This window comes from Urocampus carinirostris, chromosome 10, assembly GCF_059441175.1.
Source record: "Urocampus carinirostris isolate Australia breed hairy pipefish chromosome 10, RoL_Ucar_1.0, whole genome shotgun sequence".
Lineage (NCBI taxonomy): Eukaryota > Metazoa > Chordata > Actinopteri > Syngnathiformes > Syngnathidae > Urocampus > Urocampus carinirostris.
Genome location: NC_142358.1, coordinates 25510273 through 25654451, shown reverse-complemented (window position 1 = coordinate 25654451; position 144179 = coordinate 25510273). Strand labels below are relative to the sequence as shown.

The following is a 144179-nucleotide window of genomic DNA, read 5'->3' as shown; positions in this document are numbered from 1 at the left end:
TTAAAATGCCAGAGTTTTTGAGTCTTTTTGTAAAAAACATCTAAAAAACTTGATAAATTAAAACACATGATTAGATTTGTTTAAGTCCTTTTGAGTTATTTATTTTTCTTTGAAAGTCCATGTTTAACCCAAATGATTTTGACTTATCAGTTTGACAAGTGTATGTAAGTGGATTTGTGTTCTGCCTTTAATTGAGGAAGAGGGTTTACTTTTATCTAGGCAGGGCAGATTCTCTCCTATATCAGTGAATGAATAGATGTTGATCTAACCAATCATTGGAGGGCTACTTGTTAGCTTTATGTTTGAAGGTGAAGATAGACAAAGAGAGAAAGCTTGAGTCTGCAGTCCGAGGTGGGCTGAGATGAAATGTGTTCCTTGCCGCTGCGTCTTCTCTCAACCGACTTACTAAGTAAACAGTCTGCCGACACTCCACCTCGACCTTGAACAAAGTCACAAGTGATCCTTCACGGATTGGAACGTTAAGGTCACACGTGAGACCACATGTTTAACGTTCACTTCGTCTGCACCATTTGTCACAAAACCCCATAATTGCAAATACTTGTTAAGCCTCTGTTCTCTACATCTGCACACATTACCTTACTTCCTCATCAGTGAGTAGGGGTGGGAGGATTGATCAAAGTATCAATATTATCGATACTAGGCAAGTACACGGATGGGATTGACACTATTTGATATGGATAGCGAGACAGGCTCCAGGCGCAGACACAAGAGTCGGATTGAAAGTTTTAATGGGGATGGGGGATTAAACATAGGACGCTTTAAAGAGTAAGTAGTAAAGAAACCAATAACAAATACATAGTCCAAAAACGAGACTGGTAATAATGGAAAGTCTTACATATGACACACAAGGCATAGCTGGAGTATCTTGGAGGGGTATAAAATCACATAAACCGACACTGAATGTTAGTCACGGCTGCCTTTGAATACTAACATCTCAATCAGCACAAAATTTACAATTAGCCAAACAGTACCATGACACTCTCTGGCTGGCATAGGCATGCTGGGACCTTATATTAATGTTCTTGGATCGATATTTCACCCCTTCACCAATTCTTCAGAGCGCAGCTTCTACATGTAGATAGTGCAGTCCTTATCCCTCTCAACCAGCGCCCTCGGACACACACTAATTTTATTCCTGTTTGTGTGCCTGACAGGCACTCATTTAGAACCTCTCCCTACCTGGCCTGCTGCTGTTTCTTACTTTTCAGGCAGAGGATAGAGCTAAATCTATGCGTGCAACCCAACCCTTATTATAATATAAATATTACAGAGGCAAATGGGTAGTGCATCGCAGTGTGGACTTTTTCTTTCAGTAACAGAAAAGACAATGCCAGGTGTCATTTGTGTGGTAAAGTGGCCTGCTACTGTGGTAAATTTACATAAACACATGAACAAATTTCACCTTACAGAGAGCAACGAGCTGCAACCCAAAATGTAAACAGGTTACCCTTCCTGAACAAAAACCTGTAAAAGGGCCTGCTCCTCACATTGCTGATTTTTTCCTTTCTCTCTTTACTTTTGACTTAAGAAGTATGTTATATTTTGTACTGTTAAATGTTTTTAGATTGCATTGTTTACTCTTTTTGCACTTTCTGATTTTGTTTTACATTGATATATTTGTATTTTCGTCAAAGTGTTGTATTTGCCTCTCTTATATTTTGTTCCGAAACAGTTGTAATAAGGATATTTCTATTTTCTTTGTACTGTTAAAGTAAATAGGTATGAAATAATCAACCACAGAGGTGTTTGTTTGTGTGTTCTCACAGACCCACTACTTTTTTTTGAGTAATGACACAAAGGTGAGAATCAGCAAATGATGACTCTGCCTTCACAAGCACTTTGTAAGTAGAAACCATTCTTGGAAAAAAAAGAGCAATTGTGTTTTATCTAACCAGTGTCATAAGGATCTACAGACTATTTAATAGTGTATTTGAACAGAAATCACGTTTTTTCTCCAAGTTTTGTGTCTTGGTTGCACAATTTGCAAGATTTTTGTGCCTTTATTTTGTTATTGTTTGAAGAAATTCGGCTAAAGTCAGACTTTAGGGATTTAAAGTAACTTCAGGGTTTTGAAGTATGTTCTCAAAATTGGTTGTTTTTGGTTACTTCTGTTGCTCATCATTCTAAAATTGATCGATCCATCCATCCATCCAAATCAGTTAAAAACAAAAATCTAGATGTTTTATCCATCTATCAGGGTGGGCGTTTGTATTGCATTTGCAACAATACTGAATATACATATTAAAGCCATACACCAAGTAAATTTCAATTGCATCTGAAAAAATAAACTCATTACATTGAGAGAGCTGAAATGATTAAAAAGACTCAACAAGATGGAGAACTGCATTTCATTGACTTTGATGTTTTTAATGCATCGTTGGAAATTAAAGCCTAATTTTTTTTTCTGAATTATAATATCATTTGATATAATATATAATATAATAATATATATAATATCAGTCTCCCCATGGGTCTGTCTACAAAACTTGGAGGAATACATTTTGATTACCAGTAAAATTATCTTCATTCAATGAATAAGTAGTGTTATGTTTTAAGTTAACATTAAGTTAATCAGTAATGGTTTTTCCCATAACATTGGATGACTATTGTCAATTTATGGTACTGGCTCTCACACACAGTTTTTTCTTTTATTTCATCACTGAATTCAGCTAATTGATTTTGATTCCAGTCGCAGTCAAATCATTGGTAGAAAACACTGCTTGCTAACTTTGTAGAAGTGATTTTGATATCCAATTCGTCTATGGCAACAAAACAAGATAAGATATCACAATTCTATACCAATCCAATGTGATGCTGAGATTTGGTATTGACTCTAAAAACTGCACATGTTTTTAATATTACATTAATCAGTGAACTGTGAGCTGATGTACAGAAAAAATTGCACATTTTGATTTTGGAGTGAAATTTTTGCTGTACTGTTGGATGTGCAAGTTGTTCAATGAAGCAATTTAAAAAACAAATATGTAGAATTCTGGCCAGTGACGATTACATCACAAATTCTTATATGTTACAGCTCCGTAATAAAGCAGAGCTGTGATTTGTCATTAGCCGCAATGTTAACATTTGTAACGCTAAATTCACCAGACAGGATTATCAAAATGACAACCCGTCGAGATGGCTTAACCTTCATTTGACCATGTAGCAGGAATTATGTTATGAGTGAATACTTATGTCCCTTTTTACAGAACAACCCAAACTTTCAATATACAGTATGGTAACAGCTACCATAAATATGTGTTAAGGCAATGACAGTTTAAACTGGAAAACAAAAAACGGACCTTTTTTTTTTTCAGGATTATGAATACGAACACATTCTGAGACATCATAAATTGGAATTATGAACTGTTATAAATATATACAAAAACGTTATTGCTCTCTCTGATGTCCATTTTTTGTCTACTATTACCATTACCAGGCGTTTTATGGTCCTGTGTGGCAAATGGTGAAAATATTCCTGGAGACAAAGACCCACATCACACATGACCTATCAATACCCCAAATCATTGGCCCGTTGACAGTGAAAATTAAAAAACTAATGGTGAAAGTATTCCAATGTTTTTTTTCATTCATAAAAGATAACAAAAATGTTTTACAGAATGCATTACTTATTTTGCCCCCCTATGTTATTTCTTGCCTGTGATTAGTTTGTTGCCACACGTGGAAGTTGCTGCCACCCTATGTGTGTTTTGGATAACTACATTGATTCAATTTGATTTTTTTTTAAATATATCAGTTATGGTAATTAAAACAGCGCTAGCGCTCCCAAGGTATTAGAAGGGTTAAACAGGTGGTTATCGTCGTCTAAGTAGTGGCCCATACAACACAATATAGTTTGTAATGTAAGGAAATATTTTGAGTTGACTTCCACTTATGTTATATTTTAAAATAGTTACAGTTTTAAAGTTACATGTATGAAAATATGTTTACTGATTTAAACTGTGTTGCAACGTAGTGTTACGCAAGTTAAACATTACTCAATAGGCATCCTTTAAACATTTAAATGAAGCAGGTTGCCCACAACTATGTGCTAATCTGAAAACAAAGCAACAAACAGATAAGGTTAACACCAAAATTAAGTGAAAATTAGCAGAAATGTCTTCCAGTTGAGTTCCCCACCTGGCAAACACAGCACTCTGTGGTGGTTATCTGCAAATAAAGAGGGAGGTGGGAGGTCTAGAAATTGGAAGCAAGGCTGATAAAGGAGCGGGGCCTTGTTGACAGGTTGTTGCCCAGTGGGCCAGACTTTGTCTGGGAGCCCCGCTCAAGAAATAGTGTTGACGTGTCCTGTCCTTTGAAGAGACAGCTCGGTTCCTGTGTCGTGGTCGTTGATGCGGAGCGTAAAGGAGTATTTCTCCCAACCTCCAAAGGTCGCAAATGTACTCTGCCTTTGAGTTGACTTACTGAAGTAATACTAGTTTAACATTAACTGTCATGTTTATTGTATTCTAGAGATTTGTTTCAAGTCATACTTTTTCATAGTTTTCAGATCATGTTCTACACTAAAAAATAAAATTAAAAACATTCAAATCGATCAGTATTGTCTGGTCGAACTGAACTAGTGAACATGTACTACAAAACCCACAGCACTTTTTTCCCCTTTGTGTTATAAATCAGCATGCTGGTCGTGAGACATTACAGCTAAAAAGAAGCTTCTGGAATGTGAAGTATAAGGTTTTTATCACATTAAAATAGCTCAAATAAATGGTTTCACAAGTACACATTCAAAGTTGCTGACAATCATTTATATACCAAAAGATGGAACACAGAAGTGAGTGTAAATTTCCCAAGGCACCAGCTTCCCGTCCATCGTTCTGACTGAATCCTGCAGGTTGCATGATAAGATTCAACTTAGGACAATTTAGGGACTATATAATGACTAGATAAATTCAAAATATCTCTACATCTATATAAGTGAATAAAAGAAGCACATAAGTACATTTGAATATTTGGATAATCCAGGTGCATTAATTACCGTTAAAACGATTAATGTCATAATTTAAAAGACTGAATATCATATAACTAGAAAACTAACACAATTATGATCAAATGCATCGACACAATTCAATATGCTAACAATCCTTCTCTCGGCTATAAAGACTTCCGATACTTTAAATGGAATTATAAAAAGTCTGATAACTTTAAAGAAAAAAATGGAAAATGGCGTACCGGTACCTCCCACTGTTGGTCTCTTTTAAAGGAGTCTGACAAAACAAACTAAAATTAAGTCAAAATTCAAACATTAAATACAACAATCAAAGAAAGACATAGGTGTAAACAATTAAATTGGTGGAGATATTGGACATAATAATAAAGATAAAGATTGCAGAATTTGAAATGACGCAAATTAAAATCAGATAAAAAGTCCCCAGTTGACTATATAATTACAGTACCATACAGAGATTTAAGAATAATTCAACTTTGATATGGAAACTATTTGAATTTCATTAGTTGTATTATCTTATACTGGACATGCATGGATCATTATTTACTCAATGAAATTGACCAAGGAGTAAGGCATATACTGTCAGGACCCGAACAGACGGTGGACCCAAACTGGATACAACAGCAAGATACCAGACAGGACAGGACAGACGGGATCGATACTGGATACACGAGCAAGATACCGGACAGGACCCATACCGAATACTGGATACAACACCAAGATACCGGACCGGACGGGACAGACGAGATTGATACCGGATACTGGATACACAAGCAGGATACCGGACAGGTCAGGACAGACGGGATCGATACTGGATACACGAGCAAGATACCGGACAGGACCCATACCAAATACTGGATACAACAGCAAGATGCCGGACAGGACGGTAAATACGGGATCGATACCGGACACTGGATACACGAGCAGGATACAGGACAGAGTTAAAATGCAATTCTTGCAAGTGCAGAGTTTCGTTGACGGACTTACCAAGAGTGAATGAGAGGTAAGGGCAATGGGCAATCGTAACATATACAGTATTATTGATGAGTAAGTTGTGATGTCAAACTCTTATCATTATATTTTGTGGTTTATTTACTTTTATCTTTTTCTGGGCGTGGCCATTTTGAGAGTTGGTGTTGAGTGAAGTTGCCCAGGGCAAACACAACAAGCAACTATAGTTCAATTATGGTTGCTTTATGAATGAGAGACTCAAACTGTAAAAATAGACGCTCCTGGCGATGTGTAAAAAAACAGGTGGATTGCTTCATAACTCATACTTAACAAACACATGTCTTTGCAGCAGAATTTTGTGATGAAATCATTGGGGTTGACATACACTTTATGTAAGCTGGATCCGATCATTGACATTAGATGAGGAAGGTGATAGACCCAAAAACTTTCCTATAACCAATTAAAGTATTTGAGTCACCCTAACACTAAAGTAGTAAACATTCTGCAATACAGCCACACTACCTGACAACACTTTGGTGTGTTAACCATAAAGAAAAAAGAAAGCCATTGAATCTCCATATTAAAACGTATTTTTATTTGTATCCCTCTCTTTTGATACACTGAGAGAAGACATCAATTGATCTTTAACTTTCAAGGAGTACAGGGGAGAGAGCCCAAACCACATATACAAAATTCCGACCTGTTCTAAAAGCCTGAGCCCTTTCTTTTAATAAATATCGTAGGTTACAAAAGCAGATCCTCCTTCAAGAGTGTGGGTATCAAAGAACAGCAACATGATCGGTAAATAATAGTCCAAACAATAAACAGCAGTGCACAATAATACTCAAAATAACAAACTGGCATCTTATGCGATCTCCTTTGCAGGTGTTCAAAATTAAAAACTGAAAAAACTATTACACGTGCTGACGATGCCCGGTTAAGAAGAACCAAAACCCGATCCAGTTTTGTATTAGCGTACATGAAGTGAAACCGTCAACACAGGATTTCAGGGAGCCACGGAGCGGTGACTCCTTTAATGCACGAGTCACTTCCTCCGTTTGGTTAAATCCTTTTCTACTATTTTATAGTGGACACACATCATTGAAAACTGAGAAACAACGTGCAGGTTTTACACATTGTTTTGAGTGAGTTCTGTCACCTCGGGGGCATTCATGGATCAGTTAAATTATTCTCCTCCACCACAGAGTAACCCTGTCTGGCAAAAACACAAGTGCCGCCTGCTATCGGGATGTCTTGACCTGTCATACCTGCCTGTCATCTCCAGCCACTGTCGGAGTAAGTCCGCAGACAACACTGATAGTTTGTGAGGTTATTATGCCAACCGCACTCAAGCAGCCATGACGGAGCTAACAATTTTTTGCACGACAAACTGTCATTTGAACTGTTTTAATTCTTGGTAATGACAGCATTATGTTCTTACGAGGATCTGTATTAAACAAAAGTCTAATTTACATTAAAGTTCCAAAGATAGTTCACTAGGACTGGTATTTGAGTGCTTAACACACAGGAGTCGATAAATGGCAGTGAATGCAAAACTTCATAGCCTCCAGTACATCAGACTGTTCACTAAACAACATCTGATGCTGCTTTTGTTATTTTGGAGTGGAAGTAGACCCAAAAAAATACGTCCTATGGGCCTCTACTAGTTAAAACATGGTATTATTTTTTTGTAGAATATAAATGAAGGTTATTTTAGCTATCTTTGTTGGCTGTCATTTTGAGGATGTGTGTCAAAAGATCAAGTCAAGTCCTGCGGAGCTCTTCTTGGCTCTTGGGATCACTAGTATACCAGCATTTTCTGAGTAAAGGTTCCAAGCAGGAAAGTTGGGAGGAATTAATTCTCAAAGATGTGAAGGGGGCAAGTTCATGCATAATTTTGTACAATACCAACAGAACCTTAAAATCGCATTTAAGGTCAGCTTAAATCGGGGTAGTGTGATCAAACTTTCCTGTCTTAGTTAAAAGCCTCACTGCAGCATTTTTACTAGCTGCAGGCTCTTGATTATAGATGCGCAGACGTGGCTTTTCCCGTTTCAATGATTTGCCACTTGATAATCTTACACAGTTGCCTGTCACCCAGTTCCAGGCTTGCTGATTAAAGATCATTTTTGGTTCTTTGGACCTTCAGTTTTAAATAGTGTCAAAATATCTCACTCTTCTGAACTGCATGAATCCAAAAAGATTATATTTAGACATAGACATCGATGTTGCTCAGGCTTCAGCTAATGGCCAATTACTGTAAGTGTGTTCTTTTGAAAACAAGTAAATTATGATTGGTTGTTAACCTAATTAAAAAAGCCATACACTAGATTTATTTTAATTTTATAATTGCACACTGCATAGAATGCCATTCACGTATTTGTCTCTTTGTATTTAAATGTCTTTTCATATTTTATCTTTCACACCTTCTTGTGCATGTCCAAGTAAATGAGTATGACATTTGATATTCAAATGTGCAGCTTGTTTGCCTATGCGGGGGAGACTGGTCAGTTGTTGCCTTGTAGCCCCCTTTCACCTGCCTTAGGAACTTAATTTGAAACATTTAATGTCACCTCTTGTATGTCGGCCCATTAATGTTAAAGGATAGATAGGTAGGTATAGTTTGGTGGGTTTGTGGTCGTGTTTTGGATTGGTCAGTCAGGATTGGTTTTGGGTCAGTCGGCCTGTCGGATGGTTGAGCGGTCAGTAGGTCAGGAGTCAGGTATGTTGGTGGGTGTGTGGGTCGGTGGATGGGCGAACGGACGTGCTGAGATAAAATACAGTGGAACCTCGGTTCTCGACCAAAATCCGTTCCAGAACCCTGTTCGAAAAGCGATTTGTTCGAACACCGAAATCATTTTTCCCATTACAAATAATGTAAATCGTTTTAATCCGTTCCAACACCCTGAATGTTTACCTTTGTTTACCTTTAAGATACAAACAACATAATCATTAATGTAACCCAGGCTAATCGTACGTTCGCGTTATCGTAATCTTCCGTACGAAAGATTACGCTAATATGAACGTGTAAAAATTAAACAAAAGATAAAGAAAATAATTATGAACAGGATTTTTTACTTTTGTGGTGGTCGGTGGAGAGGGATGGAGGAGGAAGGAAAATGATCGTTTGGAAGAAGAGTCCCCTTCCATAAAAACTTCGGGGAGCTCTTCTGTCTGAGGGGTGCTCACACGTTCAAATCTCTTTGCTACGGATGACTCGGCTACAGGATGTTTTTTTCCTCTTAAAATATCTATCCAATGACACTTGCTTCTGCCTTCTTTTTAGCACTTTTCGGAAGTGGTTCATGACAGTGTCGTTAAAGTCATTGATGACTCTGGTGGCTGCAGCTTCATCGGGGTGGTGGAGTTCGATGAAATTCTGTAACTCGGCCCATTTGCTACACATTTGTTTAATCTCGGAAGTTTCCTAGTGTAGTGGAGGTGCAATTGCACCTGAGAAAATTGAAAAGAGTAAAAAAAATGTAAAGTGAAAAATCCACCCTTAGACGGTACCACTGCACTACAGTTAGCCATAGCTGTCGTACCGGCGTTCGAACTCCGATTTTTGTTCAAACTACGAAGCAAAAATTTCTCAAATTTTTTTGTTCGGACTCCGATTTGTTCGAACTATGGTTTGTTCGAAAACCGAGGTTCCACTGTACATTGTTTATTTAATTAATATTCATTTTGCATGTGTTTTAAATCGCGTTTCGTGTGTTTTCATTATGCTGTATGTGCCATTTGGTGAAAAAATTATTTTTGGCCATGACAAAAGAAAATAATATCAATTCAAGGTAGAGGTAAGATCTTGCGCCCAGCCCCAAATCCGACCCGATCCGAAATTCAGGCGAGAGTGTTCATTTTTGCGCTCCACTACGAAGTACAGACTTGATTTGAGGGACTCTGCCCAGAGTAAAACCAAAGCTGAGAACTTTAGCCAAAAAGCACACTTCGGCGGCAAAGTATGGATGGCTCTGAAGTAAAGCTGGAGGTTGATATCCGGTGAATTGGTTGGGTTTGTCCAGGTTTGGGCTTATTTACCCGCGCCCCAGTCAAAATTTTTGGGGCCCGATCATACTTCTAATTTAATGTTCTTAAAAGTACAATAATGTGTTTTCTAATGTATAAAAGTTTACAACTATGAATGTGGATGTTTTATGTGTATTGGTCAATAGCTGGTCAGTGTGGTTGTTATTGTACAAACCTAAGAATGATTCTCCCTTTCTATAACTCTCTTGTCAAATGGACCAAAATTAGGACAAATGCAAGAAGGTCGGAGGTGGGTGGCAGTCTTCTGTCCGTAATAAAAGTCGAACCAGGTTTGAAAAGGTCCTATTGTGGCTTTACTCTATTTTTTCCATAAGGGTAACATTCCTTCCAAATTGAACAAAAGAATTTTAATGGGCTGACTAATGGACTGTGATTAGATAGCAAAAGAGAGGGGGGTGGATTCGACATTTTGGGGAGTGATGTGGAGTGTGGGGGTCCTAATGCTGTGATGGGGTGCTTGAGTTCCATCCTCACAAAATGAGAGGGTGGGCGATGGGCCAGGAGATTACCCCATTTACCTGCTAGGGGGAACTCGAGAGAGAGTGCGAAGGGCGGACTAAAGCGAAGGTTCAGTTGTAAATGGGAGACATGGGCTCCAATGTCCTCTCTGTTTACATGGGTTGGAAAGGGGTTCACTCACTTTTACCTAAGTGTACTCAGTATGTTTGAAGTGGTCTGATCTGTCAAATGTTGTTTAAAAGAAGGCTGAAAGATAATTCCTCCCATGCTATAAATAGACAAATTTTTGTTTTGATAATTCATTCAAGGGAGAAAGAAAAAGGGAAAGCACAGAACAAATATTGCAATAATGCATTAAAGCTATCCCAAATTCTTATCTCATTACGTGCTAAACTTTTTTTAAAATGGGAATAGCCAATTTTTGCCATTTTGACTCAGCTTTGAGGGGCCTACAGAAAATTATCCTCTGTGGTTGTATAGACATGGGACATATCAAAAGATAGCTTCAAGCCTCCTCTTTCATTAGAAAAAAAGTATATTCCTAGTTTTTACCATTGTTTAGTAAACAACAGTTGAACATTGCAAAGTCTCTTGTAAATACTTTGGAGAAAAATGGCTTTTTGTGACACAATCCATTTTAAAGCGGGAATTTCACTTCGGTGCTTTTTTTTACAATTGTGATACCTCCTATATTTAAACAATGTTAAACTTATGCATGAATGAAGCCAGAACTTTGCAAGAATATTAACGTATTTTAAGAATATTTCAACGACGTGACCGGATTTTAGTCACCATGGGACTCGCGGATGTGCGCAAGACGTCGTCCTGCTCTACCCTAAAAATGACGTATAGACTTTTTTAAAAAGTAAAAATATAAAGAATCGGTAACTGTCTGTACTTATATATTCGCTGTACTCACCACTTTGCTTTACTGCAGTTGCTTGCCGTATGGGCCGCCTTCGGACTTCACTTGCTGGATACAGGGAGACAAGTAGGGGTCTCCTTGATGTGTGGCCAAAAGTCTGATCAAAACCACTTGTTTTGAGTTTTGATTTTTCATACTGAAAGCATTCCCAGAGGCGCCAAACACTTTATAACACTTATTTAAAAAAAAACAAAAACAAAACAAAACATGTTTTTTTTTACGTTTTGGCACTCAGGAACACTCATCTCTCATCTCATCTCATTAGCTGCACCGCTTATCCTCAGTAGGGTCGCGGGGGTGCTGGAGCCCATCGGGCGGTTGGCAGGGGACACCCTGAACTGGTTGCCAGCCAATTGCAGGGCACACAGGGACAGACAACTCGCTCGCTCATTCATACCTAGGGACAATTTGGACCGGCCAATTAACCTGACAAGCATGTTTTTGGGAATGTGGGAGGAAACCGGAGTGCCCGTAGGAAACCCACGCAAGCACGGGGAGAACATACAAACTCCGCACAGGAAGTCCGGTAGCTGGATTTGAACCCACACAGGAGGTTCCCAAAACCTTAGAAATGTGCTGCACACGCGCTAACCACTGCGCCGCCGTGCTGCCTCAGGAACACTGTTTCTGAAAAATATAAATTTTGGCACTGGGCGAGTTAAACTTGAGAAATGTGAAGGCATATTTTTGCATAAAATCTATATATATTTCATCAGTACATTCAAATTGTTTTCCGAGACATTGCATTTTGAAGAAAGCATGTCCTGTCTTTGTCATGCTGAGCTGTGACATCATCGGAGTACTACCAGCACCCTAGCAAGCCATTCGCCATATTGTTTTATGTCCTAGAAGCTACGAGCAGTCGAAGAAGTTATGAGTGTTTAAATAAAGTTTTGGTAGATTTTGTGGAGAATGTATAGGCATTGTGTCGCAAGTGGATGCAGTAATGGTACAACAAAGGGCAAGCAGACAAAAAGAGGCTAACTGGCAGAAAAAAAAACACACAAAGAGCCACCAACGGGGGGCTAACAAGGACCGATAAACGAAATGCGGTTGCAGCCCCGGCGGAAAAACGCAAGGCTGACTGACCAAAAAACCCACAGCTGCTTAATGGCTAACTAGGAACTAACGGTGAAAAGCGGCAATGGCGGTAAAAGCAAATCCGGCGGAGAGTAAAAAATAGAAATGGAAGGCCAGCCAGCTAACCAGCCAAATAATAGTATGTGCAGCTAGCATGTTCTAACCAGGACTAATCAACAAAAGGTGGCCACAGCCTCAGCTGAAAAACCCAAGGCTGGTTGACCAAAAACATGTGGTGAAAAGCCAGGCTACAATGAAAAATGGCTACAGCAACAAAGGTGAACCCGGACGTTGATAAATCAATAGACATGGAAGGTAAGCCAGCCAACACTATGTGCAGCTAACTCTTACCAGGACTGATCTCCATCCTCGGTGGAAAATCATGAGACTGGTAGACCAAAGAACACGCAGTGAGCAGCCATGGTAAACAGGAACCAACAACGCAAAGCGGAAATGGCTATGGCTATAAACGTGAAGCAAGCCATGAATAAACCAAGGAACAAGGAAAAACCGGTGCTTATGCCAGGCTAGCCAGCCTAACAGCACAAAGTGCTCAGCCAACAAGCACCAACCGGCATCAAACAAAACAGCAAGGCCCTTGATAGGGAGCTAGCCAGAAAAAAATGCACCAAACGCGTCACACACAACAGCAAACACAAATGAAAAGCCACATTGCCTACCTCTGGGCAGAAATTAGTGATATGTATACAACATATACTGTGTCCCGGAGGTCACCTCACAGGTTGTGTAAAGGGAATTTGCTATTTTAAAAGTTTTTTGTTTCTTTAATGACATCACAGCTCGACTGCAAACAAGCCAGATGTTTCAACTTTGAGACCAAACCTCTCGAGTCCCCCAGTGCGGGGAATGTTTTGCAACAAATTGGCATAAGTTTGGGGAGGAACTAAGAGAAAAAAAATAAATTTCTGTTTGGGAATACCTTTAAACATCGGCACAGTCAGTTCTCTTTCTGCTAAAACAGAAGCCGGTTCAATTCAAAATGGCCGTTTTGGCTCTACGAATATACTTCCACATGTTAGTTTCAAGCCCATCTGGTCTACCAATTTTTACAAGAAAGAAATGACTTGAATTGCAGGCACTGCACGGCACACAACTCGACACGTAAAAATACACGCTCTACTGGTGGCTTCATCTCCAATGCAGATGAACTTCCCGAACCGCAAAAACATGATGCCATTCTTTTCCAAATTGGATAGAGACACCGCAATGCGATTACACCTAAGTAATAGCAGGAGACTGCTCCAGGGGCCAGCAGCTTCTATCTCAGCAGTGTGGCATGCTAATTGCTATTTTGGCACACGGTTGCTACCCGTTAGTGTGTGTGTGTGCTCATGAGAAAAAAATATTTATGAATATCTCTATGTGAGTGGAGTGGGGCAACCGTAATAGGAATCACAGTAAAATGTTAGATTTTCCCACTTGTTTTCTGATTTCTTCTCTGACTGGCTGCACATGTATGTAGATGAAGGCTCGGATGAGTTTGGGTCCTTTGATGGTAGCCCAAAGCATCTGCAGGCTGCAGATTGATGTTTGGTGTGAAGCTGCCACAGTTTGGTTCCGACACACATGGTAGCGTGCTGCTGTGTGTTTTTAATGGTCGGTGTGACTGGATTTTTGTCATTGTTCTCTTCCTACCATCTGTGTAGTTAAGTATTTTGCTTTGCTTTTTGCAAGTCAAGTCAATATGTAGACAGATGTCAGTGACTCTGGGCAATTGTGAGCCTCAATGGGGGTGCAGGATTTGGAACAACTTAGTTTTGGTTACTTTGATTGACAGGCATGCAATTTGGCATTAGACAAAGTCAATTTTGTAAATGGCATTGGAAAAGATGGCTGTGTGAGCGAGTTTCATCCTTTTTAATTTGAGATAGCTAAAGATGCAGCATTCTTCTGACAAAGTTATTAATGAAGTGTGTGAGTAATTGAGTGGCCTGCCAGCAGTCTACAGGTGTCTCCTTTTGATGGATGTGGTGCATTACAAAGCGCAAAAATGATGAAAAGGACCCTTTACTTAGAGTACCTGAAGTTGTACATCCAGTGACAATGGGGAACATAATATTTTTAATCATTTGGCTCTATCCAAGGACACTCTATGCTAGCGAACAGCTAGCCCACCGCTATCTTACACTGAAAGGAGAAGCCCTCCAATGTTGTTTTAGATAGATAGATAGATAGATAGATAGATAGATAGATAGATAGATAGATAGATAGATAGATAGATAGATAGATAGATAGATAGATAGATAGATAGATAGATAGATAGATGGATAGATAGATAGATAGATAGATAGATAGATAGATAGACAGACAGACAGACAGATAGATAGATAGATAGATAGATAGATAGATAGATAGATAGATAGATAGATAGATAGATAGATAGATAGATAGATAGATAGATAGATAGATAGATAGATAGATAGATAGATAGATAGATAGATAGATAGATAGATAGATAGATAGATAGATAGATAGATAGATAGATAGATAGATAGATAGATAGATAGATAGATAGATAGATAGATAGATAGATAGATAGATAGATAGATGGATAGATAGATACTTTATTCATCCCCATAGGGAAATTCACTTTTTACTTTTCTATAATGATAAAAAAACAATTATTTAACCGCAATCATGTGTTGTGTGTTATTATTTGTAGTTCTATTAATGTTCATTTGTTATGGTATTATACACTGAATCCTAAATGACATAATTTCGGGGTAAGTTAAACCTTTTGGGGGCTTTTATTGAAGGTGCAACGCTAGTTTGCCGATTTTCACTTTTCGAGAGTGATTCTAATCCCCATTAACCACGAAAATTGAGAAATCTCTGTACCAGAAAACTTTCCGACATGTAGTTTTTTCCATCTTAACAAAAAGCCTTGTAAAACCTTTGAATTTGACTCGGCCATGACCACGGGTGATTTCGCAGAAAAATCTTCCACTGAACTCCTTGACTTCCTTCAGCATAAAAATCTGAGCGAGAGCATAGGGCAGCGGTTCACAGTTGTGTGTTTGACAGTGACCATCCCTGTGCCCACTGCTTCTGTAGAATAGACAATTTCAGCCCTGAATACAATATGATTTTTGCCAGAATTACTGCACAAGCTGGACTCTTAGCATGAGCTTCGATTCTGATAGAAAGAAACTTCTTGATGGAATTGAAATGCACGGATAATCGTTACAACAGAGTAATTGACATCTTCTTGAGTAAAGAAAAGATGATTACTTTTGGGCATTTTTGATAAGTAAAATGTGGCTATTTTCCTAAATAATATTGCAGTTTTTCAAAGTTATTATTGATGCTTTTTATATGTGTTGCAGCTGTAGCTGCATTAAAGGTTTTATAGCCGTAACATAGTTATTGAGGGTTGGATTGATTCAAACGTAGCACTACTGAAGGCCCAGGCGTGAGTGCATGGCCCACCAATCGAGTAACACTATCAGAAGGCACATTTGACCCTACGAAGAACCATAGGTAACTGTTAGCTGTAGCTGCACTAAAGGTTTTATAGCCATGAAATAAGTTTTGAGTGTTGGGTTGATTCAGACATAGCATTACTGAATGCCGAAGTGTGAAATGCATGGCGCACCACTGAAGTAGTATAAAGAACTATTGTTTACTGTGCACATAAGAAAACTGGAGTGATAAAGTCACATCACAAGATCATCAGGACTAGCCAAGAACATTCTCCAGGGCAGTCTAAGGGTGCAGAAAAAGAGGAAGACAAATAAAGTATTGGGAAGACAATATCAAGGAACGGACAGATGCCAACTTTGCAAGGATCTTAACTCAGGCCAGGAACCGTCAGCAGAGAGAGCTGTCAACGGTCGCATCCTCAGAGGTTCCCTGGCGACCTAAGCAATTAAGAGATCCATGAACCATAAACCATGAAATCATTATTTTAAATTTGTATCAAACCTTTTTTTAATTAGAATTGCACAGTATATACTTAGCTCAAAATGAAACACCATTGATATTTTTTTGTTATACAGTTTGGTCAAATAATAACTGAATGCTGAGATTTGGTAGACAATTGGAGGACTAATGAAGGTGAAAGAATCTCTTGCCAGGAAACGTAAGCCGTCGTGTATTATGTGTCGCGTGTATAATTGTCACTGCCCTCGACATTTGGACAGGTTTCTCAACTTGCTCTCCCTCTGTGCAACTCAATAAGGCCGTGCTGCTGTCACCTTGCACCAATGAGAAGCCATAACAACAACCATCCCACCTACAGGTGATTACCATACTCAGCCTTACCTCAGCCAGCCCATCTATCAAAAATCAGGGCAGCGAGATCAGCCATTGCATTGGAGGTAGGAGAATGTAGAAGGAATTCAGGAATTAATGAGATGTCAGGACTGTATGATTATGTTTCAGCATCTCTGTTGAGGCGGTTTTGTATATTGTCTCAATTTAAAGTTTCAAATTTTACATTTAATCGTCAGTTGTCACAACATAATTGTGCCCCGGTAGATGCAATTCATTACAACTGATTGTATTTTGTTTTTTAGCACTACCCAAAAAAAAGGCGGATCCCACTCAGATGTCCTAGTTACTAAGGATGATACTCACTTCCTACGATTAAAAAATCTCCAACTTAACGTCATCTACCTGAACAACACATATGTACTGCTGAAGGAGCTTATTGGTGGATACAAGGGAACAGAGTGATACAAACAGGTGAACAGAACACAAAACTTGACCTCAGATGGTCAAATTCCTATTGTTCTGAGCCTGGGGCGTTTTCCGGTTTCCTCCCACATTCCAAAAACATGGATCTCAGGTTAATTGGCTGGTCCAAATTGTCCCTCGGTGTGAATGAGAAAGTGAGTTGTCTGTCCCTGTGTAACCTGCGACTGGCTGGCAACCAGTTCAGGGTGTCCCCCTGCCCAAAGCCCGAGGACACCCAGGATAGGCTCCAGCACCCCCGAGACCCTATTGATGATAAGCGGGGCAAATAATGGAATGGATGTTGGAGGAGCATAAGAATCACCAAAACCTCGTTACTTCTAAAAACCAACTCCCTTTTACGCTTCGTTTTATCATATTATCATCAAGTCTTTAGGTGACTGAACCCACGTTTTGCAACACTCAGTAAAGAGTGCCAAGCAGTCGTCAGTCCCTTTTTTTGGACCGGAAAGTCTTTGGCATGACAATACCATTAAAAAAAAAACACCATCACATCAGTCACTTTACCACAAGGGCAACGAGCTGGTCTCAAATTGTGCTTGTAAGTAGTCACAAATTGAGTTGTTCCTACCTAAGAACTAAACGAAATGTCAAATGTTTGTGGTACTGTGATTTACATCATGAATACACTTTACTTGACTTCATTGCATTCCTTTGGAAGTGCACAGATTTTATAAATACTGTATCTTCCACATTCATCGTTGACTCCCCCAGCTTCTCCTCATAAAAATGTGCCATCCGAGAGGTCCGCCATAGTGCCTCACGCTATCCCATTAAAATATCTCCTTATGTCTTTTTACTCCTTATGCAGCTGCCAAATGACTTTAGTGCACAGTCCTTTAAAGGGAAATGCTAAAGTTGGCCAGAGGTAGCTCACGTATACTTTGAGTTAGTGCTTTAGCAGTAAGTCACATATGTCTGAGATAAAGCATCTTATTATGGAGTAGCTAGATACTATATATCTACCTTTCGCTAGATGAGATACTTTTACTCGAATTTTCTTATTTTACAAGAAAATTGAAATTGGAAGAAAACAAAAATCCAACTTTTACTCAATAATTTTGCTTTCAAAATTATAATCGGAAAAAAATATATACTTACATAAGCAAAAACAAGCATTTTCTTACACAATGTTGTCAGTGCTTCAAGTTTGTGAAGGATTAGTGCGCACAATCAAAAAAGGTTGGAAGAATAGTATTTTCCGAAAGATTAGTGATACGTTTATAGTTTACTCCACACTCAAATTAAAGAGACAAGACATAAAGTAATTTTGAACATGCAAGGAGAACAGGAGAGGACTGTACACAAACCCTCTCAATGCCAAAATTGAAATCTGTACTTAAAACCCTCTGCAGCACTATTGGCCAATAGTGACAATGATGTAAACAGTGTATAGTAGTGAAAATAATGGACAGTGGGGTATAAGAGTCAAAATAGCACACAGGCATCCTATTCTATCCCCTTTGTGGAGGTGTCCAAGAGTAAAAAAATACAGAATAATGACTATTTTTTGCACCAAATGCATATGTTGACTATTTTTTTTTGCACTATGATGACTATTCTTGCACCAAATGTATAACTGCACAAACCCTTATGATACCAAACTGTATTACGATACCAAACTGTATGTAACATCCTACATGCTGACATTTCTTGTGTAAATATTGTGTAAATTATAACTATTACCTTATCCTCCTTGTTTTATAACCTTATCTTCTCTGTTCCTTTATCTCATTGGCTTTTTTACCTCACTGTAAATGTGTGAAACTGGAGTGTTATGCCCAATTTCGTCGTTCACAATATGTTAACCCATTTTGTAACAATGACAATAAAGGTATATTCTATTCTATTCTATTCTATTCTATTCTATTCTATTCTATTCTATTCTATTCTATTCTATTCTATTCTATTCTATTTTAGATGAGCAACCTAAACTGAAAACACTTTTGCCTTTGTTGTATCAGTCCAAACTCTTAACTCAAGGTTTTCTTCTCTTACGATGACCATATTATCTAACTGATACATTTTTCACCTGTTCTTGCAAGTTTAAAATTAATTGATGTCTTAATAATAATAATAATTATTATAATACGTATTATTTAGAAGTGCCTCTCAGGACAGCCAAGGTTACTGTACACATAATAAATGACAGTCATGTCAACAATAATACCTTTTTTTTATAGATTAAAATAGGTAATAACAAGTACAGTAAAAAAAAATCCAAAATCCAAACAACTGTCCATATCAGGGGTATTTGTATTTGAGGGAAATTATATGAAGTTTCCATATGTTCTTTAGGCTATAAATAGATTTGAATGAATTAATGAAGTTTATTTGGGCACAACATAAAAAAATAAAATAAATACATCATTAAACACTAGTTAACAAAACACACATTGCGCACGCATAAATAGAAAATGTCTTCCTCACTGGCAGAAAATTGTCCTTATTCCTAAGTTAGTTTTTCAAATCTAAAATATTTTTACTTTTACTTTACATAAAAGTGTTTGCCTAAAAAAAAAAGCTTCAAATGAAATTCTCCGATATGATGGCAAATACAAGGGGGTCGTTTTAAATGGTTTTCTTAAAAAAACAAAATAGAAAAAAAGACTACCAAAAACAGTCAAACACTCTTAATTTCTCAACAATAACAATTTTGTCTTCCTTCTTTTTTCAGTCACAACACAACTAAAACCTCAGCAATGCAATACACAACAAATATTATTTATTTAAAACAAAAACTAATCACAGGATCTCAAAAGTGCATTTGTCTTTTCTCTTTATATTATTAACTGTAGATTCAATGTTTTACCTCAGTACTGGATTACAGTCACATGCACAGACTTTATTGACCCTGGATAAGAATCGGAAAGGTTTAAGATATAAAGTGTGAAAGGGATCATCACAAAGGCATTTATTGCCACATTTAATCTATTTGGACCGGTAAGCAAAGGTTTTAGAGGATTTCTAAAGTAAGGAGATTTAGATGATTACGTACAGCGAATAGATGCACTATTATACTTCCAAAGAGCTTTGTTTGCTTGCCGGGCAGTGGATCTGATCTCATCTTGAGCATTCTGCTCCTGCTTTCATCTCTCTTTCGGCCCCGGCTCCCACTCGCTGTGACCTGAGGGGGGCCCTGCTTTCCCCGCGGCGGCCCCGGCCCAATGTTGGCAGTGCGAAGGTGGTGGGCAGGGCCAGTAGCCTGAGGGTTATATCTCTGCAGGGGGGCGACTGGGACTTAGATAAGACAATGACATAAACTGTATGAAGACGAGGGGGCGGGCGGGTGTTAAGAGGATTTTGCGTTGTTGGCAATCAATGTTTGACGCTTTGTGACTGACTCAATAACATTCCAGGTGTTTTTTTGACTTGTGCTCTTATCCTAGTGACACTGTAGGGAATGATTTTTGCCTTCTGGTGCTTAAATTCTGATCAATGGCGACAGCTGAACCAAAAAAAAAATGAACTGAAACTCCGAAACTGCTCAAATGCTATCCTTCATAGTTTAGAAAAAACAAGACATGGTGACCAAAATTGTGAATATATTTCGCATAAACTCCTTTATAGTAACAATTAAAATTTGGTGGTGGAAAAAGCAAGGGTCTCTTTGATCGCAGTTGGGCATTGTTAACACACACACTACTGTTCAAAAGTTTGTGGTCACCCGGAAGATTTCAGATTTTCCAATGAAAAGGTCACACTTATATTTATCAAATGAGTTTTTCAATGCGTGTTATTTTGCCTATAAGTTTCTCTTCCTTTTGTTGGCTAGTCCAAGGTATGACTTTTTATTTCCCACGTTGCCTTGAAAGTCAGATTCTTGGAGTCGCTGCTTTCCTTTTTTTGCTGATAAGATTTAACAAAGTTGCAAGTTGAGGACCTTTAAGGCGCCTATTTCTCAAACAAGAGACTTTAATGTACTTGTCCTCTTGCTTGGTTGTGCCTCCCACTTCTCTTTCTTCTCTGGTTAGAGCTTGTTTGTGCTGTTCTCTGAAGTGAGTGGTACACACCATTGTAGGAGATCTTCATTTTTTGGGCAATATATCAGATGTGCTGGTTTTTTTTTTCGACTATAAGTCTCTTCGGACTATAACACCAGCCAAAAACGCATAATTTAGTATAAAAAAAACATGTATAGGTCGAACTTGGAGTATGAGTCGGATTTTGGGGGAAAATCTTTTTGATAAAATTCAACACCAAAACATACAGTTCATCTTGAAAGGCAATTAAAAAAATGTAGAGAACATGGTATACTAATGATGATGTTAGTGTATGGCTTGGACACGTTTATAAATAACAATGCAACATCTTTGGAGTTGTTGAAATAACTCTAGCAAAAGGAACATGCTTACAAAACTATTATCTTCACTCCAAATCACTTAAATATCTATCCTCGTCGTCACTTTCACCGGTAAACAACTCCCAGTAGGACTGCTTTTACGTCACGGTCAAAATTAAAATGATCAACACAGGCCTAGAGCACCCTCTTGCAGTTTAGTGTGAAAATAACATGTGAGGTGATATACAGTACCGGTAATAAAAAATTAATACTCAATGACAAAACATTGTGTGAATTATTTCACTTATAGGTCTCACTATAGTACAAGTCACACACCCGGCCAAACTATGAAAAAAAAAACTGCGACTTATAGTGCAGAAAATACGGTAATAGCCGTCGTTTTTAATAACAAGAATATACTTTCACACAAGAGTTCTATTTCTGACCATTCTGAACATTTAATTACACCGACAAATGTTATGCCCCATATACTCAACTAGCTCAAAAGAAGGTCAGTTTTATTGTTTCTATAACCAGTTAAACTGTTTTCAGTTGTGATAACATCATTGCACAAGAGTTTTCTAATCATCTATCAGCCTTCGAACCGAATGCAGTTGGTAAACACAATGTAGTAATGAAAGACTGTAGTGCTGGTTACTGGAAATGGCCCTTGTTCGCATTAAAAAATAGACATTTGGAGCTGAAAATAGCCATTTATCACGTTAAAAATGTATTGAATCTATCTCTGATGAGTTAGTCTACTTTTTGAAGGACACCTCCAACAATGCACCCCACCTTTTGGTATATCACACACTGCCTTGTACCTACTGTTCCTTAATGTAATTGGTTTTGAAATTCAATATGTAGCTTCACATTTTCATATCCAAATGATGTCATTACATATAACATCCAAAGCGGGGCGAAAAAAGTTGAATATTTCCACCAACAGCTTGGTGTGCAGAAGATGTCCTGAAGTCTGTGAGTTAATTTGAGGGAGCGTGAGCGCTTGTGTCGCTTCCAACAAAGGATTGGGAGTCAGCATGTGAGATTGGCACACAATGCAGCTGTGTGGGCAGCAGATGCCATCTGGAGAAAGCTGAGTGGGCTTGCAGGAGGGGAGGAAGATGAGTTTCTGCTCCTCCAGGAAAGAAAATGAAAGATGCTTTGTCGGACAGGAAAATAAAGAAAATGATGGGAGTGAAATCCATCAATAACAGAGTGGCACTAACAAAGGAAGGCAAGACGCACGGATCGGCCCACTTTCACTCCGGTCGGACCACCGCTCAAGCTGAACGTCAGCTTACTTCTTACCTGTCTAATTATATGTTTTCCCTGTTTTTATATATTTTTAGATCAGTTCAAATTATGTATAACAACTTTTTGTTTGACAGATTTCATCTTGCCCAATTGACCAACCATTCAACTTACCATGAAGAGCGCTGTGGCAAGTGTCACAGTCGGAGACATTTTGTATAAGGCAATTGATGCTTTTGGGGCCCAGAACGATCACGTATCATCTCAAAGTTACTAATAGGGCCTGAACCATGCATTGGAGGGATATTAATGCTTTCATTGTTAAAACGTTCGATGAAAAGCATCAACTCCAGGCAAAAATATACAGGTCACAATGTAAACCAAATAAACCCAGGGTTTGGTCCAGTATATATAGGGCACAAACTTGACCATAATTTACAATCACAGTATTACACCAGCAGACCCTGTTTTTTCCTGAAAATTGCTAAATAATCCTTTTATGAAAGCTCAGTCAACAATTTATGTTTATTGTTGAAACACTGTATGATGAAAAGCCACATAAAGTGTTTGCCTTAGCAAAACATCCGTAGCAACTTGATTGGGTGAGTGGTAGGAATGGGCGGAGCTATACAAAGAGCGCGTTCACTCTTTCTCCTCCCCCAACGGCGTCTGCACTGAAGGTAAATCCATTGGTATGCTCGTCTGCAGTATTTTGTGACATTTTTACGAAATAAATTTGCTTGCATCTTGTTATGTAACCGTTATTTGGGACTAAAATGACAGTCACAATGAGCCTCAACACTCCTAAGTAACGGCGGGAGAGAAACACATTTTAAGTTGTATATCTACATTGACATAAGTGAATGTCCAGTGGTTTTGTTCAATTATGTCTTAAAATATATGTTATGGCCCTATTAAAAAAAATCGAAACGTTTTTGCTTTAATGGCTCTTTGGGTCAAAACTTTTCCTAACCTGCAGAACGCAGCCAAGAGCTAACGTTAGCTAACTTCAGCCAAACATTAGTGACATTGACTTTATAAATAACTTATATTTCTGTATTTCTCTTAAGCTAAGTGACAATATGCTGCCTCAAATACTGTGTTTACATACCTTAGAACAGATGTGACATCCTTATTAACTCTATCCACATTGATTTGGTACTGAGGATGACCACATAGCTTTATCGAAAGCAGATACTTGATTTAAATGTGGCTTTCGGATGGGTGATAAATACACACTGTCGTAGGATACGTCGTATCAGATTTGCATGTACTCCATGCACACCCTTTAACCATTTTTAAGTAAGAGAACAGATTGATGAACTGCAACGCATTTCTATGGAGGGAACTCAGAATGTCTGAGTCTAGGGTTTGCTATGCGCATTGTGATTGGCTCATTGGGATTGAGGGCGGTACTTAGTCATAGATATAATCTTGGCTTCGTTAAGGTATTTTTGTGGATACAATCATACGAAAGCAAATTCAAACTATAATCAAACTATAATTTCCCTTTTAGTAGGAAAATAAACAATTACATACAGCTTCTTTAAGGATGTTTTTTTCTCATTATATCATATTTTTAAACTAATTACACAGTAAAATAACCAAATAAATCTGTAAAGTTATGCTTTAAATATTATATATATATATATATATATATATTTATATATATATATATTTATATATATATATATATATATATATATATATATATATATATATATATATATATATATATATATATATATATATATATATATATATATATATATATTTATATATATATATATATATATATATATATATATATATATTCTCACATACAAAATTATGATCAGGCAAATGGCATCTTTTCTTTCTTATTTGAAGAATCGTTTGAAGAATTGTTTTCTGATGATTTGCTCATGTTAAAGTTCTTTTCTTTTTACAGTAACAAATTCAGATTTGTAAATTCGCAAAAATATCACGTATGGAACATGTGAAATTATCTTATTTTGAAGATGACATATATTTGGTCATTGTTAAGAATATTAAATGCAGTTAATAACTATTTGTGTATGTTATGCATATTTTTTCAGTGTAGCAAATGAGCAAAATTATTTGCCATACAACATATTTTTAAGATGTACGATAAATATTCGTATTATTTTAAGATTCAACATTTGCTATAAAAAATAAACTTAAATTGAGGAAAAATACAATAATTCTTCACAAACCACATAAGAAAATATGTATTCTTACCCCATCAGCAAAAATATCTTGCTCATATTAAGTATATTCTCAGTAATTGGGTGATAATACAAGAGGAAATTGATTCTTAAAATAATTACTCAATTGTTTATATATATATCTAGGAGATGGTAATTATTTTGATGATTTTAATGATTTATTTCTAATCTTGGTAGCAAATATTTATTAAAATTAGAAACATTTATACCATTTTAAAAAAAGTTTGCATCTGCCATATCAGACTATTTCACATCTTCCATACGATATTAGAATTTTGATCATTTGAAGGATCGATTTTCACATTTAAATTGAGCAGTATTCCCTGCCCAATCTTTATTAATTATTCATTAATTTGCATATGTGGGGGGTGTAAATACCCAGTTTCCAAAGCAAAGACCTTCTCACACTTACATGATCCAATAATATGTCGCTTAAATAAGACATTCAGACACCTGTTCCATTTTAGCCAGTCTTACAGCTGCTACTAGTATCCTGTTCTGTGTCAATATCATGACACAAGTTAGAAACTAAATGAAGGTTGCCACTGACGGACGTGTTTTAATACGAACATTCCCACAAAGGATACACAAGTATGAGATCCATGTGATTAAAAGCCCGTTTTGGCTTCCGAAAGACTCTCTCAGACCTTGGAGATTATATTCATTGACTTCAAGGATACTCATGCACAGTGAATCTTTTCCAGCTGAATAATTGTCTCTGTAATCTATGAAGGCCATATTATGTGTTAAATAGACACAAACCAGATTCCAGTCCGTGTGACGTTGTGGGGAATTTTCCCTAGTTTGAAGTTTGAAGCTAGCCTTGAAGAGGCTTGTATCCTGCCCGCACGGTCGACAGTAGCGCCCTTTGCTGCAATGGGCACGTCTCTGGGGAGCAACAGACAACCTGTGTAAGAGGACCTCAATGAGCGAGTGCAGCCCGGGTCAAAGCTCCCCAATTCGACACAGCTGGCGTTTTGCGGTATATATTTTAGTCAAAATGTTCAGTATAGAAAATTCTCCATGAAGAAAAACAGTAACCGCATTTTCCAGTCGATTAGACGCACCTTAAAAACGCAAATTGGCCAGAAATTTCAACATGTGCCTTATAATCTGAACATGCGCCTTATGTACAGTAAAAATTGGAAATGCATACCGGTGTGTTATCATATTTGTGCAATTATTGATCAGTCAATATTTATTAACCACAATTGCATATCAAAGTTGGAAACAGTGATCAAACCCGGACAGCGATGGCAAGACAGCTGAATCCTAACTACCAGGCCAGCTATGGACATCAATGACATAGGAAAAAGCAGTAGGTCTTATCTCATTATCACAATATTTTTAGTCACAGTACCAGATACAAATGGTAGAGAAATAAGAAAATGGTGATTCAAATTCAGTAAAAACTATTGTTTCACTTTTTCATAGCTCAAACTAAGCATTGTAAGTGACAAACTTTGTTGAATACGTGCAGCCATTCATTTGTTTAGGACGACCGAATGACTGCCTAAAATGCCTTTCTCTTCATTCAATTAAGAATATTGCGTGCGTCGTACAGACTTTGCTAATCCACGGAACAATACTGTATTCCAGTGGCCCCCAATATTTTTTGTACTGAAGATCTGGCTAATGTCTTGCAATATTCTCGCCTCCTGGCCCAATGATAGCATCAACACAAGGGTACCAGGACTAAAAATAGCGTGATGATGACACAAAATTGAATGCCTTTTTATGTGTCATCTGTGTCTTAGCAGTCTAGTGCAGTGTTTTTCAACCAGTGTGCACACGAGTGTGCTGAAAGACTTTGCCGAATTTTATCTTTCCAATAAATCAGGCCATTATTCAGCATTTTTGCTTTCTACAGACAAGGAACTGTAATAGTCATCCATATCAGTAGGTGGCAGTAGATTTTTATAAACTTTTTATATACTAATTATCTGCTCATGAGGTAGCCCAGTACATTTAATATCTTAGTTTGTTTAAAAAAAGCGGTTGAAGATTGCACTGTAAAAAATAAAAACATAAATAAAGCACATCATTCTATTTTATTTTAAGTATTATTTTCTTATTTTTATATCCTAATTACCTGCTTATGAGGTAGTACAGTGAAATATTTGACATAACTTAATTTTCAAACATTTTCAACGAACGGTGTGCCTCTGAACTTTTTTATAAATAAAAATGTACCTTGGTTCAAAATGGTTGAAAAACACTGGGCTAGTAGATAGGATCCAGTACTTCCCTGTCGCGAGCTAGGTTTGAATCCTGTAGTATCAAATTATTACAATTGTGATCAACAATGTATTTTGTCTGATCAATCAATGGACAAAAATTTTACTGATTTTTTGTGAACCCTCGCCATTTCTGTAGTTTTATTATTTCATTATGTATTTTATTATGATTATAGTCCGGTGTGCCTTGTATATGATAACATGTCACACTAAAGACTCATTTTGGGGGGTGCACTTTATAATTCAGTATACCTATAATCCAGAAAATATGGTACTTTGTAGCATCAGTCCCAATCTGTACCTTAATTAGATTGGATGATATGAACGCAGTTGTGTTTTTCATATGGGCTAAACTGAGAAGTCAGAAATGATTCAATCACAAGATCCAAGCTCTAAAACGTTTTCTGTTCTGGAATGCAAGGAAATGTGAACCATTTAACTTCTGACGTTTGCATGTAAAAATGCATTTGAATTGATGGTTAAAATTACCATTCAAAGTATCTTTTCGCCACAAAGAGCTTCTAAATACAGCTGTAGTTACTATTACTGAAACATGAGACTCGAAATTACCAAAACTTTTCATTCAGCTACTGCGGTATATATCTACTGGATGGGGGTTCTGAATAGCATTTGAAGTTGATATATTCTGTTGGGTTTTCTTTGGTGAAGAAGAAAGAGAAAAATAAATTTGTATTCATCACCAGAGTGTTGTTGGTTATCGAGTTTTTAATATACAGAGCCATTGTCAACAGTGGGTAGAGACAACCTTTGCCTTCTTGAAATTAGGCAACCTGAAATCTTTTGTGATAATGAAATGAAATGAAATGATCTGCATTTATATAGCGCTTTTTAAGTCAAGACTTCCCAAAGCGCTTTACAGTGTGCTTCACATTTCCCAATAGCGGCTGTGCAGCCATGTAAGGCGCTAACCTGCTTATTGGCGGCATTAGGGGTTCAGTTTCTTACCCAAGGACACTTCGACATGTAACACGGAGGAGCCGGGATTCGAACTGCGATCTCTTGATCCCAAGGCGAGCACTCTACCTCCTGAGCCACTGCCGCCCCCAAGATAACAAGTGACTAATATTTTTTTAAGTCTATAAATCCGTTTGGACATAAATACTGTATGTAGGGTATTTGATATACAGTAATGACCACAGGCGTCAAATTTCCATCTGTTGTTTTTATAAACACTATCTTGTACCACAATTTCTGGTATGTTGAGAAAGAATACAAATAAAGAAATCATAATACATCAATCCATTTTGAAGTAGAGATCACAAGTGTAATCAATGCATCCCTGTGGATAGAGAACGTTGGTAAATATGTAATGCCTTCAGAACCTCCTGCTCCCTAGATAAAAACATTGAAATAACAAAATTGCACATAGTAAGAACTAAAGGAAAATTGTATTTACATAAGGTGTGATGGGGTTTCAGCAGCAAGTTAAGATTAAAACTGATTTTAAAACTGTTTAAAACCGTTTGTGAGTATTGTCGTTCCCCTTTTACCTATTTTCTTTAATCGCCTCCTTATTCTCAATAATTGTCTGTATTGTCAATCTGTTATGGTCATGTTCGTTAGTGAGCGTCATGCTGCCAGTTTTGCTGTAGTCACAACCCAGGTTTTTTCAGAAGCCTAGCTGCTATTCTTTTTCCACCTTTACAAGCCCCTACAGCACGCTTGTCCAAGGGCCTCTGTCATACAATTATTTAATATGTGGCCCGCCATTAATGTTGACCACTAAATAAAACACATTTGACAAAAAAAAATAAAAAATCACCATTTTACCTGATGATGGCAATAGCCTCTTGACCATTTTGCCCTTGGCTTTCTGTGAGAACTTTAGCACACCACATTTCCGACAGGGCAACTATAAATATGAAAAGGTACGTTGACTGTGAGTAAAGTAAATAACATAATAGTAGTAAAAATTTGAGGGTTTTTTCCACCGAAATCCGAAACAACTGCTACTAATTTACCAAGAGACTGTGGCTGTTTTTAAAGTTTATAATATCAAGAGTCACTGCCAGACAAAACATGCTCACTACAAAAAGCTAACTGGAAACAGACACTGTGAAAAGGTGAAGCAACTGTAAGCTGTTTTAATGGCACAGCAGCACTTTTACATGAGACCCTGCGGGTCAAATAAAAATGCTACAAAGGCAAACTAAAAGTTTGAACCCCTCTGCCAACCAACCAATCCACCAAAACCTACCCACCCACCAACCGACCCACCAACCCACTAACCAACCGATCAACCAACCAACCAAGTAAACAACCGAACAATGGACTAGTTTACAGGCTGGGGGCGTCGTTGGTGTCATGCTCTTTCCGGACATCTTCAACATCTTACTTAGTGTTTACTATTCTGTGTACAGTAATGCTAATTGTAATTCACCCTGGTCAATCCTGGAAGGGGGATTACCACATGTGAGGTCCTTTCTCAAGGTTTCTCTTTTTTCCCTCACACTGAGGTTTTTGAGTAGTTCCTTGCCCGCGTGCTGGTTTAAGATCAGGTAATTGCGCAATTTTGTAATTGTAATCCTGTGCAGTCCTTTGAAACATTTTTGTGATTAAGGGCTATATAAGTAAATGTGACTTGACTTAACAACCAACTAAACAACTAACCAACCAAGACACCAAAAGACCAACTAAGGAAACAATAACCCTATCAACCAGTCAATCAAGCAACCACTTACTCTTTCAACCGTCAAAAAGGTTGACTAACTGTATCTCTGCAGAAAAAGCTTTGGAAATACAACCCCAAAGACAGTAAAAGTAGATGAATCAAATATATTATATCTGTCAGTCTGTCTGTCTGTCTGTCTGTCTGTCTGTCTGTCTGTCTGTCTGTCTCCCTTCCTACATACCTACCTATCTATCTACCTACCTAACTACCTACATACCTAACTACCAGGGTTGGGTAGAGTTACTTTAACTTGATTACTTTTAATTACTTTTGGATTACTCCAATACCAAATATGCTAATAAAAGACAAATAAACTAAATATGAATACAATTACTAAATTTTGTGCAGGCTTAGGGAGTAACAGAATACATGGAACGGCAAAAATGATGTTGGCAAGCTGTTTGGATTTATTTTCATTTTGTTTCTGTCACATTTCATGTTAGTTTAGCTGGAGATCAAAGAGATCAAAGCCAGGAGAGAACGCTTACCACGTGTTGTGAGTCATAATTGTATTCATATTTAGTTTATTTTGTCTTTTATTAGCATATTTGGTATTGGAGTAATCCAAAAGTAATTGAAAGTAATCACGTTAAAGTAACCCTACCCAACACTGCTAACTACCCACCTACCCACGCACCTAAGTGATATTAATTCAATGCAAAAAGGCCACATCAACCTTGTCCCAATGAGAAAATCAGCCAAACGCTCTCTCAAAAAAAGTAACCACTAGGTGGCGACCTTGATCCGATGCACCTCCTCTTGGACCGTCGCGCTTGACATCCAAACTGGATCAGGACGATGCCCTGCTTCACTGCATATTAAGTGTTTTACACCCATTGCAGGTGGATGTGTGTGGTATAATTGATAAAGTGATCGCCACAAACTTTCTGCTCAACGTCAAAGTGATGCGTCTAAACTGTGTATCAAACGCTTTGTTGACAAGGCTCGGCGCAGTTTATCCTTAAATGTCACTCGGTGACCCGCCGAATTTTATGATTGTGTGGCAAATGTCGCGTGGAAATGTCACCTCGCTCCATCTATGCCAGCTGGGGAAAATAGAGTGACTTGTGTGGGGTGCTCACTGGCGTGGGGGGCGAGTTATTTGCGCACCCTTCTTCTTACCCCCCTCCATCCATTTCCCATTTGGATGGACTAGGGGGGGTGCAAGTCAGCGAAGACCCGCCTCCAGCCCGTGGTGTGCTGGCTGGTGGTTCTCTGAGCTGGTGTGGGTTCATTTCGCTGGGGAAGAGGGCGAGGGAGGGAGAGAAAGAGAAATAGAGAACAGAACTGTATTCTGGAGGAAAAACAGCAATCAACCAACTCAAAAGAAGCGCACGCACGAGAGGAGGGAAACCGGCGCAGTGATCCGAATGGCACTCATGGCTGGGATTTTGTTCTTCGTTGCCTTTATGGTTTCTGGGATTTACGCACTTGGTTCTTCGCCTCGGACGTACCCGTCGAATGAAGGTGATAACGGCGTGAGCCCCAAATCGTCTTTTTTTGTTCATCTATTTGTGTTTATTTCCCTTTATGTGGTGACTTTCCAAAGACATCCTTATTTTGCAACTTTTGCACAAAAGGGCGCACTTGGAAGGGATCCGACTGGGCTCGGACCTTACAACAAGGACTGAAAAGTTTTAATTTGGGAAAAATAATAATAATAAAAAAACTCGTCTTCTCAGTGTCGGATATTTGGGTCGATTAGACAAGGACGACTTTGTGTGTTATTTGTCCATCCGACTGTTTTTTTTAGTTCCTTGCTCCCATTTATAGAAAATGGCAATTTAGTGGGATTCGACGATTACTAACACTTGTAATGGATGAAAACATACACGCGCAATCTATAAACTTTGCCTAAAAATATGGAATGAAAGTGAATGATGTTCCGAAGGATTTTGAACTGCAGGTCTGTTAGGTCACCTCGGGAGCTATGCACAGATTTTGAAACATTAAAGCGCAGACAAAATGACATACAACAGTACATACAAAATACATTTTGTTGTTGAAAGTCACTGGATTTGTTTGCAACCAATTCAAAATGATACAATAAGGAAAGTCTGTTGTAAATTTGAATGTACAGTATTAAACAATTCACGCGTACGCAGCCCATACGCGCTTTATTAAAAAAAAAACAACAGTCATATGAGGTCGTTCTCTTGGCGCATATTTATTGCTCGTTTTAATCAATTTGTCACGTTAAACGCGTGTATCCACACGTTTTATTGATTTTGGACGATTCCAAACACGCTTGGAGCTAGGACTCAATAAAAGTCTGTGTATAGCCGAGCGGATGGGGTTTGAATGCGGTTTATGGCCATTATTCGTATTTTAATAAACAAATTTGGCATTTAAGTTCTTAATTGTTCTGTCTGTCTGTTTGTCTGCCTGACGATCTATCTCTATTTATCTATATGGTGTCTGTCCATTTATCGATTGATCTATCTCTATTTATCGATTTTTTTTCTCATAGTGTTTTAATAACCAAGTTCTTTCCCCAAACTGCCATGTTTTTCATCCCTTTTCATGGCTGGAGCTCAGTGGATTTCCTCATACTGCTGTCTTTGACAAGACTTCGGAAGGATGCTCATTTCTCCTATTTCTGCTTTCTAGTCACGTTATTGGACTCCAGGGCTGCACAGGGAGAGCTAGGATGGGTCGCCAACCCAACAGAAGGAGGGGTAAGTGTCTAAGTGTCCTTTGTCAAAACTTTGTAGTTGCTTCACTGAATTAAAGTGAAGAATTATTCTTTTTAGTCGTCTTAAAATGGATGGACAATTGCATTTCTTTTTGGGAAGGTATGCTATTGGTGAACCTGATCAGGGATTTTAGTGAGAATCCCCTGATTTGATCATTATGTTCAAGTTCTAACTCAATAATTATTAAAACCAGTCTTTATGCCTCATGTGGACATTTTAGAACCCCCCTGTAGTTCGCACTTTTATGCCGCCCAGCTATGTGATGGTCAGAGGGTTAAAACTGCAGCAGGCAGGCATCATGTTTCTTGAATAGACGTTGAATTGAATCGCTCTTTGTGAAGAAACTTTATATCCTTTTCGCCCGGTGAGTGGAAGGAAGAGGGGGCGGGTTGGCTTGAGGGTCCTCTGGAACGAAAGGATGTAGGAGAAAAGGTACAGTGGCGCTCAGCCACCAGATGAGAGAAATGACACCTTCTTTTTTACAACAGAGGGCAGCGTCGAACAGACACTGCTCTAATAAGATGTCGCTGGAAAATCGACCAATTACGGATACGATATAGTGTTTGACCGTCTGTTGGATATCTCCTGTGTTATCATCAGCAGTCAAATTTGACCAAGCACTCAAATGAAGCCTTTGATGCTCTCTGGAATTAATACTAATTAGTATCCATTATGTTATTTAATGAATATGAACCCATGGGAACGGGGAATTCCATACGGTGCTGTTTTTTATTGAACCCGGTCGGCATTCATATTCCTCCCTTCTGCCGTATAGTTACCAACAAGTGATTGACAGCAACTGTGGCAAACATGCCCCTCTTTAAAGCCAGTTGGTTGGTTTTTATTCATCTTTGACCGTCCAATTGGGGAACGATGCAGCCCTATCTCAGTTCTGCTCGATTTCCACAACAAAAGCGCCTGAAATGATGCCAGCTGACTAGCCCGGGGGACGATGGACATTTTCCGCAATCAAAGTCATGGCTGTGTTTTGCATTAAACACAATGATGCGTTCAATAAGGTTGTTTTTGTTGAGGTTCCGCACAAATCTGACAGCACAATGGTTTTCCAATACTTTTTTGTTATGGTTATTGTCCGCCTAGTTTTACAGTGATGACAGTTATACTCCGCTGGCATGTTTACAGCTCAGGACTGTAAATACAATTTTAGATGTAGGTCCCTGAACGAGGGTGCGCACAAATCGACCGCAGGTGGTGCCAGAGGTCCTGCACCTCGACTTCCTGTGAAAACGTGCTCTATTGAAAGGTTTTTATACAAACTGTAATGATTTGACCTTTTACTGAGGTCTTATTGACTGATAAGGTAATTTATAAAAATTACGCATAACCTTCTGTGCAGAATTTTCTTCTACTTTTTTGTATTTTGTTATATCAAAAACAAATTAAAAGGAAGCTAACCAGATAAATTTCACCCTGCGTTCCGCTCTCAACTATTACAGCTGGCAGCAAATATTTTACAGACCCTATGGGAAACACCTTAATATCTTGTGTCATACTCACACATTTAAGAAAAAATATGTTTTGACTTAAAATGATGCATACAATGTTCAAAACTATGTTAAGATAATTTTGAAAATTAAAATTCAATTGCATTCAACATATGCATGTGGATGAATAAAGTATCTATCTATCTATCTATCTATCTATCTATCTATCTATCTATCTATCTATCTATCTATCTATCTATCTATCTATCTATCTATCTATCTATCTATCTATCTATCTATCTATCTATCTATCTATCTATCTATCTATCTATCTATCTATCTATCTATCTATCTATCTATCTATCTATCTATCTATCTATCTATCTATCTATCTATCTATCTATCTATCTATCTATCTATCTATCTATCTATCTATCTATCTATCTATCTATCTATCTATCTATTTATTTCATGTTTACATATTCAATTCACGGTTATATTGGGAAATGTGCATGTGACCAAAATTGTTTTTTAATTCCCTCTGTGCATGCCACCGTCCCAGAATATTAGTCTGTCAAAAAGAAACATTTATAATATTTAAAAAAAACGACAACATACAAATCCTTGTGCTAAAGAAGTAATCCAAGCATCCCTATTTTATGTCTCGTTTTTCAACTTTATATCACCTTTTAAGATATAAAAAAGATGGACACACATTAGTTTTATAGGTTCTTAAGAGAACTGCCTCATTATTATATATTCTGGGTGTTAATACGTCATTAAAATATGTATTTTCATTAATAAAAATTTACTCCCTCTGTCAAGCAAAACTCGTTAATATAAAATCTCAGGAGTCTCTATTGGGACTTATTAAGTGCGAATCATAAAACATGCATTAAGCTTGGCCATTAATTAATACTTCTGCTGAGACTGAAATATTGACTAATGTTCTAAGGGCGTTGAACTGTTTCTAGTAATGAACCATGCATGCAATTTAAGTTAAATGACTTGTGAAGTATTTCACGTTTTGAATGGAGATGCATTTCGCAGGTTGTCACTTTTATATTTGTGATTGCCACCTTTGGCCTAACGTTTAAATGCTGCCAATGTGTCAAGCTTATGTCTGGTGCCATTACAAAAATAGTAAATTTACCACTAGAAGGAAGCCTATTAGAGTAGTTTTACATGACTTCAGCCTCTGAGGTGTGTCTGAAATGGCAGAGGCTGAATTGAGCCTCCTAGTGTTTTCTGATGGTAACTAATAAAAAAATGTTGTCATCGTGTCACGTAATCGAAAGTCTCAAGGCTCTTTTTTTTTGCAGTTTTAGTATCTACTTTATGAAATTACACTTATGGTTTGAAGCCTTGTATGGATGGTCATTTCATTAGAAACAAACTTTAGCTGTGTTTAGTAGTTCTTGTTTTAATTTTTTAACTTCTTTTCTTATCTATGTCATGACGTCAGAATTGGTTAGTTCAAATGCTGTTGCTATCAGCACCGATACCAGTTCCTGGTATTGCTAATCCCTTATATCGAACAATTCTTTGATGGACCACTATTTTTCGCTCTTATGTGCCGAGCATCCGGAAATGAGTACTAAAAAGCAAAAGGAAGAATATAAGCTACAGAGACTCAAAGCCCAGCCTTTTTGGAGTTTTTGGGTACCTGTAGCAGCCAGATGGCAGACAATTAGGTCAACGCTCTAAAGGTGAGTTTAATGCTATGTAAAATTAATGCAAATTTCTCCCCCTCTCAATTTCTTTGGACACAGTTTTATGGATCCAGAAAGGCAGTAAAACACACTAAATCCCAAGGAAATGAGACGTGGCCCCTCTAAAATATTACACTGTCTCCCTAGAAACTTTCTTAAAACAGGACACCCTTTAGGTCAACGTTCCAAATAATAATTTTAATATTTGACTTAAGTGTTTCCCATATAATTTTGGGAGACACGGGTAGGTGGACATTCTAGGGGGATCTAAAAGAGTCGGTTGAATAAAAAGAGACATAATTCTCATCACTATTCTGGTAAGGGGTGCCTGGTAGGCAGGTTGCATTGGCAGGACATGTAGGGAGTTGCTAAAAGTGTGTCAGTCATACTATACATTCAGGCATAATCTTAGAGAGTGGCTGATTGCACTTGGTGAGAGAAAGAATGGCTGCATTAAATACATGTGGAAGCAGCCCTTTAAATAAATCCAAGCACGAATATGCACCATGGCGTTTGTGATCATTTATATAATTATGAATCTAATGGTTATTTTGATTAACTTCACATGAATATGTATTTAAAAATTGTATTCTATTTTCTTAATAATACGAGTTTTTGAGTCTCTGGTGGGACTAATTACACCCTGGTGGCCGGCCAGAATCTTCCCATAGTGTGGGAAACACTGAATATGATGTTTTCTAATATTATTTGGTGATTCTTTTTTCACCAGTGGGAGGAAGTGAGCATCATGGACGAGAAGAACATTCCAATCCGGACGTACCAAGTGTGCAACGTGATGGAACCGAACCAAAACAACTGGCTCCGCACCGACTGGATTCCTCGCGGAGGTGCCCAGCGCGTCTACATCGAGATCAAATTCACCCTCCGTGACTGCAACAGTCTCCCCGGGCTCATGGGAACATGCAAAGAAACGTTTAATCTTTACTACTACGAGTCCAACAACGATAAAGAGCGCTACATTCGCGAGAGCCAGTTCGCCAAAATCGATACCATCGCCGCAGACGAGAGCTTCACGCAGGTGGACATCGGCGACCGTATCATGAAGCTGAACACGGAAGTGCGAGATGTCGGAGCCCTGACACGGAAGGGTTTCTATTTGGCCTTCCAGGATGTTGGCGCCTGTATCGCATTGGTATCGGTCAGGGTTTTCTACAAGAAATGTCCTTTGGCCGTGCGGAACTTGGCCCAGTTTCCCGATACCATCACCGGAGCCGACACGTCCTCGTTGGTGGAAGTGCGTGGCTCGTGCGTGGATAATTCCGAGGAGAAAGAGACTCCCAAAATGTACTGCGGAGCCGATGGAGAGTGGCTAGTGCCGATTGGGAACTGCCTCTGCAACCCAGGCTACGAAGAGCGAAATGCAGACTGCCAAGGTAGGAAATAAAAACTTTATTGGTCTGGCTTTTTACCTACAGGATTCGTACGGGTGCTAAAAATCCTTGAAAAAGCTTGAATCTTAACTTGTGTTTTTAAAGTTTGAAAGCTTTTTGAGTTTGGGTGAAGTGCTTGTAAATGCTTGAAGTTGTTACCATGTTTTCCAGCAGTTTGACATAATAGACTACACCTTAAATGAAGAAAAATAAATCAAATCTGCTAAGTATAAAGCCGACACACTTGTTCTGGGGGCTTTGCTTTGCCATTGCATTTTTTCCCCTCATGACTAACAGCAGCTGGCATTAGTTTGTATGGCTTTGTCTTGTGAAGCGTCATAGCCCAAGAAGGGGTACTGGAGAGACTTTAAACATGCCTAAAAAGGGTGTACATAACCCTCTACTTGAGCTTTACATTCATTCTCGTACCCATCATTTTCTTTATCCTTGAAGTATTTTTGTGTCAATCCGAAGGGTTTCTTTGAATTCTATCTCAGGTATATTATGCCCCTTAGCGCCCTCTTTTGGTGCAATTTTGTTATTTTCCTAATACATTCATATGATTAAATCTTACCCTTGATGCTCAAGCAACACATTTTATTCAGGGTTTGTACGGGTGTTGGAAATCCTTGAAAATCCTTTTAATTAAATGTGTTTTCAAGGTTTGAAAAGTGCTTGAATATTGGATAAATTGCTTGTAATGCTTTAAATGTTTGTACTTTTTCTGAAAAATAAAACAGACACCGCTCTCAGGTGGCTTCGTTATACCATTGCATTCAATTTTCCCTCGTGATAAACAGCAGCCGGCATTAGTTTGCATGGCATTGTCCTATGAAGTGTCATTGCCCCCTACAGGTCATGCCCAACAGGAAAGGTACATGCTACACCTAAACAGGGCACTATAAAATGTGTCTTAATGCAAGGATTATGCATGCATTATGGACATTTATTCTCGGCCAAGCAAAACATTAAGATAGTGTTTCCCAGTGGTAAATTGTAATGGGAAGAATTTCCTGCAACAGGAAATTTAAGTGACATATTAAAGTCATTACCCAACACCTTTTTGGGGAGGGATTTGTGTCAAAAGTATTTACAAACGTCTTGTTCAGGACCACAAATACATTCGCGATTTACCTAAGATCTTAAAATAATATGTCTTTATAAACACAAGATTATAAATCGTCTATGTAAATCACAGATTCACACCCAACTTAAAAAAACATTCTGCTTATAACGTTTGTAAAGGGACAGTGTGACATATTTGACTAATAGATTTTGCTGTATTGTGTCGTGAAGCATATAACGAGTGCTAAAAAGCACATGGGCGAACATAAACTATGGAAACTCGAAGCGACCAAACTGCACCATTTTTCTTTTTTTTTTTTTTTTGCTCAGCATTGCACAAGTTCTTTTTTTTGTGGTACACTTAGCAGCAATGTCAGCTCCTTCTAGGTAAACCTCATTTAAGGTATATAATAAAAAAAAATTCGCGCTATGATTATTTAAAAAAACCCACATTTGTGTGATAGTTGACCTATTAATGCCTTTTATTCATACCAATATATTTTTTCAATGAATAAAGTCCTTCTAATAACACACAATGCCCCTTTATAGTTGACTAATTAAAAATAAACAAAAGGAAAACATTTTTTTTACTATAAAACATTCGCAAACAACAGATTTTAAAACAGAGCGGAATGCTTGTGTTTGTGTAATCATCCCAAAATGTCATTGTCATGCTTGTAGTTGTGTTCTGTTGATGAAAAACCTAAGAATAAAATCGCTCTTCTGACCTATGACCCCCGTCAAACAGCCCATTACAGGATTTCAGCTAGCTGAGCCAAACGTAATTGTCCTCAAAGAGCTATTTCAAAAACCATCTCAGACCTGCATATTTTCACTCCTCTTAAACTTGCCCGGAACCATAAACTCTAAACTACATTTTTGTCTAAAACTCTGCAGTGCCATTAGAAGCTTCTGCCCTGGAGTCTCAAGGGAGAAATCCTGCTGCACAAACGTACAGCACAGTGGGTCCACTAATTACTTCATCTGCTCTCATTATTACGTCTTAAAGAGGACATATCTGGCTGAATCAACTTATTGGAGCATTCGGCCTTTTAAAATACCAACTCATCACTTAAAACACTGTAATTTGTGAGACCACTCGGGAAATGGCTGGGTATGTACACCTGTTGGGGACCATTGACTGTACATCTGTTTTCCCCACAATGAGTTTATTACAGTGATATAATTAGCGTTTATCAAGTAAAAATCATTTAACTTTGTTTTAAATCAGTACTGAGACATCAAGCCTCTGAAACATAAATGGGAAAATTAACATTTACATGCCATTTGCATTGATTATTTGATGGTGCAATATAATGGTCTCTCAATGGATTAAGATGAAAAAAATACATATATTTAAGAGTTTGTCTGGTCCTTGAACACACCGCGATCCCCGGGCAGAATGTGTCTGGTTGTTTTGCCTAAGAAAGAAGTAGTTTTCGTGAGCTGTGCAAATTGCCTCCACCAAAATGAGAAATTGCATCCATTTTAAGATAGAATCACATTAAAGCCTACTGTTTAGCACGAAATGTTGCAAAATCAAAAGATACTGGTCCTTTAGGTACTATTTTTATTATCTCACTCAGAAAAAAAGGAAACCATATTGTAGAATAAGTAAATCAATACTTAGAATAGATTAAACTCTCTGCCAGATTTTTGTAGATTTTCAATGTTAATGTTGAAGATTTTTTATGGTATAGCAGCCCAAGTACCGATATCAGGTTTTGATTCTTTGGGCGATACCGGGATCGCCTGCCCCTGTGTTTGTAGTGTAGTGTACTCCCTCATCCCAAATTTTGAATAGTACCACCTCTACCAAGAGTTTACAGTAAACTAAAGTTTATTCAGTCTTTAATATTGAACATCTGCAAAGGAGATTGAATAGGATTTTGGTTTGTGATTTTGATTATTATACTTCGCTGTTGTTTGTTATTTTGACTATTATGAACGGTTTACATCAGTCTATCATGACTATTGGAAAATAATGCTGCTATCAATTGATTTTCATATCATTAGGGGTGGTCTGCTTTTATTAACATAGGATATTTTATAAGAATAAAGGCCTTAGAGAAGGGCTTTTAGAACTGATTTAGAATCTCGCATTATGGGAGTGTTTTAAGGTCCTCTCCTGTTCTCCTTGCAAGTGCAACAAAAATGATTTATTCTCTCCGTATTTTGAGTGTCTACCAAACCTTAAACTTATTATAAGTAAAATATTTTGAATTTTCTTTATTACATGCCTATATGTGACAAGCAGTCTGCAGTCCCACTCTAGCAGTTTTGGAGAAGAAGTATTTGCTTTTCAAACTGAGTGCAGTCTGTTCCCAGTTGGAGGAAACAGTTCTCAGTCGACAAGAAAAAGCACTCAGATTCTGCCACCGTATTCGACTGGTGCTGTCGGCACACCACCCACTAACTGTTAGTGACTAACATGCCCCATAAGCACAGGGCCTCAGCCGTGAGGGGTCATAGGCTGAGCAGGGGTGATTGAACATGGAGCAGACAAGGACGCCTCTCCTTATTTATGGGGAGCCTTTATCTGGGACTAATTGCATGACAAACAGGACTCGTGATTTAGGGGTAGCGCTGGCTGCTTGGGGAGCCCCTGGAAAAGCCATCCAAGTGGTCACAGATGGTTCCGTGTGACTACATGTGCTTGTGCTCCCATACAAAAAACGACTGATTCGGGTTGTCAGAAAGGCTTGTGTTTCTCTCCCAGTGAGTGATGGATTGATGGCGGGTTGAAAAAGGAGACCGTGGCTGGTTTTTAGTTACACACTTTAAATGGATGTTAAATAGCTCTGACTGGAAATTGTTTGCTCCAAATCAAATATGAGAACCACGGTCTAATTTTATGAGGGCCCTCTTTTGCTCAGCCTTTAAATACTACAATAAATCTCTTTAGTTTGAGATTTGAAAATTACCTACACTCCAATAGGCAATAAAGGAAGTGGAAAGCAAGATCCGATGAAGTATGTGCCCTCGTTTTAGTTGCAGTCTCTTTACTGGCAGTGTTGCTTCTGAAGCCACATTAACCATTAAGGCCATATCAATCTTGCAATGTATTTAAGTTAGCGTTGTCGAAATTGGGCTGCACGACAGCTATTCAAGAACATCGGAAACATATAATGCCGGTTACACTTGCCTGTGCTCAAGTGACAAAAAAGGTTAAAAGTCAATCAATAGTTTCAGGCATTGATTAGTGTTGCTTGGTGTGGCAAGTTCTATGTTACAATTAGAATTAAAGTTGTCTTTATTGTCATTGATAACAACATGGTAAACATTGTTTACAGCGAGATTACCAAAAGCACTCCGAATTAGATAAAACGTCAGGACAAATAATTTATACATATTTGTAAGCTGTGCTTGGAGACTGGCCTACGTTTTAAGTGCATCAGAATTCAAGAGCCATTGTAGACATAGACAGAAGATATATGAAGTTTCAATCAATTTGTGAATGTCAATCTTAACCCTGTGACAGGATATTAAATATGTTTAAGGGGTAATTTCCGTTTTAAAGATATTTTTACCTGTTTTTGTGGAATAAAACCTGCATATGTACAATAAGAAAATTTGTGTCAAATATGGTAAAGGGAGGTGAAAGAATAAAAAAAAATGGAAGGCAGAAGCGCAACTCAATCATCAGAATGACCCCCTTTGCTTTTTTTGAAGTCACTGTTATGGTGCCGCTCATGAAGCTTCCTTAGCTAAGCATCAAAACCCAACCGGCAGCCTCGTTTCTGCTTACGTTCCCTGCACCGCCTTGGTCGATTTGTAAGCAGGCTGGCCACCCACGGAAATACAAAGGCCTTTTAAATGTCCTTCGGGATATCGTGCCTGTCATAGACATGGCCCAAAAAGTCGTAATCCAGACTCTGTCCCAAGTTTATGTGTTCCTGGCGACTATCGGCCAAGCATGTGTCAAGCAAAAAAAGTAAGACAGATAAGAGAACAGTAAGAAATAGAAAAGTAAATTAAGAGCATTAGCTGCTGCATTCAACTGTCTATTGCAGGGATGTCAAACTCAATTGCACAAGGAGCCAAAATTCAAAACACACTTAAGGTCGCGGGCCAACCAGGATAAACATTTATTGAACACACTTAAACTGAATGTTTTTGGAACATAAATATGAATAAAAACAGACAAGAATATTAAATTTAAACCTTAAATCACTTATACAGTATTTATTATTTTGCTCTATATAAAAATAGCTTGTTAAATTATGCAACTTAGAACTTAACTTCAACAACTTAACATTAAAATAACATTCAAATTCCTTTTCTCCTATGTCAATGTATATATTAAAAAAAAACTTAAATATCCCAAAAGATTTTGCTCTCCTTAATATATCTCCTGTCAAAAGTAGAAATATGAAAATGTTACACAAATTATTTTGTAAAAACGTCACAAAATTCTGAGAACAGGGAGCCTGGCGTGCTTACCTTTGGCGCAGACGGAGTAGGGCGAGAGATGGGAGGGAGTGTTTGCAGTTTTTGCATAGCTCCACCCATCCCTCCCACTCACCCAATCAAATAACTAAGTTCTCTTCTGGTGTTTTGGCGTATTTACAATTTGTTCCGTGGATTCATAAAAAAGTATCTGAACACTGAACACAGATTATATAGTGAGCTTTTATATAAAGGATTCTTTAGCGTTGTACAGCCAAAACGTGTTTTTTTCTGTGTGATACCTTGACTGTAAATCGTAGTGAAAACGTGCCCTATATATTCTGAAAAGTACTGCTTTGTAATTCAACTTTGGTTTGGCTTTGCGTGTATCTGAACAGTATCAATTCCTCAAGTTTTGAACGAGATGGTGAAAATTTGCATGCGATTAAATTTGTCTCTCAGCCATATGTACTCATAGAAAGAGCTATATATGGCTTGCGAGCCATAGGTTCCCGACCCCTGGTATATAGTATAGTATACGTCATATGTGAAGGAATAGGTACAGTGACTAAAACGTCAGAATATGATGTCCAGGGATGAGACGGCGTTGTTCATATTGACGGGCCATTAATAACAATAATGTAAAATGGTCTTCCGGGCCGGATACGATTACACGGCGGGCCGGATGTGGCCCGTGGGCCGGGAGTTTGACACATGTGGTCTATTGTCTGTTGATGCCTCTGCAACATCCATTACAACCTGGTCGTTCTAGAATGGGGTTTACCAAATTTTTACGACCATCGTGCGCACCGGAGCTGGTTTGATTTCTGTATTTAATACGACAGAAGACGAATCCGCATGGCCGCCTGCTTGGATGATGAGGTTTTTTGAGTTTCCTTGCCATAATGTTGGTATCAGATCAAGGGATGTAATGGTGGTCTGTGCAGCCTTTATTAAAAAAAGGATCAAGGGCTGCACAAGAAACAAGATGGAATATAATGAAATAAACTTAATCATATTTTGATTAAGCCAAAGGATAACTCACTTTCTCATTTAACAAGAGACGATACCCTACAACGGATTGGGCATATTTTTTGACTCAAAGAGCCATGAAAGCGAAATATTTTTGCCATACAATATATTTTAAGATAAAATTCAACAAAACCCCCATCATCTCTCCAGACAAAAGGAAATCCTTCAGCACATTTTATTTCACTGTGTGAGCTTTATTGATTTGATCAAATTTACGATACAATAATAATGCCAGGCCCTGCGTCCCATATCAACACATGAAACACATTTTTTTCTCCCTCGCACACATACTTAAAATAATTCAGGCTCATTTTAACCATAATTGTTGTTGTAAATCAGGGTTTTAAGGTGCGAGCATAGTTCTTTTTAAAAATGTCACAAAATACTGCAAATGAGAAGGATACAGATGCATTAAGGGGAGTGTGCTATGTGTGCAGATATTCTCATGCCTACAGCTCACTTAATCAAATTGCTCTGGGTCCTTGGCTGGCGTTTTGGGTATTTACTGTTTGTTTTTTGGGTTTTCATCAAAAAGTGTCTCGACAGTGAACATGGATTATTTTAAGGAGCTTCCAGATTAAAAAAAAAATATTTGGAAAAGTACAGCCAAGTCAGGGTATGTTGGTGTAACACAGTGATTGTAAACTGTAGTTCAGTATACATCCTATATATTTTGGACCGAACAACCAGCTTATTGTGTTTTTTCGGCTTTGCATACATTACAATTGGAAAGTCACCGAGAACATTACTATGGCCCGACGTTTATCCTTGGGCCTTATGTACTCATGAAATGAGCCATATCTGGCTTGTGAGACACATATTCCTAACCCCTGCCTTAAAAAAGAAATAGAAAATTGCAATTGAAATAAGCAAAATTTTTAGCCAATGGGGTAATATTGTATTTTGTGTAGTGCAGGGCAGGATGAATGGGCTTTCTCTTGTCATTGTTTGGGGAGGGAATCAGACCCCAATGTGACTGGTGGTACTTACTGGGGGTGTGCGTGTGAAAGAGTGGAGGGGTTTTTGGGGATGGACCTCGTAGGAGTTGCATTCTCCACCCCTGGCAGGGGTCAAAGGTGATCCCCTCGCGCATCCATCTTAGCACTGTGTCTGACAGGCTTGCGGATCCAGGATTGATTAAGACATCAGAGTTTTGACAGCTGTGTAGAGTGTGTTTCTGTGCTCAAGGTGGGCCCATAGGCTGCAAGCGAGAGGGGCAGCCAGGGCACGGGGGTCCAAGGGGCCCCTGATTAAAAAAAAGTGGGGACTCTGTATGTTTGCATTTAGGATCCTTTTCCCTGCTCTGTTGTGGACAGGTCGGGGTCAGGGTGTCCTCTCGCTCCTCATCTGGTGGCGGGGTTCATACTTTCGGACGGATGTTGATATGCTGGTGGGGTTGGGCAAGGATTAGTGGACTACATGTGTCACTCTGGGGTGATGAGAATAACAATTTGTCTCGTCGGGGAGGGAGAGTACAGCAAAGTACTCTGGCAGCAATTTTGGTTTCTCCACCATCATCATCATCACCATCATACTTTGTGTGTTTGTTTTGGGTCGACCGAGCAGGCTTTCTTCTGTTTATGTTTATGAGTGTTTGTGACAATTCCATCATGACTTCCATTCAACACGAAAGGGGCAGTGTGTATTAATGGTTATTATTAATGTTTTTTTTTTATTATTATTATTAATGGTTAAAACACTTTACTTATTAAAAAACAATATTGCTTGAAATAAAATGCAAAATTACCTGAACTATCATACAATCATGATTTTTTAAAAATACTTTTAGGTCAAGACATGTATTTTTATTTTACACAAGATCAGCCTCACCTATGGGGAGCTCACATAATTATTCGCCATCTTATTGAGTACCTTAAAAGCAAAATAAAAAACTTGCAGGGCAAAAAAGTGAGAATGGTCACTTTGAGTCTCTGGTTCAAAAAAAAACAACAATTCTATTATGACCTCTATTCAACACAAAAGGAACTGTGTGTATTATTTGGCGCTCCTCCAATCTTTACATAAACAATATTGTTTGGAAAAAAAGGAAAACTACATTTAAACTACTCATAAATGGAGGGATTTGCATTTATTTTGCTTAACATGTACTTCACCTAGACCAGGGGTTAGGGAACCTTTTTAACCGAAAGAGCCATAAGAGCAAAATATTTCAAATTTTTTAAAACATATACATTTTGAGAGAGAGCCATACAATAAATATTATGGAGCCATAACCATACCATATATATTATTAAAGAATAATAATGCCAGAGCCTGTGCATCATATCAAACCTTAAGCACCTGGGTCATAGGGGTACCACATCCTGTGTTGTGTCTTGGGTAGAGCCTTGTGGCGGCCATCCTTATCATGGCCGTTATTTGGGGGGTCTTATCACTGTTTTTAAACACTTGAATAGGACCCCAAAGGTACACGTCTTTGCAACCCTAATACTGCCTTAGAAACTTGTATCATTGAAGCTCCATTAGACGGAATAAAGCAACGACTTTTTATAGTGTAATACGTGCCTGTAATATATCATGATTTCTTACATAAAACGTAAATGAGCCACACTGGAATAAGTGTTACTTTTCATTTGGTTTAAGTAAAGATGAAGCTAAAATATTGAAAACGACGAGTCCATCTTTCAGCAAAGAAGACTACAATTGTTTTTTTAAAGTAGAAGAGACAATCTTTCGGCATGGAAAAAAAAGACAGCACTCATTTTGTGCAAAGAATAAGGCACTGTTTTCCAACATAAAGATATGACACATGTTTTCAGTAAACCAATTCTATATTTTAATTTTTTTTTTTCAAATAGAAAAATAAACAAATATACTTAAAATAATCGAAGTTGTCATACTAGGGCCATTGATCCCTGCCTGAGCTTAGTTTGGTCCAGTAACATAAGTGTGGGCTAAAGGGGACTGTGGAGTGGATAAAGTCAGGCTTCAGTACTGTTTAAAAAAATGCCCTACTGTCAGTCCACTCATATGTGACTGATGGCAGTTTTTCTTTTGAAGTATGTTTCTAACCTTAGTAGATAATAAATCTGTTAATGTGAACAATTATCTACCTTGAAAATTGACTCTCAAGTCCAAAAAATACTCTAATGACATCCACTGGTAAATGGCTTGTCCCGAATGTTTCACAAAATTAAAATTTGATAAGAACTCATGTACTGACTAAAAGTACAGTCCAGACTGCATATAGCATATGGAGTTGGAAGTGTCTACTCATAATTATATTTAATTTCAATGTCCCTGCCTGCAAGCTTCATGGGGATAAAAACCTGAACCATGCATTTTGGTCCTACACTCCCCACTCATACAAATTAACCGTCCGTGTCCTTTTTTCTGCGTGTGCTTGTTTTTACTGGTTCGGTCTGCTAATTCAGATTCTTTAGACATTGTTTAATTTATTTTCTTATTTTTCACTTTACCTTTTTTACTTTTCTTTGTCATGTATTCATTGTCAAGGACATTTCCTTACTAAGGTTACCGAGCCCTTTACCAGCTGACTTTGGGCATGTGGCAGGGGACACCCTCGACTGATTCCCGGCCAATCACAGGGCACACGTAGACATAAACCCACTTATACACACAGCCATACCGAGGGACCTGCAAATCACCCTGCAATGCATGTTTTTGGGACGTGAGAGGAAACCGGATTGCCCAGTGAAAACCCACTCAGGCAAAGGGATATCGTGCAACCTTACACAGGAGGCTGGTAGTTGGAATTGAACTTGTGGTATAGCCCTGATCAATAACATGCTCAAAGGGCTGTACCAATCACCAATACAACATTCCCTAATCATAATCTCAGCATTGGGCAAATCTTCGCAATGTTTCAAAGAAAGCTATTCTACTTATATTCTTTGCATATAACTGGAATGCCAGATTAGGATCAAATATGACACCTACATTTTTTACCAAGTCACTCTTGGTGACATTGCATTTATCAAGGTTCAGGAAGGTTTATTTTTAAAATAGGAACGTGGACATGTTTTGAATAACGAGATGTTTTCAATGTTGGAAAATGACGGCGATATGGAACATCATCATCACCTGTCCTTGTTTCCCTAACTTAATGTGGGGGGTGTTCACAAATCTAACGCAGTTGTCCAAACGCCAGCCAGTTCATACACAAACCTTTTGTCCACCCTAACAACAGTTCTCACATCCCAAAATGACATGTTTTATGTTACAGTCAAGTAGACCCATATTTGCAAATATGCAGCTCCGATGCACATATTAGTATGCGTTCACACAAAGGCTTAGACACTGAGAGCAGAGCGGAGCCCAACAGAGTGGAGGTGAATGTACTCATCACTCACCCTGCCATCAGAGAAGCTTGTTTTGTGCTGCTGAATAGACACAAGGGATCCACCAAACCAGAGCACCAAAGAACAACATATGTTGAATGGAAGACAAAACATTTTAAATCTAATCTTGCATTGTCCCTAAAATCTGTAAATATTAGTAACTTGCTATGAAAAAAACTTGTTTGTCGCCTATAGGATAGAAAAAAGTCTCAGCCTTAATGTGCATAGGCTTAAGTGGTGAAGAGAAGGAGGGGCGGTATGAGTACTGGTGGTAATTCAGCCATCATTAGTTGAGGTGCTGACATGTTTTTCCTGCATGGGATGCTGTCCTGCGCATTTGTTTCTTTCACAGTCACTGACACTCACCACCCTCTCTTTCTCCTCCACGGTGCCCTGTTAAAGGCAGGAAGCCGTCGGTGATGGAGCGTGACCCGAGCTGATGGCTTTGCAGCTCCCACAGCGCCCGCTACCCAGCCTACAATGTGCATATGCTTCCAAGTGTAAACATATTTGGCTTGCATGATGCTGGCACAGAAAGGGAATTCTGCTCAAATGGAGTGGAGAAGATGTGGCCATTTGTAACACGCTGGTGTACAAATAGTTTGTTTAAATAAACTTGCAACTTAAAAAGGAACACATACAGTTGTTCCCGCTTTCTATTTACAGACATATTTTTTTGTAGTTAGTTGCGCAGGTTGGGATTTTTTTACTTACAACTCTTCCATGCAGTCTTCCAAACTTTGAACTATAATCTTGAATTACTTAAAGATATTTTTAAAAAGATGTACCACCATTTTTTGTATCTTTTTTATTTTATTTTCTGTATGTCACGACCAGGCAAAGTTAAAATAAATGGCAACCCAATTGAGATGCTTATTTTAAGGATATCAGCGACAACATGTATTTATGAATAAACAAACATGTATACATTTACAAAACCCCTTTTTTTCTTTTTTTTTAATTTATGATTTAGTTTTCTTAACGATGCGTTGTGTTACATAAACAAAAGATTGAGTTAAATGACTCATATTCTGGGATTTGGAGGCCCTTTCAAACTAAAATATAGACATTCATATAATTAAACCTTTCTTTTGACACAATAGTGATGCCTTTTTTCCTTTTTCCTTTGCAATATAACTTCATTTTTCAACTTGAGTTTAACATATCATTAAAACACAATTGATTGCACTTCTGGGTTGTGCTGTCCCAAGGTGCAACATCTAAATGAAATTAAGAATACAGCCAATCACATTAGAGTGATGAGACTGCTGGGTCATCCTGTTGAAAGAGAAAATAAAGAATGAAGATCTAATCATCCTGTAATAACAACTCACCGTCTCACTGTCATCATTTTGCGCTTGTGCTTGCATAATTTCCTGTCAGTCAACTCAACTAATTGGCAAGATTGCATTTTTATGCAAAGCAGTTCAGCCTACAAAGACTTATTAGCACATTGAAAATTTGACAACTTACATGATGGATGTTTTTACTCTGGCCTTAACTCAGCATACCCTGTAAAGACATCGAAAAGGGGAAGGAACACAATTTCAATCTCCTTTCCCCTTTTCCGTCTTTTTGAAAAGCATCCCATTTGAAGCTCATGATGGGATGGGGTGGGGGGCATTAAAGCAGTCAGCAAGCAAATTAGCATGTCAAAAGGCCCGAATCAATACCCTGGCTGTGCCATCGCAAACCGGCGGTTCTTTTAATCCTCTTCAATGCCGTTCCTCCATTCCTCCGGCTGTTTTCCTTCTTTTGCTTTCATTTTACCCTGCACTTGTGCACACTCTTCTCCTTGCTCCCTTGCCCTTCTTTTCTCTTTAGCTCACATTAAATTTGCCAACCCCCTACCCTGTTTCCTTTTTCTCCTTCACTCGTGAGATGGTAAGTGGAGAAGGTGTTCATAAAGTGAGACGGGCTGAAGTATGGGCAGAGAAAGAAGGACAGAAAGAGGGAGAAGTGGCCGACCATCAAATGGACCTGTTTTTTTTTCCTAGAGAGGGCCCCTGCGATGGTCTTTGTTGCCAAAAGAGGACGAGCTGCCTTGAAAGTTTGCATGAAATTGAAACACAGGGAGGGAGGTGTGAAGACCAAAATAAAATAAACTCACAGGACAAATTGAAGTGGATTGAGATTTTGTTTGAGTCTGACAACTACTTTTCTCAGTCCTTGAGAAGTTGCTTCATGAATACGCAGACATGGTTTAAGTTCATACCATAGGTTGGCACATGCTTTAAGAAGTGCAAGTTTTATATTTCAGCTTAGAGTGTATGAGTAAATCACCTGTGAGACTAATGTGTTTACATACCACTGACAGACAAAAAGCAACAATTGCCTAAACTGTATATAGTCTAGAATATAATATAATACAATTGTCTTTATTGTCATTGATATCAATGTTGTGACACATTGTGCGCACGAATACCAGACATTTGAGAGCATTGTGTTCCAAGTAATGTGTGTCATACTAACTGCAAAAAAGAAAACAATGCTAGAACATTTTGTTTATTTTAAGATTAATTTATCTTGTTTAAAACTATCCATCCATCCATCCATCTATTGTCTGCGCCGCTTATCCTATGTAGGGTCACAGGGGTTCTGGAGCCCATCCCAGCTATCTTCCAGCAGTGGGCAGGAGACACCCTGAACTGATGGCCAGCCAGTTGCAGGGCCCTATTTAAAATAGTTTGAACTTATTTTTCTAGTCAAATAAGAAAAATCATGAAATCATGCGCGCACTATTGCAAGAAGGCAATATTGGATTATACTACAATCAGAGCATTCAAAATATTCATGTTTTGTTAGACCGTGAAAATGAATTGTGTAAAAGCAGGGAAAAGTGATGATGCTCTTATTCGGGTTCTAATAAACTGATTAACAGGAGTGAGCTACTCCTTCTAGTTACGGAATTTCAACACATTGCTTCATGCGCATGCTGTTCATTCTTTGGCTTTTTTTTTCATCATTTCCGACGCATTGAAATGCAAACAAACTCCGGATAAATGGTTAAACAATCCTCACTTTTTCCACGTTTGTTTCGGTTACTACGAAAATAAAATCATAACTTATTTAAAGAGAAATGCAGAAACTGTCTCTTCATAAAATAATTATTCCCAATCAGGTTCCCATGTAAATAGGGCTAGTCCTTGTCACTGGTCATGTATACTGTTTATTCTGATGAGACAAAAACCCAAATTCTTATTTCGGACCAAATATTGGCTTGATGTCAACAAATAACTCATCGTTGGACGGACTGATAGTTAGAGATAACTGTTCCAGTTACCTATACTGATACGGATGATTTTAATAAGGCCTGAGTTGCACCAATGGTCAAGACGAGGAGCCACTTTTTCGAAATAAACCTATATGAGATGAACTATAACGTGATTGCTTAGTCTGTCAGATTTTCAGTTACCTGTCATCAAACTGTCTAGTAAAATGATTGATAGATACAGTATCTTGTGTACATCAATATTTCTATATTAAAGTCAAAATATCACAATCTACATAAACAACTTCAATTGTGTCCCAGTCTGAGATAGGAAACTGTCCAGCCCCACAGCTCATGAGACGCATGGCCAACTTTCACTTAGAGTCTGACAATAGGTGGGCGATTGCAAACACCTTGAAAATCTTTCCCTTTCTTCGGCTGGTTTCTATTTTAAGCTCTCTCCATCTTTCTCTAGTGATAGGTGGTGGTCTTCAATATGATTCCGTTGTCATCCATTTTCCCCTACTTGCACGATTTGGTGACCGAATCAAAGGCTGCTCTGTGGCAATCAGTTAGCTCTTATATGAGACACACAAAAACTGCAATAAAAGGCTTCTCTGTAATCTGATGAGCACTGGTTCAGGACACATGATCCATTTTAATGAACTCAGACCCCATTTGTAAACACTGCAGGAGTTCGGCATGCAACAGTGGTTGATTATCCCGGGATTTGAACGCAAGGCTTTTTAAGGATGAATTTCATAACCTTATCTAATTACATAGTTTAATCACACTGCAGAGTGCATCTGGAAAAATGTTGCCTTACCTTTTTGTTCAAGACAAGGCAGGATCATTTTGTAATATTTGTGGAGATTGGCCAAGAAGAGAGGGACCATGTAATGGAGGGACTTGTAGGCCAGTTTGAATCATGCCAGTCAAGCTATTGGAGGATGACGTATCCTCTCGATACATATATGTAGATATAGTTTTATTGCTGTTAAGAAGAAAAAACGACAAACATCAAGATTCTTTACAACCGAGAATTCTCAAGGACAAAAAGAGCATGCACACAAGATAAAACATGCCTGTGTCCTCAGTAGTGTATTTTTTTGGTCTTTTCTATTATGTTGTTCTTTCGGTATTACAGACGCCTCACGACTTACGTACATTCAACGTACAGATTCCAGCAGACAGGATCATTTTTTGAGGATGTCAAAAAATATCTGGACATTGGTGTAAGTTATATTTTGCATTGTGTGCACCTTTTTCCGAGTAGAGGACAGTACTGTAGTTCTTCTTCCTGCCGCGTGGCGCTTTGAGAGTTCACCCAGCATCCACACCGAAGAAGAAATCCGGCTTTTATTTTCTGGTTCGTGTGTAATCATAACAACATGTACTGTATCGCTAGTGCGCTAATAACTTTGACGTTTTTATTGTTTAATATTTCGTGCATCAATTCAATTGGTTGGTGTAAAGTGTAAGGAAGAGGTGAGCCGTTTCTTTTGAAATGAAAGTGGAATAAGAAAGTTTGATGCGTTTGAGAAAATGGTCGGAACGTTTTTTTTCGGCCACTTTTTACCACGGTGAAGGATCTCTTGAAGTGCATCTTCCAAAAGTAGAGCATATCATTTTATGAAATGTTTATTTTTTAGTACAAAACAATACAGGTTATTTATACAAGGCTTAAACATACTTATAAAAAACTTAAACATACATAATATAGCACTGAAGCAACTTACGGACAAATTCAACTGACAAACAATCATCCGGAACCTAACTCGTTCGCAGGTTGGGCAGCGTCTGTACATCCAATTTGACCCTTTCGTTTTATGTCATTGTTTTTCTGGGATCCTTTTTTTTAAATTTTTTTAGTGCTTTGTTTTAAATAATCGTTCAGTTTAATTGAGTCACTATGACTGTTTTTATTATTTTCGAGAAAGGGGTAAATCATCTATACATTTCAGGTTTTTAGAAACATGAGAACAAGCTGCATACAGATTTTACGCACATTTACATTGCCTTTAAAAACCTGAGTATATTGTTAGTTTTTAGGGGGCACAACTATCTTGAATGTAGTTGAATTTAACAGCATTACATGAAAACTTGTAGATTTTTAGTTATTAATTTGGTCCCGGATCCTTGTATCGCCTGGGTTCTCAATGCACCACTTTCTTTGGTGTGCCTTGGACAAGTACAACCTGGTGGCGCCCATCCTTCTCCAGGTCATTTTTTGGGGGTTGCCGTTTACTCCCCACATTAAAGAAATTGTACCATTGTCCATGGGTACAAGTAGCAGGATAAAATTTATTATTTGACTCATTTCATGTATATAGTGAAAAATACAGTCAATGGCATTGACGGAGCGTTTAAACTGTGAACAAGAGGGAGCTGTATACAGAAAGTTAGAGAACTGTATTGAAATACATTAGAAATACATAAATAGTGGTGATTGGAAAGGTAGGAGGGAGATTAACCTCAAGAGTACTATTCATGGAAAACCAATTGATTGTTCATCGAGGAAAAGGAACGGGGCTTAAGATAAATGGTCACTGTCGATTTGTAATATGAACAAATCTCAGAGTTCCAGGTTCTCTGTACCCTCTCTACAGGAAAGTGTAAAATGTAATTTGGGAACATGTAGGGCTCTCAGAACTGGGGGATCCAAAGCTGCAGATCAGTGACCAAAGGCAGAGGTGTGTCCATGCAGGGGCACGTCTCTGGGATTAGACACCATGATCCCTTCTGATCCCCACTGAGCTGTCAAATACTGCTGGAAGGCAACGAGGAAAGCCACAATCCGTTGCAGGCACACTATGTAGGGATGACGAGAAGAAAAAAAAACAATTATGGATGATGGCTCAGAAAAAAACTAAATCAGTTGAAATACAACAGTTTCCTATTGTACGCAGTGCTGTATTGGCGATGGTCAGGAGGTGCAGTGTATATGGAGGAAGTCCATGGAATGAAGAGGATACAATGATTAATTTATTTCTGTCAAGTTGGTCGGATAAATGAATGGGTATGTGAAAGGTGAAGTAGGGGGTTATGGGTATTGATGGAGATTGCTCCCTGAACATACCCACTGGAGTCTGATTTTGACTTATAGTGGCTGGGGTTGATATTACTGTCACTGCTGCTACCTGTACCTCGTAGCGTTCACTTTGAATCCAACACATTGTTCCAATTTGTATGATCTGAATGACAGCGGCTTAATTAAGTTTTCTTATTTGGATGGCATCAGAAATAAATGTCTGTTACAGAAAAATCAGATTTTTCAATTAAAAATTAAATTTACATAGTATAACTCAGTTTTCAATAATCAAGCCTACAAAAATCCGCAAAAACATCCCTACTAAACATCCTTATCTACTAGCATATACATTTGCTCATTTCAATTTTGTAAAAATGTAATGTTATATACTATAGAGTATAAAAAATTGTCAAATAATCATCTTTTCCAGTAAAAATGTATTTTTCATCTGAAAGATAATTTTACCAAATTTGACAGTTAAGTTTATCAAATACAAATTGAAGACATATTTGGATTGTTTTAATAAAAAAATGACATGAATGCACATATTTAATTACCTGTTATATCAGATGGTTTTGCTTATTTAGTTTTTTTCATACTTCACTATTTTTTTACCACATTTGCACTGATTTTTTTGTGATACTTGTCATTTTATTTTTCGTATTTGACTATGTATTTTTTTTCTTTTTCAACACTAAATTATCCAATTCGTCAAAATAGTAGGTAGTGTTGTCTTTTTAACCATATGCGTCTTGTTTATTTCAATTATTCTAAAACAATGAATCTGAAAAGAAGATGTGTATATTATGTATGAAACATTTTGTCTTAAAAATGAACAATTTGTCTGGCAGTCAAACTAGAAATGGTCACTTCAAATACAACTATATCTTTTACTCATTTTGTTAAACTGACGTCCATATTAAACTCCTTGTTTACTTAACATTACAAAACAATGTCAATTGTTTATTCAAATCACAAAGGGGTGTGACATAGATTGCAGTACCTGCTTGAAACCAACAAGGGCACTATTTTATGGGTTTCAAGTATTTTGTGTTCCAATGAAGAAAAGCGTCCATGCCATCCGACACAATTTGTGTTTAAACAATTGGCCTCCAATAAGAAATGTTATTTTAATATAATTAAGAACTGATTTTATTTTTTTCATATTTTCCACCCAATCATTTTTATTTAATTCCCACCGTTATCATTTATGTTAAATATGAGGTTATTGTTTGAAAATGATTATTTATTGTCAACAGTAATCTATCGCTATAACACAGTTTACTTTTTGCGGTTTTCCTTTATCGTGCATTTTCATTGTGCATTGTGTTTTGCATTCTAATTGGCAGTCGTCCTGTTTATTATTGTTTGACGGTGCAGTCGTTTTTGGTTAAAGATTAAACAAATAAATAAATGTTTATGTAGTACTTTTATTTGTTAAACAAATGCATGACCCAGCAAAAGGGGTTTGTTCTTTGATTTCAGTGTATAATAAAAAAAAAAATAATTGTATATTTGTGAAGAAATAACTATGCATTGCTGTCTTTGTCATGTGTGATCGGATTTACTTTGAGACCTACACAAATTAGAAAATTTGCCTGCACTGATTTAGTAAGATTTAACGAAAGAAAAGTCCCCAACACAATTAATTCAGTCACATTTACAGTACATGTTTTTTCAGCATTTCTTGGTCTTCCATTTGATCGGTGAAAGTCCACTTATCACTAAGTCTTTCATGACCTCACAACCAAAATTGGATTATATCGAACCATGTCTCTGGTCACATTCGTTATCCTTGTCACATAAAATAAAAAATGGCCACACAATCAAGCAAAGGTTTGTTAAGTAATGCATGACCGGAAGAGGCAAGCATAAGGTTAACTAACCAAAAGTTAAGAATAGACATAAAGACAACAGACATTATCAGCAAGCACTGGAATGCACACAGACAAATACACACCTGTAGCATTTTCAAACTGAGAATATTGCTTCAACAACAGCGACGATCTTAACCTTCTACGTGGAAACAAACAATGGAAGCAATGGAGGAGAAGAGAGATTGGGAGTAGTCAAAGGTTAAAGCCATGACAGTGAACCGTCATTGAGCCTGTCATAAACTTTTGAGGAACGAGTGATCCAAGACAGATTCAATACACAGACACACTGTACACAGTGGCATCATCTGCAGAAATGTCGATGCGTTGCATCAACAGCAGCATACATGCATATTTACAATGGAAGGTGCTTCGAGCCCCCAGACAGGCTGTCGTCTGCAAGCTCCACAAAGATTACCTAAACAAACAGCTTAAAAATACACATTTTTATCTTTAACCTTGGATAAGCCATGTAGAACACTCCCTGTCATCTTCATTCTTTTACTGTGAGTCATGTGGATGTTTAAAAAAAATCATACCAACTACTATATACCAAAAAAATAAACAAAGACATAAATAAATCACATAATACCTAAATATATGAGCAATGTTTTCATTTGTTTATGCATGTTGTCATTTGTTTTGGTATTTGCTTTATCACCTATGCTGTCGTGTATGTTGTCGTGTGTTTTGTCATTCATTTTGTCTTTTATTCAAGTCAAGTCAAGTCAAATTTATTTATATAGCCCTTAATCACAAAAAATGTCTCAAAAGACTGCACAGGATTACAATGACACAATTACCTGATCTTAAACCAACATGCGGGCAAGGGACACCTCAAAACCTGAGCGTGAGGAAAAAGAGAAACCTTGAGAAGGGACCTTACAAGTGGTATTCCCCTTCCAGGATCACCAGAGTGAATTACATTTAGAATTACTGTACACAAACATAGTAAACACTAGGTAACATGTTGAAAATTTGTCCGAAAAGTGCATGACAGCAGCGACGCCCCCAGCCTGTAAACTAGTCCAGGAAGTCTATGACGGCCACGACGCAGCTTCCCATCTCCGTCAGCTGGTCCATGCAGGCGTTCACATGCTTGCGGTCAAACGCTGGTCTGCTGACTCATCTCAAATCGTCCTTCTCCTTCGTATCACCACCAGGCAGGCAGTCGGAAAAAGACAGGACAATACAGAATATTAGGTGGGCATCAATCATAAGTTTTGGAATAGAAGTGCGTCTTAAGCCTTGATTTAAAAACTTCCATTGAGGTTGCAGATCTTATCTCAGGAGGCAGGGCATTCCATAGGACCGGTCATTTATTATGTCTTATGCTGTGTTATGTATTTAGTCATATATTTTGTCTAGTATTTTTTTGTGTATTTTTATTATGTATTTTGTCATAACAAAATGTTATTCAAATGAAGAGGCCGCCCTGTAGCCTGAGCATTTCACCCATTGGTTGATCATTGATGAACGATTGGTGCACATGTCGATCGACAAATAGGTGGAAAGCTCTGCCAGTTGGACCCACCCCCTCATTTGAATAAGATTTTTTTGTGACAAAATACATGCCAAAATAAACGACAAAATACACAACGAAATACATAACAATATATTGTAAGCGACAAAATAAATACCAAAATAAATACCATAAATGACAATATAAATGACAAAATACACAAAAAATATGCCACAAATTACATGACAAAAAACACAATGATTTACAGGACAAAATACAAATTTAATAAATACCGATATAAATGCTGAAAATAATGAATGACAATGTAATTGACGGAATATATACAACAAAATACACGACAAATTCTAGGACGACATACTTGACACAATAAACGACAAATACACAACAAAATACAGTATGAAATACATGACAATATACTGTACACGACAAAATAATTACTAAAATAAACACCAAAATGAATATATGACAAAATAAATGACCAAACACGACAACATTTATACCAAAATAAGTACTGAAATAAAACGATGACAAAATAAACAAAATGCATAAACATTTAAATAAATTGCCTTTTTGTCATATATTTAGATATAATGTGTTCATTTATTCATATTGCATATATTTTTAAGTATATATTTATGTGTACATTCATTTCTACATATGGCAGGATTAGTTGTCTATGCAAAAAACGTGTATGTACACTATTACATAATTAGAGTGTGTGTGTGTGTTTGTGTCAATCAATCCTTTAATGACAGATAATGATGTCAAGCTCTGCTTTTCCTCTCCAGCTTAAAGTAGGTCATAGGATGGACAATGTTAGATGTCATTGTGCTACTTTTACTGTACACGAGGTCATCATATTGATCAGGAATGATATGAGAGAATCCCTAGAAAGGCATGTAGTAGGCATGCACAGTTGGCTCTCGCATCCACCGAAAAAAAAGTTTCTTGTACAGTGGTTGCCTATGTGGTAGACCCAAAGACTAGTTAGATTGTCTGACGAACAGATCCGTGGTTAGTTCACCACTGATGGGTCATTGGAATGTTTTAGGGGATTTGAACATGTCAGTAATGGAAAATAATTATAGAAAGTATTTTAAATTAGTATTAGATCTGTATCTATATTCTTTGTCTACCTGGCATAAGAAATCTTCCACATACATGATCAATTCTTAATATTAACCCTACACACATCTGAACAGGATTGGGCCAATTAATTGTGTATGTAATCGCCGATAGCCTTTTCAAGGAAGATGCACTTTGGTTGACTGAGCCTATTTTTGTCGCACTTGTAATAAACAAGTAATAACATCGTAATAAAATAGTAACAACATATAACATGATAACATTCCTAATTTTAGAAATGGATATCCAACTGAGTACTTTTTTCCAACCATTAACCATGAATTAGCTCTTTGTCTTTATGACGTAAAATGTAAGGCAAAATCGAAACATACAATGAAAAGTCAATATTTGAAGAAGTTTTATTCTTTTGTTGCGTCAATTTTTGCATTCTACTTAACTTACAAGGTAAGTAAATTAGATATTTTATTTATATTAGCTTTGCTTGAAACAAGAGTTCTTTGGACATGGCATGGAATAATTAGACAACTAGCACAGAAACAAGGGTACAGTGTTTGAATAGTGATGAGGAAGGATCCTGTTAGGAGGGAAATCAAGACAGGTTACCCCAACTATGAGGAGGGAAAATTAATCTTGAAGTCGGTGAGCAAACACAGTATGGCAGAGAGAGTTAGGAGATAAGAAGAGAGAGCAAAAGATAGAGAGAGATAAGTGGGTGGGTTTATAGTGTAAAAAATAGAGTGAGAGAGGGGAGAGGGGAAGTAGATATTAATAGAGATGGAACTTGAATACAGCGGTAAAATAATACACCACCCCTCTAAGTATTGGTGGCCGGTGTCAGCAGTTTCGCCAAGTATTCAATATCCTTAAAATATGACCAGAATACTCGATAGAGTTTCAGTGTTTGATTAAAGTAAATATATGTAGAACTGTATAACTGTACCAAAAAAAATAAAACTGCTTATGCTAAATCCATAAGTACTTTAATTCTGCATATGTGACTTGTTGAATTTGGACATTGTTTCTGCTGCTGCTCAACATGTGGCTCCCATTTGTTTACAGAACTGCAGTTTGTGAGCACCTTCCTATTGCTTTCTTTTGTTTCTCCTATTCTTAGTGTATGTTTGTGTTTTCACACGTCCTCCCTTTTCCTGTCCCATTCACCTTGACGTGCAGCGAGTGGAGCAGTTTGGCCGTCCCCATTGTTTATTAGCGTGCATGTTCGGTTCCCCGAGTGGAACCACATTTGCATACTCACCAACCCCCCACATTTCTGTTTGGTTTGTTTACGATGAGTTCAGATGCAGTTCTTTTCATTGGAAACAATGTCAGGAAAGCATTTAACTTGAGCCCCTAATCAAATTCACATGTGTGCAAGTCGGTTACTCCCTGGAGATCCTGCTGCAGATTAATTGCAAGAAGACAATACAAAGTTTGTGTGCCCTCCACAACCCTTGATGGTACCCACCCTGCTAGAACTGGTTGAAAAGACATTAAAAATACGTTAACGTTCTGACAAAACGTGTCTATATGTGATGCTGAAAAAAAAAATCTTTAAGACGTAGAGAAACTGGTTCAAATCTGGCTCGAAAGACCAAATGATAAGTTTATGGTTCAGTAGACACTAATAAATCTGAGGCAAGAGAATTGTGCGCCTCACTCTGCACTTGCATTATTATTATTATTTATTATTATTTGAAATTCATAAATTTTTAAAAAGAAAATCCCCAAATTGTGAAGTCTGATAAGAGAGACCTTTAACATTGAATTAATATAACTATTGGATATACAGTGCATCCGGAAAGTATTCACAGCGCTTCACTTTTTCCACATTTTGTTATGTTACAGCCTCATTCCAAATTGTATTAATTTAATCCCTTATCTCAAAATTCTACACAAAATACTCCATTATGACAATGTGAAAACGTTTTTTTTTTTTTTTTACTTTTTTTGAATTTATTAAAAATAGAAAACTAAGAAATCACATTTACATAAGTATTCACAGCCTTTGCTTAATACTTTGTTGATCCACCTTTGGCAGCAAATACAGCCTCAAGTCTTTTTGAATATGATCCCACAAGTTTAGCACACCTATCTTTAGGCAGTTTTGCCCATTCTTCTTTGCAATAAGTCTCAAGTTCAATCAGGTTGGATGGGAGACATTTGTGCTCAGCCATTTTCAGATCTCTCCAGAGATGTTCAATCGGATTCAAGTCTGGACTCTGGCTGGGCCACTCCAGGACATTCACGGAGTGGTTCTGAAGCCAATCTTTTGAGATCTTGGCTGTGTGCTTTGGGTCGTTGTCCTGCTGAAAAATGAACCTTCGCCCCAGCCTGAGGTCAAGAGCGCTCTGGAGCAGGTTTTCATCCAGGATATCTCTATATATTGCTGCATTCATTTTTCCTGACTAGTCTGCCAGTTCCTGCTGCTGAAAAACATCCCCACAGCATGATGCTGCCACCACCATGCTTCACTGTAGGGATGGTATTGGCCTGGTGATGAGCGGTGCCTGGTTTCCTCCAAACATGGCGCCTGGCATTCACACCAAAGAGTTCAATCTTTGTCTCTTCAGACCAGAGATTTTTGTTTCTCATGGTCTGAGAGTCATTCAGGTGCTTTTTGGCAAATTCCAGACGGGCTTCCATGTTCCTTTTACTAAGGAGTGGCTTTCGTCTGGCCACTCTACCATACAGGCCTGATTGGTGGATTGCTGCAGAGATGGTTGTCCTTCTGGAAGGCTCTCCTCTCTCCACAGAGGAACGCTGGAGCTCTGACAGAGTGACCATCGGGCTCTTGGTCACCTCCCTGACTAAGGCCCTTCTTCCCCAATCGCTCAGATTAGAAGGCCGGCCAGCTCTAGGAGTCCTGGTGGTTCCAAATGTCTTCCATTTACGAATAATGGAGGCCACTGTGCTCATTGGGACCTTAAAAGCAGTAGATTTTTTTCTGTATCCTTCCCCAGATTTGTGCCTCAAGACAATCCTGTCTCGCAGGTCTACAGTTATTTTGACTTCATGCTTGGTGTTTGTGCTCTGACATGCACACTCAACTGTGGGACCTTATATAGACAGGTGTGTGCCTTTCCAAATCATGTCCAATCAACTGAATTTACTGCAGGTGGACTCCAAATAAGCTGTAGAAAGATCTCAGTGGAAAAAAGATGCACCTGAGCTCAATTTTTAGCTTCATGGCAAAGGCTGTGAATACTTATGTAAATGTGATTTCTTAGTTTTCTATTTTTAATAAATTCAAAAAAAGTAAAAAAAAACAAACTTTTTCACATTGTCATAATGGAGTATTTTGTGTAGAATTTTGAGATAAGAGATTAAGTTAATACAATTTGGAATAAGGCTGTAACACAACAAAATGTGGAAAAAGTGAAGCGCTGTGAATACTTTCCGGATGCACTGTATGTTGAATTCCATATTTGCACGATTAACTTTGTATGTCTATTTTTGAACCAAATCACATATGAAATTGACAAGACCAGATTCAGCCGTGAATTAAATGTCCAAATGACCCGCAACGCTGGATGGGTAATTATTCTGATGCACACAAATAAAAGGTGTTTTGACCATTTTTGTGTAAATGGGTCCATTACTAGTTCTTTGAAAAAAAGAGTATCTGCAGTTAACATTACCTTGCATTTAAAAAGACAACGCTACAGCTGGTTCGCCAGCTATTAGCCGCATTTTGAGTTGCACTCAAGAAAAACTTTATATTCAATAAATCTGTCAACTATTTTGGTTAATAAGCAAAATAAAAATAGAACTCTGTATTCTAAATAAGAACATGTCATGTGAAAAATATGTACAGACGCTCCCCTATTTACGACCATTCGACATACGAAAAACGGTAGATACGATCATTTTTTTCGGGATGTCGAAAAATATATGGACATTGCTGTGATTTAGATTTTGTATTGTGTGCACTTTTTTCGGAGTACAGGACAGTATTGTAGTGCTTCTTTCTGCCGCTACCGGCGTGTGACCCTGTGAGAGCTCACCCAGCATCCACCCGGAAGAAAAAAATCCTCTTCCTCTTCCTAGTTCGTGTGTAAACACTCCATACTCTATGTCCAGCACGCTAAGATTTTTGACATTTTTATTGTTTAATATCTCGTGCATCCATTCAATATGGTTGGTGTAGATTGTAAAGAAGAGGAGAACCGTTTCTTTTGATATTAAAGTGGAATAAGAAAGCTTGATGCGGTTGAGAAAATGGTTGGATCGCTTTTTTTTTTTTAAGTCCACTTTTTACCACCGAGGAGGTCACCTGATTTTTGAAACTCATCTTCCAAAAGAACGTTGAACTTGACTTTATTTATCTTTATAGAGCATATTATTTTATTACATTTTTTAGTACAAAAAGATACAGGTTACTTATACAAGCCCTGAACATTCTTATAATAACCTTAAACTTACATTCCATACAAAATATAGCACTGAAGCAACTTACGAACGATCGTCCGGAACCTCGTTCGTATGTAGGGCAACGTCTGTAGATAGATAGATAGATAGATAGATAGATAGATAGATAGATACTTTATTCATCCCCTAAGGGAAATTCACATTTCCAGCAGCATCCCTGAGCTGAGAACAGTACAATAATAAAGCCAAAAGAATACAATATACAAATACCCAGTGTGTATTTGTATGTGTGTGTGTGTGTGTATTTCAATTTGTTGTCACTGGAAAACACAAATTCAGTTCAATAGTCACTGGTTTGGCCCACAAATACTCAGAAAATTAGCAAAAGTATCCATAAAAATATATACATCATGACTTGTTCGACTTACATCCAGCTGTTCTTACAACCACTGCAAGTAAATGCTCTTTTTTTCCAGGAGATGCTCATTTTTTAATTCAAAGTCTTTCAGCATGTAGCCAAAGCGGTAGTCTCCTGACCAAATCGGGAGACTTAACAAGTGTGCTCCTTCTTGACAGCGAAATGTTTGATTATATTCGAAATACAACCGATTGTACAGAACTGATCTTGGTCGTAAGTCGAATGTTACCTGAAAATAAACTGCTGTCGGTGCGCCAAAACCCCACTTCACCGCCCTAAAAAAATGCACTTTTGTTCACCCAAAAAGATGCATTTTCACAAGTTACATTGATGTGGCACATTACAGCAAAATATATATATTTGTATACGTTTTAAGGAATACAATGTGAAAATTATCAGATTGTGACATATTCTTATAATTTAATTGATTTATTTGCTCATTTTAAAATATTGATAATCAAGGACAAGTAAAAATTGATATATATATTTACTGTTGAAAAGCTAAAATTCCCAGGGCACCTGCAGTGCCCCAGATTCTTTAGGTGTGGTTGCTAATGGCCACGCTAAAGAGGTGAAGTGGAATTCTGAAAAGGCGGGGTGGAATACTTGAGATGCTTATGATAAGACTATTGTACAATTTTTCTTTCTTAGGGCCAGGCTGTAATTGAATGAAGAGGAAGCTAAGGTCTACGTGTGCATTCATAGGTGGAGTCAAGTCAAGTCAAGTCATTTTTATTTGTATAGCCCTTAATCACAAATAGTCTCAAAGGGCTTCACAAGTTATTACATATAAGAAGTTTAGGTTATTCGTATGCTATAGAGTAGAAGTGAGTTTTAAGCTTAGATTTAAACATTTCCACTGAGGTTGCAGATCAGATCTCAGGGGGAAGAGCATTCCACAACACCGGTGCCCGGATGGTGAACGCTCTCGAACCAGCGGAACACTTCTTGGCGCTTGGGATCACCAGGAGACCGGCGCGCTCGGAACATAGGGGGGAATCCGATCTGAAAGATATGAGGGGGAAAGTCCATGTATGAGCAGTCACTGCACAGGGATTCTTCCGAACATTTTTCCCCATGCAATCTATGAAAGCAATTAGTGAATTTTAGTATTGGTGCATTTCTTGTAAAATTGAAACGTTTGGAGAAGAATTAAAAAAAAAAAAAACAGTTGAGTCAAAAGTACCCCAAATCGGTTGTAAAATGGACCAATCCACTAAATGGATCAGTTTCATCTAAGTAGTTGCATTTAAGTTCAGCAAGTTGCTTTGTGTGAAACGATTAATTATTTGGATTGTTCTTAACAAAATAAAATAAACCCAATTTTTAAAATCTCAATTTTCTGTCAAACTATTTTTCATCCAAACTACGCAATCGTTGGGCTTTTAAACACAGTGGGAGCACCTTTAGATGCTGGTATTTTCTTATCTTGAGGATTATCCTACTGACCTCTCCTGTTCTCCTTGCAAGTTAAATATTAATTTGATGTCTTCATACATGATAAGTTTCAGAAATGGGAAATCGGGAGATTTATTTTTAGACGCGATGGATGACACGACGCGCGATCTTCAACGCGGCATATGTGGTGCATTATTGCAAATTAATAATAATAATAATAATAATTTCCTTGTATTGTCATTCTTTGTAACAATGTACACAGAACGAAATGTCGATTGCACCTGACCCGTTGTAGCGAGCCGATGCAGCCGCAGCCAACAGAGGGCGCCGCCGACCACTTTTTAAGTCTTACCACCGACCTCCCAGTCTCAGACAATGTCAATCATTGAAGTGACTATTATTTGAAACATTTGGCGAAAAAGACGATGAAGACAAAGGATAATTCGGCTACATTTTAATCGGCAAAACTTTGTTCACATATTTTTTTCGGTGACAAAAAAATGTCGGCGAAATTTTTAGAAATCGGTAGATGTTGCTCTCAGATCAGTAGGCGGGAGAATCGTAGCCAAAATCGTGAGACTTAACAAATCTGTGTCTTCTCTCCTCATTTTGTGTGTCTACTGAACTGTATATTTATCAAAGGTACATTTGGCCATATTTGCACGTTACTGTCAGTGCTCGCAGTGTTGATTTTATAAAAGGGTTTACGTTTGTTTGCAGATTTTACTCACACATTCTTTTTCTGTGATTTCCATTTAAGCAGATAGTTTAATCAAGGTCGTTTGTGGCACTTGTTTGATACATTGGTCTTGCTACCAGCACCTTATAAATCATTCGACAAGAAAAAAAATGCCACTCATCGTACCTTATGGTACTCGCACACCCAGCACAACTTTTGCAATTATCAACAGCATATTATCAACATTGTTAACCTTATTCCTGTTGTTGTTGGCCTTCATTAGCCCGGGTATTAATACCATCCACGTTAATGAGTCATTAATTTTGCATGTTATAAGCTATGAGACATTTTTTGCCGGTGGGTCAAGGTTGAGACGCGTCTAGAAAGGCTCATCAATCACGGTGATCAGTTTCGGTGAGCGTGTGTTTCTCATTCATCACGCTGATGGCTTCTGCCGGCCGTGTGGCTTCGAGTCGCCATCGGGGCCGGAGGCAATTAATAACCTCTTGCAACAGAATTCATGAGTTAACCTGCTCCGCTTTCCTGCTGTTCCGGCGACAGATGCTAACGTTCAGCAGCTAGTCATGCTCGCTAATCCCTGCTACTGACCAGTGGCTCGGGCCGCTGGGTGGGATTTTTGTTCGACATTCATCTTTTTCAAGATTAGGGCTCCAACTAATAGCTATTACAAAGGTCTAATAGTCATCGACTAGTGAAAGGATTAGTTGAATAATCGGATAATTCTTATTTTTTTTCTAAAATTTAGAATGAAGCTGATTTAACTATGTGGTCAGTTTTAACACAAAATGGGTGAAAAGAAAAATTCATTTTTTTATTAAACATGCTGTGGATTTTTAAAGAAATTGAATAACAAATGCAATTGGTTACAGTTCTCAGTCAGTATAGACATACATCCATGAATTAACCACTCAATTTTTAGGGACAGGCAAATAAATAATACATTAAAACCAATTGAACATTTTGGTATCCCTGTAAACAAAGAACGTGCTCATTAGCTGCAGTAGAACAGTTAATAAAACAAATATGATGTGCATTTTGTGAAGTATATTCAGTGGTGAACTGTAAAGTCTGTCACAAAAAAACGATTCTCTACAGTTTGAAATCAAACAGTTTCAAGAACTGACATTAGATCATCAGACTGCACACATTTAATTTCAAAAGTGTTGATAAGGTACAGTTTGGCATCACGCTCAAGCTCTCTTTTATTGTAAGGCATACTCATTTAAAATCTAAAATGCACGTCATCAAAACAATCGTGACTTGAATTTTACCCAAATCTTACCGAGGCGAGTCAGACTCAGTTTCAATCAACTGCCTGACGTGCTTTTAAAGTGTGCATCACTGAGCTACTGCCATGATACGCAAGTTCTGCTTTGCAAACTTTGCAAGTAGTCTTTATATCAGTCATATCCAGTCTAAATGATCTCAAACTTTAGATGTTTTGATGTGTTCTTGATGTTAACGCCACATTTACTGTACTGTATGTGTATGTTACCGCTCGAGACAGAGAAGCTATTACGCATTGAATTAATTAAAATCAAGTTTTAAATGTATTTATGTATAATAAATTCTTCTTATATATCAGGGAAATTACTTAGAAATTGATCAATAAATCAAGTAGAGTCAATAACGAAGATTTTATAACAGTAAAACTATTATTTGAAAGTATTTTTTTCACACTGAAACTAAAAATTGACTTTTGAGTAGTGATCAATACCACTATTACTAATATCAAGACACCGATACCCCTAGTAAATAATATCAATATAATGTAATAGTTTGATTATTTATTTAGTTGTTCAGTCAATCGCACCATCCTGTTTGAGAGGGACCACATCTCATTTTATTTTGATATAGTGCATTTTATTCCCTTTTTTGTCCATTGTAACAGATCCAAAAAAAGGTCGTTATAAGGGGAAGTAAAAGTGGAAAGCAGCGACAACAAATATCAAGTCGAAGAAAGAAATTATTGTGAAATATGAAAATTGTTGTATGAGTGGCTGCTTAAAGGTACAGTAAATTGTTTAAAATGGTTTTGTTTTAATATTCATTGCTCATATATCAATCTTTAATACTAACACTTTTAAATAATTATTGTTGTTTGAGTTCACTTTTCATGATTATCTTGAGTATGTATTTATTTTGGTACAGGGCTATTTAAGCAGTTTTGGGCTTATCTGTGTTGTAATATTCTAGGGCAAACTAGAATTCAGCAAAGGAGCTCAGTAAGACTGAACTACAGACAAATATTTACATAGATATTCCCAGACCAATGTCGGAAATACCCAAACCAATCAATTTTCCAATATCGAGGCCAATAGCCCATGTAAGAATTGCATCAGAGCATCCCTGCTATTCACCTGTAAAGGACTTACAACGTCAAAGAGGGATGCACCCTCAAGTCAGCTTAAATAGAGTGTGGCGGCTTCTTAAGAGCTAAAGGCTGTCCTTGCCCCCCGGGCCCTGAAAACCGATCACTTCGTTTTTTTTTCTCTTCTTTTTTTGAAAGAGCAGCTTTGTGTGAAGTTGCTTCTGACTGCTCATCTGAAGAGCACTCGATGTCTGTTTTGACTAAAAACAGCAAAGATGTTTTAACACCGAAAATAAGATGAATTACAGTCGTGAAAAAAACAGAAAGTAATCTGAACTGAATTCTCTTTGCATCATAAGAGAGGCAACGCATGCATTTAGGCAGTAGCGCCGTGTGTCTGGTCTTATATTTCGAGTTCTTTTGTTGCTTAGGTTTTCTCTTACGCTTTTGCTCCCTAGTGTATAGACTACTTTTATTGTGTAGGCAGCAGAAAAGTTTACTTGCGCTTTGCATGCAGGCCACTCATTGTAGGCTTGCACGGGCGAGTGCGGAGGTTGATGTTTTGTCTGGAGCGTGTCGTTGTTTATAGCCTGCTGACACACGGCGCCGCTTAGCTAAGTAGAGTTTTTTTTTCTATTGTAACTTTTTTTTTAATCTCCATTAGGGCAGCAGAAAAAATAAAATAACGTATGATTTACCTGTCAATGATTTTATCAATTTACTCATTAAATGACAGATGTTTTCTCAAACAGGAAGAGCAGGTGCCTGCCAATATATGCCATTTTGACTCATTTTTAAAGACCTCGAATGATTTGGGGTTCTGTAGCTTTAGAGGCATAGAACATATGAAGAAAAAAAACGTTAATCCTCATCTTTCATTAGAAAAGAGTATGTATCTAGCTCTTACCATTTTGTTGTAAACAACAGTTGAAGTTTTTTGAAAATACTCATTTTGTTCATAGAAAAATATATTTTCCTCAAGGGATGCTATTTTACCCCCAGATTTTATTTCGTATAGAAAAATAAATAATGTTATTTGAGACCAGTGGTCCGTTTTTTTCAGAGCTTTTCTTGTGAAATTTGGTCCAACCTCAACCAGATCCTAGCTCCAGTGGCTCTGAAGTAAATTGAGTTTGGTACCCCTGCCTTATGCCGATGTTTTGAAAAGCAGGAATTTGAAATGAAGAATTATAAGAATAAATTGGTGCCATCAATTTTTGGGCAATACTAACACAATTTTATATCATGGTATATATTGCTCTTTCTTTAAAATTATTTGTCATTACTGGTAGAGAATAGTATTTGTTTGTGGTTGTGGTGACTACACTGTATAAAAAGAGACTATAATGTTTTTCCTGTTTGTTTTAAAATAATACTTTTTTACCAAGGGAAATGTATATATATATATATATATATATATATATATATATATATATATATATATATATATATCCATCCATCCATTTTTTGCACCGCTTATCCTTAGTAGGGTCGCAGGGGTGCTGGAGCCCATCCCAGCTATCTTCGGGCAGTGGGCAGGGGACACCCTGAACTGGTTCCCAGCCAGTTGCAGGGTACACAGAGACAGACAACTCACTCGCCCATTTACACCTAAGGACAATTTGGACCGGACGCAAGCACGGGGGAGAACATGCAAACTCCACACAGGGGCTTCATTCATGACCTCAGAACTGTGCCGCACACGCGCTAACCACTGCGCCCCCGCGCTGCCCATTGTATAAACATATTAATAAATAAAATAAATACACGATAGAATTAGCAGGTAAAAAAAATGTAGCAAGCTATTTCAATGTTGGGGGTATATACAATGAAAAAATAAAGAAAATAAAACTGACATAATAATTCAAAATGTTTCGTTTGTTCAAACAGTAACATTTAGTTTTCACATTTTAAAATATGTCTAGAAAAAACAAATGCCTCCCACAGCAAAAGCTATGTGATAAAAAGTCAAATTTACCAAATTGTGACTTACAAACTTGTGTTCCATGTTTATTTCAAACACATGTTTTTAATGAGGGACGATAAAAATTGGCAACTTTTTGTTATTGAGAAACTGCAGCTCTGGGGATTTCTAGAATTTCTAATCCAAAAATGACCTATAAACGGACTGATGTCAACAGTTGCAGGTGAATTTAATAATCGTTTAGTCGGCCATATCAATAAGAAGCGGTCTCTTCCTATGCAGAGACACTAAACAACTTCCACAGAGTCTCCATACTCTCCAAATGTTCTTTATTTCCCAAAGCAACTAGCATGTTGATGTGGTATGAGGAAGCTCGACAAAAGAGAAAAGACGAGGATTGAAAAGGTTTCTCGGGTAGAAAGGAGGGAGAATGTGATGTCCCACGCTATGTGGGATTCCATCTTTTGCCTTTTCAGTCTAGAGTAAGTCACCAGTCTTTTGTCTGCCTTTGATCTCTTAGCTTAGGGATTTGGCACCTGACAAACCATCTCTATCCAAAAGGAACCCTGCAGAGAAAGCTTTAAAAAAGACATTGAGGATTCAGACAATGGAAAAAAATGTGTTTTGGATTTCGAGAGCCGACAGAGTTACATCTCTGATGAGGTTTCAAAACACAAAGGAAATCCAAGATTGTTGTTGAGTGCTTGTATTTGTGTCTGGGTTCGCCACATTGGCCGGGACAGTAATAAATCCATCGGCTCTTAAGGGAGACTCTTCTTTAGGGCCACGTTTTTGGAGACCACCCACTGCTTTGGTGCTCTTTCCTCACAATCGTTCCCTGTCCTATTAGGAAGCAAATTCCTCAGCTTTACTTAGACATCAACCTCTTGCTTCCCTTCTCAAAAAAACTTTCTGCTGCGCAGCCTTTGCTGTAAACAAACCCGCACATGTCAACATTACATTTTTTAAACACATTTTAGAATATCCAGGATTTAAAAACCGCAAGGAGATGATGTCAAGCCATAACTGATGGCAAACAGACTTACATGGAGAAGCCAGTCTGTAGCCAGTGAGGACTCCAGGATCATCTTAATAATTCTACAGCCCCAAAAAAACTTTTAAGCGCACACAGTTTGAGGTATTTTGTCATTTTAGAGATATTCCAAATTCTTAATCATGGAAAATGTGAGGAGATAGTATATGGTTTTTGCATAAAGTTTCAGGGTTCATACTTGAAATACTTACACATGCTGTGTTTTCAAAGATGGAAAAGTGCTTGAATTTTGGTGAAGTGTTTGTTAATGCTTAAAATCATTGGCATGTTTGTGAACAAATTTACCTTAAAATGACACCGACACTACTCTCTAGTGGCTTTGCTTTGCCATTGCCTTTCTTTCCTCGTGATTAACAGCTGATTTAGTTTGTATGGCATTGTCCTATGAAGCGTCACAGAGAAAATGTACAATTGCTTATTTCCAAACGGAAATGCTCCGTATGCAATCGCTGTTTACTAACATTGTTGTCTGTTTCGATGTCACCTCACATGTTATGTTAATGGGATTCGTCATTTTAAAAGTGTTGTATTCCTTCAATGAAGTCACAGCTCTACAGGAAACAAGTCAATTTTGAAACTAAATCTCTCGTGTCTCCCGGCGCGTGGTAAAGTTTGCAACATATTTACATACGTGTGGGGAAGAACACTTTTTGTTCTGTGCCTAATTTGAATAAAAATCAGTTTGGGAATATCTTTAGAAAACAAGGAGATAATGCAAAGCCATGACTGACAGCAAACAGATTTGGACAATGAAGACATTCCTGAGCCAGTGGGGTCTCCCGGATCGTCTTAATAATTGAAGACCAAAAATCCTCATCAAGCGTGCACAGTTTGAGGTATCCTGTCTTTTTAAGAGGTTCGGACATGGAAGCTGTGAAGCATGCGGCTCAATTAACTCTCTCCGCAGCTTTTAGCTGAGGGGCACCCTCTCAAACAGCTGGGTGACCTCAAACTCCGCTCAAGACACCTTTCTGGTCAGCGCACATTTAGAAATGCCGAAAGCTGCCTGGGTTTTTGTCACCTGAAGCGGCCTCAACTCCCAGAATTAAACTCCCAATTCTCGTACGGCGTTAACGCAGATAACACAATTCCCCTCCTGTCTAATCACGCTCCTTTGTTGTGACTCTGAACAAAAACTAAGCTTCAAGGACCCCTGTTGGCCACAATCAAAGAGGACCTTAGCTTAGCATTAGCAGGGATTTACTCCTAATGAACTGAGTGGGAGTGGCCAAAGAATGTCTCAGCAGGTTGCTGCTAACCCATCTCACCATGCTACGCTAATCCTGCAGCTGAAGAGTAGATGCCGTCCAATACAGACTTTATAACACCTTCAAGTGAGAGGGATTGCAGAGTATTTTATTAAGTTAGTGGATTTCCTTTTCCATTTGGGTTTACCGGCATGTCAGTTGATTGATGGAATACATCCTGAAGGTCTTTTAAATCAGGATAGACACATTTCCAACAATTCGGTCATAATTGGAAAATCAGTTTTTAATATTGATAAACATATCACTTTTCTGGGACGTTTTGACCACACGGTGCTTGTGCCTTGTCCACCATTTTGTCTGACAGGAGTTTTTCTCGGTCAACTATATATTAGAGCTGCAGGATTTACTATACCAGTTGTGGGCCGTCAGGGCCTGCAAGCCTTCTCTTCTGGCTTGAATAATATCAGAATCATGTGATGTTAGTAATATTATATATTATATATTGTCCACGAATACAAATTTAATAATTACAAATTGTCTGTCAGCATCCTTTCATTGCTTTTCCCCTGTTTTTTGGGAGTAAAATTCGGTTGTGCTCCTAAATAATAGTGCAATTTTATGATGTTATTATTGATGGGTTTTTTTTAAATATGTGTCACAGGTGTAGCTGCAGCATACATTGTGTAGCCATAAAACTGTTATTGAGGGTTGGATTGATTCAGGCGTAATACTTCTGAAGGCCTAGGTGTGGAATGCATGGCCCATCGCTGGGTTATACAGATGCACGCAATACCATAAAAGCCTTTCAAACACCAAGAAAGCTACTACCTTAATTTCCAATGCTAATCTATTTTCAAATATTTTTATTCTGATTTCCTTCCTAGTTCAACAGATTTATGATTTTTCAGGTAGAGGCTGCATCATACCCATTTCTTCTTGTACTTTGCATGTGTTTCAAGTGTGCCAAACAATTGGGTTCATTCTAGTCTGATACATTTTTTTTTTGTAACCAGAACATTCGTCCATATGAGTAGGTTCCTGAAGATTGCGCTTATTTATAATGTTTTTATACAAGTTATCTGGTAGTTATGGGAAATGTTTGATTAAGTTGTTGTATTTGCGTATATTGTTTTCATTATTATTATTTATCTTTCTTTTTTTAAAATGCTTGGTGACCAGAAAATATTCCCGTCTTGTTTAAGTATTAAGTTTGTTTTATTTTTTTTTGTTTTCAGAAAAACAAGACAACAATATAGTGAAACTAGAAAAAAACAGGTTTGAAATATAGTAAAATCCCTAATTACACGACAATTATTACCGAAAACAAATAACCTCTTTTTCCCTCCTGAGCCACAGTGACCATAAATTAGGGCTGCAAACCAAAATCTGATTGATATTGCAATGTGACGTAGCGCGAATTAGTAATTGTAAAACCCAGCTTTTTTTCAAGGATCTATAGTTCCATAATTGTGTCCCACTCCCCCTATTTTTCTTGTTGTTATTTAACTGATGGGGTGTTTAGCCAACCAGAATTGTCTCAGTTTGAAGTTTTAATGGCGCCGGATTTTCTTTTAAAATCAAAAATCGCATCTACATTGCATTACTGGTCGGAAAAATCGTAAGTGCAGCCCAACCATAAATGATAAGAAACACCTTGAACTCCCAATTCAGGCAATTGAATTGTTAAAACAACAACATCAATCTTGCAGCGGGGAACTATTATCGATGAACAGTGCTTCGAGATTGTCTTTAAAACAAAGTATTTTTACGGCAACTGCGATCTGAACAATATAATCAATGAAAATTAAGGTTGCACCTCAAACATAGCAATGAAACACATTTGTAAATGAAGATTTCATTCCATGACATTACAGTTTCTATCATATAACTAAAGAGGAAGTCATTTCAATGTAGTGCACAGTAATTTAGGGCAGAAGAAGCTCTGTCCAAAAGTACTTGACTTCATAACCACGGGGGTCAAATCTCACAGCCTGGGAAAACAAATTGCAATTAGGTATTGGTGAGTCAACAAACCACCCAAAGACAGATGTAGTGTTCTCACTCAACAATTTCCCACAAATCCAAACCAGTAATCTTCTTTCAATATCTTGGATGCACACGGCAGCCTCCAGGATCGACAGGTTATTTGGCTCAATCGCTGTTGGGACTGTCTGCGCTGCACCTTTCGGAGAATTGCTCCTTTGTCCTGCTACGCTTGTGCAGGACTCTTGGTGAAATATAAGATCAGTGGACTCCCCCGGCTTTTAGGCAAACTGAAAGAAACTAAAAGAAGTGCCCCAATCAAAATGTCACTGAATAGAAAGGGGAGCACTCTCACCAAAAGGAGTGTTATATGGCTAACCATTTTAGGGTGTTTTGTGTGACCTTGAAATGCTAGCTAAAGATAGTGACTCTCTGGACTTGGTTTCCTAATCTCTTTTACACACTAGGCTTACTCAACCTGAGCTGATTTGTCTGCAACATAGCTAGTGTGGTTCATTACAGTTGTGTACTGACACGAGTACGCTAGTTAATTGCATGATAGAGCACAAATTTCTAGTTTCAGCATTTAGCCGCTAACAGGATAGTAAACTTTGACAGGCAAACCACAGAGTGTATAGACACTGCCCTACTTACGAAAGAGATGTTCCCGATGATCGTTTGTAAGTTGAATTTGTTCGGAAGTTGCTTCAGTGCTATATTTTGGATGGAATGTAAGTTTAAGGTTTATATAAGTATGTAAGGCTTGCATAAGTAACCTGTATTGTTTTGTACTAAAAAATAAACACTTCATAATATGCTCTATATAAATAAATAAAGATAAATAAAGTTGACTTTAACTTACTTTTGGAATATGCACTTCAAGAGGTCCTCCCCTGAGGTAAAAAGAAAGTCTGAAGGAAGCCTTCCGACCATTTTCTCAACCGCATCAAGCTTTCTTAATCCACTTTTGTTTCAAAAGAAAAAACTCGCCTCTTCTTCAGACTTTACACCATAAATACACGAGACATTAAACAATAAAAATGTCAAAGTTCTTAGCGCACTGGAGATAAAGTATAGAATGTTTACACACAAACTAGTAAGAGCAATCGGATTTCTTATTCGGGGTGGATACTGGGTGATCTCTCACAGGGCCACACGCCGGTAGCGGCAGAAAGAAGGACTAAAGTACTGTCATGTACTCGGAAACAGGTGCACACAATACAAAATCTAACTTACTTACTTACTTAATGTCCGGAAATTCTTTGACATCCCTAAAAAAATGATCATAGCTACTGATTTTCGTAAGTTGAATGGTTGTAAGTAGGGGAGCGTCTTTATTCCAAAACTGTTGGAGGTTTCAAAATGTCATATCAATACATTTCAGGTTAATAATTGCTGACTTATCAATTTATAACAGTATGGAATTATTGCTGTGGAATCACTTTTTTTATCAGTGGTCCATCTTTTCACCTTACAATTCTGTACCTTAAAATCTAATATGCTTCCATCCTATATTGCAGTGTTTGGCATATGAAGGGCTCAAAATAAAAAAATAAACCTGGCTTCGTTATGTATTTTTGTAAAATTTCACAGAAAAATATACTCATTATTGATATGTCTATTCTGCTTGTTTCTGTTTTTAATTTTGTACACCAGCTAAGGAGATTGCACAGGATGCCAGGGTTGTTTGTTATTTTGACTGCACTGTTAACTTCATTGTCACTATCTGTCAATCATGTTGCTGTTCTGTGTTTTCCACATCCTTAAGGGAATATCTGCTTTGTGCAAGTGAGGGGATTTAATAAAAATGGCTCAGCGGAGGACCTTGAGAGACCCTTGTGATGGACATGTTATTATCTTGAGGATATTTGTACCGTCCTCTGCTGTTCTTGCAAGTCCAAAATTTGTTAATGTCTTCTCATTTTATTTTGAGTGTCTAGCAAACTATAAACTTGTCAATCAGATCCCGAAAACGAAGAACAAAAGATATTCTGTGTTCTTGTTTTTATTTATTTGTGTTTTTAAGATTTTTACATGTGGATAATTTTTGAGTTAACTATTGAAAATATGCGGTAGATCACAGGTATACATTAATTGCCTTGAGAATGTACGAGAAGTTTTATTTTGTTTGCTCCTCATAGTAAAACTACAACGTAGTGGTGATTATCTAACATTCAATTTCTGTTCTTTCTCTCTTCCAGCCTGTAAGATTGGTTACTACCGTGCTCTAGCGACCGACGGCACCTGTACAAAATGCCCTCTCTATAGCTTCTCCATCAGGGAGGGCTCTACATCCTGCGCCTGTGACAAGGGATACTTCCGCTCAGAAACAGACCCGGCATCTATGCCCTGCACCCGTAAGTACAAATCGCATCTAGTTTTATGATAAAACCTTCAATAAGTAGACCTAATCCATAAAACCAGTTCAGTGGCTTTATAGCCATGCACCCTAATACTTATTTTGCCAAAGTAATACATTGTTAACGAGTCACATAGTTCGGCACACAGAACGCTGGCGTGGGCTGTTTTGAAAGATATTTTTTCATTTCAGGTTATACTTAGTGATCCGTCACAGTGCTCGAGATCCAAACTGGGTACAAACTGATACATTCCAGATACGTTTTTTCCACATACATTGCAAAACAGGAGATGTGCGTGAGAGAGAAAGACAAATAAGAAGCAAAGTCAAATAAATCCCTTTTTGTCCCTCTCTTGGTCTTCATTTTTCTTGATCCAGCAGCATGACTCAGTTATTCTATTATTCCTTGCCAAACTCACAATGATTGGTGGAGCAAATACCACAGGGAATCATGCATTCTCCTGATACTACTTTCTTTTGAGATTTTACCTCCCTCTTTCTCAGTCATGCTACCGAGTTCATATTAGTCAAAATTCTCAAAATAAAAAGCATCATTCCACAAGACAAAGGAACTTATTCCGTTGCTGCACAGGAAATAACAGCACTCTTGCTTCAATCCGACAGATGTTTATATCGGACTGAGTATGTGTCATAAAGCAATATCTAGCAACCCAAACATCTGTTAAGATGATTTGCTCGTAGCTGACTCCCTATTAAGCCCGAATGACCTGTCAAGTTCCTGTGGATTCATCAGTCAGCTCGGCGGTTTATTGGATCAGACGAAAGCCAGATTCCTCGACTCTCCAAGCTGAAACAAATCCAAATAGATGAATTATTCCCTTGGTGTTTGAGAGCTATGCAATCGAATGCAGCTTGATTTGGGAAATAAAAACAATATGAGTATTTTGTTCTTATTTTGTAATGGCTTAGTTGTTTGCTTTTAGTGACCTAAAATATTATCGAAAACACTGACATCATGTTTTCAAGCCCTAACTTTGCCACTTTTTCAACCCATTGGGTCTGAAACTTTGCAAAACATGAATATAAAACCAAAGTGAATGAAGAATTACCAGAATTGAAAATCTAACAATGGAAATAGATAATTATCTGAGCCGCTGACATACGTTGAAACAAATTTTAAAAACATTTAACTCACACCTGTGGCTTTCACACATTTAATGCATATACACACAAATAAATCATATGAATAAATCATATATATATATATATATATATATATATATATATATATATATATATATATATATATATATATATATATATATATATATATATATATATATATATATATATATATATATATATATATATATATATATATATATATATATATATATATATATATATGATTTTTTATATATATATATATATATATATATATATATATATATATATATATATATATATATATATATCCTTCCAGACCTGAACCGGGCCGCAAGTATTGGCACACGAACCGACTATTTAACTTGATTGACAGGACCGCTCCCTGAGCAAACTCGAAATTTGATATTTTTGTCGGGCCGCCGCTGGACCAATTAACTTGATTCTGCAGGACCAGCCAGAGAAAAATAAAATGAAATTTCATGTTTTATTTATGAAGGGATGTATAAGGTTCAACAATTTTCTTGATGAAAATTCCATGGCCTGCACTGTTTTAGTATACATTCATCCCGGAAATTAAGATTTCTTAAGGTTAAAACAATGTACATATTCGTATGATCATGAGAAATGCATTTCAATGACAAAATAATGCGCGTACACATATTAAGAGGCCAGACAACAAGTGCGAAAGAGAGATCTTCATGCGCACTTGCCTACTCAGAGAAATACTGCAGACCGCTAGGCTTTGAATAGATAATTGCAGCTCAAATACATGAGAAAATAAATATGAAATTATTATTTATTTTTTCTGGGAATGGAAAATCTAAGGAAATGATTAAAGAGCAAAAGCACAAAACTAGATAATAAAGAATAAACTTACTCTTGCCGATCTGTGTTTGTCTCTTCAGTTCACCTGTTTTTACTTTGAGTTTTAACTTTTACCTCTCGCTGCTCCATTTTAGCAGTCAAAATAGATCCACGCTAAATTGGGGAGTGGGAGGATATAAAATCAATAAATATGGTTGTTTCCTTGTTTTAATTAAGTAATTTGATGGGTATTTTGACGGGTTCACATCAGGTTAAACTTGAGTTGCGTTGCGCCATTAAACACAAGAGCAAAATGTTCTTAAGAGAAAGGGGAAGAAAGAACAATGACGAGTGGATTTAAAAAAAAAAAAAAGACAGCGACTCACAGAGAGGAGTCGAGAGCTGAATTATAAAAGGCAGCTGCCAGCCTCCCACGAACTCACCAAGAGAAAAGTAGTGGATACAAAAAACAGCTAGGGAGGAGCCTTAGATTTAAAAAAAAAAAAAAAGAAAGAAAAATAGCGCGAGAGAAACGGTAGTTAAAAAAAGCAAAGAAAAAAAAACAGCGATCTAGCAAGAGAGAAGCATTTCGGGTTGAGTTAGGGTTCGAGTTTAAGATCTTACCTCTAATCTCTTTTCTTGTTGGAGAGAGTTGGGTCGGGTCAACTATACATTTTTAACGATGTGTTGCTTGATCTCTTCAGTAAAAATGTGACTAAATACTGAAACAGTTTAGCATTTTTGTATACAGACGCTGCCCTACTTACGAATGAGACGATCGTTCGTAACTTGAATTTGTTTGTAAGTTGATTCAGTGCTATGTTTCGTATGTTTTAGGTGTATATAAGTATGTTTAAGGCTTGTATAAGTAACCTGTATCATTTTTTTACTAGAAAATAGACATTTTGTGAAATAATATGGTCTAAAAGACAAATAAAGTTAAGTGTAACTTACTTTTGGAAGATGCGCTTCAAGAGGTCCTCCTCCGTGCTCGAGAGTGGCTGAAAAAAAACCTTCCAACCATTTTCTCAACCGCATCAAGCTTCCTTATTCCAAATTTAAAAAAGTTCCTAGCGCGCTGGAGATAGTATAGGCATAGTATAGACATTATAGAATGCTTACACAGAACTGGGTAGAGAAAGCCGATTTTTCTTCTTATGGGTGGATAATGGGTGACCTCTTACAGCGCCACACGCCGATAGTGGCGGAAAGAAGCACTACAGTAATGTCCTGTACTCGGAAAAAGGTGCACACAATACAAAATCTAACTTACATCCCGGAAAAAATGTTCGTATCTACCCTTTTTCGTAAGTCAAATAATCGTAAGTGGGGGAGTGTCAGTATTTACTTTTATCACCTTAGCACTGGACACAGTTGGACTGTGATAATCTTAAGAAATCGGGTAGCATTAATGTGTCCATCTCTTTGTCAAGTATATTTTCTACCACTATGCCATACTGCAAAAAGACTCGTGAATATTCTGATGCGTCCCCCCCCAAAAATAATTAAAGAATACCCTCTACAAATAGTTTTACTTCTTGTGGTTGGGCTGCGGTAAAGGGCTCCTGAACTAAAAATGGTAACTGCATAAACGTTAATTGTGTCCTAAAGTAGTTCCATAAAATAAGTCCTCAAAGCCAGTGATAGGGCCTCACTTACACTAAGTTGCTGGCTGACATGGTCCCTATTGTCCTGTTAGTCAGTGTGGCATTCGAGGGTGGCTGCTGCAAGCAACAGCTGTCACAGCTCATTACTTGGCTGCTTTTATTGGACCGTGCATCGCAATCCTCTGCGTTCCAAACTGCAGGCGACCTTTGGCCCCTGCTTCGTCAGCCGCTCAACATTTGATCTCTGAACTATCCATCCACCGTTTGTCGTCTGCTCTATTCCATTTTGTTTTTGCTCTTCAGTCCGATGTGTAATTAGTGCTGTCACTCACACTTTCCTCCGCATCCCACACTTTTGGGTCATCCTCTCAACACACAAATGCTTTAGGCATTTTAAACTACAGATGTCTTGATCACGATTTTTGTACTGTGGCATACAGGCAGACGGAAGAATTATAAACTTAAAAAGAGGGTTCAAAGCAAGAACAATTACAACGGAATTGAGCCAGGACACTCTATGTTACAACAGCACAATCTGTGACACAACAAAATTACTTTTGTATAGCCTGTTTAATGTTGCATGTTTGTAAGGATGTAATATAATAATGCACATACATACAGTACACACTATGCATAGGGATCTATAGTTCTACTCAGACAATATACTTCATCAATTAACTTACAAATAACTTAGCATCTTACAATAATTCATTAAATTTAACTTAAGTTTTGGGCCCCAAAGTCTAATTCAGTTTATTTAGAACCAATAGAGAGACCTGAGGTGAGTAAATATGAGTAAACAAATACCTTGTTAATCGCTGGTATGTTCCTCAAGGAACCAGTCATAGGCAAAATGTGTGAAATAGAAACCTTTTTTTTACAATTGTTAAACTATTAAATACTCTTTTATAGACGGGAACCCAAAACACGACTTTTTTATAGTTAAATCGTTTGTTTGACAAATGAAAGTTCTCTATAAACGTTTACTTGTTTATGTATTTCTTTTTTAAACTACTGCACCCTAAATTAATTATAAGCAGGGTGACTCCAGAACACAATGCACGATGCAAATCTGTTTTGTAGCAAAACCATGAAAAGTAAAGTTATGGCAAGGGATTACAGTATTCGTTATTCATACTTTTATGCTTTTTCTCCTGTCCATATGGACACTGCTTTACTTCCATTCCACAAATGTTCACATAGAAATCTCAGTGCCCAAAACAAAGTTGAGAAAAAAAACCTCTGATCGAGTCAGAAAACACGTAAACAGGCTTGATTAACAATTATGCAGTCCTTAGTTCAACAGGGTTAGGAAGCTCATTTAGGTGTCTGTTATAAATCTAAAATAATGTCATGAAACCAATAAAATCTTATTAGTTTGTATTAGCTTGTCATTGTTCCTTGAGAATTAAAGGAAACTCAATGACTTGCCAATGACTTTGATGATACAGAACGAGGACTGCTGCCTGTTTGATAACTTCCCCTGCTGTCCCATTTGGATATATACATTAAAAACGTTTCCGTATTTGTGGGTAAAGACATTTATGAAATACCATCAAAACATAGTCAATATGAACACAGTATCGTTAAAAATCCCGTTTTTCCCTGTTTCAGTATGTTAATAATGTTTGCAAAAACAAACTTAATTTCTCTTCTAGAAGAGAGCATGCATCTGGTAAAAGGGGAGTTCACTGTTGTCCTTCAAAAACTGACCCCACGCACCTGACGCCAAATTCAAAATGCTGGTCGACAGCGGCGTCGCACAGGGGGAACGCCATTGGTGCTCGGAATTATAGTGTTTCATTTCTATACCTTCAATCCCTTGAAAAACTAGATCACATTACACTTACAGTAGGTAGATCTCTGTGAAGTGATATGTTAGCCAGGACAGACCGCACATGTTCTGGTTAGGGTAGCCAGTGGTAGCAACACTTATATATACAGTACACACATACATGAAAAGACACAACACTCAGCACAGAGCAGTAAAGAAGGCCATGACAGAAACCCATGGGAGTTGGCTTCTGGTTGCAAGGAAGGGGGAGTTGTACAATTTGGGGTTTCTTTTGGCCCTTGATGTGTTTCTCAGATTTTTCCCAGTTTTCTTAGTGGTGGTTTGGCTCAGAAAAAAGGAAGGTGGAATAGGAAAAACCCCCAGGAGTTGCATTGAATTTATCCCAGATGAATCGCAGTAGTGCAGTTTGATGCTCAGGCCAATTTCGCCTGCCCTCCACCTTGAACCTGCACAACACTCAGCTGGTAAAAGCTGATAGGAAGAGACAGGAGCAAAAAAAGGAAGACAACGAATAGAGGCGGGGGCATGTGAAGGTAGACGTTTAAGAGTACAAATGAGAAAGACAGATGAAGCATGGGCTGACAGGAAAGAAATAATTAATGCTCGGAGCAAGTTGCCTGCCCATAAATGGATGACAAAGGGAGAGAGGTAGAAAGCTTTAACTTTTAACTTTATTCCAGGCTAACTTTTGGATGTGTGACTATTCATGTGACGGCCTTTTTGCCTGGGTATTTTGTGCCCAAAACCATTTCCCTCTCCACATGTTCTTCTGGGATTAATTACAAAGTGTCAGTCACAGCCAACAGCTCTGAGTTGCTCCCAATGGATTCTGGGGGAACGACAGGTGTGGCTGAAGTTGGTTGAAATAGCATTGAGAAGCAGTGACGTGTGAAGCAAGATACCCTACACATCTGTCCATTTTTAAAGTCAGACAGTTTTAATGCTCAGCTTAGACTACAATAGTCTTACTTGAAAACAATATTCATTACTGGAGTACTTAGAAAATGATTCCGAAATGACAGCTTGATGCGAAATATAGAATTGTAAGTTCTGATGAGACACACAAGCTGAATATAGCTCCTTTTTAATCACAGTTGGTTTTTTTTTTTTTGCTTCTTAATTAAAGAAACGACACTAGTTTAGAGGTGAGGTGCATATTTTAAGGTGTCCTTAAAAAATCGAAAGTTAAATATTTTCTCTGCTAAGTACGTGTTAACAATACCCAACAAAGTTCAAAGAGTCATTGGGCTTTATTTTCCATTGTGCCGATCTGCTTTTTATCTTACTTGTATTAGACCTGTTCGGGGCGGAACACATTAGGTTTGAGGAAAGGGGGACTGGGGAAATCTTAAATATTAAGAGGCCTGAGATGTCATGCTCATCCCGGCTGGATATTTTCATTCCTATTTGTCAGTGGAGCATACAAATGGTGAAACTAAGAAAAAAACTGTAGTCAAGTCAAGTCATGTTTATTTGAATAGGCCTTACTCACAAGGAGTCCCAAATGGCTGCACGGACCACAGATAATTTCAAACTACATACTATTTTTACACCATCTGATCTAAAACCTACATGAGGGCAAGGGAAAACTCAAAAATCTCAGCATGAGTAAAATAAAGAAATCTTGAGAAGGGACTACACATGAGGTAATCCTCCTTCCATGATGATTACCAACCCAAACCCCCAAAAACATGAAAAAATAGTTTATTTAAGCGCGTCTAAGAAACACATGTACTTGCACGTAAATCATGAACAGGCTGCCTAAGGCTGCAATCATGGCTTGACGCCAGGAGATGGCGGCAGAGAGCAAAAACCTTTTCAAATCCCTCACTCCACCTTTAAAGTAAGTGAGGATAAGAAAGAATGCGTGGCAGTGCTTTATTACATTTTAATTAGATTTGCAAACATCTTTAGTTGTTGATGCCAAAAGGCTGATAATAAGTCATGTGTAGAGTCATTTCGTTATTCACACTTTCATTCATGCAATTTCTATGCCTTAGCCTCAGGTACATTCTGGGCGTATTAGCAGTGATTCATTTTCAAAGCCTTACTTCACAGCATAACGATCCATTTTCCTAGAGCTTATTTTTCACTGGGTTTCTTCAGGTCATTTAAAAACATTTTACGAAAAAGACATTGGTTTTAATGTCTTAAATTGTATTGAAAGGCAATTCAGTATATGCAATAGTCAGAGGCATTGCACATGTTTACATCTGGTAAAAAGAAAAAAAAATGTTTTTAGTGAATTATTTTAAAACGTTCTTGAAAGCAAATAAGGTATCACAGTTTAGTTTTATTTTAATTTATACTACTTTCAATTTCTCGGATTTTGACAAATGAAAAGTGATCTCATCAATGTTATCCAACCTTCATTACTATCCAACATGTAATACAGACGCCACCTCATGGCAAAATACAAAAAAACAAAAAAACTAAACAAAAAAAAAACACTTTAACGCATATCCATGCTTTTATCTTCCGGACTTCATTCAACCATTTTATATCCTTTAAAAGGGGCACTGTGTGGTTTTTGACCACTAGATCTTGCTGTGTTGTGTTGTGCAACCAAAACTGGATACAAAACACAATTTTCGACTTCTCCAAAATGCAAGCAGGTCATTTCATACAGCTTGCAGTTTTCCCTCAAGTGATGGAGTCAATACTACTTAGTATACATTCAGTACTTTTTTATCCTAGGAAAGAGTGACTAATGTACTTTTAGATTTGTTTGTACTAATTTCCTTTTAGTGTCATTGTAAGAAACTACAGTGCGACTGATGCTAATGACTACGTTCACATCTTCTTTGTCTTCAGCTATTGATAGTCTTCCACGGCGAATAGTAGCGTGTACAAATGACAAGAACAGTGGGGGACGAGTCAAAAGTTGGGCCACATATTTTTTTTTTTTAATCAATCACATTACCACTTTCTCGAGGTTTTTGTTCCTTCCAATAGCAGCGGGATGGTGGACAATCGTATTTCATATATAAATATATATATATATATATATATATATATATATATATATATATATATATATATATATATATATATATATATATATATATATATATATATATATATATATATATACCAGCTCAGTAGCCTAGATGGTAAGGAGCCTAGATGGTAAGGCGCCCGCTTTGAGACTGGGAGGTCGGTGGTTCGCGCCCCGGCCGAGTCATTCCTAAGACTTAAAAAGTGGTCGGCGGCGCCCTCTGTTGGCTGCGGCTGCATCGGCTCGCTACAACGGGTCAGGTGCAATCGACATTTCGTTCTGTGTACATTGTTACACAGAATGACAATACAAGGAAATTATTATTATTATATACATATATATATATATACATATAAAAGTCCTTTTCACAACTAAAAATTCTTATATAAATGAATTACTTTACCAATGATTAGAAACACAGTTCTACTCGCAATTTATCTTAACCTTTGGGCTAAAGGTGGGGTGCGTCGTTAACAATGTATTAACAATGTCCAGCTGAGTACAAATGTATAACTTTTTTTTCCATCCCGCTTATCTGTTTTTACCTTACTTTAATCACGGCTGGTCCGGGACTTGCAACACATTTACATTAGGAAGCAGGAAAGTGGACTGGGGTTTCAGAGGGATTTTATTCTTGTCCCGGAGGTTTTTGTTGGTGTAGCCCAAACGTGGTAAAAGTAAGAAAAGGCCTGTTTTAAATACAGTCTAAACGCCACCCCAAACCCTAAAAAAAAAGGAGATTTTATGAATGCTCATGGAATGAGCTTACTGAGGTTCCAATCATGGCTTTAAGCAGAGAGATGGTACCAGAGAGTAGCAAAATTTCATGTTGCGGACACCACATTTAATGATTTAAGTTGGTTTTTTTTACAACTAAGAGGTGCTAAATAATACACAATATTTCATAACAGCAAATACCTTCTTATACCTTGTATTACTTTATCAAAAAAGCAAAGATTAGATACATGCTTCTCCCAATTTATGTTAACCTGTATGTTTATTAGGCAGAGTATGAAGGACCCCAAAACAAAAGAGGCCATTTGTAAGTTATATAAATTGCAATGTTAACTTGAAATAATGTTGTTCCTTATAATTATAAACTTGATTGACATACACATAGGTTTTAAAAAAAGCATTACGTTTTATCTAGTGACATCTATATACAGCCTGTTTAGATATTTAGGGTACGAATACAAGTCGGTTTTGTTCCCAGACGTTTCCAAATGGGCAAATATGTCCTTCAGTCTCTTTAATTTAGCAACATTTGCGCTACCTCCCCAGTCCCAGTGTCTCACTGATATATTTCATTGTCATTGTGCTTCTCTAAAAATAACACCAATAATTAATTTCCTTTGCAAAAATGATTAGTCTGCCAACCGACTGGATTTCATATTTCAGCGAGCATCGATCCCGCCAGTGCTCTAGCCAGCGTTTCATTAGTCAGAGAGATGGAGAGAGGGCAAGGGAGAGTTAAGTCAATTACTGAATCTTATGTTTGAAAGCAACACGCACAAAAACACACTCATTAAACCAGAGCTGGCATGTAAAATTGAAATTGATGACGAGGGGAGTCCGTGTCACGTCTGCAATACCGCTCGAATTTATAAGAACAGTTTGCTGATTTAAGATGAAAGCAATTGTGCTGGTGGATGGGGGGTGCATAAGAACACGGTCCAAAGTACGGATGGGCGATATTGGGAATTTTGGTATTGATTCAGGTTACTACATGGTAGTATCGATCCGATACTGATACTTTTTGCCAGCAAACGTCATGACCATTGAATAATTGAACCCTCCCACTTTGAGTTAGTTTATAATTATGATAAACTCATAGCAAATATTTTAGGCCCTTAAAATGTTCCATTTTAGTACGAAATAACTACATTGTAAACATAAACAGTATACAAAATAAATAGAAATATTTATATATTGACTGTTAGAGAGCAAAAGCCAAGGTAGTCAAATCAAAAAGCAGCAATATAACGAAATACCAATACTCTACCACAATGTAAACTACATAACTTAAATACCTCCCTTTGCACAATATTTTGAAAACCAAAAAAAACATTGTCAATTGTGTATCTTGGGCTCTGATTGACAGTTTTTTGTTCAGCAACAGCAACATGTTTACAATTTTGGTTGCAGTTTGTCTTTCTCTTTGATGTGTTTGTATACATTTGTGGTGTTGCCACTGTAGCAGACCACTTTACCCCACAAATTGCACCTGGCATTGTCCTTTGGTGTAATTTGAAAAGAATAGTCCACAACGGACTGCGCTTCCCGTTTACCTCTGTAATTCCTAGCTTATGGTAGGGGTTGGCATATATTTCTATCCCTCTCTTCTGCCTGGCAGATGGAATGCAGCAACAGGGCAGGTACGGAGTTTTGCTTAAAGTGTGTCTGTCTGTCACACACCCGGGCATACATTTAGTGAGCTGCCGAAGGCACTGAAAGATAGAGAGAGGGAGAAGGGCTGCGCAATCTGCGTATAGAAGCAATACATTTAGGTAATTGTGGAGGAGCATTGTATCAATCTGAGGACAACAGTATCAATCCTATCCTATAACTTTCATGGTATCGATAATATGCATATTTGGAACGCTCTGCCCACCACTAGTCTAAAGCAAACATGGTCTGCAGTTATTGTTGGCAGCAATATGTTAGATACAGACTGGACTGGCATTCTGATGTCTAGATTCGTCACAGGAAAAACAAATCTTGTGGCTGATTGGATTTCAGTTAAGAGGCGCAGGCGAAATTGGAACCGCCAATGTTTTGATAGACAGAAAATTAAAAAGGAATACAAGGAGCTTTTGATTTAAAAGAACATTTTATGACACTGCCGATATTGAACACATCAGCATGTCATGTTTATGTAATTAAAGTTGCTACATACATTTACTGAAACGTGTTTCATTATTTATACAAACTATGTAAAATACGTCTTTTGTAGGCTGCCGTAAAACTCAATAAAAACCATGTATGTTGATCAGAGAACTAACACTCAACACAGAGACATTTTGGTATAATCTCCATTCTTATCCTATAGCCTGGCTGTGTTTGTTCTATATAAAGCTGAGGTGGGTGACTCACTTTTGCTGGCAATGGTCTAACAATCATTGTCTGTGGTTTGAGCTTGCTTTCCTGGCCATGGTTTCTTGTTCTGACCCCCTTTCTACTGTGACAGCTCCAAGATACTGAAATATGGTGACTGGTTCAAGCCCTCTTTCAATTTGTTAAAATAACATCTACACGTGAGATCACTCATATTATAAAACATTATTATAAGACCCATGGGGAAATCAACTGAATTTTTCTCTGATAGAAGAAATTTGAAATCAGTCAACAACTAGAATCAGGTGAATTTCTAAATCTAAAGACACGTAAAGTTATCTACTAATACTGTAGATCCGTTCCACCTCTAGTAAAATAGAATGTAAATGGTCTGCATTTATGTGGCGATTTTCAAATCACTGAAGACATCCCAAAGCGCTTTACAATGTGCTTCACACTTAGCTATTCACACACACGCCGATTGCAATGCAGCCCTGCATTTAGAATTTAGTATCTGTCCCAAGGACACTTCAACATATCGAGAATAGAACCTGCAACATCTTGATCCCCAGATTAGCACTTTACCTCCCGAGCTACTGCCGTTATGATCAACAACTTTTACTATTCTCCGTAGGCCCCCCAACAGCGCCCCTCCAACTCATCTCTAATGTGAACGAGACTTCCGTCAACCTGGAGTGGAGCGCACCAAGGAGCTCAGGAGGACGTCAGGATCTGACCTACAACGTAGTGTGTAAACGTTGTGGTCCCGATGGGCGCCGATGTCAACCTTGCGGCAACGCCATCCACTTTAGCCCCCAGCAGCTGAGTCTGAAGGGAACCAGAGTGTCCATCAACGAACTGCAGGCCCACACCAACTACACTTTTGAGGTGTGGGCGGTAAACGGCGTCTCGCCACAGAGCCCAGGGCTAGAACAGGCCGTGTCTGTGACCGTCACCACCAACCAGGCCGGTAAGCTAATCAGACATGGTTTGATTGAGTTTGTGGGAGGGTGATGTCATTAAAAAGCCCAGAGGAAATGTTCAGGTCCATCGGTAGCATTAAGACGATGCGTCAACCTGCTACTATTTGGTGTACAATAGGTATTTTGAACAGGAAATCAACATCTAGCGTTTTCTGCAGTCCGTCTGGCACTTAGGTGTATAAATTAGGGATAGGTGAGTATAGGTACCAGGCAGAGATAAGATATTAAGCCAAAGCCTGAGTCCCGAAAGTGTCAATCATCACGTTCAGGTTTGGCCGGTCTTCTCTCTCGTTTACTAAAAAAAAAAGGAACATAACATATGTATTTGTGTATAACGCATACTTATTATATAACGCGCACCCTTAATTATTGAATAAAACTCAAATATTGCAACAGGTTTTGAAACCGGGTCACCTTGGTGAAAGTGTTTACCTCCAACCCTGGACAATAAATGATAGGGTTGTCTAAAATCATCACACCACCTTAATTTATGTTGATTGTGCATTTCACATATTCGAATGATACAATCAATTATATTAGATTCTTCTATTTTCTTCAATTTATAATGACAAATGTCCCTGTATTCCTTTTGTCGCATCTACCGTACCTATTTGAGCCGAGGGATAAGGAAAGGAAAGAACATGGCTAAAGAGACAAGGTTTGGATTTCAGCCTTCTTGGTTGCCCATTGTCCCAAGGAGGCTGAAGGCCAGCGAGACCTCCCCTTTCGAACAAATGCGAAAGGAGGAGGAAAGCTTTGCGCGCGTCTGCTTTTAAAGTGTGATGACGTCACGGTCACTAGAGGTGCGTCCGGTGACCGGTGAATTTCTGCTGAGGCTTTTAAAAAAAATGGGTTCTCCAATTTGTTGATTATAACTATTAAAATAATTATAGTTTTTGATTTGGGGCAAGTTTTCATTTTAGACACAAATTGAAGTAATTCCTAGCATAAACATGACACACACATGCAGATCATTACTCTTTTGATTACAAATCACCAGTCGGGGACTTTCAAATTTTTATTACAATGCTGGAGAGTCTGTGGGTGGAGTCAGCTGCGGACGTCATCACTACATTATTTTGACAGAACTCTTTCCCATAATGCTCCATTACAGGGTTGTGCAACATGGCACCATGAGAAAAATAGTTGATGAGATAAAACGGTGGCCTTATAGTTAGGGATTGGGGCTCTTACCGCTGACTCCAATTGAAAAAGTTATTATTGACCCTGTACATAAGATTTTCATTCATTCCCGGATAAAGCTCGTGTCTAGAATTTCTTGTATCTCGAACAAATTTTCCTAATGAGAAATAACTAAACACCGTACCCAGCCTCTCAAAATAATCAAAGTTAACCCTAAATAGTTATCCAACTAATCTCCCTGATGATCAAAACACGTTTAATTGAATATAAAAATACAGTAGAAAGATCAATAAGATAATATTAATTAAATACAGTGCAAGTTAATTATGACTACTTACCATGTAGGAAGTCAGCGGTTATTAACAGAGATGGATGCATGGTAGTGGAGGAGTGAGGGAGCAAGAGAGATTAATGATACTGTACACAAACACAATCTGGTGGTAGTTTCTGCAAATTATTTTAATTCAGATTTTCTCTCATATGTTGGGCAATGTTTTTTGCTCGAAAGACATCTTGTATCTCAAATTTTTCGTAACTAGAGAAGCTTGTCTTATTATTGATAGTATATTATTGAAAGAAAATCCATGGTTCTTATTTTTAGAACTTATTTTGGCCTAGAATAAAACACAGTACTAAATGTCCTCGCAGAAACAAATTTCGGCCTATAAAAAGAGAAGGGTTTTCTGCATGGATGCAAACAGCTCTTCTTTTCCAAGCCCTTAAAGCACCAAATAACATGGCACACGGAAAGGCAATTTAGTAAAATTATATACTGTATAGTTTTCATGAATGAGTGATTCCCAAGTATTTGTCGCAGAATCAGCTAACCTATTACCCCTTGATTCATGACTAACCAGTACATACATTTTCCATGAGAGGGGTCAAAATTTAGTGGGGGAAAATAATAAAAATACTAATGGCATCGAGTCATAAACATGTTTTATGACGAATACCTGGAATATGAGAATAACAACTTTTTTTATTTCAAAAATTTTGGAAGAATAAAAACCCATGGGGTCATTTTTGACCCCACTTATGCATCTAAGGGTTAAAAAAGTATGACGTACAGTCCAGTGGAGTTTTCCTAACAAACCGTTACCATGCAGAAACTATGCATAACTACTTTGCATTCCAAAACGCCATTCCACATTCCACAGTGACAAAACTTTGTTGATTCTGTGTTTGTAGCAAACTTTGGCTGCGGAGGAAGCTCTTATTAGCAAACTGGTACCTAAAAGAGAATGGCAAATTTGTAATATGCACCACATGTGATCCTTCTTCTCCCATTTGCCCGCCAACACACGCTTATTAAAGATGGGAATAATTTTGGGGACAGCGAGATGATGGATCTTTTCAGTAGGAAATTATGTTCCACTTGAGTTTTGCATAATTATGCATATGAAGCCCCAAACTCTGCGAGCGGCAAAGTGCTATATTTAGAAGTGGAGGTAGTATTTTACGTTTAGTTGTGTTGTTCCACTGAAGGCATGTTTACAAATGCCAAGAGAAATCGTTCGTGTAGCTAAAGCACAAATAGTCCTTCAATGCAACATCTCCTTGTGAGCTCGAGAGCAGCCAGTGATGCATTCAAGCCACCACGGGTTTTGTCATTTAGCTATTTGGTTGTGCAAACTGGTTGTTGTGCAAATGGATTTTACGACCCTAGTCTTTTCTCGTCATCCCTCTGTGCTCTCCTCCACTTAAAGCTGATCATTACTTTGCTCTCGTTTACTATTCTGCTCTTGGGTGGCAAGCTAAGTGCCCCTTTTTGTGTCACTTTTTATCACTAATTTCAATCCCTGGGAAAAGTGAATGTCTTGGACGCAGTTTAGACTGGCAATTTGAGGATGCGGTGGCTTGATTTATTGTCCGGGGTCAGGAAAATAGAGACGGATGGATGTGCTTTATGTGGGAGAGCTAAGAGCGCTGCCTGTGTGGGGGCTGTAACGGAGTGTGTCTCATAGTCAAGGCCGAGGTTTGCGGTAGTTCAACAAGGTGGTCACCAGAAAAGAGCAAGGATTGAAGTTGTGCTTTGGGCAGGTTACGTTAAAATAATAATTATTTAAAGTGGGGGGAGCACGGCGGCGCAGTGATAAGCGCTTGTGCGGTACAGTTGTGGGGTTATGAGATCGGACCTCCTGTGTGGAGTTTGCATGTTCTCCGTTGCGTGGGTTTCCTCCCACATTCCAAAAAACATGCATGATAGGTTGATTGGCCGGTCCAAATTGTCCCTTGGTGTGAATGAGCGGGTGAGTTGGCTGTCTCTGTGTGTCATGCATCTGACTGGCAAGCAGTTAGGGTGTCCTCTTCCCGAAGATAGCTGAGATGGGCTCCAGCACCACCCCGACCCTACTAGTAAAAATAATTAGTTACCAGTTGAATTAACTTTTAATTACTTTAAAATAGGTTGTTGTATGTCAAATAATACATTTTCTGAGCAGTTTTTTATTTGTATAGCCCTTAATCATAAAATGTCTCAAACAACTGCACAGCTTACCATCACACCATCCCTTGATCTTAAATCAACATGCGGCCAAGGAAAAACTCAAAACATCATCACGAAGAAAATAAGAAACATTGACAAGGGGACTCATAAGTGGTAATCCCCCTTCCAGGATGACTAAAGTGCAATAGATTAAGCATTAATGTATCCAACAATACCTTCAATAAAACATTTCATTTCATTTCATTGGGTAACTACTCAAAACATAGTGGCCATCAATTAAAGGAAAATATAGGTAATATGAAGACATTTTTTCAGAAAGTGCATGACAGCAAAGACACCTCGAGCCTGTAAAATTGTCCCCAAAATTCCCTGACAGCAACGAAACCTCAACCCTGTAAAATCAGTAGTTGTGTAATAGGACTTTGTAATATTTAATACACCTCACCAGCAACAGTTTCATCCTAAACTTGAACAGCAACAAAAATAAACAGTTAACAATATGGTAAAATAACAATCAGTGGTAAACAATATAGCATTAGTTTAATAAAATAAATCTAATTATTACAACGGTCAAGTCGACTTTTTAATATTTTTACCACTGACATGTGTTCTTTATACTTCATACATTCCATTTTAGATCCATGTGCCAGGCAGTCTGGCATAACATTCAAGCTCTATTTTATGGTGAGATATACGCGTAAACCATGTACAATGCATGTCATCAAAACCATTTTGATTTGAATGTAACTTACATTTTACTGAGGCAACTCATACTCTGTTTTGTTCAACTGTCCAACAATATTTTTACATTTCCATGTGTCACAGAGCTACTACCATGATATGCAAGATCTCTTTTGCAAACTGTGTCAGTAGTCACTTTATTGGCCGTATCCCGGCTAAAATGCTACTGAACTTTATAAGTTTTGGTCAGCGTAGTTGGTGATGACACTGCCATTTCTCTAGGTTTGTGTTACCGCTTGAAACAGACGCTTTTGCGATTGTGCAATTCTCAGCAGATATTGCATTCATGTAAAGATGCCTCACTCTGTTAAAAAACGTGTTTGGTGACAGAAATAATTTCATTAACGATTTTTGTCGACAACGTCGGCTAAAAATTGCAGCCCACCATTCTTGACAGAAAATAGCAAATTGGCCAACACCTCAGATGGTTAAATCATGTAAAATATTTGCCTCAATCATATTTCATGGACACAATACTAACCAGAATATAGCATTTGAACTAGTGGGCAGTTGTCAAAATGCATTTGAGTTAACTTCGGCTTTAATGATTTAAAAGTTGCCTTGAACTCGCTCTAAAACTGTTCTATATCATTAGGGACCAGACACTTGCAACTTGAATTGTGCATATCCATACTAATTTGAAAAGTGAGTTTTAGAGACTGTTCATACTTTAAGAGACCAAAAACATTTGCCCGTCAAACAATGTTCCCTGTGTCCATGGCGGTTTTACTATGTATGTGCGCTTTTGCATGAGCCTGCGTGTGTGTTAAAGAGGATATCTCCTGAATGATTGGATTTCTTTCCGCTAATGCTCGCTAGAGGCTTTGGAATCTCTGGTTTCAGCCTCTGGTAATACAGCTCGTCATCTGCGGCTGTCCCTTTCCCCGGTCTGCCTCCCTTCATCTAGACACGGTGGATTACTCATTTATTATGATAGATTTATTAGGATTTATAACCGCAGTGGAAAAGACGGCCCAGCCTCCGTTGCGTCCCCATTAAAGTTCGAATTTCAGGCGCAAAGGAAGGGGTGAGGTGGGGGCGGTTTGGAATGAGAGAACACGCATGGGTGTCTGACTATGATAAACATGAGTGGAGGTTTTTCGGAGAACCACGCCAAAGAAAAATTAACACATTAGCGCTGTTGACTGTGTGTGCATGTGTCTGTAATGAGACCAATGCGTTCATAGAACAGAGCCAGATGCTTTGCCTTGAAGTGAAAAAAATGGCATAAATCAGCGAGGGTAACCCCCATCATCCAAACCCCAAAAGGAGCAAAAGGTGAGAGGTGGGGGTCGGTTGTTGGGTGGGGCCACATGCTTTGAACTGACCCCTGGCTGTAAAAGGAAGTGTTTCGCCCCGTTTATAGGATCAAACACTTTACATGTGTGTGTGTTGTGGCAAAGACAGAAAAAAAGATCTGAAATTGAGGTGTTTATGTCTCCATAATAAATTCTTGGCAACTTTAGTTGACCAAAAGTAGAGCAGTGCTTCTCAATGCCAAAGTGGGTTATGGACCTGTTTTCAGTGGTACCAGGCCTTTGCCTTGGTAAAATAATGTTTTGTTTTCAGCCTTTAACCCTCAAATTAATGTTTATTATCTACATAATTAAATAGTTATCAATGTACAGTTAAACGCTATGTTCATATTTTTGAATTTATTTTCATATGTGGCTCTTTCAAAGCAGTTTTAAGGGGTCTCTTAAACCTGATGTAGGCTTATATGTGGGTATATAGGGCACTTGAAGTAATTTTAGTTTTGCTGGTAATTATAGTTTTGGGGAAAAAAGTTGTCATAATAGAATAGCTATGCCTGCTTTAAACGGCACAATCCTTGTATTCAGTAAATTGAGATAATTTTGAGATTTGATAAGTGGACATTTTCTTGATTTGTGTCACAGCTTGTCATTAGGGTTGAATGGTGTGTCTGACCAGTTTAGATCCACTGAAATAGAGCATAAGGAAGTGCATTTGCGTGTGGCGAGGGCTTGTCTGTCAGCAAACGTGTGTAAGTTTCTATCTGGCTGGCAAAACGGACATGTGCAAATGTGTTGAGGGAGATGGAAGCACCCGTTACATGAGGTGGGAAAGGATCTTGTAAGCAGAAGACATTTTCTTGACACTGTGAAATACAGCTCACCCACAGCTCTTTTTTTTGCTTCCTTGGTGACAGCAAAACTGAAGGACTTCAATTTGAGAGTCAGGATTCAATATGGCAACCACATGTTTTTTTTTTCTTCTGCTTTTCAGGGAATTTTTTCTCCCAATGGATTCAATGCACAGTAGCTCTAAATTTATTAATGCTAAAATGATGTTCAGGATGTGAACTATTGGCTTCATTTTATTTACGTGACATCTTCTAGGGGAGTCAGTGAAAACCTACTGCACTGTAATGTAAATGTATCTATCAATTTGTCAAGTTAAACACATGCATTTATATGTTTTTATTGCTTTCTGACTATTTCAATTTAAGCTTATACTCGGCAAAAGTGTGTGTATGGCTGACCGGGAGTGTGTTTACCGTTTGAGTATTGTTATTTTAATGGATTTGAAATTTGAAGTCTTACATCGCCTGCCTGTCTGTCTTTCTGTTTGTCTGCCTGCCTGCCTGCCTGCCTGTCTCTATCATTTGTTTAGGCTGTGTTCAACTCAATGCCGAACAATTTATAGCGGATTCCCTCCTCCTTGTATCACGAGCAAATGTTACCAATAGTAATTGATTGAGAACTACTTAATCCGTTATAAAAGCATCCAAGTAAACCCTACATAACTATAAGTCAAGTCAAGTTAAGTGATATTTATTTTAACAGCCCTTTATCACAAGGAGTCTCAAAGGGCTGCACGGACCACAGATTATTGCAAACTGCAGACTACACCATCCCCTGATCTAAAACCTGCATGAGGGCAAGGAAAAACTCAAAATCTCAACATGAGGTGAATGAAGAAACCTTGAGAAGGGATCACACATGAAGTATTTGCCCTTCTCGGATGACCAGGCTGCAACAGATGCAATAAGAAATAATACACAGATATTGTCCATGTGAAATAAAGGTCTTTCAAAAGCTATAGAATAGAAGTGTGTTCTAAGCCTAGGAGGAAGTTTGGCTTGATTTTATATTCTTGTCCTGCTTGATAGGAGTTGTCTTCAAACAGCATTTAGTTAGAAAATCCTCTTCAGTAAAAAGACACATACTTCTGATCTTCCTTTTCAGGTCCTTGGTAGGATCCAACCAAACACATCTTATTGATCAATAAAAAAACAACCGGACGGTTTCTTCCTCACAGTGAAGAACAAGTCTTTTAGTATCCTAGCTAAAAAGGTACCCTCTTCCTTATAACAAGACTGTCCAAAGTTGTTCACAAATTCATTTTAAAAGACAGATGTTTGGTAAGTATTTTGTTAACCTCTTGCTAAAATGGCAGTCCTGACAATAATTGCTGGCTAAAACTGTTTTGAAAATCATAGTCACACTTGTTTAGTCTAATTTCTTGAAATCACCAATTGATTAGTATTAAAACCACATCATGTGTTTGTCGACACAGTCTTAAATTAACGAATATTTTCAATTGTAAAAATTCAGTGCGATAATGGCCTTACTGTTTCCAGATTTCTCATGTGATAATGGCATTACCATTACCATATTATCTGTTGAGTTTGTATGAAACATTAACGGAAAAAAAATTGATTTCAAAATTATATTGTATGTGATAATGGCTTTACATTACGTCAATTATCGCATATAATGTATGTAGGTAATTAAGGCCATTATCACATGCCAACAGTTATATTCGGGGATTTAGAATATTAATTATCCCACTATTAAAAGTTAAAAAAAATGAATAACTGAAATGGTCGTCCTGCCTCCCATGATTGAAACAAAAAATACAGCAACAACATAATTAAGAAGTTATATTTTCAAACCAGGTTATTAAATCCATACAAAGAGTGCTTTTATATGTATATATTTTTTCTCTTGGCCATTTCATAAAACACAGCCTGTAAGCACCATTTGTTTCCCGTCTTCGTGGTGTCTTGTAGATAAGTCTCAGGAGAGGCCACTCAAAAGTCCACTCATCTTCATCCTCACATTAGTTAAAGGAGAAATCAAAATGGAACAAGAGAAGTAGAACACAATTAAATAGCAATATCTGTCATCTTTGGAGAAAAGATGGATGCGTTGATTACCTGAGTGGAATGAAGGTCAATGAACCCACTTGTTTTTTTTTTTTTTCTTTTGCGGCTGGAGTGTCCTCGTGGAGTCCCACAGGGGGCTTCAAATTGGCTGTCCCGGGCCAGGAAGATTGATCGAGGGATACAAATGGCCCCGTCTAATTGTTTAACAGAGATGCAACACATTAGGCCGACACAACCTTGGGTTAATCCATTTACCCAGCGCCGTCTGCAATCCCAAACCTCTTCATCTCCATCTCAGATCCCACCAGTCCCACTGAAAATACCCCCCCCTGCTTCTGCGTCGCCCAGCTGAAATCTAATCCACGGCCGGTGCTTAAATTCCCGGCCTGTTTGAACTCAATCCGCGGCTAAAAGCAGTGTTTTGTTCGCGTAAGCTTAAATTTTCCTCTCCCCGGAGCCCCTGGTCAAAGTGATGAGAATGTCTATAATGCCACAGATAATCCAATCGCGATCGTTGGATGATAAACCCCTCATTAATCACTCGGCTCTCATGTTTTAAAAGACAGATTGACTGAAATAAGGAAGGTTGCTGTGTCAGTGAGGAGTCCACAAAAGTACAGTGTAACCTTGTATGTAATGGGATTTACACAAAGGAGAGGACAAAAATGAATGGTCAAAAGTGTCTTACAAGTTTTATAATACAGTAAGTATATTATTTGAACCCATAAAGCAGGGGTGTCAAACTCATTTTAGTTCAGGGGCCACATAGTAGAAAAAATGGAATAGGCAAATTGCAATGTATTACAAACCATTAAATTATTGGCATAAAAAATATTCCTTAACTGGAGGGATGGGGGTCTTTTCGGTGGCTCACAAATGATAATAGATTATGATTCAGGGTTGCTTATAAAATGATTAATGTTTATTGTTTTTTTTACCTCAATATATTTTCCTTCATTAAGACTCAATCTCTTGTAATGTTTTTTTAACTGTGCATTTGTTGAAAAAAAAGCAAAACAACAATTCATTAATTTCTACTAGTTTATTTAACTCATGGAAACTCAACCAGACTGGAAAGTGAAAAAAATATCATACACACGCGAATTCAAATGATTAATTCATTGATCTTAAAGTGTATTGGTTTGTTTTTTTGTTTTTTAATGAAAATGTTGATATGAAAATGGGAACTTCACTGTTAGATTTCATATTTATTTTTGAAAACGCCTATAGTACAAAGACAACCAGTTGATATTTTCTAGTTATTCTATTTTGCATTTCCCTAAACAGCACGTCTTTAACTATTTTTTAGGTAAAATAGAACCGGAATGGATTTCATCAATGTTCTGTGGTTGATTCATGGTAGTCCGCAAATAAAGCTAGTTTGGGTGCTTTGTGAGTGGTGACTTTCTTTGGGGCCATCCATTGAACATATTTAAAGCTGCATGTCACTGCTTGACATGTTTTGCTCGTGTGCTCCTCTCAGCGTTGTCTGGCAGGCTTCATATAAGGGGGTGGAAGGACACCATAGGCCAGGAGTGTGACGCATGTTTCATAAAGTAAAAGTAGTTATTTTGTTTTGGATTGCAGCGCTTTTACTAGCCTTTCCACTACTCCTCTTGCAAGCCACTTGAGGTAGTAGGTATCATAAGTCACACATATTAGCTGCACAGAGTTCTTTCCAGCCGTTGGTATTAGTGCTGGGGTAAGAAACCTACAGCTCTGTGACGCCAACAAAAAATATTAGAAATAGCATAATAATTGTATTTAAAGTATTACTATTAAAAGTAAATGCTGATTAGATGCCCCTGGTGTTCCCAATTTTATCTTTAACTGTCTTCCCCCATTTAAAACTTCTTGGCTATCTGTCTTTCCTTTGGATTTTGTTAAATGCTTGTGATCAAATTTAATGCCTAAAAAGGGAATTACTTTGCTTTAATAGTAAGTGTTTCAAAGGCAATTTTATCAAATGATCTATGAAAAAATGAAACATAATATATGTGTGTAGATGTTTATTTAGTCATACATGCATATTGCTGTTTTATTCTTAACAAAAGACTTGTTTCCATTTTTTGTATGAATGAGATGTTTACAATAATAAAAGTAAAAAAAGAAAAGAAAAGAAAAGTAAAGCCCTAAGATGAAAAATGGCGATACATCTCTTTTAAATTGACACAAAAATGAGAAGAATTGGATGGGCCTAGTTACCCCTTTTCCTCATGTATTGCCAAAGTAAGGATCTGTTTTAGGAAATATCATAGGAAGAATACAATTTACGGAGCCCCAAAGTGACAAAACGACAGCATTTATTCATATTATTAGTAGGTACGAAATGGTATAGAAACAAAAACACTGTGTTGCTCTACTCCTCATTTTTCTGACATTTTTACTACTGCCCAGCAAACATACATCCAAAAATAGGTACCACAATATATACATTTACCTAAAATATATATGCAAAATAATATATGCAAAAATCATGTTATTGGAATACAAACCATCTATGAACTATTAGCTTCCCAATTCAACAAATTTAGTCTACAACTGTAAATATTCTAAATTGATCGAATTCATATGTGCGCAAACTTAAATTTACTTTTCTATTTTTATTGAGCCTCTTGCAGTATGTTTTAATTCTATTTTATAAAGTGGCCATGCTCTTATGCAAGAACAGTTTTGTTTGAAATTGTTGAATGTTTCACTTAGGCCGCACGGGTGGCCAATCCGGTCCTCAAGAGCCGCTTGTCCTGCATGTTTTGGAGGTTTCTCTTCTACAACTCAGGTGATGCAAATTTAAAGCTTGTTAGCAAGCTGTGTGGGAGCTTGATAATGACCCAGGTGATTGGACTCATCTGTTTTTGAGCAGAGAAACTCCAAAAACATTGCAGGACATGCGGCTCTTGAGGAACGGGTTGGCCACCCCTGAGAGGATATTCTGTTGAACTACCTTATTTTTGAAGTAGTCTAATGCTAATACTGGTAGTACTTTGAAAAAACATTCGGCAGGAAAAATAAAAAATGACAGATAATCTAAAAATGCATTAGATCAGATATCCTCACCTGTTCTTCAATTTACTTAACTATAAAGGCAATTTATCCTTCATATTTTAGTTCCTGATTGTAAAATGGGAACAAAAGTACTTGCATCTGTCTTCGCAATTTGCCTATTCCGTTTTTGCATACTCAATTTTACATTTCATAAGCTGTGAAAGAGTCAAAGTAAATGAAAAGAAAAAAAGGTCTGCGTTGACATTTTTTTGGGTTGCATGATGCTGTTTGAAAATCGCTCTCTGCCTGAAGATAGACGTTTGTTTGGTGCATTAGTGACACAACCGGAGGGTGCTTTTGAGAGTGAGCCATTATCTGTGCGTTAACCTTCACGTGTTAAAGGCGCCCGAATGCAGATAGCACTGTTGCTTGAATTATGGCCTCATTATCAGCTGCTGCAGAAATGACTCAGGATAAGATCGCTCCACTTTAATGAAAACCAATTGATTTGCTCCCTTGAAGACAAAAAACACAAACGCTTCCAGTTAATTTTTTTTAGCTTTTCCAGGCGTGCACTTTGTAGCATCACAGACTTTCCCAAGGTGACTTGCAGAACTGAAAAAAAAAAAATCAAGTTTGATATTACTTTGCAACCTTACGGGAGCATTGGATCTCTCGTATGAATTCTAAACTCAAGGAGAGAAATGTACAACTGTAAATTTTAGACCACCACCTGCTACCTTTCTGTTACATTTTAAACACTCCATCTTTAAACACAATGCGGCTTTTTCTTCTTCTTTTTTGGTCGGCACGGAGGAAAACACCAAGCTGCTCTTTTCCACAATGCATGTGCTCTAAATACAAAATACAAGAATATTCATAACATTTATAACACTTTCCGAAAGAAATTTGTAAAATTATTTACCAACATTATTCACATAATACTTACCAGGATCAAAACAGGAGTTTTGACAGAACATTGCTTGATTCAACGCTTACAATGTACTCACTGTACTGAAGTCGATATGACAATGAGCTAAACCATCAAAGTAGGACCATGACCAAAGGAGACATGTTATTGAAGCTTGGATTATCTCCCCGGATGATGAAAACTGCGACAAAACTATACAATAGATTGAGACCATGTGTCACAACGTTCATGAATGTAAAGTGCATAAACTGTACATCTGTCTGATGACAAAATATTGTATTTTCTACATCATATGAACTCATTTAGAAACTTATGGCATTGCATTGTTAATCCTTCAATATGGATGGAGATGAATTGGACATGCAACAGTCATGTTAGGTATTACGTCAGTCTGATGTTTACTTTGTGATCTGAAACCCGGAAGTAGTTAAAGCTGGAATAAACACAATCTTGTTGTGTAAAACACTTGTGATGAATTTGCATCCATTAGGCTTGTATCATAATAATAATAATAATAATAATAATTTCCTTGTATTGTCATTCTGTGTAACAATGTACACAGAACGAAATGTCGATTGCACCTGACCCGTTGTAGCTAGCCGATGCAGCCGCAGCCAACAGAGGGCGCCGCCGACCACTTTTTAAGTCTTAGGAATGACTCGGCCGGGGCGCAAACCACCGACCTCCCAGTCTCAAAGCGGGCGCCTTACCATCTAGGCTACTGAGTATTCTAAACAAACAAAAAATGTTAATTAAAGAAAAACAACCACTTTATGGGGAACACTTTCACAATATTTCAACTTTTACAACTACATATAAGTCCTCAGTTTATACATCCAAATTGAATAGCTGTGGATGTCATCCATGGCAAAAGCAAACTTCTCTTTTTGTATCCCTGACATTATTGTCAAGTCGCTGGAGTTTTCTGTAATCCTCCAGGAACGATGACAAGCGAATGCAATTTGGTTCGTCACCGCAGGAACCATCAAGATAACAGCACAAAAAACATGTCTGGGTTGTTATCTGGCACGATTCTCCACAGTATGGTTGGCCTAGCACTTTCAGCTAAATACATGTTACGTGACACAACCCCAGTTGTATTTTCTTTCGGCACAATAGTAAATATGTGCTTGTCTTTTCAATCGCCACCTTGAATGGTCAACGCCAAATCATGTATTTGATGCCTGTTGTGCACTGTGCTTAAAATGTAAAAAATTGACATGTATTAGATTTTCTCTGGCTGTGGCATGACAAAGGCAAAATTGAGATGGTTCTTAAATGTCTGCATCTGGCTTGTAATCAGGTGCACTCTGCAGCCTGGAATTTATGGTATATTTTTTAATCAAGGTCTGCAGTTGTGCAGAATTACTTTTTCACAATAAAAGCACACAGCAAACACAAAGGAATGCCTTGTGGTGTCAAGGATAAAAGAGTAGAAGATTTAGGAGGGCAACTGAAACAGACCTATTGTCTCCAAGGCTGCAGGATGAAAGACACGTTGAAAACAGCAAGCTTAAATTGCTTTTTCTCTTGTCTAGCTCCCTCCCCGGTAACATCTGTCCAAGCTAAGAACATCACACGACACACCATTTCGCTGGTGTGGCAACCTCCACAAAGGGCCAACGGGGTGATCCTTGAGTACGAGGTCAAATACTACGAAAAGGTGAGTGGTTCAAGCGTCAGAAACTTACAGTGCCTTGCAAAAGTGTTAACTCCCAAAAACGTTTTGACATATTGCCTTATTTCAGGCTTCAACTTTATAGATAAAAAAACTCAAAGTAGTTTCTATGGATACACAACATGTGAGACACAATCGTGAAAAGAAACCAAATGTATTCGACATTTTATATTGTGCTGAAACATGAAAAATTAAAACGTAGAAAAATCATTGGCCCCCTGTTCTCTCAGCTTAGCAAAATGACTCCAGAAGTTCCTTTCTGAATGATACACTGTTGACCTAAATTACTACCAACGACAAACATAGTGCTTGTATGTCATGAGGTTTAAATGCACCTGCTCTGTGATTGGATCAGAGGTCGGTGAAAGTAGACACAGGAGAACAGAAATCGTAATAGAAACCAAAGAACACATCGGGCAGGTCTGGGCTAAAGTTGTGGAAAAGTTCAAAAGCAGGAATGGAGTACAATAATTTGCACATCTCCTGCAAATACTGCGTGAATAATAATATCAAAATGGAGAGAAAAGGAAACCACTTCAAACCGACCAATACCTGTCCGTCCCTCTAAACTTTTGGCCCAAACAAGAAGAACATTAATCGGAGAAACAACCAAAAGGTACTTTGTCACATTGGATGACCTGTATGCACACAATATGTCTCTAAGATAACTATCAGTCATACTCTGCATAAATCTGCCCTTTATGGAATAATGGCAAGAAGAAAGCCCTTTTTGAAAGAAAGCCATACAAAGGCTTGTTTGGCGTTTGCAGGGAGACACATGGGAGACACAAATAACATGGGAAAATGTGCTACGGTCAGATGAGACTAAAATTGAATTTTTGGGGCTGAAGGCAAAGCGTTAAATTTGTCGTAAAAGTAACACTGCAACACACACACTGTCAAACATGATGGCAAATTCATGTATTGGGGTTGTTTTTCTTCATCATTGACATGGAAGATTGTTAGAGTTTCTGGGAAAATTGATGGAGCCAAATACAGGGCAATTCTTCAAGAGACCTCAGGATGGGATGCAGGCTCACCTTCCAACAGGACAACAACCCTAAATGTAAAGCACAATCTACAATGAAATGGTTTAAAACTAACAATATAAGGGTCTTAGAATGGCCAGGGTAAAGTCAAGACTGTAATCCTATAGACTAGAGCAACTGTGGAAAGATCTTAAAATTGCTGTGCATGATAGATCACCATAAAACTTTAAGGAACTGTAGCTGTTTTTAAGGATAGATGGGCAAAGGTTTCTGTTTCAAGATGTGCAATCTTATTGAGACATACCCAAAAACACTTGTGGCTGTGATCACAGAATAAGGAGGTTGTACACTTGTATCACTCAAACGGGGACAATATTTTTGCAACGACTACTTTTTTTTCTCAGAACATTAGAAAATATTGAATACACTTGGTTCATTTTCACGATTGTGCTTCACATGTTTTTTTTTTCTTCTGAAAATATTTTTAGTTTTTTTATCTTTAAGTTTGAAGCCTGTGAATCATGGTATTAATTCAAGAAGTTCTTTGGGGGACCAATACTTTTGCAAGACACTGTACTTTTTTTCTATCCCCGGGTATCTTACAGTTTTTTTCATTACAGGACCAAAATGAAAAAAGCTACAGGATCATAAAAACCTCATCCAGGAACGCGGACATCAAGGGTCTCACTCCCCTCACGTCTTATGTGTTCCATGTGCGTGCACGCACAGCGGCCGGCTATGGTGAATGCAGCGGCCCCTTTGAGTTTATGACAAACTCTGGTGAGTTTAGCCGCGTATCATGTGACCGGGCGGGAACCGCTCTTGCGAAATCCTGCAATAAGAGCATATTTTACGAGTGAATTTTTCAGAGGGCCGTTTATCACAATAGAGAGATAAATGATATCAGTGCTGAAGCACCTGAAGTCCAACTCTAGCAGTCACCATTATTCACGGTGGAACGAGTCTCAGTAGATATGCCAGGAATGGTTCAACCTTTCTAAATTTTTGAACAGTTTAACTGTAAAAGCTGCTATGCACCTTTTTTTCTCTCCCTTTTTTCTCTCAAACGGATTTAATTGTGGCACTAATACATGTTTTAAACTCTTACAAAAGGAGCAGAAAGGGTACGACATCTTGGCTTTTTCCTGGCATATTTGTTTGTTGCTTTTTGTTTGGATACAGCACAAAAACAACAGCAAGCACTTATTAACAAGAGGAAAAGAACTCGGCGGCTTTTTATTATTTTTTGTTTCCCGCTGGCACCTGGGAAAACCGCGTGCTGCTCTTTTCCACAACACATGGGCTCTAAATACAAAACACTGCGTTGAGTCCTGGAAACATTTATGACACTCTTCAAAATGAGTCCCTGTTTTTACCAACATTATTCATGTAGCGCTGCCTATCCCATGCTAAGAACATTATCGGGGACCCCTCTCGCCCCCATCATGGACTGTTCACTCTGCTAGCCTCTGGGAAGAGGTACTGCAGTGTGCGGTGCAGGACCACCAGGTTCCGCAGTAGTCTAGTCCCCCTGGCCATTAGACTGTTAAATGGTCAATCTAACATATAGTTAACCTAAATCTAAAAGGCTGCTAATCTGACTTTTTGCACTACTGGCAGTTCTTTATAGCTTGCCACTCCTTGCACATTTGCTCTCTGCACTATTGTACTTACAGCGTTATTGTTACAGTGTTAATGTTACTGTTTACCTGACTTGTTAACCTGACTGCCCATTTTGCACATCTGGTTAGCTCCTCCTCTTGCACTATCGGCACTATGGTAAAATACTATACGTAGCCATAATACAATACAACTTTTACTTAGATCTGTACATTCAAGGAAACTGTGCGGGTGAGATGTATCGACATTTCGTTCTGTATACACGTGTACTAGAATGACAATAAAGTAGATCTGAATCTGAATCTGAATCTGTAATCCAAAAACATGTGCCCAAAGCAGAGGTGGGTAGAGTAGCCAAAAATCTTACTCAAGTAAGTACTGTTTCTTCAGAATACTATTACTCAAGTAAAAGTAGTCATCCACATACTTATTTGAGTAAGAGTGAAAAAGTACTCAACTACTTTGTAACTGTGGCAACGTCGTTTTTATTGATTTAAAAAAGAAACAAAAACAATCAGATCATCAATTTATCAAACTCCATCCAATCCCCCCAAAATTACGATTCAATTTAAAAGTAGATTAAAATAATCAACGTCAATTCAAATGCTTTAATAAACAATGAAATAAAAATAGTGGTGCTCCTCCTCTTCTGTGTTTTTGTAGTCGGTATTGCTAAGCGACATTTGCGATCGATGTCATCCGTCAACAAAATGTACCCCGCTGAAGTTGAAATGGTCACGTGACGAGGCTGCTGCGTTTGATTGGTCAAACATGGTAGAGCCTTAGCGGAGACAGACAGACGTGTACTTACGTGGATGGTATTTATTAAGTAACGAAGTAACTACTTCAATGTTGCCAAATGTAGCGGAGTAAAAGTACCGTTTTTTTCTTCACAAATTTACTAAAATAAGAGTTAAACTATAGGGATTTAAATTACTCCTACAAGTACAAAATTTCCCCAAATTTACTCTAGTAAATGTAACGGAGTAAATGTACTCCGTTTCTACCCACCTCTGGCCCAAAGAACAGCTTTTAACTTACTATCACTATTCTATTTTTTTACTTGCAGGTGGCTTGGCAACATGTAGAATTTTTAACAGAATGCTAAGCTAGTTCCCAATTTAAAGAATGAATACTGTAAATATGCTGTCAATACAAGAATTCAATTGAAGGAGGAAATACTTTATGTTTACTATGCATGTGTGTTTAAATTTTGGTAAAAAAAAGAGCTGGTTATCAGCATTACCTCGCACTCTTTTGACTCTCCTCGGAGTTCGATTGATTTGATGTATTTCTTTTCAATATAACGAGCCGCTAAAAGTTAGCTGTTGCCGTTTGTTTTGGGTGGACCCATTGACCTGTGCGCCCGGCCTGCTCTTTGACTGACAGCATACACCAGCCTACCACAGTCTGGCACACACAGAGAGTCATGCCCACCCAATAGCACACACACAATTTGCCTCGGGATAGCATTTTTGGTGTGTTATCTGCTGAACACAATGAATGATGTGTTGATACAATGACAATTAAGATAATTGTATTAAAAATCTGCAAAATCGTAAAGCAATAACTGAAGTGCAAAGTAACGAGGGCCTTCTGTATGTCTCGCTAAAAGCAATTCTAGAGGTAGAGCAAAATGGGAGAAACCTGAAAGCCGTATCATTGCGTGCATGGTTAGAGACCTGATGGAGGGACCAGGTGTCTCCTTTGTGATGCAGATCCAAACAGTGGCGCATGATAATGACACGGTCAAGCACGCAGCCTAATGGCCTGTCATTGTCTTTCAAAGAGGGCCAAATGCAGTAGACTTTATGGCAGAATCGTGATAAAAAGCGTCGTGTTTGCGTGTCGGGGGGAGGGAATAGGCGGGACCTTGCTTGAGTTTGGATAATAATGAGAGGTCACTTGAGGGGTCAATACCCGACTTCAAATGTATTGCTCTTTTTTACTAATTACTGTATTCCCTTATTCTCTCTTCAGTGCCGGCTCCAATAATCGGCGACGGAACAAACTCGACGGTGTTGTTGGTGTCGGTGGTCGGCAGTGTGGTTCTCCTCCTTCTCCTCATCAGCGCTTTTGTCATCAGCCGAAGGTGGGCTTCGTCCTTTTTTTTCATCTTTGTCATTCGGTGTTTTTATGGCGATGAGCGATGTCTAGCTCGGCACCGGGAAAAGTGTCTCTCAGAAATCCGAGCGGGAAAGCTATTGCGCCACGCAGGCGATGACTCCCCATGCCGGAGACGTGATTGGCAGTTAAGACAGCTGAAGAGATGCAATCAGCGACCCCTCGATCCCTGTCTTTTGCATCCACACTCTCTCCTTATCCCCTTTCCTTTGCTAGTACTAGTCCAAGTATAGCAGTAAACTATGGCTCGCGGGCTGAATACCTGTCAGGCTTCTGAATCCAGCCTGACAAATGTTAAAAACATACCTTACATTTCTATATAAAAATGTGCCCCCAAAATTCAAAAAGTTGGCTACATTTTTCTTTACTTGCTTTTTTAAGTAAGATAATCATCTTATTAATAAAGATATTTAATGCTAACCAGGCATGAAACTCTCTCACCTTTAAGAGAAATTCCTCTTGAGGAAGTCAAAAAGGGTGACCTATGTGAATTATATAGATCAGAGGTGAAAATGTCTTGAGTTGGGTATTGTGTGATGTCCTATTTTGAATCAAGCTTTTGAGGTGGTGCATTTGAATTTAAATCATTGAGTTTGCACGTCACGAGTACTTTATTTGTGCGTAACACGCATTCGATTTTATCTCATTATCACATTATTTGTATTCACGGTACCAGAGAAGAATGTTAGAGAATGTAGGAAACAGTAGTCTTGAAAGCTATAAAAACACAAAAGCACAAGAACGAAACAACTCTTTGGTGTATCTGATAATGAATCGGCCTTTGAAGGGCATTCAATAACTACATTGTAAATCTTGTGTTGGTACATTGTTCATAGTTTACATTGTGAATAAATTATTTGAATCAAGGCTGCACGCATTTAACAATGTCACTTACTTTACAATGTTTAGTTGGAGCTGGGAAAAATAGCAACAAAATATAATGAAAAATTAGGGTGCCCATTATACACAAATATGCATTTTTACACAAATAATTATGGTACGTCATTTTGAAATTGCGGCAATGAAATGTAAAATTGTTTAGGCCAGGAGTCGGCACCCAAAATGTTCCAAGAGCCATATTGGACCAACAAACAAATTTGCCTGGAGCCGTAAAAAATTAAAAGCCTTGCAACACACCCTGCATATTAGCTATAGTAGCCTTCTATTAAAATTATTACATTGGATTTTCCTTCCTGTATTGCGAAGGTAACAGAGTTAAGACTGTATAGGTAGATACAAATTAATACTTCTTTTCCTGCTGGCCTTGGTTGCCAATTATTTTTTTAACCCAATGTGGCCGCGACTAAAATCGGTTTTCTCACCCCTGGACTATAGTCCCGGACACTGATTATTGGCTCCCGCTGTGTCTTACTTAGAGCTGAAAAAGAACAATCAAGAAAAAGCATTCCCTTTATGAGAAAATCAGAAAAAGGACAGTAGTGGACGATGAAATGAGTGAGAAATGAAAAGTAGCAGGCAGATTTGAGACAGGGTTGGACTGAGAGGCATCAGGTGGATTTGGGCTGACCCAATCTCAGGGTGTTAACCAGCAAGCAGGACGAAGCGTCGTTACACGGATGGGATTACATGCAGATGGGGCCCTCATCTTTCCCACCATGCTCAGGCAAAGTGTGTGCGTGTGGAGTTTAAGTTGAGCATTAATACGTCTTGAATTCATTATATTGCTGTGGCGGGCCTTGTATTTCACACCTTGGCCTTCAGTAGTGCTACGTCTGAACCACAGTTGTGACAAATATTAAAATAATAACCTCATAAAATGGCAATATTATTTAGGAATATAGCCACATTTTGCTCACCCAAAATATGTTTTATTCGTGCACAAAATGCATCCTCCTTTCTTTCCTATCAAAGATTTCATTTGTTATTGATGTGTTTTACGGACTATCCGTGCATTTCAGTTCCATCCATCCTTCCATCTATTATCTGCACCGCTTATCCTGGGTGCTGGAGCCCATCCCAGCTATATTGGGGCAATGGGCAGGGGACACCCTGAACTGGTTGCCAGCCAGTCCACTTCAGTTCCATTAAGAAGTTATTTTCTATCACTATCGAAGTTAATGCTGAAAAGACGAACTGTCAGAACCGAAACTGATAAAGGACCCAATCGCGTCACCGAAGAGACCCATTCCAATTGCCCGAGTTATATGGGACAGATGGGGTCGATACCGGACAGGAAGTGAGAGACAGGATAGATAACGGATCAGGATATCGAAAATTACCAGGAGAAACTAGAGGGGAATGAAAACTGGAGAAAATAATAAACAGGACAAAAAGAGACGGAAACAAAACTGGAACCCGAAATTAAACAGGACAACAATAAACGGGAACAATACCGGACTGGAGATATCACAGGAAACTAGGACCGAGTCAGAACCCACGTCTTGTGGGGCAGAAGTTCGTTTGACGGGCTGACCCTGAAGCAAGAGAGCGCTGAGCTTTATATAAACAGAAAGTCAATCTCTCAACGAGCCGCAGATGGCACCACATGGGCGGGGCCAATTGGGCACCATGGCAACCGTGACACACACGGGCGGGGCCAATTGGGCACCACGGCAACCGTGACACACACATGCGCGGCTAATTGGGCGCCATGGCAACCATAACACAAACCTGTACTGTCTTATTTCTGGCATAAGTTTTTTTTCGATTCATTGCTTAAAATGTCAGTTCGATCGTAGCAGTGATCACAGAGATATTTTTCTTCACATTTTTACTGTGATACTTTTGTTACAGACCAATCAGTTGTGAAACTGCTGATGTTTCTTTACGCTTGCTTGAAGGCCATGGTGTAACCAACTCTGAATCTTATTGAATTAATCAACAGCTTTATCGTCACTTTTTTCAATGCCTCAATGCCTGCAGAACTGATTGTGAAGGTATCTTGGTAGATGTCGGACCCTGTTATTAAGTAATAGCTGAAATGCGATTTGTTAAATGTTTAAATACAAAAGTGCATATCTGTGAGTGTCGTAAGCAGGGAAAAGAAAGGCAGTGTGGAATTATTCAAAGGTTCTCTCAGTAAGTTCAAAGTATTCTATTTTGGGCGGCAGTAGCTCAGGAGGTAGAGCGCTCGTCTTGGGATCAAGGGATCCCAGTTTGAATCCCGGCTCGTCCGTGTTACATGTCGAAGTGTCCTTGGGTAAGACACTAAAACCCCTAATACCCCTAATAAGCAGGTTAGCGCCTTACATGGCTGCAAGGCCGCTATTGGGAAATGTGGAGCACATTGTAAAGTGCTTTGGGAAGTCATTGACTTGAAAAGCGCTATATGAATGCAGATCATTTCATTTCATTTAATGACGCCATCTTCCGGCAGAAATCATATTGCACCCTCTGTCTATCTGCTTGTGTACCACATGCACGTTCATGTAACTCTCAGACGTGCTCGAATAAACTATTTTTTTTTTATCTTTTTGGGGGTTTGGGATGCCATTTCTTACTTTCACCATTTTCATCCGAGAATAAATGAAAACAACCAACACAAATACCTCTCCACCCCCCTCCAACCTGCCTTCTTTTGTCCAGTCTAATTAGTTCCGTGGCCAGAATACTGATGAAAAAAGTCAGATTAAAGCAGATAGGCACGGTGTCAAAAAATAGGCTCTTTGGACTCAGTTGGGTATTGTTAACACACATTTGATAGGGAAAATATTTAGTTTTAAACTTTTTAAGGGCAAACTACTCAGCCCACCAAGTATTTATGGACCAAACGTAATTAACATCTTATGATTCAGGTTTTATGCCAGCACAGAAGGACTTGCAAGCCCTGACAGCCAACCACTGTTATATTGGATGTCAACTAAAATTGCATATTTGGATTGGTTTGTGAGCTTTTTACACCGAATCAAATGTTTGTTGGTCTATAAATTGAATTTATTGCATGCATTCTGTGTCCCGTGCAATTGCTTCTTTTTACAAGCAAGCAGGTGGCTGTCTTTGCCTCCTTGAATGAATGCAATGATCGGCGTCATTGTGTTGCTTCGGCCATGCGTTGATTGCGGGGAGGGAATGTAATCACGTAGCTGTTAACCCTTATTACACAACTGCCAAGGAGGACAATGTCTCGCACATGTGGTCACAGACAGCAGCCCATGAATAGAATCCTGAGGGAGTTGAATATATTATTCTATAAAATTGATTTATATCTGCTATTTCCCCCTCTCTCCTTCAATTTAAAGGGGAAGTGTGTACTATTTAGCGACTCCTAGTTGTCACAAAACATCATTAATAAAAAGGTAAATACCGTAATCCCTCGCTGTAACGCGGTCCACCTTTCACGGTCTCGCTGCTTCACGGATTTTCGTTATGCAATGTGTTCTCAATTATGACTGGCTAGTATTGGTAGAAAAACTGAATTGAATTGTCTTTTTTGTCCTTGATAACAACAGAGTAAAGGTTGTTCGCAACGAGATTAGACATGACACTCCAGGGTAAGGATAGATAGATAGAAGGAAAGATTTAAAAGGGAAACAGAAGATTAAAGAATGTCAGGATAAATAGGTAAACATATAGGCAAACATATTTACAAGTTAGTGCTTGAAGACTTCGTTGTCATAATAGTGCAATCAAAATTATTGCAATTGCATTTAGCAGCAAACCCGTTTTTCGAAAGAACTGAAGATACTATTTTTCACAATGTTACACGCTTGTTTAGTAGGGTGATGGACCTAAGGAAAAACTGTCTCTTAGCCTGTTTGTCGTTGTTTTAAGGGACACGTACAATTAGAGCACTTTTATTTTTTTAAATGAACGTTTGGGCCTGTAAAAAATGTTTGTTCTTTGATTTCAATGTTAAGAAGAGAAAAATAAAGGTTTCTATTTTACGGATTTTGCCTATCTGGGTTTCTAGGGGGAATGTAATTGCTCCAGTAATCAAGCGCTCCATGTCTTTATGCATGCAGAAAAAATGCATGCATCATATATGAACAGCATTTTTTTAAATACTCAGAAGTCAAATATTTAGCATTTTTTCTACATAACATGAGCGTCACCTGAAGCGAGCTAATTCTCCATCATCTTGCTAAAAACCCTAAGAAGCCTGTGCAAGAAAATGATAAATAAAATAGTGTGTTTTAGTTACTTTGAGTCTCTTTAGTCTGTATTATTCCTTGTGCAGTTTTGCACATTACAGTGACATTTAGTGGTCAAATAATACAAATTGTCCCCTTAGATTTTATGACTCAGCCGGAAAGAATGTGAAAACATATTTGATGGAAACACTTTGAACAGAAACCCAGATTACAAGGATAAACTCAATTTATTACGAATTCATTAACATTGATGCGTATTATCGTCTAAATTCTGATTTTTTTAACATGGGTACAAGAAATTAGTTAATATTGTTTACAGCAAATGTAATGTTTTTCTTTTTTTTCTCGACAGAAGGAGCAAGTACAGCAAAGCCAAGCAGGAATCAGATGAAGAGAAGCACTTACATCAAGGTAACATAACATGAAAACAACCCCTAAAAATTCTAGAATTGAAAAATATTTGGTTTAACACATGAGCAGATATTAATGCTCTAACCCACTGGTAGAGCCCATAAATCTGAAGCATGGTAAATAAAATTAGGACACTAATATATTGGCACCCTAGCTTAGTCTTAATAGCTCATCAACAAGCCATTAGCGTCAGTATTGGTGCCCCACACACCAAGTTTATGAGGTCTATCTTCATCAGAGTCAGCCGGAGTGATTAAAAAAGTGTTTGTGTGAATCAAGGTCTAAGAGACAGAAAGGATGTGTGTGATAGGGGTGGTGGGAGGATCAATCCAAATATCGATATAATCAGGCCTCAATGCCGCTTATATATATATATATATATATATATATATATATATATATATATATATATATATATATATATATATATATATAGCACATCCTTTCTTTCTCTCATGACGTTTCCAAGCAAAATGCATCAGTATTGGATTGGTATCAGTCAATACCACCCTGCATTTACTTGAATCGGATCCCTGTCACTAAAGTGTTATATAGTTTGTAGGGTATTGTCAATAAATATATTCACAAACTCATTTTTCTGCAGGAGTGAGAACATATGTTGACCCCTTTACTTATGAGGACCCAAACAAAGCTGTGCGTGAGTTTGCCAAAGAGATTGACGCATCCTGTATCAAGATTGAGAAAGTGATTGGGGTTGGTAAGTACTACATATCGTCAATATACTGCGTTTTAAGAGTCGTTCCTAGTTTGCAGTCTTTAGAGGATGAGGCCAACATAAAATCAACAGTGCACCTTGCAATGTTAATTGAACTGTCATTATTGTCATTGAATACAACACAGTAAACATTGTTTGCAAAGAGATTAAGGAAAGAGTTATAAAAAATATATAAGAACACACTTTAGGAATCTATTGTGTCATTTAGGTTTTTTGTTTGACTAGCATGAGGTAGAAAAAAAGAGGTATTTTTCAAATGTGATCATTATTAGATTGATTTGAACATTGATCATGGTGAGCACACTGATATGTTTTCAGATGTTGAACTGTCGACGCAGATAGCATTTGGCGTTATTCACAATAATAAGACAACCACTGGTCACTGATCTTAACAGCTTTATGGAAAATATTTTTCTGTCTTTTAGAAGTGGAACGTTTATAGTTTAGTAGACACTCAAAATAAGGAGAGAGGACAACAGTGAATTTTAAACTTGAAAACAGAAGAAGACAAAACCAAACACCCAGATAAGAATTTCTAACTGGTTCTAAAAGATTCTCCCGCGTGTTCTCTTTCTTTTTATTACATTTCCTAGGTTACAAAAACCAGATCAGACCTTAAAGGGCATGGTCATCAAATAACAAAAACATAATTGGCCATTGGTGACATGGATGTAAACAGTCAAAATAACAAACAACAGTGCAAAATAACAGCCAAAACAACAAACAGTGAGTCAAATATCATACAAACCAAGGAACAACCATGGCATCCCCAGCACACTTCTTTGCAGGTGTTAGATATAAATGATTTACTTATAATTTATCTGTTTGTATATCACAGAAACAAAGACATTTTAAGCAGTTTTCATTGCCAGAAAAAAACTGAATAAAAAACATTAAATTATATTTAAAACGAGAGAATAACCACTCAAACCACCCCCATATAGTAAACAAACGAAAGAGAAACACACGCCGCTATTTTGTATCGGTTCTGAAAATAATAGTGTTTTAGCTAACAGATAAAATATGGTACTGTCCCAAACATTTTCTAGAGTCCATTGTTCTTTGTGTTTCAAAATAACCACATTAATGAATACAAATAATTGAGTTTACCTAATAGTCCATTAAATGTGTCCTTTTTGTTTTTTTAATATTAGTGTATTTGTTTTCATGATAATTCTGCCCTTCTTCAAGAACATTTCCCCCCTGGCAACATTTATTTTTGTCTAAGGAAGACTTATGAAGCTAAATATGTTGGGCTAATTCCGTAGCTGAAGAAAAGTCATCCAATGACAAAACAATAAAGAGAAGAATCAATATCCATTTCTTGTCTCCCCCTTACCACATGACTAGCGGTAAGAAGGGAGCAGTAAGGGATTAGAGATCCTGATCAATGTTTAAAAAGGACCCCTTCCAAGCTACACACATAAAAAAACACACTGGCGCCAGGGGGATGCCCTTTAAATAGCATCGTGTTTTTATTTCAGGGGAGTTTGGTGAGGTCTGCAGCGGCCGTTTGAAGATGCCCGGCAAGAGAGAGATCTGTGTGGCCATAAAGACGCTCAAGGCCGGATATACAGACCAGCAGAGGAAAGACTTCTTGGCCGAGGCCAGCATTATGGGACAATTTGACCATCCCAACATCATCCACCTTGAGGGTGTTGTCACCAAATGTACGTGTTTATTTTGCTTTACTATTGTTACACATCAGGCACCTGTCATAAGTAACCTTGACTTATATGCATATTTCCAATTATATCCTCAAATACACAAGCATGCACATTGACTCATTGGTTATTGTATCCAATACACAATATATTCCTCTATGAATTAATACTGTATATTCCATGAATTACTATAGTCCTTTAAAACTGACACTACCCCCCCAACCCAAACAATCCCCACAAACACAACCAACCTTTAAAAAAATGTCACAATAAATCATTCTAGCCTGCATTGTGGGTGACATTTGCGGAAGGTTGATTCAGAAAAATGCCTTCTTTGAGTAGTAGTAGCCTTATTGGAGGGGTGTAGGACATTCAAATGATTCTATTAACTTTTCTTTAATTTAATAATATTTACCAAGTGAGTTGGGCCAGTGGGTTGCAGGGATTGGTCCAATTGATATCAGGATTCAGGTTTTGAACAAATCTAAATAATATTTTCAAAGGTGGGGTGCACAGTTTAAGGTGTCCTAAAAAAGTTGAATGTTGAATATTTTCTCTATTAAGTATGTGTTTACAAAAATATGACTGAGATCACCATGCCTATCTGCCTTTATCTTACTTTTAGCAACACTGTTTGGGACACTCAATGCATTTAGAAACAGGAATGGGGAAAGAGGGGGTCGTAGAATGATTTCATGCTCGTCCCTGCATTTTTTTGTTTTGTTTGTGTAGCATGAAAATGGTGAAAGTAAGACTGTTTCTTACTTTTATCAGACCTGTTCGGGGGTGGAACACATTAGGTCCAAGGAAAGGGGGCGCTGGAGAGATGGCATGCTTATCCCTGCAGGATTTTTTTTTTCATTTTTATTTGTCAGTGGAGCTTAAGATGGTGAAGCTAAGAAAAGGCCTGATTCTAGTCAAGTCCAAACGCCAACCCAAACCCCAACTAATATAAAAAAAGAAGAGTTCATTCAGACGCTTCTAGAAAATGCACGTACTTACACGCGCTACAAAAGCAGCTTGACAGAGGCTGCAATCATGACTTGTGCCTGATTTGGCTTCAGAGAGTAGAACATTTCCAAATCCCGGAGAGCACCATTAAATAACTACTAACAATAATTAATCAAGTAATTGTGTCATCTGGCAATAACCCAATGAGAAGGTGCAAAACCATTACTCCATTAAAAAATGGACGTTTACGGACTATTGAAGACAATTTTACTCATCTCACTCACCACAATCAAAAAACTACCATAGTTGTTTCAAAAAAATCTGCGATACACTGAAGATGCGAAAGTTTAATGATATGAACGAACGATATGGTAAGGGCACACAGTGTTCCCATGTCTATGCACATTTACATGGCCTTAAAAAATAATTATCAGTAATGTTTAAATATTAATCTGATTTTGCATGTAAACACTCTGATCTAATACAAATTGTCTTGTATGAATAGAAATTATAAAATGCTATAGCATCACCACCATCGTGAGTGCATTGTGAGTATTTCACAGTCAGGCTGTCACAGGTGGCCTTTTTTTCCAGATGGATGAACTATATCGTCAATGGGAAGGGTAAGGGGAAATAGAGCAAGGTGGGCAAATGGTGTGAGGGGGGGTGCTAATGGTCCGGGAACAGTCCCTGTAGTGCAGCACTGGGGTCATTAATCATGGTGTCAGCTCTAAATGTGTTTGGGGTTAGGGAGTGATACCCTATCCCTCCTCTAGCTTCTGCTGCATGGTCACAAAACACTGGTCACATCTTCCTCTTTTTGCCCCCGCTGTTATCTTTTTCACGTCCCCTCAAGCTTTGTTCCTCCATTTACTCCATGTGCTAATTGTTTTAGGCCTGAGGTGCTTGCGTGCTTGTGTAAAACTCATGTCAACACTTTTGCGCGCTTCGTGTCGTATGCATGTCCGGGGGGGTCGATAGCCGACAGCCTAGGCATAGCATAGACGGATGAAGTGCCTTAATGCGTCGTGACACAGCAGCAGTCTGCTCCTATCTCTGCCCGATAACGATGTCTCTGACCCTTTTCCAAATGCAACACAAGACAGACGCATGCTCTGCCTGGATGGACCTGAATGTGAGCAGAGGATCAGGCGGAATTACTTATCTCCTCCAACACCTATCCGCCCCTCTTACGACCCCAAAGACCTTAAACTAGAAGCCGTGAGAAAGGCCTAGGAAACTCAGACACGGAAAGAAATCGGAGACAAGCCAGGGAAGGTGCAAATAGAGATGCAGAGTCTAAAAAGACAGCAAAGCGGTTAGAAGGTGATGGATTGAGGGGCGGCAGAGGACGGCAGGAACGACAACAAAAGAGAGCAGAAAGGCTGAGAAAGCAGATGAACCGGAGGCTGAAAATGACGGAGCATTTGAGAGTTTGACAGATGAGCCATAGCGTCGCGATAGCCGCTTACATGAAAGGCTAGTCAGCCTTAGCACCAAGGGCATCTGATAACGAACTCACTGCCTTTGTCCTCTTAAGACCTTGAATGGAGTTTCGGGCAAATGAGTCCTTCACACAGTGGAATCTATTAAAAAGATATCATTTGAATTATACTCACTTCTCTATTTCACTAAAGTCAAGATGTAAACTTAATGAGGCATGAACTTGTTGGCATGTTCAACAAAGCCATTTAAAGCATTCATTATGAATACATCTCGATGCGCTTTGAAAATATTATCAAATCCGGACTACAAACCGCTACTTATTTCAACATTTTTAACACTTTCAACACAATCCTGCTCATTGGTTTTGATTTTTCACGTTCCTGATGACTGGATTGTGTTGGGGGGGCGACTTCGGACATGCGCCATGCCCTTCCCGTACCTCCAGCTATGGTGCCCGTCAGAGTTCCCCGACTGATCAGAAGCTCTCCCATCTTTTGCGCACAATACAAAGTAATACGGAGGAAACCAAGTATTTCTACTACTAAATTGAAAAAATTGTATACATGCCAACATTAGTTACGAATTAAAGAGGGGTACACAACAATTATCGGGCTGACAGTTATCAGACTCATAATGGCCTTATATGACCCAATAGAAAAAATAGACTCGATAACTAAAATTTGACTAAATTATTCAGTCAGCAGATACTAATTGTAAGAAAGATTCCAAGCATGTATGTATCATGTTTTTTTTTAGGGAGTTATAACAATACTTGGTCTATTCTCTATCATTTTGTCATATGCACAAGGGATGGGAGAGCTTAAGATCAGTCTCATGGCTCTTGTATTGCTCTCATGTGTACATGCTGTTGTGATTGTACATTTTTCTGAATTTTAATAGGTATAGTACATTGAATTTGGTTTTGAAATTTGTCCCACTCCTGTTTATATGTTCATGCCAAGTTAATTAATATTAACTGCTGCGCTAGCTGATTAAGATTGACAGCTTCTGACACAGTCCGAGAATTGCAGCACAATGTGTTACTTTCACTTATTAGACATTACCCCGCTGATTGCTCTTTAAATGTAAGAATTGTACGTGAAAGAGCGGCTCAAAATCGGATGCAGCTTGTACATAAACAAAATGGAGTCTCTTCATTAAATTCGCATGCAGAATTGAATCTGGTGCGCTGTGTATTCGAGAATTTACGGTGCAAAATTTAAGAAAAACGCTTTCGCTTTTCTTTCAAGTCGTCATTAAAACATTTTAACTATATAAAGTAGGCGTATAAATTAAAGAGAGATGAGTCATTAAAAGCTCGTCTTTTAACTGCAGTGGGCCTTTGGCCAGCTTTGCCTGTTAATTTCCCAATATTCACCCTTTGTTGACTGATTTTTCCTGCCCAGTTTCATTGGCAGGTGATAATCAGCCTTCTTTCCAGAGTTTCTGCCTCGGGTTCATTGCCAAAGGCGGCGGGGCGTATTCTGTAAACACGGAATTAGCATGCAAATAAGCCGCAAGGAAGAAGGCGGAGCTGGAGAGGCGAGAGTTTAAGGTCGCAGGTCAGACGCTCTTCAGACTGGATTGGGGAGCTGTCAATCACGATTGCCTTGGGGGCAGAGGCGCTCAACAAAAGGAACAAAGATGGCTGACAGAAAGCTCCCCCTTCCCCTTTCTAACACCCCCAACTTTAAATCCACTTCCTTTTTTCGAGGGCATCATCCAAGCGCCCCGTGATTAATAGTGTGCCAGTCACGCAGCGGGTGAGGGGTTGAATGACAGCCCCTTGGCAAGCCTGCTGTGGGGGGGAGTGAAAAGAGGTTAGGAACGTCACCTTCAGGACCTCGACAGCAAATGCCTCTGCTTTTAACTGTTCCGAGTATCCTTCAAGAACGCGTTAGATCAGGGGTTTTAAACTCCCATTTTCTTTAGAGCCATCAGAGCTAGGGTCTTGGTGAGGTGGGGCCAAATCGAGTTTCCCCCCCCAAAATCTCTGATAAACACATTTCACTGTTCTCAAATATCCCTTTTCCCTACACGAAATAAAAAAAGGAAAAAAAAACAAATACACTGCAATCTTTTCCTCAATTTACAGCGGTTATAAAGTCCACCAAATGCTGTTTAACGACTAGCCATAGGCCAGGAGCAAACCAATTGTAATTATAATCAGCATACTTGTTTTTGTTTTCTTCTATACTAATCACAGCTCTATTATAAAAAGCGTTGGCAATTTGCTGCACCATTCTATCTGCATTGAATCCCGACTTTGTGATTGTTCTGACACTTTAACGAGACAATGAAGCTCATACTGATTTCAAAGAAAAAGTTTGGAAAAAGCAAGACGTGAGTTACCAACAAAATAATAGATACAAAATACTCAGATGTAAGATGTTTCTTTCTGTAATGGCAACAAGGTACAGAGGATACAGGCTGAACAAAACTGATCGAACATCTATCATAAACAAAAGTAAGCCGCATTTTAGATATTAAATTATTACAATGAGCGTAAAAAGATGAAAACTAATGATATGTTCACTTTGATAACCTTTATTTTATTTGTTAATGGTCTGTGTAGCCCTTTGAGACTCTGTGATTAAGAGCTATACAAATAAATGTGTCTACTCAGTTTTACTTGATGTATTACCAAAAACATACATAACTGTTTTAGTGAGAATATTGGTTTGACATCTTTTTTTTTCATTCATTTACTTACAAAATTTCAACAATGTGTTTTTCACTCATGTTTGTTTACAATAATAACATTGGTCATGGATAGAGGATGGGGTAGTTAAGGATCCTTCTCCTGGGGCTTAAAAAAGAAGCAACTACTATTTATTTCTTCTATCCTTGAATTTGCTCCTTTCCCCTTCATCAATTGGTAAAAAAGGCAGATAGACCTCTACCCAGGAACAGGCACCCCAAAATGCCGCATGCGCCCTCAGATAAAGACGCAGATGCTCCCCAAAGATGAACCATATGGGCAAGACAGTGAGACAAGGTGAAAAGGGCCAAAGTGGAATAGGCAGGGTCATAAGAGAATAAAGGAAGGATGCAATTTAAAGCAGGGAAAGGGAAATATGCAACACATTGGAGCGAGATATACGTTTAAAAAATCGGTGTGGAAAAAGAAGCCAAACTGATTGGTCATGTAATTGTGATGAGCTCAGCCTCAAACTTGTGCATATGTGAGACTCAATGATCTTAACTAGTTCAAACTGGATAATGTGTAAAAAAGTGCTTTTAGATGGGAAAAAATAAGCAAGAAAAGTCACAGCATCCTAGCATGTCAGCTAAAGTCTCCTATCTAATATCTAACAATGGAGAGGAGATTAAGTATTGCTACTACGTCCGACGTTGCTAGTGACACCATCCGCCTCCCAGGGAAAATATAATAATAATAATAAGCTGCACTGTATTCAGGGCTTCAGAGTTTAAAATCTTTAAAACATGTGTGGTTTGTAGTCCTGAATTTAGGGTGTTTTGTTTCACGTGCAACAAAAGAAAAAGTAGATCTGGGCAACCATTACATCGAGCTAATTAAATCACTAAATGGCATGACACACGCGCTGCACATACACACTAAAATTCCTCTTAGACTCTGCTGGGCTGTCATGCGCGTAATTTAACTCTATAATCATCTGCCTTTCATTCTCTCTCTTTCTCTAGGTAAGCCAGTGATGATTATCACAGAGTACATGGAAAACAGATCGTTGGATGCATTCCTGAGGGTCAGTCATGCGTTTCTACGTGTGGAGTGGGTGTGCTTGTGTACAGCGATAGTATACCGATCCGATCTTATCACTTTAATGTCATCCACCCAAATTACAAGCGTTTGTTAGCAAACATTCACCCTAATCTTGATCCTTGTCTTTTATCAAAAAAACTTTTACTCGGGTTTCATGTCAAGGTTCACTAAATTCAAGGCTTTGGAGGATCATTAGTAGCATTAAGCATCTTGGACAAAGTCTAGAGGTGGATCGTTAACCTTTTTGAAATTGAGACCAAAACAAAAAAAAAAGATCAGTGAGAAATGTATTTTTTTAGTACACATTGGAAATAAAGAGAAGACATAAATGGATTTTGAACTTGCAAAGAGATCTGTACAAAAACCCTTTAAATGCAAAATTCCAAATCTGTTCTAAAAGCCCTCCCCAGAGTACTTCTTTTTTACATAATTTCTTTGCAATCTCCTTTCCCAAAAAATAAAAAAAAACTGAAGGTGAAATTAAATTTAATAAATGTGTGTGTGTTTGGGTTGCTTGGGGAGTGTTTGTGAAAAATATTCTTGTCAAAAATAAATACCATTGTATTTCAAAATTATGTTCAAGTTGTGAAAAAAATCGTTTCATAAAATACATTTTAGCTTAACTACATGACTATTTTGTTTATCCATCAAGATGAACATTTACGGTTTCAGTTTACATTTGTTTTAAGTTCAACTCTTTCAGCTGCGATTTAATTCAATAATGGAAAACATAAACCATGCAGGTAGGTCCAACCTGAGCCCTCATCTATTTATGCACTCACAATTTAGGCGAGTCTCCAAACACTACTTTTTAAATAATTTTGCCTAATTATCCTGACATTCCATTTATCATAATTTTCTCCTTTAAGTATTTATTGTTTGTTTATCATAGAGTGCCTTGTCAATAAAGACAATTCTAATTCCAAAATGAAAAACAAACATAAAAACACCATATTTTCCGCACTATAAGGCACAGCAAATTATAAGGCAAACCCCCCTAAAATAGTCGTTTTTCCTATATATTTTTGTATATAAGGCGCACTGGACTATAAGGCACATGAAACTAAAACTAAAATAAGAGCTAAGATACATGTTTAAATGTTGCACATTTTATACACTTATACTATATATGAGTGCAATGATTAATTAGTCAAAGAATGTCACTGACCAAAATGATAAAACATTGCAATGGGAATCTAACCCGAGCTGTGGCGGTGAGAACGTCAAAACCTAACCACTAGTGATACAAATGATTCACGAGAAGGAATTAGATTGTGTTTCATTGTCACACTGATTTTACTCACGGTGCCAGAAATAAACGTTAGAAAATGGAGAAAACACACATTTTGTCCTGAAAGATATAAATCAACACAAAAAAGTACAGCAAGGGAACATTTGTGTTTATTTATATTATATATATATTATACGTTTCTGGCACCGTGATTAAAACATAGTGTGACAATGACATGAAATCAAATGTCTTTTGAATGCCTTCTGTATGTCGAGTGTTTAGCTTTTGGCACCCTCAACGCTGTGACCGGGGTTCTATTTTTAGTTGCATAAAATGTTTTACGATTATGATCAGCTCTTTTTTGATTGATCAACCATTGCTCAGATATGGTAGTATACTGTAAAACCTTGGGTTCTAACATACACATTTTCATTGGGGTGGTATATGCTCAGGAGGTAGAGCACTTGTCTTAGGATCAAGAGGTTTCAGGTTCGATTCCCGGCTCCTAAGTGTTATATGTCGAAGTGTCCTTGGGCAAGACACTGAATCCCTAATGCCCCCTATAGCAGGTAGTTGACTGACGTTGCTATCGGTTAGTTAGTGTGTAAAAATGGAAAATGTGAAGCAAATTGTAAAGCGCTTTGGGAGGTCTTCATTGACTAGAAAAGCGCTATATAAATGCAGACCATTTACATTGATGTCCGTCAAATTTTGTGGTATAAATAAGGCAAACTTTCAAATGTCTCGCCAATATGGGGTTATTTTGAAAAATGCGCATGGTTTTACCTTTTTCTTTTAAGTTAACATGTTTTACCGTTCCTATCGTGTACAGAAGAACGACGGCCACTTCACTGTAATCCAGCTGGTGGGCATCCTCCGCGGCATCGCGTCAGGCATGAAATACCTTTCCGACATGAGTTACGTCCACCGAGACTTGGCCGCCCGCAACATTTTGGTCAACTGCAACCTGGTTTGCAAAGTTTCTGATTTCGGCATGTCTCGTGTGCTGGAGGACGACCCAGAGGCTGCTTACACTACCCGGGTGAGTGGGATTGTGGGGCGGCACATATGCGTCATCCCTATTGTGTGAAGCGTCAGCTTTTATTTACCTGCTTTTCTCGATCAATAAAGGGAGGAAAGATCCCTATCCGTTGGACGGCCCCTGAAGCCATCGCTTACAGAAAATTCACTTCATCCAGTGATGTGTGGAGTTATGGCATTGTTATGTGGGAGGTGATGTCATACGGCGAACGGCCATATTGGGACATGAGCAACCAAGATGTAAGTTAAAGGAGGAATCATTGTATTTTACGCCCTATAAGTCACACAGGATTGGAAGGCCCGCCCCCCAAAAAATTTTTTTTGTTATATATTTTCCATATATAAAATTATTGAGAAATTGAGTAAGGGCTACCATGTTTATCCATGTATACAGACCAGGCTCTATATAATCTTACAGTATATATTAATGCAATGATTGATCAGTCTTTAAGTGTAGCTGATTAATATCCCAACGGGAGTCGAACCAAGTCGCGACTTTGAGGGCATTGTTGCAAAAGAAGAAAACATTTAAAAGAACGTTATAATAAATATCTTCAAATTAAAAAAAAAAACACTCAGAAATAGCGATGTTTTCTGCCAGGTTGGTAAGTAGGTAGGTTTTGGGGGTCTTAAAACGAGGAAAAACAATTTAAAATGGGTAAAAAAGATTTAGATTCTATTAAATGAAACTATTTTGCCAATGTGAAAGGTTAAATATCTTAAATTTAGAAAATGTACACTTAAAAATAGCTCTTTTCCGCCAAATTGTTAAGTTTTTGGGGTCTTAAAATAAGAAAAAAATACTTAAAATGAGTAAAACAATTTACTTATGCTAAATGAAAAATGTTGAGAGAAAAAAAATGTATCTTCAAATTAGAACAATTACACTCCAAAATTGTGATATGTTCTGCCAAATTGCTTTAATGTGGGTTTTCTGCACACAACAAAAAAAATCGCACACTATAGGCAGAAAATTGTTCTCGTTGTAAAAAAAAAAATACCCAAAAAATGCCAAATTATCTTAATATACAGTGGATAAGGTTGCAAATTTAAAGGAATGTTTTCTACCAAGATGAGGAAAAAAAACTCATAATAACCAAAATTGACCAAGAGTTTGAAAGTTATTATACTTTACATTGTTCATTTGACTAGGTGATCAAAGCAATTGATGAGGGATACCGGCTGCCCCCGCCCATGGACTGTCCCGTTGCACTTCACCAGCTCATGTTGGACTGCTGGCAAAGAGAAAGGGCAGAGCGACCAAAGTTTGGCCAGATTGTCAACATGTTGGATAAGCTCATCCGCAACCCCAACACATTGAAGAGGACTGGTGGGGATTGTGCTGTCAGGTAAGAAAGGGGGCAATGATATTTTTTCATCCGTTTATCCATCCAAACATCCAACTGCCCGCCTACTCGACCGTTTAGCCCTCCATCCATCAGTCTATCCGTACTACCATATAAACCAGGAATCTCGGATTTAAATTGGAGGGCGCTGGAGCTAGGGCCTGGGTGATGTTGAGCTGAATCAGGTTTTCCAGAAGAAAAGCTCCGTTCAATACAATTCCACGGTTCTCGAATACATTTTATCAAAAATTCTATCCAAAACAAAATAAAACGCTTCAAAATTAATATGAAGTCAGTCATAAATAAATTATTAATTAGCATGGGCTGCACTTACAATAAAGGGCCCCCAAACTATCATCTCAGGGGCTGCAATTGGCTCCTAGGCCACGAGTTTGAGACTACTGATCGAATCCCATTCATCCATACAACTAACTACCTACTTCCCCCCTACTTACCTACCTACCTTCCCCCATACCAACCGACCTACTTACCTAACTTTTTACCGACCTTTCTACCCTACCTATCTACATTACCCCATACCTACCTACCTACCTACCTACATACCAACTTACAGACCTCCCTCCCTACCTAGCTACATACCTACCTGCCTAACCTCAAAATTTACATATCTACCTACCTATCTGCCTAACCACGGACCTACTTAGCTATCTACCTTCCCACATACACACTCACACCCATCTAATATACTCACATATAAACATGTATCTCATAAGAACTGACACCCTAAAACTGCTTTTAAATAGCCACATATTTAAATATAGACAAGAAAAATATGTACCTCAACCTGTGAAGGCAGTAAACCCTTCAAATATCTTGAGAGCTTATAAACAAACATTTGGCCAAGACACTCCATAACCAGTTTGTCTCCGGGCTCCGAACCACTCGAATATCTCTTCCATGCCTGGGTACTGTCCCTGTTTAGATACCCTGTTAGCACCTTTGGCTTTGGGTGCAATTTTTAGTGGTGTATGTTTTTTGATCATCTAAAATAGTTTTCACCTTCTCACCAAGCTTACTTGCTACTTTCTGGTTGCTTGCTTGCTTGTGACCGTGTGCTCATATTTGCATCATTGGTTTGTTATTTTTCTCTAAGCCACGCCCCCTTTCCATGCGCTGCCTATGGTCCTTTACCGGTGTCACACAACCAAATATGCACATAAGTATAAACAGACACGCTGATTTTCAGTATTACAGTATATTCTATGCTTTTAAATTTGGATTATATGTAACTATATACTGTATCTATCTATCCATCCATCCATACATCAATCTAAACCAGGAATCTCAGATAATGTTATTTGTTGAAAAGTAAAAGACTGGCAATCAGCCAATCTGTAAATGTAGTAAATCATGTAACCTCTCCCTGCACCCAGAAAAACATTTGTGAGGTCAAAGGTGAGTGGTGTTATATGGGGCGACCTAGGTACCATATCCCAAAGGTGTTTTGGAAGTGTTGAGGTCAAGCCTCACAAAAGTCATCCAAGCATGTCTTTTATGGACTTTTCTTGTTGTTTTGATGGGTTTTAGTATCTGCACTTTCATGATGTGTCAAAAGAAACAAAGTAGAAACATCAGCCCATGATTGACAGTTTTTTTCAGTGACGTTTAAATTTCACTAGGTCTTTCACACTTAAAAAAGGATAATATTGTGCTAAAAAATATAGACGATTATCATTAGAATTGATTATTGTTATAATTGAGTTGCTAAGTACCAGTAAGTAAACCTAAATTGCTTACGATACTTACGTTAAATACTATTAACAAACATAATGACATACAATACATTTAAAAAAAACAGTTAAGAAAATACTCACACTTTTCTTTTAAATAAAAGATTTAACTTTAATTAATAAAATGATTGAAACAAACAGAAATAATCTGCATATAATATGAAGTAATACAAATAAATTTATATCATTTAACATGTGTGGTTGTGAAAGGGAAAAACTAAGTCACTCAATTTATTGAGGTCAGCAGAATAAACAAATGTCTTTTTATCAACCAAGTGATTATTTCGCCTTTTTAAAATATTTTACGGCCCACATCCGTGGAAAATGTTTTAAAAAGTAATTATCGCACCAGTTTTATGCTTAAAAAAAATCTTAAATTGTTACTAAGGATGTAGTACAAGTTATTCATTTTGGTTAATATATTTGCTGGAATTTTTATAATATTTTTAACCTGTTTTGTAGTTTCACGATATTTGTTATCATGCTTTAAAAAAACAACAACAGTTGAACTTAGAATTATTAAAGATCATTATAAAATCAGCCAAATAATGTGTGATATTTTACTCCATTTGATATCTGTTGTTATTTTTTTGGAGGGGGGCGGGGGCCAAGCTTAAATAGCTTTATTGAACAAAACAAAACATTCAATGTACTACCTCCTGAGTTTATGATTAGTTTATAAGAAGAAAGAAAATGCTAATCTGCTGCCACCTACGGATATGGATGAATGTTAGTTATTTGGCTGATCACTGGAATAGATTAAATGTACTGAACACGTGCATGTTTAATTGTAATTATAAAATCAGGGAAATTCCTGAGTCACACTAGACAAGATGGCAAGGCACACTAGTCAGATTCAAAATATTGTTACTGTCAAAAAGACCAACATTAATCGAATAATTGAAAGAAAACACAAAGTCCCCTGAATAAATACCCAAAAAACCCAAGTGCCCTGGCACACTGAAAAAACTGGATTATTTGACTTATTGATTGCGCGACATGCCTAAATGTCACTTAATGTAATGCTTACCCTTCCCTTCTATTTTCCCTAAAGTTGAAATGTTTATACAAGCAGAATGTGTCAAATTTCAGTCCCAGGAACCTGGATGATATATTCCATCTCCAATTACCTTAATTGGCGCTACACACCCTGGAATGCTTCTATTTTAATAGTGTGTACTAAGTGGAAAACAAATATGACCCTTCATCTGCTAGGCTATTACTCTTGAACAGCTCGACGTGTCAAGAATGACCTACGTGTGTTTACAGACTTAATGCCGCCCAGTGGAAGTCTGTTTGAATTTAATGAGCATTTCAGCGCAAATTCCCATGCTCACCTAATGTTACACAACGAGAATTAAAAGGGCTGATGCTTGGAGTAATTAGTTCAACTCATTTCTATAAATACAGCTTGTAATGAGGTGAAAACGTTTGTGTGTGTGTGTTTGTGGGTGGGTGGGTGTGTGACCACGGGGGTATTGTACGAAAGTGGAATGATAAAATCCAGGCTTTCTGAATAAGCACAGCTTGGCTTAATCGGTTGCACCATTACCAAAAGAGGATGAAGCGGTGTGGTTATTTCAAGTCATCCGGAGATATTTGGGATAAATGCGTGCTAACGGCATCTTCGAATTGACCATGAGGATCGATCTCAGAATCACGGCTTAGGAAATGGATAAGTGTATTGCATAGTCTTTTGCGGCAGCTAAACAAAAGCTTCTTATGACGATGTGAAAGAAATGAAAGGAAAAATGGTTGTTCGAGTACTGTTATTAAGGAAAGGGGTAAGCCCTGCTCGTAGACTCGGTAAAAGGGCATGCTATTTGTACGTTGCAACAACGTTTATTCAATGGTATGTTCAATTCGGGGCTAATACAACTTAGATGCATATTTATCCCAATCTTGTTTTTTGTCTTATATTCTTCTTTTTATTATCTTATTACATTTTCATGTTGTTTATCATGTTTATCTTGTTGTAAACAATGTTCAGTGTGTCGTTATACATTGCAAAAAAACATAATTTTAATCCTCGTCCATGTTTTTTTGCTTGTTTTATTTCATTAATAATAAAGAACAAACATTTCTGATTAGGGAACATAGAATTCGAGTTGGACCTGCTAATACTATTACACCTTGTGACAGACTTCATTGATAACATTTTTTGTCACACAAACAGCTATAATATGCATATTAAACAAAGCTCTCATGGCAATTTGACATTCTTAATTGGCATAGCAATAAAATACACGGCTTCACGGCAGTAAATGTCCCACATGAATGACTATATGAATTGACTCAACTGTAAAACGACTGTTGCAACTATACAGACAACACAACTTAGTGAGTTAAAAATACAGCCTGTATGTAACATTTTAATGCAGGAGAATTAAAATAATGCAACAATGAAATCAATTACATGGGGATTCTATGAAACCCATTATGTTTTCACCCGATTGACAGTGCATGTGTTCTCTGTGGATAATCGTCTGGTTGTTAGCCTGGTCCAGAACAGACTAGCTGTAGAGAATAAATCATAATAGTAACTGGGCCGAGCTAAATTTAACTTGCTTTCATGCAACCAAGTTGAGGCTTAATTTAAGCCAAGATGATTAACAGTTCTTGACTTAATCCCTTGTCTTAATTTCGTGCAATCCCGACCAGATTAATAAATGTTTTCTAGTCAGACCTGAGTGAAATCCATAGTTGTTTCATTTTGCCTTATGTTGAGATTTATAAAAAAATGATGAAAATTGTTCTTGTCACATAGCAGGCCCACCACCACCTTGATCGAACCCGGGAGTCCTGAGGGGACCACAGCTATAGGGACTGTCGAGGACTGGCTCCTGGCCATTGGCATGGAGAGATACATAGACAACTTTACAGCCGCCAGCTACACAACTCCAGAGGCTGTCATCCACATGACACAAGAGTGAGTAGGACGTTTCACTTTCCATCACATACTTTTTAAAGGTATTCAAAATGATTTAATATGGATGGTGTGGTGTGTCCAATTCTAGGCTTTTTCTATGTTTTCCATGTTTCAAATCAATGATAACACAAAATAAAAATTTCACCCAGATTCTTAAAACATTTTAAGGTTCAAAATGAGACTTCTATTCTATCATTTCGAAGGCACAATATGTATTATTTGACGAGATGTCACCGTATGATGTTGCGCAACTGAAAACAAATGCTAAAAAGAACAAGAAGGACAACACACTACAGAGAATTAAAATGACCGTAACACTTTGTTATACTTTTTGGTTTGTTAGTTTTTTTCTTTTTTTTGCTCAGCCTTTTTAAGGTGTTTGGGTACCTGTTGAAGTCAAGTCAGGTCATGTTAATTTGTAATGCATCAAAGGGCTGCATAGATCACAGACCTTTGCAAACTAAAGACTATTATTACATAACAAAGACCCAAAACCCTTACTATGAGTAAAATGTAGAAACCTTGAGATGAGGGAATTAAATCTGAAAGAAAAGAGGGATCAAGTCATGCATAAGCTATACAACATAAGTGTGTTTTAAGCCTAACAGTTCCACTGAGGTTGTAGTTTGAATCTCAGAGGGCAGAGATTTCCACACTACCGGGGTCTGAATGGAGGACGCTCTCAAACATGCAGATCTCTTCTTGGTTCTTAGTAGACCAGAATTTTCAGAGCGAAGGCTCGAGACAGGGACATAGGGGGAAATTTGAAATATATGAGGGAGCAAGTCTATGCATTATTTTGTATTATAACAACAGAAGAAAGATGGCAGACAATTATGCTAGCTCCCTTTAGTTGAGGCTCGTGTTATGTAAAATAAATGCTAATTTCTTGAGTCTCATGTGTATTATTTAAGATTGAACTTTCAAAAAAATTTGCAGTACTTTGTTTTACAGACAATAAGTATTTCATATTTTTCATAGGTTGGCTATTTCTGCAACAAAGAGTCCAGAGCAACTTTAAAATAAATACATAAATGAATGCATGAATTAATTAATCAATGGATAGATAAATAGTTACACATTTCCAGCCAAGACTGGATGCTGCAGACCCATCTAATATATTGTGAATCTGGATTCAGTGTATGTTACTTCCATAAAATATTTTTTAACATTAAGTTTATTTAATTATAAACCTTTTAATGCTAAGTTTGTTGCAGCAACTCATTTTCACTCCTGGATAGATAGTTAAGTGAACAGTGTATAAGAAGTATTTACATATCTGGTCTTTGTATTTGTCGTGGGTACGTTGTATCACGTTTTGGTTCAAGCAGGTCTAAAACTAGCGCTGTTGTCTTCGCTGCCGAAAACTAGTGCCGTTTGCTTCTACGATATAAAAAGCGCGGTATTTTTACGAGCATTAAATTTCTTTCCATTAGGACTCTTCTGTATTTTTTTTTCCTGATTACCATATGCCTGGACTCATGCTCATTGTAGCTCAACCTGGCTTTTATTGTGCGTAGAAGCCATTAAGAACTCTATACTGTATGTTTTGGGCTGTTGTAGAAAATAAGACAATCATCCAGAATTGTCATCACACATCAACACAGAGCTTATTTTGAGCTCAAATACCACCAGACCGGTTGAAAAAAAAAGCAAATATACTTTGTCTCCCTCTGTTATTTAAAATATTCATCTAGATGACAGGATTGGGATTGTCATTCTGGCAGCTACATTTCCTTATTCAGCAATTTAACTGTCAAACCGACGGAAAACTGCAAAATCCATTCTTTGGATCATTAGTCTTTTCCTGATTTTGTAATTGGTCAAAATTGTGTGCTACCTCCCCTTGCAGGGACCTGACCCGGATAGGAATCACATCAGCAGCGCACCAGAGCAAGATCCTCACAAGTGTTCAGGGAATGCTTTCCCAGATGCAACAGTTGCAAGGCAGAATGGTCCCTGTCTGAGAAGAAAACGCAGCAGGAAAATGAAGAAAATTGACTTCATTTTCTATGAAAACTAAACAAAAACAAAACAAAACAAAAAAAAAACCTGAAAAAACTACCTTGGATAAGAAACAAACTGAAGAAATAGTTTACCTCATCCGTGCACTTTAAATTTGGACAGAAACAAAAGATGAAGGAAAAAGTGGGGACAATGGCACTTTTTCCAAAACTTGGACCTCTTGTCTGCCCTTTTTTGTTTTTTCTGAGAAAAAGGCATTTGGGGATAAATGGAAGCTGGAAGTGATTCGGAGTGGCCGATCTAGAGTGCCTTTACAGGACGCAAAGGAAAAGCTAGACAGATGGGAAATGTCTTGACGTCCTCATAGGCAAAGTATTATTTTGGTATTGTTTTGGTGGAATAATCCCGACCAGTTTTTTTTCCTCCTTGTGTCTGTTTAGCGCACACGCCTTTTCATTTTGGCTGTTGTTCTTCAGTTGAATCACAACTGCCAGCAAAGTCAAGTATTTTGTCACGAGGACAGTGATTCATTTTGCCGGGATGCATGTTATTCCTTAGCTCTGTCCCGGATATTTTATTTTTGGTAGCAGTTTTTATTCTCTCTCAGATAGAATTGTTATGATCTTCCAACAAAAATGGGGTGTCTTCCCCAAAATGAACCTCCCTACAAAAAAGAGCGTGGATTGTCCCATTCACCTTCCAGAATGCGAGCCCTGGCGACCCCCAGCCGTCTTGCTTCAGGACTTCCTTGGCATTCCGTGCCGGTCTCGACGGACTGTAGTTTTACCGGATTTAATTGGATTGGATCTATTCATGCAGCAAAACAAAAGGACCATATGGCGGGATTTAATCAAAAGGATGTATGCAGCCATTCCAATATGGATCCGGAGTGAATCACAATCATCAGCCTCCTCTGAGGATTACTGTGGCGGTTATCAAGGTGAGAATTGGTGTTTGTTTTTCTTCCTGCGCTGTATTGCAACGCGATAACCAATTTTACATACAGCTTCGGGCAAACAATGGAAGAGCTTGCAATGACATGAGGGGGAAATAGAGGAACAGGGAGTTCAAACTACTTTTCATTATGTAGTCGTGTCGTAACTCTCCTGAGACCCCCAAAATTTAATATGAATGGTAATATATATAGTAATATTAGTTTTAATGTAAGTAATATGTATCCAAACTTAACCAATAGCTGTATTGTTTATTTTTTACGAGGTATAGGAGAATACCAAGACAAGGCTGGTATCAGGACCGGTAACAGCCTTTTTTTAAGGTTTTCTCTACTTATGATCGTGGCCTGTATTAGTATCAGGAATTAAAAGTTATGAACACTAAAATGCCAATATTAAAAATACCAAAAAAATGTTCTTGAGATTGCAATATATTGATTTAAAAATACTGCCATTTTTGGTAAGGAAGGGAAAGCTATACTAGTGTACCTGTATTGCAGTACTGGATGTTAGTATTGTTGAATACGAACATTAGAATCGGTATCGGTCTGCGCCCCACCCAAAAATTGAACATCTGTAGTTCTCAGCCAAGTCAAATATTTTCAACAAGCATTTTGCCATTGTATATTATGTGATACTTCAATAAAAATTTTCAATAAATATAGACTGATACAGAATGCGGGTTTGGGCAGATACTAGGCTGTATTCAAGATTCAAGATTGGCTGCAGTCTATTTTGTCTGTCATAAACAAAAGGGACATATAGTTTGGCAGATGTATTTCATTCAAACCTTCGAAGACCCATATATAGAAAAACATAAAAAGGAAATAAAATCAACCACTTGGATAGTGTTATAGGAGGCCTTTTGAGCTCAATGGGCGGAGCAGATTTTCTAGTCTGGTAATTGTATTCATCACCAGAACAGATTTGTACTTCAGTAAAAAAACTACACTAGCATGATTGATTGATTGATTGATACAGTAAATTATTCCGAAAGTGTTGTTCAGTTTTGCAGATTGTGAAAGTTCTACACTTTTGGACCGTCTTATATACAAATTTACCCAATGACTATGTTAATGTGAAGAGTCAAAAAAAACAAAAAACATTCCTATCACTTTTTGGACAAAATAAGAGTCTTGTAATTTTACAACCCTGTGGGTTTTTGCAGAAATGCAATCATTAAAAGTGCAATCGGTACTGGAACTCAGTATGAATATCAGTGACAACTTTTGAGAGGAGTGCTCTTGATGATCTTTAAAGTATTCCCGAACAGAATTTCAAAACGTGTAGTTTTCCTCCCCAAAATTATTTAAATATGTTGCAAAATATTCTTCGTGCCGGGTACTCAAGAAATTTAGTTTCAAAGTTGACCCATCTGGCTTGTTGAAAAATTATTGAAATAACACAACAATCTAAAAATGGCGAACCCCACTGACGTTCCTTGTTCGTCTTTTAGGTAGGTAATTGTGGCTTCTCGTTTATATTTTCACCGCGTGTGTCACAGTTGGTATAATAGTTTCCGGCTAGCGACAGTTTAATGTTGAGGCTTCTGAGAGGTTTCCTGTTTTATTTTCTCCCGGTGGGCGCTCATTACCTGCCCACTGTGTGTTTTTAGGCTAGCTAACCTGGCATTAGTGCCAGTTTTGCCGTCTCCAATGGTTTATTCCTGGCCCGCTTCTCGTTTATCGCCATAGATGTTGCCGCTTTTGGTTGTTGGTTTCTGACTAACCTGGCTGCTCATCTCTTGTTTTTTGGTCGGCCAGCCTCGCGTTTTTCCGCCAAGGCTGCATTGTTGATCGGTCCCGGTTAGCCCCCATTGGCTCTCAGTTGTGTCATTACTGCATCAACCTGCGACACAACACCTAGGAATTCACCACAAAAACTACAAAAGCGTGGTTTAACACACTCTAAACCTCTTTGACTATTCAACATATAAAACAATATGACGACTGTTTTTTCTAGGGTGCGAGTATTCTTTTGATGACGTCACAACTCAGGATGACAAAGACTAGAAATGCTGTCTTCAAAATGCATTTTCTCGAAAGTAATAAGAATAAACAGATGAAATGTATAGATATAGATTTTATGCAAAAAAGCATGTACTGTTTTCTTACATTCTGCATGTTTAAGAAGTTAAGATAACCTTTAAACAAGTGGGGATAGGTGAGTTCCCTTTCAGGTTTTTTGGTTTAGACGCTGATACCAAACCCTAATTTGGCACAAGTTTACAAAATAAATGTGATGAAGGTATTTGATATCAGTGTCAATAACAACTTAAGAAATGAGTGTCCCTAAAAAAAGTGACATCAAAAATCCAGGAAAATTACCTCACTGCTTTTGCGTGAAAGTAGTTGAAGGTTTTCTGAAGATGCACAGTAGAATAATTTATATTGACAAACCAAATAACTCATGAAACCTATCTCTGTCTTTTCTCTTTCCTCAGCTGTTGCCAACCATCCTGAAGATCTCTTCTGCGCCCAATCAACCCAAAATTCTCCTTCTTCCTCGTCGTCTTCCTCCTCTTCTCACTACAGTCTCTCTTGCCGGAAAGTTATCTCTTCCCAACAAAGATCTTTGGCTATCCCGCACTGTTTTGGAGTCCTATGGTTGATTAAGAACACGGTCAAACACTATATAAAGAATGTAATATAATCGAGAAGGTCCTGCTCCAATGGAAGTCAGGCTGTTTTTGTTTTGTTTTTCTATGTTTCAGGATTTCTTAGTGATATTTTGTTTTCTCTGTTTGCATGTATAATAAGATGAGTCTGATTGTGTGAATGAATGAATTGTGTATAATGTGAGTGTTTCTCATACATGAAGAAGAAACCTTGTTGATTAGAAGGCTGCTGCAAGGAAGTTGCATGCCTTTATTTGCTAAAGAAGACACAGCATACAAAATGTTGCTCCTGATGTCGTGAGCTGGACTCTATAATCACTTTCTGGAAAGCAAATGGATACAAGTGAGACATCTGATTTGGGGAAGAGAGGTGCCCCACAAGATTGCGATATAGAACAATGTGTCAAAGAAGGGAAGACTGTTTTATTGTTTTGTTTCTTTCCAGAACACATGAACCCTATACAGTACATGCATTACCTAAAGGACTTTATTTGCGCTGTTCCTTTATCTCTTGAAGACAAACATACGTGAATGTTTGTAACTTATAGAAGTGACATTTCACAAAAAACACCTCCGTCCTTAAAGGCGCTACGGCTATTTTCCTCTGTGTAACGTTTTGGTTATAGTGATTTAAAAAAGGACCTGTATAGAAATATGCAAGACATGTTGGGAAGGAAACCAGAATGTACTGTATAATAGATTTTCCTTTACTCCAAAGTCTGATGAATTGAAGAAGAAAAAAAACATTGAAAAATGAACAAAAATACCTGAACACAAAGGTTTAGTGTTTGTATTTGTATATCATTGCCATGAGATCTAGTCATGTCGATCTAACATTTTCTTTTTTTGTAATGATCGCAATTTTGTTTGTTTGTCAAGGAGTTATAGGTACATGTAAGTTATGACATTTATTTATGTCCTTTTATATCTAGTTTGTAAAATACTAGCCTCAAGTGAAGAAAATAAAGGGGTGCCGAAGCGCACTTAATACTGGTAGAGACCATGATGTACCCTGTGTTTCTTCCTCACAAAAACACACTGCTGGTTTGACAAATTTATTTTTCTTACGGATAGCATACCTGTCAACCTGTACGGTTTTGCTGTACAAAGTACGTTTTTTTTAAGCATTTAAGGCAAGTACGACGTACAAGGAAATATGTACGGAAAAACGCAAATTTGTCAATAATGGGTACCATCCGGTATACACCGATTATCACGAAACTGCAAATCAATCAAGTCAAAGGAGTTCGCCGCGGAAGCCTCTATCTCGGTATCATTTTTTTCGTTGCAAACGAAGCGAGCGGTTTGATGCTAATGTGCGCATGTGTCTGCCGTCTGGGGATTTCCCATCAAGCATCATTCCGGAAAAAAAATATGGTGTACGATTATTTTTTGTATTTTGTACAGGAAAATACGACAGTTTGTACGGGCATGGAGCCGTGGAGGTTGACAGGTATGGGATAGGTAATATTATGGTTAATGTTTGTTAAAGTAACAATATGTAAAATTTACCACCAATTGGTCAAGAATGGTTTCAATGGAAAGTTCAACCGAAAACTGCACCATTTTCTGCCCAGCCTTTCACACGGTTTTTGGGTGCAACCATAGCAGCAAAATGGTGACATTTACACAGTTTGCAACAGCAGACCAAACAAATTCTGGATTCAAACCTGTGCCTTGCTTCATTATGTAAAAAATAAGAATAAATTATGTTGTAATTAAAAAACACTGTCATCAGTTTTGAATCGGTTACTAGCATTTAGTCTCAATTTGATACGAAAATTAAAAAAAAAACGCCTTTGTCATTTTTTTTAATTTTTTTTTTTATAAATTTGCTTGCAGTGATTTTGTAACAACTGCTACCTTTTTCATGATCTTTAGCGTGTTTAATCATAACAACATCTGCTTTCTTGTGCTCATATTCAGCAGGGATAACCCCTGATTTAACAGAAGAATGTATTTAATAAGAACAGTAAAAGAGACAGAGAAATTTTTGTGATGTAAAAATGTATCTTCATTATGTTACCATTCACATATAATTGGAAAACTTAAGCTCTTGGGATTCATGATATGATGAACATTTCTAAATGTACTCATCACAGAAACATCACGATGAGACAAGATACCCAAAAACTAAAGCCGGTATAGTTCACAATAATAATAAAGTCAGCTGGTGATATGATTCTCGCAAACATGGTCTCGTTACATTCACGACAGTCCGTTGAATCCAACTGTGTAAAATATTTACTCCGAAATATACGAAATTGACTTAAAAAATCCACCCAAAAGCCTCTGCATCATGTGACGATCCTTGTTAATTATTTCTTTTGTTCCATAATTCCTTTTTAAAAAAGTAAATTAACTCATAAGATTATTTCCAATATGGCTGTTAGCTTCTGACCTTTCCATTAAAAACCATTCTTGACCCATTGCAAGCTTTTTTTTTCACGGTCCTTAGCCTGAGATAGCCTATGGAGGCCTTTACTGAGAAAACGAACATTACCTGCTTTGGATTAAAAATTATTTAGCCAGTTGTTTAAATGATGATTAACACATTGGTCAGCGAATAAAATTCCCAACATAAATACATGCATATTTACAATATGTATTCAAATCAAAGACAAAAGAAACAGAATCCATTAGTATCACGTGCAAATGTGCACAATCGGTGATTGACATCTAGAAATATAAGTCAAATATTTACAACTCTTTCACAATGTCTAAAACACAGATGCAGAGTTATTAGAGCTGTAAAATGGTCATCTCCAAATGGCCACTTTTGGAAACGCCATGTCACTCCTTTAGAAAAATGTGTATTATACAATGTTCAGTTTTTCAGATTGTGATCAAATTTTACCTGGAACAGGTTTCAGCTGTTTTCCGCCTAAGATACCCATGCCAAACTTATTTATGTGTGTTCCGACTAAGATTACTCAATGTTAGTAGCGCCTACAGCTTAGGACAAAAGTTCAGAGTGCCACCTTTCAAAAGAGTCAAAAACAGTTCAAGAAAAGCATTCAATTTACTTAAATATATGGTGTACTATTATTTTGTATTTGTACGGGAAAATACGACAGTTTGTACGGGCATGGAGCCGTGTAGGTTGCATTTTGGATTATAGGTGAATTTTACAAGATTATTAAGGGGTCAAAAAATGAAACAGAAATAGTCCTAAATTTGAAAAAGTGACACATTTTACAATATATATCACAAAGAGGTAAGATTCCTATCCTCAAAAGAATTTGTGGAATGTGTTTAAAATTCTCTAAGCTCAGATCTTGCTGTCGTCAAACACTGAAAGCTGAAAGTGGTTAAAAACACCCGTGATGAGAGCAAAGGTGGACGTGTTCCCTCTTAGTGGCCTCTCAGCGTGAAGGTATTTCTTTTTTTCTCAACTGAATAATGGAACGGGAGACTCTTGGCTGTCAGTGAGTTAAACAAACAGGAAAACTGATATCTAAAATTTTGCTTCTGAAAAGGATAGCATTAAATTTGGGATGAGTGACAACTATAAAGGTAGTGTAGATAGATGTCCGACAGACTCCAAAAATGAGCAAAGGTGGTGGGAAAAATAAGTGTGATTTTTTTTTTACATTTATTAGGAGTGTGCGGATCGTTCTAAATATTGACATTATTGTTACTAAGCAAGTACGACACTTCGCTTCTGCATCAATTTACAGCACCGCTTCCTTATGTAGAGAGAGCAACATTTCTCTCTCTCACTCAGCACTCTCGGCCATTATGTTTATACCTGACTTGTGACTGACAGGCACACTTTTAGCTCCACTCCATACTTGTCCTGCCTGCGGCAAAATAGAGGGCCAAATCTATGCGCCAACCACTACCAGAAGCTAAAAATGACAGAGGCGAACAGGTAGCATGACGCAGCGTGAACTTTTTAACTACAGAAAAGGATAATGGCACATAAAAATTGTTTATTAAAGTGGCCTGCCGCTGTTTCAAAGCCACACATTTACATAAAATCATGAAACATAACTGACCCTACAAACAAGCTACAACCAAAAATGTAATATATTTTACTGTTCCTGAACAAAAACCTGTAAATCTGTTGTCGCTTTGGCAACAGAGCCAATGAGAGACAACTGAGACCCTATTTGCATTACTGACCTCATTTTCAAAGTAATGTGCATTGGAATGTATTTTAGTTCTCTAGTAGACATTGTTATCCAGTATTTGTATTCCTTTGACTCTCTAGGCTTTTGTTCAGAAACAGTTGTTATGGATATACTTATATATACTGTAAAATATTGCGATGCAGTTATTTAATTAACAATGAAACATTTCAGTGCCTAATATGTCAGTGCTGTGTTTATCATAATTATAAACTCGAGGGGGAGGGTTCAATTCTTCGCTGATCATGACATTTTCAAGCAAAAAGTTTCTGTATCGGATCGGTATTGATCGATACTATTCTTTATTAGCTTGGATAGCATGGGTACTGAAGTTTCTAGTATTGTGCATCCCTAACATTTTCTCTGTAAGACGGAGAAGGAAATTAATGGTGGCTGCACTTTGAGACCCTCATCTAAAAATATTGGAGTTTCATAAACCATAGAAGATGGAAGTCTGTTTGCGGTACTTTATCACCAAGAATACACTTGGTCGTGTGCATGTTTGTAAAATCGTGAAACAAAATAAAATAGCCATACCACTAACACATTGCTGAGAAATAAAACATGGTAGTTGTCATTTCTACTGTATGGAATGAAGTGAATGCCAGTGAAAGAAAATAAAATTGTTTTCTGACTACAATATGAGAACTCTGAGGAATATTAATTTTCTCCCCAAATCCTCAGTTCACAGTCAGAATACTGGCATTTTTAAAGGAGCTCAGTGTTTATGATCTATTATAGTGTCTCATAGGATTGTTGCCTTTTTTTTTTTTCAATTGTGTGCGTGTGTGTGTGTGTGTGTGTATGTGTGCTCTCATGCACTCTGGTATATATCTTCATAGATCTTTCACCATTCCTGCATACTTTCCACTCCCAAGAGGCTCGTGTAGTTGTCAGGAAACCAGAGCAGGTGAAAGACAGATGTAGCAGGGTGATCCGAGATGTCCATTCCCATCAATTTCAATGGTTTCCCTTTTATCAGACAAAGTCATTAGTATGATGCCAATTACATATAACATTCAGAAAAAAATGTCTCCCTAAAATTTCTCACAACTGTGAATTCTGGAGAATAAATGAATAACGATTTTAGAATTATAATTCTGAGAAAAAATTCCAAGACGTGGTTCTGGAAAAAAAGGCAGAATATGGAATTTAGCTATTGCTATTCTTGGTCATACAGTGTTTTTACATGCTTAGAATAGTCAATTTAAGATCAAAATATTGATAATATTCTGGTTATGTAAATCCCTGTAACATGCATTCGAATCTGATTTTGGTCTTTGTCTGACTGCGAATAGTCTGGTTAAAGGTGTAGGGTTTCTCATTTCCAAATTACTCATTCATGTGCAGACGCTGCCCTACTTACGAACGAGATTCTGGAGTTTCTGGACAATCGTTCATAAGTTGAATTTGTTCGTAAGTTCCGCCAGTGCTATATTTTATATGGGATGTATGTTTAAGGTTTTTTTAAGTATGTTTAAGGCTTGTATGAGTAACTTGTATGGTTTTGTACTAAAAAACAAATATTTCATAAAACAATATGTTCTACAAAGATAAATAAAGTAAAGTTTAACTTACTTGTTGAAGTTGGGCTTCAAGAGTTAGAAAGTGGGCAAAAAAAAGTGATCCAACCATTTTCTCAACCGCATCAAGCTTTCTTTTTCCACGTTCATTTCAAAAGAAACGGCTCGCCTCTTCTTTACACTTTACACCAACCATATTGAATGGATGCAGGAGATATTAAACAATAAAAACGTCAAAGTTCTTAGCTCGCTAGAGATAGAGTACACGTCGTATGTGTACACAGGAACTAGGAGGTAGAAGCCGGATTTCTTCGGGGTGGGGCGAAAATAAGCACTACAGTACTGTCTTCTACTCGGAAAAAGGTGCACACAATAAAACATCTAACTTACAGCAATGTCCGGATATCTTTAGACATTCCGAAAAAAATGTTTGCATCTACCGTTTTTCGTAAGTCGAATGGTCGTAAGTAAGGGAGCGTCTGTATACCCATGCTAATCGTTGTGTGAATGGCTTTGCACACTCCATTTCTTCGTTGGCTGTTGTTTTCTTCACAGTGTCGCAAAGATGTTTGGGCTTGTAGTACAGAATAAAAATGATACACGCTAACTCGCTAGATAAACCTCGCTTCATTTTTATTCACCGCAAAATTGTATTTTCTTCTACTGGGGTGAATTTACCATGGTTTTATATATAGTGTAAGTCAATGCCTCTGGCTAGCAAGGTACGAGCAGAACTTTTCAAAAGATGCGATGTGCCAACGAAGCCTGAAGAGGATACAACTAAAGTACTTATTTGATTGTGGTGAGTGAGATGAATAAAATCGTCTTTTAACTTATTTCACAAGTTAATTGTGACAATAATTGACTTTATTTTAATTTATAATAACATATTAAACATAGTTTACAATGAGAAAGGGGATGTCATTTCTGGATAAACATGTATTCAAGACTTAAAAGAAAGACATAAAATAAAAGAATGTCAGAATACGTAGTCAAAATATTTATAAGAAAGTGCATAGAGACTGGCTTAAGTTGCAATAATTGTGCAGTGAAAACTACATTCTGCAAGTGCAGTGCATTGTGACAATAGTGCAAAGAAAACAATGTTGTTGTTTTTTTTGTGTAATGATATTGCCCATCCGTGCTTCGCTCATAATTCCAATGAGAAATGTGCAACAAACTAATAGGCTTTACTTAAATAACATCAGTCAAAATACACGAACCCCCCCAAATAATCCTCTGAAACCTTGATCTATTATCGCACAACTTCCCATGCTCAACATCTACTCTCAAATAAGTATACTGCTTCCACCTTCCAAAAGGTGAGAATATACTAGCCCTTTGAAACACATTCTACTGATTGAGAGTTCACTTTCTTGGCTTTCAGAATGCATTCAAATTACATTGCTGGGGTACACGTCTATGATAGCTTCTAAACATTTGTGTCAATTTCTGCCATCTACAGCATGTTGACACTTTCAGGGTTATTTTGTTGTTACAAAAACAAAAATATGTGTTTGGAGTACTAGACGGCAATACAACCTCATATTGTTTGGGTTGACCAGAAGTTCAATGAATTTTACAGATATCGTTCAGGTGTCTGGAGAAGGTTATTGAGAAATATGTTTCTGGTCCTTGTCCAGTAGATGAGTATGATATGACACAGAGGAACAATAAAATAATCTGGTTGCAGAGCCAGCATTTTTCCGCTTGGCTTATGAACTGTATCTTGTGCTCCTTATAAAGCATTTTTTGCATCCAAATGGTTGACAGCATGGAGCATCAGTCTCAAGCCGGATAGCACAAAATGAGGAAAACACAGGAAAGGGTTGCCAAAAATTTCGACCCCACGCTTCATGACTATCCCAGCTTGTCTGTCTATTGTCCATGTCACATCTATATTGGCATGTTTAAGCCCACCAATTTGACACCACGAGGAGCTCCTAGTGTGAAGACGTTTTTTTCCCATCGTACCATCTGCTTTGTGTGAATAACGCCTCTCTCCAGGGGCGTAATCCTCCATGAGTGTTTCCCTGTTGGAGGAACGCGGAGCTTTATCAGTCCAACTAGACTAATCTCACCTCCGGGCTGAATAACTTCTGTGAGTGAGTGGCCTTTCCCTAAATGAAGGCCACCAAGGGTCACCTCCTTGACCATTCAATTCCTTCTCGTTGGGATCCCGAAACACAGTGTTGGGCCTAGTTGGGAAGCTGACCTGTGACCTTACCAATGCACGGACATACAGATAAATACTTTAACAAAGATCTTAATCTCAAGAGTAAGCATGCTAGCAAGTATTCTCAGGTCTCCAAGGCTTTTCTTCTGATTTCTTAGGATCTATGATGTTGAAAGGGAAAATAATTGTGTGATGGGGTTTGGCTTCCATGGTGGCAAGATTTCTAAAATTTCTTGACAGATGCTTGAGGAAGGTCCAGTAGGCAAGCAGTACCCTTGTTATCCCTTGGAAGGATACATCGAAAATCCAAACAGGACTACAGTGTATACAGTGGCTATTTATATGAGCAACTTTAGTGATGAGACATTTGTGACACCAGATATCTTTAAGGCAAGAATTCTGCCCTACGTATAAGATAAAATCCAAGTTATGAGAATTAGAGACCGCTCATATACATGGTATCCGATCGATATCATAATTCCCAGTGTTGCCCACCCCTCAAATACACCACCTCTGTTTGTAACCCCCAACTTACTCCATGGTCAGTGCTTATCATAAACTTTATTTTTTTCAGTGATATCTTATGTGTCTTATTATTGTTTTTTATGCTTAATTGCTATTTGAATTTGGTTTTGGTGAGTTGAAAGATCTTTTCGTTATTTGGAGTTAATATTTGGTAGACTGGGAACGGATAAATTGGTTACTTATAATAGGGGAAATTGTACGAAATTCTAGAAAATTTAGATACAAACTCAAACCGGGATCAAATTACTCTCGTATGCAGAGCAGCCACTGTGTCTACAAAACACAGAGTTGAATGCATGTATTTTAGAAAAGAAGGGGGAAATAAATGTATCTTGACATGTTGTGAGGATGTCTTTTAAACCAAATCCGAACATGTTACCAACAAACAGGAAAAGATTCAGAAGGTATCACCAGGGTCATCCGTCTTTTTCCACGTTAGGATGGCAAGGAAAAAAAGGAGGGGGTATTAAAGAAGATGGAAAGCCGTTTAATGTCGCGTGAGGGTCAGG

The 144179-nt window shown here is 37.8% G+C and overlaps 1 protein-coding gene across 2 annotated transcripts; it reads left to right on the top strand.

The window, feature by feature from the left end:
* The first annotated feature begins 31107 nt into the window (after positions 1-31107).
* On the top strand, positions 31108-136311 carry epha4l (eph receptor A4, like). 2 transcript variants are annotated; one of them, XM_088346479.1, is made up of 18 exons: positions 31108-31325; positions 32469-32536; positions 36442-37105; positions 76161-76316; positions 88339-88674; positions 102604-102728; positions 104353-104512; positions 107333-107444; positions 112880-112938; positions 113543-113656; positions 115159-115344; positions 121402-121463; positions 123544-123753; positions 123843-123992; positions 124905-125101; positions 129620-129778; positions 131631-132683; positions 135140-136311. In XM_088346479.1, the coding sequence occupies exons 1-17, from the start codon at positions 31229-31231 to the stop codon at positions 131743-131745; spliced, it is 2970 nt and encodes a 989-aa protein (XP_088202605.1). In that variant the 5' UTR covers positions 31108-31228; the 3' UTR covers positions 131746-132683; positions 135140-136311. The 2 variants fall into 2 exon arrangements, with proteins under 2 accessions (XP_088202605.1, XP_088202604.1); XM_088346478.1 differs by having other exon boundaries at positions 129617-129778.
* The last annotated feature ends 7868 nt before the right edge of the window (positions 136312-144179 follow it).

Bases quoted from the DNA above. Each gene is read 5' to 3' on its own strand.
- epha4l (XM_088346478.1), top strand. From the start codon at position 31,229: ATGGCACTCATGGCTGGGATTTTGTTCTTCGTTGCCTTTATGGTTTCT. The intron at 121,464-123,543 runs GTCAGTCATGCG...TATCGTGTACAG, and splicing joins CGTTGGATGCATTCCTGAGG to AAGAACGACGGCCACTTCAC. The intron at 123,754-123,842 runs GTGAGTGGGATT...CGATCAATAAAG, and splicing joins AGGCTGCTTACACTACCCGG to GGAGGAAAGATCCCTATCCG.